This window comes from Xylaria bambusicola (assembly GCF_022495145.1).
Source record: "Xylaria bambusicola strain CBS 139988 unplaced genomic scaffold F5B22scaffold_29, whole genome shotgun sequence".
Lineage (NCBI taxonomy): Eukaryota > Fungi > Ascomycota > Sordariomycetes > Xylariales > Xylariaceae > Xylaria > Xylaria bambusicola.
Genome location: NW_025953582.1, coordinates 282,683 through 401,227, shown reverse-complemented (window position 1 = coordinate 401,227; position 118,545 = coordinate 282,683). Strand labels below are relative to the sequence as shown.

At 30.4% G+C, this 118,545-nt stretch overlaps 15 protein-coding genes across 15 annotated transcripts; 8 read left to right on the top strand and 7 right to left on the bottom strand.

Annotated features, from left to right (window-relative positions):
- The first annotated feature begins 418 nt into the window (after positions 1 to 418).
- Positions 419 to 1,114, top strand: F5B22DRAFT_612071 (uncharacterized protein). The gene has a single exon (XM_047975320.1). The coding sequence runs from the start codon at positions 672 to 674 to the stop codon at positions 897 to 899; it is 228 nt and encodes a 75-aa protein (XP_047829605.1). The 5' UTR covers positions 419 to 671; the 3' UTR covers positions 900 to 1,114.
- A 942-nt stretch (positions 1,115 to 2,056) lies between these two features.
- F5B22DRAFT_612070 (uncharacterized protein) lies at positions 2,057 to 2,801 on the top strand. The gene is made up of 2 exons (XM_047975319.1): positions 2,057 to 2,292; positions 2,350 to 2,801. The coding sequence occupies exons 1-2, from the start codon at positions 2,164 to 2,166 to the stop codon at positions 2,683 to 2,685; spliced, it is 465 nt and encodes a 154-aa protein (XP_047829604.1). The 5' UTR covers positions 2,057 to 2,163; the 3' UTR covers positions 2,686 to 2,801.
- An 11,346-nt stretch (positions 2,802 to 14,147) lies between these two features.
- Positions 14,148 to 14,926, top strand: F5B22DRAFT_248426 (uncharacterized protein). The gene has a single exon (XM_047969986.1). It carries the CDS (start codon positions 14,277 to 14,279, stop codon positions 14,856 to 14,858), a length of 582 nt encoding a protein of 193 aa, XP_047829603.1. The 5' UTR covers positions 14,148 to 14,276; the 3' UTR covers positions 14,859 to 14,926.
- Positions 14,927 to 15,442: 516 nt separating this feature from the next.
- F5B22DRAFT_248429 (uncharacterized protein) lies at positions 15,443 to 16,568 on the bottom strand. The gene is made up of 2 exons (XM_047969987.1): positions 15,607 to 16,568; positions 15,443 to 15,553 (listed from the first exon to the last, which is right to left on the bottom strand). The coding sequence occupies exon 1, from the start codon at positions 16,483 to 16,485 to the stop codon at positions 15,691 to 15,693; it is 795 nt and encodes a 264-aa protein (XP_047829602.1). The 5' UTR covers positions 16,486 to 16,568; the 3' UTR covers positions 15,443 to 15,553; positions 15,607 to 15,690.
- A 6,234-nt stretch (positions 16,569 to 22,802) lies between these two features.
- F5B22DRAFT_248395 (uncharacterized protein) lies at positions 22,803 to 23,851 on the top strand. The gene is made up of 3 exons (XM_047969985.1): positions 22,803 to 23,320; positions 23,390 to 23,552; positions 23,602 to 23,851. Exons 1-3 carry the CDS (start codon positions 22,847 to 22,849, stop codon positions 23,736 to 23,738), a joined length of 774 nt encoding a protein of 257 aa, XP_047829601.1. The 5' UTR covers positions 22,803 to 22,846; the 3' UTR covers positions 23,739 to 23,851.
- A 6,103-nt stretch (positions 23,852 to 29,954) lies between these two features.
- Positions 29,955 to 30,433, bottom strand: F5B22DRAFT_647861 (uncharacterized protein; the record flags this gene model as incomplete). The annotated part of the gene is made up of 2 exons (XM_047978941.1): positions 29,955 to 30,173; positions 30,371 to 30,433. 2 exons carry the CDS (start codon positions 30,431 to 30,433, stop codon positions 29,955 to 29,957), a joined length of 282 nt encoding a protein of 93 aa, XP_047829600.1.
- Positions 30,434 to 40,350: 9,917 nt separating this feature from the next.
- F5B22DRAFT_657008 (uncharacterized protein) lies at positions 40,351 to 41,104 on the top strand (the record flags this gene model as incomplete). The annotated part of the gene is made up of 3 exons (XM_047980012.1): positions 40,351 to 40,626; positions 40,674 to 40,988; positions 41,036 to 41,104. 3 exons carry the CDS (start codon positions 40,351 to 40,353, stop codon positions 41,102 to 41,104), a joined length of 660 nt encoding a protein of 219 aa, XP_047829599.1.
- A 6,283-nt stretch (positions 41,105 to 47,387) lies between these two features.
- Positions 47,388 to 48,423, bottom strand: F5B22DRAFT_637245 (putative phosphoglycerate mutase; the record flags this gene model as incomplete). The annotated part of the gene is made up of 6 exons (XM_047977410.1): positions 47,388 to 47,411; positions 47,594 to 47,680; positions 47,805 to 47,898; positions 47,967 to 48,155; positions 48,185 to 48,307; positions 48,392 to 48,423. The coding sequence occupies 6 exons, from the start codon at positions 48,421 to 48,423 to the stop codon at positions 47,388 to 47,390; spliced, it is 549 nt and encodes a 182-aa protein (XP_047829598.1).
- A 631-nt stretch (positions 48,424 to 49,054) lies between these two features.
- On the bottom strand, positions 49,055 to 49,909 carry F5B22DRAFT_637244 (uncharacterized protein; the record flags this gene model as incomplete). The annotated part of the gene is made up of 2 exons (XM_047977409.1): positions 49,055 to 49,591; positions 49,682 to 49,909. The coding sequence occupies 2 exons, from the start codon at positions 49,907 to 49,909 to the stop codon at positions 49,055 to 49,057; spliced, it is 765 nt and encodes a 254-aa protein (XP_047829597.1).
- Positions 49,910 to 53,116: 3,207 nt separating this feature from the next.
- On the bottom strand, positions 53,117 to 53,731 carry F5B22DRAFT_647858 (cytochrome P450; the record flags this gene model as incomplete). Its single annotated transcript, XM_047978940.1, has 3 exons — positions 53,117 to 53,161; positions 53,218 to 53,427; positions 53,513 to 53,731. The coding sequence occupies 3 exons, from the start codon at positions 53,729 to 53,731 to the stop codon at positions 53,117 to 53,119; spliced, it is 474 nt and encodes a 157-aa protein (XP_047829596.1).
- Positions 53,732 to 69,015: 15,284 nt separating this feature from the next.
- Positions 69,016 to 70,335, top strand: F5B22DRAFT_637246 (uncharacterized protein; the record flags this gene model as incomplete). Its single annotated transcript, XM_047977411.1, has 2 exons — positions 69,016 to 69,163; positions 69,734 to 70,335. The coding sequence occupies 2 exons, from the start codon at positions 69,016 to 69,018 to the stop codon at positions 70,333 to 70,335; spliced, it is 750 nt and encodes a 249-aa protein (XP_047829595.1).
- A 3,943-nt stretch (positions 70,336 to 74,278) lies between these two features.
- F5B22DRAFT_657004 (uncharacterized protein) lies at positions 74,279 to 75,934 on the bottom strand. Its single transcript, XM_047980011.1, has one exon. It carries the CDS (start codon positions 75,531 to 75,533, stop codon positions 74,505 to 74,507), a length of 1,029 nt encoding a protein of 342 aa, XP_047829594.1. The 5' UTR covers positions 75,534 to 75,934; the 3' UTR covers positions 74,279 to 74,504.
- Positions 75,935 to 78,267: 2,333 nt separating this feature from the next.
- On the top strand, positions 78,268 to 80,086 carry F5B22DRAFT_647854 (lipase; the record flags this gene model as incomplete). The annotated part of the gene is made up of 5 exons (XM_047978939.1): positions 78,268 to 78,370; positions 78,418 to 78,598; positions 78,647 to 79,031; positions 79,097 to 79,972; positions 80,024 to 80,086. 5 exons carry the CDS (start codon positions 78,268 to 78,270, stop codon positions 80,084 to 80,086), a joined length of 1,608 nt encoding a protein of 535 aa, XP_047829593.1.
- Positions 80,087 to 80,239: 153 nt separating this feature from the next.
- On the bottom strand, positions 80,240 to 80,745 carry F5B22DRAFT_637241 (uncharacterized protein; the record flags this gene model as incomplete). Its single annotated transcript, XM_047977408.1, has 2 exons — positions 80,240 to 80,473; positions 80,527 to 80,745. The coding sequence occupies 2 exons, from the start codon at positions 80,743 to 80,745 to the stop codon at positions 80,240 to 80,242; spliced, it is 453 nt and encodes a 150-aa protein (XP_047829592.1).
- Positions 80,746 to 80,854: 109 nt separating this feature from the next.
- F5B22DRAFT_248197 (uncharacterized protein) lies at positions 80,855 to 81,427 on the top strand. The gene has a single exon (XM_047969984.1). It carries the CDS (start codon positions 80,965 to 80,967, stop codon positions 81,292 to 81,294), a length of 330 nt encoding a protein of 109 aa, XP_047829591.1. The 5' UTR covers positions 80,855 to 80,964; the 3' UTR covers positions 81,295 to 81,427.
- The last annotated feature ends 37,118 nt before the right edge of the window (positions 81,428 to 118,545 follow it).

The following is a 118,545-nucleotide window of genomic DNA, read 5'->3' as shown; positions in this document are numbered from 1 at the left end:
ATATTTTTATTTAAATATAAAGTATTTATATTTTCCTTTATATTAATAGTTAATTTTTATTAAAAAGTAATTATATATAATTAAAAATAAATAGCTTATAAAGTAAAAGTATTATATTTAAATTAGTTATAAATTTTATCCCTTGTATTTTTTTTTTAATTTATTTAATTAGTTTAATGTTAAATTTATATAAACCTATTTTACCTTATTAAAAAAGCGCTTTAATATATAGATTATATTAATGTAACGGTTAAAGGATTTTAATAGGATGTTAAATATTAAGAAATAAAAAACCAGATAGGTTATAAATCGTTCGCTATATTGTTACAATATATATTTAGCTTAAGAGGTGAGCGAGTGGTTGCAGGTGGGCTTTATAGAGTTATATAGATAGTAATTCAGATTAGTTATTATTTTAGGGCCGCCTTTGCCCTATGGGAAAAGCGTCGGAAACATCTGTGGGAAGAAGTCTGGGTGTAGGTTGTTTGTAAAGTCCGCACTACGTTCCACCTTAATAAACGGTAGCTGCCCTATTGCCTGGACACCTATACCATAGTCCCTAGCCTTTGCCGGATGCGCATCTCGACTTGTCTATATAGCGTTCGAAAGGAAGGATAGCTTATCAGCTTCGTCGAAAACGGCCGGCCCATCGATTGGAAACATGGCAGACGATGAGAAACGACCATGTCTCCAAGCCTTGGTCTGAGGGCCAGCTACTTCCCAACACAGCTATGCTTAACGACTCATCCGTGTCCGGCCTAGCAGCTATATTAATACGGGTAAGCCTATATGTGTACTGCGTTTCGGGTGGTACGCTACATAGCTTTTCTCTCTCCACAGAGGATAAATCTTGGTGGGTAGAAGATTCCTGCCCCCCTTTTCCTAAACTACCTTATTAATGGTACATTAACTATTGCCTTTAGTTCATAGGGGTGGAACCTGGTCGTTCCTTGTTAGTTAAATGGCCTCTTATATACTTTTATAGATGGCTCTTTATTATCGCGTTCCTAGTATAGTGAAAAGAGGTTTTGGGAGCTAGTAGACTATGTCGCCATGGATTTGGGCATTATTTCATCTGTGTGTATTGCTGCAAGATGGGTATGGCTCCCCGGAGAAGATAGACCTTGTGATGGTCTACGTTGTAGGTGGTCGGCTATATACGGCTGAAGGGGAGCTTTCGCATAGCTCGTTAAAACATTCCACTTCTGTAAAGTGGGCAACCCTATGCTCATCAAAAAATGATAGTAAAAACCTATTAGACCTATTAGTCTCTTCGGTAGAGGGAGGTATATTCCACTTTATATGAACAGCATTTACCCTTAACGAATAGTATATTGTTGCGCGTGACGCGCCTCCTTAGGGTAGTGTTATAGTGGGAAAAGAGCCTTTCCTTTAAAAAGAGGGTTAGATAACGATATAGGTTGTTAATGATGCTGTGCTATGGGGACTGAGGGAGGGGTGGTGAATAAATGTATATTTGAAGGAGCAACGGAATCCGCCGAAGAACTATACATAGCTATAAGATAAGTGCTCCTGTAAAAGAAATCCAATATAGGATTATTGGCCGTATTTCTAGCATTAAGCCCTTAATAGGATATGCGTTAGGGTGGGTAACTATAAATGGGTGCCGGGCCCGGAGTCCAAGCCACCCAGCCCATCGCCATACGCGCCAAAGGTGTGACTACACGGAGCGGGGCTAGCTCGGACGGGAAAAGAGGCGTATTACGGGTTGCTAGATTGTTAATAAATTAAACTAATACAGCATAGTCAACTTAGCTATATATTATTACGTACGTTTAACAAATCAAGCGGCTATACGTCCGCAGCCCTTGATTTTCAAACCATGTTCCCTTAGTAGTAACAGCGATTGGACAAAGAACGGTTTATAAAATCTCCTCCCTGCATGGTAAAGGCCAACATTCAGGCAAAGCAACTAGGCACAATTTGAAGTGGATGCCGAACACAAAGGAATATAGGGGTAGAATAGCTATAAAAAGGGAGTCACCGTCGCGGAGCAAGATAAGAGAACAGACCTCATAGTTCCCTCAGACATTCCAAGCACTTCTCACAACACCCTACTCCCTTTTAAACGTCAAAAGCACAGCCAAAATGAGCGACCCACCCAAACTTAGGCGCAAAATGCAGGCTAATTCATTATAAAGTATGATTATGGACTATGCCGACCGATATAACCTTAGGGTTGCTTTGATTGTCCAAGATAAGACAAATGGGGACTATAAGATATTCCAGAAAGAGCTGGACGAGAACTTCCCGCCTGTTAGAGATAGTATTGTAAGGCCTCTCTAGCTAATCTAAATGACTGGAAGCTTAGAAAGTTAACCTAAATAGAAACCTTGCATACTGCATGTTGGTCATGAAGCCGAGGCCCCAACCAATACGGGCGAGGCCAAGCTCGGTAACGACCTCCAGTTAAAGCTGCGGAAGATAGAATGGGAGATATTGCAGTCCGAGGTACCTAAAGCACCTAAGTTTCAGCGTCCTATCTTTATAAGGCAACCAACAGCCGGCCCAAGGACAGACCAAGTGTCCAAGGAACGACCCAATAAAGGATTAGGGTCGGACAAGGAAGCAGACCACAGCCGGGAGGGGCTAGGCCACGTGACTACTCACAGGGCTCACGATGCAAAGACAAGTAAGCCCAGTGAGAACAAGAAACATGCTTAGGATCTAATTTCTCGTTACCTGGCCGGACCATTAGAGAGGGCGTTGCTGATATACGCGATGGGAGCCCTGCTAGCAGCATTATATCTTTATTACCTAATAAGATCCTATACTCCTTATAGAAAAGGATAAAGTATAAGCTATATATTGTAATATAAATAGAGGATTATTCTTTTTAAAATAAGCTTACCTTAAAACCTATATTTAAGCATTTTTAAAATATAAAGTCTTTAAAGTTATATTAAAAGGGAAGGGGAGGGTATATTATAAAGCTAGCAGCTATTAAATTCTTAATATAGCAAAATTATAACTAGTTTACTATAATGAAAAAGGCCTAATACTATTCCAGGTCACCTATACGGCGCACATTTATAGCTATGAGACAGACACTGTTCTGTCCCGCGGTACTATTCTCGCTGGTTTTGGGCTGCCCTAGGCCGGTGGTTTTAGCGCCAAGACTGTAGACTACCCGGGCCTTACTAGGGGGTATGTGCTTTAGCTGCCTATCATTAGTAAAGCTGTTTCCGGGAACATGGGGTAAAGGTAAACGGTTAAATAGGTTTTAAGGAAGGACCCCGCCCCCTCCTCCTAAGCTTATTGCTATATGGTGGGGTTTTAACACCTATAATAGTTTACATTGTTGCTTCCTAATTAGGACCAACGTTGCTTTCCTTAGAAGTAGAATCTTAAGAAGTAATTTTAAAATTATTAAGAGTACTTTAAATATAATTAAGTTTAATTTTATTTTATTTTATTATTATAATTATTATTATAAATAAATCTTAATATAAAAGTATATTTTTAAAATATAACTATTATAATATAATAATAGCATTAATTAATAAGGGGAATATAATGTAAAAGAGGTAGTAGTAATAGGGGTAATAGGGGTTAAAATGTTAAACCTGCCCTATAATAGCTTAGGTTATAGCTATAATTATAGCAAAGGTAAGGGAGATTAAAAAGAAAGCTTATTAAAACTATATAGTTAGCCTTTATATCTCTCCCCTTAACGTTATATTATAATGGCCTAGTAGTAAGCATAGTCCTTTTCTTTAAGTATGCGTTAAATTAATAATAATATAGTTAAATATAAGACTTAAACTTTTATAAATCAATATAGCCTATATTAAAGCTAAGTGAATTTAAGTTCTACTTATTAAGGTAAAATAAAGACTTTACTTTATTTTTAATTTTATAGCCTGGGTTATATATTTATATAGCAGTTTTTATAAAGCTTAATTTTAATTAAATAATTCTTATAAACCTTTTAACTTTAAAGGTTATTAAGGCTAACTATATATTAATATTTAATTTAGGATAAAATAAAGGAAGGGTAAGTAGGTTAAGAATATAAATGAATTATTTATATTAAACATTTTAATTATATTTTAATATAGCTTTAATTATAATTATAAGTTAATTATTTATTAATATATAAATAGCCTTTAAAGCAGTGTTCTTTTTATAAAGGTATAAAAGATTTAATATTTAATTATAAATATAACTTATTAAGCTAAGATTTATAAAGTAAAAGGTAGCTTATTAATTAAAGATAATTCTTAAAATACAATTTATATATTAGTCCTTAATTATTATTATAGTATTTTATTATTATTTATATATCTTAATAGCATTTAAGCCTTTAAAGATTTATAATAAAGCTATAAAAAAACTATCCTTACTTTTAACCTTTTAAGTAATATAATATATTATTATAGGATTTATTATTATTATTTTATATTTAAAAGGTAAGATTTTAATCTTTTTATCTATTTTATTTAATATAATATTATTTATAATAATAAAAACTTTAAAGTTAATAATAGTATAGCTTATTATAATTTAAAGTTTATTAAATTTATAAAGGTATTAAAAGAATATAATACTTTATTAAAATTTTTTAAATATATAAAAATATTATATAAATAATTAATTAATTTAAAAACTTTTAAAAGGTATTTTTAATATATAATTATTCTTTAATATATATTATATTATAATTAATATATATTAAAGGGAACTTTAAAATAAGCCTTTATACCTTATAAAAAGAAATAATTTTATTTTAACCTATTTATATTTAAATTTAAAGTTTAAGATTTATAAATATTAAAGGCTTTATAATTAAGCTTATAATTAAAGTAATTAAATATAAATTAATGTAATAATTAAAGTTATTTTATAGCCTTTAAATATAAATTGCTTAATGTTAAGGATTTATAGTTTTATAGCTTATTATTAAGTTTTTAGCTTTAAAAAGGCTTAACTTTTAAACCTTAATAATATATAAAACTTAATACATCTATATAAGTTAAAGGATTAATATAAATTAAATCTTTTAAAGTATATAATATATAAGATTAATCTTATATACCGGAATTTAAATTATAAATTTTAAATAACTTACTTAAAGCTTAATTAATCCTTAAATAGTATTTTATATATTAATTAAGAATTAATAAATCTTTAAAGGTATTATTATATAAGGATTTTAAGGCTTTTTTATAATGATACGTAAAATATAAAGGAAAATATAAAAGTATAAGTGATAAGCCTAGGCTTAGAGATAATAGTTTAATATTGGGAGTTAATAGTAGAGAAACTCAGGTTAAGGAGTAGCCAGATATATAAGATCTCCTCGCTATATAAAGAACCCGTCACGTTGCTTTTGTCGCCTTGCACTGAGTCCTATGTGGCCCCGGAACACCTGCCCTTGTTAGATGATTTTCACTTTCCCTATAGTACGTATAAAGAAAACCCCTAAATGTATAGCGGGTGCAGTTATGGCTCTTCTTGTGTAAGTGTCAGAACCACATGACAAGTCATAGCCACCTTCGTCGAGGGGGGGATTCTACGTCGACCGTATCGTCACCTTCCGACTGGCTGGCCCGGAGCTTTGCGTCTTTGCGTGCGTCTTCGGCAGATTCGCTAAAGAGGGAGATGTAGACGTAGAAACGGAGTTGCCGACTGAGAGAGAAGCTTTATAGGTTGATCATATATCGGTGATATCGCCGTTTGTCTCTAAAAGGAAGTCTTCCCAAGGTACGAAAAAGCTAAATGGAGGACAGAGTTCCTGCGCAGAAGGTCAGGGCTGACCAAGAGAGACAGTACGCGTCTCATAAGGGACACTGTTTTCTTCGCTATCGTGACGCCTTTGCTTAGGAGCAACTAAACTGTAAGTAGTAAAACATAGCCTCGGCCACGATACGGCAATTCCCTTATCAGATGAAAATAATCAGGCAACTACATATAGGCAGCATTATACTGCAGCCAGCGAAGAAATCGAGCGCTCCCTGAGACAGGGCAAGACTAGGAGTGTCATTCCGCCCGAGGTGTAATATTACTAGGTGTACCATGTCCAACAGCCAAATAGAGGTAAAGTCTAAGCTCCCCTTTAATAGCCTTACCGAGAAAGCATATAAATACCGCGTCTCTCTCCCATACATTCACACCTTCGTAGACTCACGACCACATCTTCGTCCTCTGAACACTGTTGCAGATGTCAAACAGTTCGCCCAACCACGCCTCTTCTGAGAGCGCGATTAAGGAATTAATTGATCGGGTCGTGTCTCAGGAATTTAAAAAGGTTGAGCCAAATGGCCTGCTTTTTCACAGAGCCTTTGAGCTTACTGATCACCCCGGAATTGTCCGGACCATCCTCCAAGAGATGGAGAATGACTGCAAAGCGTACCAGGAGACCGTGAGCCGGGCCGCCCGCCAACTCGATTCGGCGCTTCAGGGTACTTTTTCTCGCATACTACGCGAAACCAATGACATAGCCCAGTGGATACACAAACATAGAATCTCACCTCAGCTGTGCAAGCCATCTTGTCTCGTCTGCAACAGGCCCATTGAAGAATCGCGGGCTACAGCATACAGCAGGTGCGGATGTATAAGTTCTTATTACGAAATCTTAATTCTTTGACTAACTATATGCATAGGTTACCTGTGAAGATTGTTTTCCTGTACAAAATATAGCGCATTATAGGGTTCCCGGGCACGTCTTCTCTGTATACCAGAAATCAATTAAAATTCACAGCATATATAACCCTTGTAGCATTTGTCTGGATATGTTGCAAAAGCCAACAAGACTGCGAAAATGTAATACGTAACTTCTACTACATTTATACCCTACCTGTTCTCTTTTAACACACCGATAGGACATCTCTTCTGTAAGGAGTGCTTACTATCCCTACGAGAGCATGGATCTCGAGATTGCCCCATGTGTCGTCAGAGATGCTGTGAACAGCCAACCTGCCGCCCTAGCTGCTGTTGTTCTCTACAGCTAGAGTGATGCGATGAAGGTATATTAAACGTAGGTGGAGACATATAAAGTATGCAGTACAGGGTTATATTTAGGATAATTAGAAGAGAAGCATCCATGACCGAGTTTTGCTACCAAACACACGGAGGATGTTAGAGGCTTATATATTAACGCCCAGAGCTGGTCCCTTCGAAGGATAGCTGCTAGCATTTATATTGTTTGGAAATGGCCAACCCATAGCCTCAATTGATAACAATGTCAAGGTTCTCAGCCGTTCGGAGTAAGTTTAACCAGGAACAATGTTCAACTAAAAACAATACTTTACAGCAGCCAAATGGTTATCTTCCCTGGCTTTCCCATACACTACATCGAAATTTAGTGAATCTTTAAAGTGTAAATATTCTGTTTCGTTTGGAAGGTAGCTCAGGGGCTAGCGACGCGTCCACCGGGGACCGACCGATATGATGCCTTACTATCCAGCTTGGGCCAGAACTCGCCACTGACCGGTCCGCCCATATTCACTGCCATGATTCCCCTTGCAACACCTTTGCTAGCGCTTTCCCCATCTGAGCTGTCTCGAGAGACGGAACCAATATGCAATCCCTTGGGCATTTCTACAACCTTTAACATGAGCAACTCAACATCGAGGAAATTGAGAACAACCACTCTAAATAACGCTCTTATTACGTTCTGCCTGTTATGAACCTGCCGTTCCCACGGTCGCAGAACAGGCCTGACTGAAGGAGACTCCCTGCCACTATGTTGCATAAGTGCTTAAGTTGGAGACACGACCCCGGGTCACGTGATGAGGTGATCTAAGTGATCTAAGTGATCTGCTATAGATCATATAGATCACTAAGATCAGTAACATAAGAAGACACAAAACCGTCATTTCCTTTATCTATATAATCTCATCTATTCCTGTATTTAGTCACTCTTTTAGTTCTGTTCTTTAGCTATTAACTTAAGACCACTACGCACTAATACACTCATTGCACTCTATCCAAGACTCCTATTGATGTATAGTGGTGGGAGTACCTCTAAACCTCGTTAACGGACAACCGCCGTTGTTCCTGGTATTACCTACAAATCAAGAACCCCAACAAGCCCTTATACTATGGTATGATAGGTCCGTTATATGCTGTAGTCCAGCATAGTAACTATCCTTTCTTAAAGTTATAGTTAATATAATTATATCTGTTAAAGTTAATTTAATTTCTTATTAGGTTATACTATTAATTAACCTATTAATTATTAGGACCACTCTTTTAAATGGAATATACTACATTAGCCTTAACTACTTATTATAATAAGACTAAATAGTAATTTAAAGCAATAAAACATTATATTATATAATTAATCCTATAACCTTCTTTTCTTCTTTTATTTATTTAAGGTTATATATAGCTTAAATAAGGCATACCGTTTATGTTCTAGTATATTAATAATAACCTCCACATTAAGAAGTTATACCTCCGGAAAATTGTAGGTTTATAAAGGAATTACTACCCCCTACTCTTGGGAGGGTTGCCTCCTGGAGTGGGGGGCTGTAGGAATGACGAGGATAGCACCTTTAGGTTCTAGATCTACCTGATCTCCTTACTATAAAAGCAGAGCTGGTCCCGCGTGTCGATGGCCATCTTTTCTTTATTACTCTTCTTCTTTTACCTCTTATTTAAGTGGTCTATATAACGAGCACTGCATTACCTACCATCTACTTTATTTATAAAAAGGTTTAGTAAGGCCTTCTCTTAGCCTAAGATGGCATGGATATAGCGAAGGGCCTACCCCCCTTAGTTAAGTTAATTCTATTAAAATAAAGCTATCCTTAAGCGCAGCATAACTGAGGGCCTTAAAGTAAAAGGCTTTATAACTCTAAGTATAATAATATAAAAAATATTTAAAAACATTAAGAATAATACATTTATATATATAAAGCGTTATATAAATACTCTTTTAACTTTTATATTTAATATATTAACTTTCTTTTCTCCTTTCCTCCTTTTATATATATAGTTAAAACTAATGCATTTTCCTTAATAGAGCTGGTTTATATCATTCCTTACTCCTTTAAATCCTAGGTTAAACTATATAAATTTAAGGATAAGTTCCTTAAAGTCCTCCATCGATTCCTCCTACGTTAAGCATATCTAATAAATGCTGCTGTAAACGGGTTAACATTAGTTGGACTTTATAAATAAGTGGTCTTTAATGCCCCGGAACGCCTGTTATATTTTTAATAATTCTTAAACGAATGGCATTTTTAAGGGCAAAAGCTTTTTAAGCTTTATAATCCAATAAAGAATTTAAAATTTTAACCTTAACCCTTACAGCCGCTCATTGCTATAGGATAGTTTAAGAAGATAGATCTTATAATTAATAAGCTTAGGTTTATAGGGAAAAAGTTAATAATAATTATTATCTTTATAAAGCACCTTAAGAATTAGCTATTACTTAGGATCTTCCCTATAAAGGAACTAGTATAACTTAAGGATAATTTCCATAAGGTATATAAAGTTAGGACCTTAAGCATTTAAAGGATATACAGGTAGGCCGCACCTATAAGTTAGGAATGTAATGCGTAGGTTGAGCTAAATCAGTTCCGCAACCTAGGGACTATGCTGGCCACCTTTTACAATACGGCCATCTTATGCCTCCACAGCCCGATCCCCCGTATATTGTACACAGGTTCCATCAACGTAAAGCTGGATAATATATTAAAAAAGCTTAACTACGCCTACACCGCTGAAATGTAGCGTATCATAGAAAAAGGCGGAAACACCTTTAAAGAAATATAAAAGTTAAACGAAGAACTAACGGAGGAGTTGGACAAATTAAATGGGTACTGATATATAACTCAGGAAACGGCATTGGTTAAGCTCTATAAAAGGTAATGCACCTTGCGACCTTTTCTTAACCCTATAGTCTATCTCATGCTTATAAATCCTAGCTCCTTCCGTAAAGATACATTACAGAAGTTAGATAAGAAGTGGCGTCGGGTCAGTAGCATTTTCGATAATGATACGAAACATTAAGAGATCGCCGGCAGTAGGTACTCTCTTTGCTTACCTACCCTAGCCCTACCATAAAGCTAACTTTTTTTTTTCTTTTTTTGCTGTCTAGCTTTTCTGCGTTACGAGTGTCATGAATTCTTTGTTCTAGGGATTTGGGGAGGTGATGACTTGACTGAACAACAAGGGTAAGGAGAGAGAAAGGTTGAATGTTCATTCTAGCATTAACCGCCCACCGAGCCTGGGGACGATGAGGTCTTCACCGACGAGCTTGACAGCAATAAACAAGTCTCCATAGGTGGTTTCGATATTGATTCTAATTACATCGATAGTGAGGATGAGTCTGTTACGAACCTGCTGTTCTCACGGTCGCAGGATGGGCCTAACTGGACAGTGATCCGCGGCACTACGCTGCCTCAATTGGAGATGGGGGCCCAATACAGACACGGGATCCCATGTATATAATATTTTACGGGATCCCGTGTGGATTATATAAGCACCAGCTACCACAGCTTTAAACAGCTGGTATAATTGCCTACAGCTATCACGCGCACTTATCACTTATAGCTATTAATATATTTTACAATCGTTATTAATATATTAGGTTATAATTTTTAATGTGCTAAATTGGGCCGGAGACAGCCGGCTAGAAGACTTAACAGAAGTAGAAGATTATATTTTAGTTAAAAACAATTGCAATTAACGATTGCAATCGAATTCGTTAATATTTACGGCTTCAATTAATTGGAGGTGGTTGGTGGGCTTTATGGCCTATGAGGCGTTGGCCCATGGCAGGGGGGGTTAACTTATTAACTAAAATCCTATTTCACCTAATTGGAATAGCCCCCTTACAGTATTCTAGATAACCCCTGATTGGATTCTTTATCGTTATCTGCAACCTAAAAAAATTCTCAACATAACTGCTTATACCTATCGAGTGGTATGGGGCAGATCCGCCTTAAAAATCTATTAAACTATTATTTATAAGCCTGGGCTTATTACCTATTGCTTTAAATTTTCCTCCATATTCCACGCATTATAGTAAGAGAAACTTAAGATTTTTATATAGTAATACCTTCGAAGACCTATTAGTTCCTAACTAGTTTGCGAGATACTATTAAAGGATTAATTAAGCTTTAAGTAAGTTATTAAAGATTTGTAATTTAAATCCCGGCATACGAGACTGATTTCGGAAGCTAAATACTTTAAGAGATCTAGTTTACGCTAATCCTTTAACTTATAGAGACGTATTAAGTTCTATATATTATTTAGGTAGTTTAAAGGTTAAGCCTTTTTAAAGCCAAGGATTTAATAATAAGCTATAAAACTATAAATGTTTATTATTAAGCAGTCTATATTTAAGGGCTATAAAATATCCTTTAATGTTGCGTTGCTTATGTCTGGCTACCCTTATTATAAGCTTAGCTGTAAAGCCTTTAGTGTTTATAGATTTTGAACTTTAAGTTTAAGTATAGGTAGGCTAGAATGAAATTATCTTTTTCGGTAAGGGATAAGGGTTCGTTCTAAAGTTCCCTTTAATGTATATTAATTATAATATAATATAGGATATAAATTAATTATATATTAAAGATACCCCTTAAGAGTTTTTAAATTAATTAATTACTTATATAGCATTTTTATATATTTAAGGAATTTTAATAAGATAATATATTCTTTTAATATCTTTATACATTTAATAAGCTTTAAATTATAATAAGCTATACTATTATTAGCTTTATAGCTCCTATTGTTATAAGTGATATTTATTAAATAAAACGGATAGAAAGAATAGAAATTTACTTATTAAGAATAAAATAGTAGTAATAACTCTTTTAATAATATATTATACTACTTAGGAGGCTGCTTGGAGCATGGAGTACCCAACGTCTGGGCTGAAATGAGAAAAAGGAAGAAGTACTCGCACATATCGTCTACTCAATATAAGAACAGGCAAATCAAGAACAATATATCAAGAACTGAATAAAGGGGTATGAGACGAAAATAAAGAGGGCAAGCAGGTATGACCGCCTCTTTTATACTGGATAGTAGCCTTCATGGCGTAGAAAATCTGCCTTGTCCGGTGTTAGTTGTCTCGAGTTTCTCTAGAACAGACGCCATGCTGGTGGTGAGGCAATGCTGCAGCATCTTCGATATGCAACCGCCATAGGAGACCTGCTTAGCCCCTCAAGCTACTCAACTCACCTTTGGTGGAATACACCTCCGTGCCGGATGTCTAAGCAACTGTACTTGGTACTTTACACGTGCTGAGCATGATGCGGAACATTGGATTCTGCCCGCCGACGCCTCTCCCCAAATCTCCTGCTTAAATCAGTTAAATCGCTTTGTTTAACCTGACAACTGAAACCTCCTCATCCCACATAACGGGCCGTAGCAGCGGCTCTCACAGCTTGGAGGGGAAAGGCGTCAAATGAAACCTGACTGATTCGCGAAAGAAGTATTCTGCCTCGCCAATTGTTATCTACAGATCCAAGCCAGCCCTTCTCCCTAGGCCTGGCCTAATGCGTTCAGGTGTTTGCTGCTTCCAACTCGGATGAAGCGATGAGCCGTCTCAGCCTCATTCCAATCTCCTTGGCTTATCAAGCGAGGAGCTATGAGCAGGCCGTGGCCACTTCACATGCAGGCATACTCACAGCGCCTTGTCTACGCCATCCCACCCTACCTGTATACCTGCTTATTTGTCGCCTGATCTAACCGCCAGGAGATAGCCCACCACGCCCTCGTCGTATAGACTGTGCTTGGCCGCGGATCAGTGACACGACCGCGTCACCTAGCTGCCCAAGAATCCGTCGACGCATGACGTGGCCAGCTCCGCAGCTTCAAAAGAAGCGCCTAATAGAACGGTTGCTCTCCGGCAGACTTGGTTGCGACATCGGCGGCCTCATACTACAGTTGATCATGTAGAACCATACTAGAAGTAACTTAGACTATGCCCCCGAATTTGACCCTTAGTGGATAAGGGCGCCTGTATTTGATGGGTTGCCTCCTGTCTAAGCCCTCATAGTGGCTGTTATACAAGCTACGGTATTGTTGATGGGTACAGTAACAGTGAAATACGAAGAGAGGATGGTTAGAACGTATAGCATAAATCTCTTTAATTATATGGGAGGTATGGTAAGGTCTTAGAGATCTCTTAGTTAGATAACATTGCGGGTATAGATTGGCAACGCCTGAGAGAGATGGTTCTGTGTAGAGGGCATGACAAAAGATCGTCTAGACGTCTAATGGAGATCTTGTAGGCAATAGCGTCTGTATAATCGTAATTCAGGCGCTCAGGGCAACAACAATGGGCCAACAGGCAAGCGGTTCTATAAGCGCCATGCCGAGCACAATATGCAAGAATGGGCTCGCTGTAACTCGTACACGCGAGCGACATAGAAGACGGAGCTCTGCAAGGCAGACAACACAGTTAAGATGATGTCGAATATAACCATGGACATCTAGGACATTGAACAGATCACAAGCATAGATTCGATGATCTATGAGGGACACAACGATTCTGAGCCTAGCCCCTATTTTCTCATACAGCTGCTTGACACCTCAGCCTTCAGACCACCTTCACTCTACGGCAATCCCGGCCACCCTCTAACCACTAAATACATAGGCAACTTAACCAAATTACGGACAGAGACGAAGTGGACACCATAGTGTCAATTGCGAAACAGTTCCATGCGACCTGACCTGACCTGAACATCTATTATATAGAATAAAGCCGCAGCCCGCTTAGACTTTGCCCCTTACGTCCACTTTACCATGGTCCCTCTAAGCTATATCGCATTAAGATGCTCCTGGTTGAGCTAAGGAGAGAGGAACCGGCCGACCTGGTCGAGCTCGTGTTTGATTATGGTGGTCATCCAAATGAATAACCAAGGTTGATTAATTGATTGATTGATGGTGTTTAACGCCGCAGGGGCTCTGTTGCCTTGCAGTTAGCCCAGGACTTCTTAAAAGCATTGGGGACATGAGTAGCTATCCGCTATATATAGTAGTAATTCATATGTAGCGGCTTCAGTAGCCAAGGGCGCAGTAGGCGATGCCAACATGCAGTCTCGAATAGACTAGCGATGATTAGTGACAAGGCAGATTCTGCCTTGGCCGCTGAGACAGGCGCATGCGCTGGCTCACTAGTGCAGCTTCATCTATACTATCCTCATGACTTTTCAATCTCTATTTAAGGGCTCTAGGAAGCGGTGTCTTGTCATACTTCATTCCTTTAATCCCAACCACCATACATCATTTAAATCCCCTCCAAGTATATATCGCAAATTCTTTTTACACTATCTTTTACTGATACTACTATGTCTCATCACCTTCGAGATTCCATAATCTTGATCCGCCTAGTCATCTTATCCCTAGCCATCATAGGGCTGGCTGTCGCCGGCCTTAACTCAGCCAACGCGCGTTTTGCCATCATCTTGCGTAATAGAGCTAGATCCGGACTTACCGACTCTGCCAGCACCATCTTAGACAAAACGTTTGCTTCACTTATGCAAAACATCCTTGTCAACACTGTGGTCATGGCCGTTATATCTACCGCCTTTGCTATCTTCGGAATCGCAACTGCAACTTACAGGAGATGGCTTCGAGACAATAATAGACAATGGATGTGCTTTTCAGGTACCCAGGTCCTCTTGGCATTGGTCCTTATTATTATAGGAGGATACCTCGCCGACTATGTCAATGGCTTCCAATCCTCCTTTGACAAGTTCGGACGTGGTGAAGACATCCCATATTATACCGTTATGTATTTTGGGGGTATAGCCGAGGCATCCTACGGTGCCCTAGTCATTGCCTTGTTCCTACTTATATACTCTATCACTACGGGGGAGAGGGAGATGAGACGTGTGGAAATACGCAGAGAGGGAGCAGAAGACTTGTGATAAGTGTATGATTTCTAAGGTTAATTACTTCTAGAAGATCTGGAAACAATTAGTATACAAAGTTACGTGTCTATACTTTTTGTAAAGGATAGAGTGTGGTATAACGAGAAAATAGTTGAGCTTATTCTACTAGCTTGTTACGAACTTACCGTTCGAGCGCGTCTTGCTGTCTCGCTGAGATGTGTACTAATAAATAGTGTGGCGGGTTTACAGGGGTTGAGAAGTCCCTGCTCACCCCCTGATATATTAGCCCGTATTAATCCATCCAAATTAACCATCAATTCTGACAGTATGGATCTATTGCAGACTAGGCACGACATAACAAGACGGTGTTCAAAAACGTCGTCGAGGAAATCTTCGTCACTACTTGGGTGACAATCTAGTATCATAGAAGATCAATACGCAAATGGAGGTGGTTCATAACCGGCTATGGGAAGTCTGCCTTAAATACGGCGGCGTTTCGACGGCTGGTTCCCGTCAGTACTTCTATTCACCGGTCCTTTGCATGTCTTGCGATGTCTAGCCATGTTTGATCTGTCGTGTTCTCGTCCACATTTGTCGCATACGGCGGTTTTTGCATATGACTTGCTTGTTTCGCTCTTTCCATCCGCATGTTGATTAGCCGCGTCGTGGATAGCATCGCTGTGAACTAAATTGTGTTGTCGTTGCATGTGAAGCCATGACGCAGCTTGACCCTTGCGCAGATGTCAGCATAAGATAAATACTCTTTCAACCAAGTGTAACTAACCTGACAGTGGCCTAGGAAGTTCTTGAGAAGTTTTTCAAACCTGGAGTTTTTTAGTCATGTCTGGGTGAATATGCCTGGAAAGACCTACTGTTCCGGCGTGGGGTCTTTGCTAGCTTCGTTAGGTTGTGCTGTTTCTCCCGAGTCATGATGGGGACGGAGTCTGTGAGCCAAGACATGGGCGAAGAAATGGACCTCTTCGCACTTCTTCCCGCAACTGGGACATGGTTCATTTTGATCATACTCACACATGTGGTCTGAGATATGCGCGTCCAAGCCGTCTACACGGGCGCCACAGAAGGGACATGACGAAACTGAATGCTTGCGATGTATATGCGTGGCGAGAGTGTCGGCAGACGATGGGAACCCGGGGCAACTAGGGAATGGGCATTGTCGAAGGTCATGGACCTTCTTGTGTTCTGCCAGCTGCGACGGTGCACATTGAACTTCGCAGTCCGAGCAGTCCTCCCACGAATGCACTTCCCGTCGGTGAGTGCGAAGCTGCGATTTCGAATACCTGCTTGCACATTCCTCACAATAGATATGACACTGAGCGATATGTTGTTCAACATTAGAATCGGCTCCAAAAAAGGAACAGTAGGTACAGAGCCTCGCTGAATGGGCTTCTTGAGAGTGGACAAGCAAATCAGAAGCCGGGAATTCTGCATCGCATAGCAGGCACTTCCTGGGCTGGTGAGTTCGCTGGATGTGGTTGTCAAGCGAAATCTCTTGATCGACTTCGCCGCAGTAAGGGCATTGCCTTTCGTTATGGAGGTTTAGGAGGTGGTCTTTCATCGCTCTCTTGGAGAGCTTCTGCTGGCAATATTTACAGGATAGCGTGGCATGAAAAGTTGCAAGGTGGTCTTTAGCATCAACAGCCATGGTGGCTGGGCAGCTCTCACACCTTTCCCAATTGTGTGACTGCGCTAAATGATAGTTGATGGAATTTTCATCGATGGGAACCTCGCATAAAGGACAAGATACCTAAGAATGTAACTCGTTAATATGTTCCCAGTGATATTTGTTCAGAGGTAGAGTTAAATCGTAGTCCTTGCAGAGCGTTAGACAATGTGTTTGGAATAAGTGTTTCAACAGGCTAGCTGCTGGATCTTGAGCGACAAAGTTACATTTATTACAGTGTTTCCTGAGATGACTTTGAATATTCGTACGGCTCGTGCCACATTTTTCGCATAAGTGAACAGATCTGATGTGTTCAGATAGGTCCTTGAATTGTTCCCCGCATGTATTGCATTCGTGCGTTGTTTGGATATGAATGTCCAAATCAACAGCTAGGTCGAGACAGTAGCTACACTTGTGCTTAGACACAACATGCATAGGTAAATCTTCCTGCACTTTCTCGCAATGCCGGCAAAAATGGTTGAGTGAAATATGTTCCGTCAGATCCGCATCATATCTGCCGCAATATGGACATGTATGATCGTCTGTAATATGATCGGCGAAGTCGTTGTTGTCTCTGAAGGCTCGACATTGGCAGTAATGATCTTCTAGAAAGTGCCGGGATAGGTCTTGATGGTATGTGTGACAACATGTATGATGCGTATCGATATGCTCTTCCCACGGCACATCCTCAGGTCGACAATTACAGCAATGTTCGGATTCGATGTGTGCTTGTATGTCTGTGAAACACCGGTGACAGTAAGCGCAAGTATGCCGTTGTTCGATATAGGTTACCAGATTTTTAATATTGGATTGATAAATACCATGTCGTTGATGATAATGCTCGAGAAGTTCGCATCCTGAAATGATTTCACCGCAGAATTGGCAGGTCGATAGGTTATGAGAGATCAGATGCTCGTCTCTGGATGCCGCTTTTGTAACCATGCAGCAAACAGTGCAGGTGAAAAAACCTGGTACACTAGCCTCTGTGTAGACGCCCACATTACCGCGAGGATGTTGAGGGTGGAACGTTCTTGGAAACTGTGCGAAGTTGTTGGGGGGGTAAAGGGTGCTCAAGACACCTTTGCTTTCGAGGTCTTTAAAATACTCCAACGATATTTTCAAATCGTCAATAGTTGGCCACCTACTGGCAGTGATTTCCGCGGGGCGACAGTCAGGGTGACAGTGTAGCACAGCCTTTCTGTAAGCCTTCTGTGCTTCTTCATGTGTAGGGACAAAGCCGTGGGGTAGACCTAAAGCTATCCATGGGCTGAAGTGAAGTGCAAAATGCTTTACCATGACGAGCGACGAGTGACGACTAACGAGTGACGAGTGACGACTGACGAGTGACGACTGACGAGTGACGACTGACGAGTGACGACTGACGAGTGACGACTGACGAGTGACGACTGACGAGTGACGAGTGACGACTGACGAGTGACGACTGACGACTGACGAGTGACGACTGAATTCAAGGATCACGAGACTGAGTGTTGGTGGGGCTACGCTCAGCGCTAGGACCGCCTTATCTAGCCTGTGATCATGTGATAGGTGGGAAGTTTCTTCATGCACGGGCCACAGAACACTGAGGCACAATTTCAAATACCCAGCTCCTTCCTTTTAGCGCGCGGTAGAACCAGATGGATACTTAAATACGGAACGATACACAACTAATGGACTTCCTAACCCGATTTTAGGGAAAGGAAAAAAAAAAAACCATCCCTTACGTCTTGCTTCCTTTTAATTGCAATCACCCAGAAGGATGGAAGCGGCAATGCTTATGGCGGCTTAGCTGTGAAGATTAACAAACCAGGGCGAAGCCAAGCCCGTTTGTCTTTTTCTTATATAATATAACCGCGCGGTCAAGGAATAAAAATTCTATAGCCTCAGGTGTCACTATGCGCCATGAAACTGAAGAATTTTCGAATTTTTAATTTCTCAAAGGCTACAGCTCGTCTTTCAACGTGTTAATAATATATATAAACTTTACAAACGTGCTTCACTCAACCTAATAATAACTACCTATTACTAAATAATAATAAATATCTATATTAACATCAAGTCAAGATGATCCCAATTCTTTGCAAGGTCTACGACTCGTTTGGCCGCCTTTCGCGAGGTACTCGTGTTTCCCTTCGATACGGCCGGGCAGCCTGGCATGCTTCAACATCATCCCGAGGCGTCATCGAAACTTGGTACTTTAACAAAGTGATGGCGGAGGATATGGATGTTAAATGCTCTGTCGCAATAAACCAAGAGGAGTCTTATGGACATAATCTTATCACCCATTATTTTTCGGCATCCCGGATGGAAATCCATCTCGTCATTCTATGTCTCGGACCAAACTGTGGTAGTTCCAGCTTTCGCCTTATCTCTAAACCACTTAGCAGCACACATGCCCTACTGCTTCGGTCATCGTTATACACCCAAGGCGGAAGACCTATTCTGACAAAAATCGATAAAGTATAAAATAAACAATCATCTTAGTACGACACTGAAACTAGTCAGACTTTGCATTTCGGATCAGGTGGTTCATTTTCATCGTCATTTTTTTAAGGGCAAGGGCGAGCCGGGTCAAGCGGTGCAGCGACATCCGTGGTGTTAGAGGGACTTTGTGGGTCGGCTAGCTCATCCGACGTTTTGACCGGAAATCGGCCCGTTTTGGGCCTCGCAGCGGCACCGTCGTCTTCGGGAGGGCTTTTTGGATCGGCTAGCTCCTCCACCCTTTGACCGGAAATCGGCCCAGTTCGAGCAATGTGTCGGCATCGACGCTTTCGGGAGAGAGACTCTTTGGGCTTGGGTCGACCAGCTCGGGACGAGGACTCCAAGATTAGAGGGCAAGAATGTAACAAGGCTCACAGGAGACCATGTAGCACACACCCGATGGTTTTTTTTTTTTAAAATATGTTAACGTGCATTGTTTCCTATCTATTATTTATTACTTGCTTGATTTGCTGTTGTGTAGTTGGTGGTTATTTATTACAGTGGTTTATAGTTTATATAAATGTTTATTCTGCCTATCTTTTGATTTTTTTCAACTGTCTTTCGCCGCCAGCTAAAATGTGTCATCTCTTTAAAGAATAGTGCTCTATGCTTTGCTCATCAAGTTCAACTCAATATAGCCGCGGCGAAAGGCGATAAATGGTACTCTACATACTGTTTTAATGTTAACGATCTAAGGATCTTTCGGGAGCCGGCGAATATATCGATAGGATATATCGTGACATAGATAGCTATGGTGTACAGGCGGATGGGTCTACCCCGCTAGGTCGCTTTGTATCTCTTGCCATCAACGAACAGAGCTCTTCTGTTTATACCTAGGAAGTGGAACAGTAAGAGGCAGCTTTAAAGATAGTATAGCTAGGAGGGTTTCTTAAAGGAATATTAAACCTTTAAGTATAACCTAATTAAAGCGATTTAATATTTATATTATAACTTTAAAGATTAATATAATAAGTTTTATAAAAATAATATTAAATGCTTAAGTTTAATTCTTTATATAATAATAAAATCTTTTTATATATTTAATTATTTTTTAAGTTAAGTTTTTTAATTATTAATCTTATTTAAAATTTTTATTTATATTAATTATTAATTAAAATTTTATTTTATTTAATAAAAAAAGCTCTTTAAAGTATTTTAAATAAACTTTAATTAATTTATTTATTATTATTATAATTTAAAAAAACTTTTAATATAATTACTTTTACCTTTTAAGTAATATAAGGTAGATTTACTTTAAAAATTTATTAAATTATTATTTATAAGTTTAAATTTATTATTTATTTCTTTATATTTTTTTTATTTTTTATATAATATTATAAAAAAGACTTAAGATTTTTATATAATAATACTTTTAAAAACTTATTAATTTTTAATTAATTTATAAAATATTATTAAAGTATTAATTAAGTTTTAAATAAATTATTAAAGATTTATAATTTAAATTTTAATATATAAGGTTAATTTTATAAGTTAAATACTTTAAAAGATTTAATTTATATTAATTTTATAACTTATAAAAATATATTAAATTTTATATATTATTAAAGTAGTTTAAAAGTTAAGCTTTTTTAAAGTTAAGGATTTAATAATAAATTATAAGATTATAAATCTTTATTATTAAATAATTTAAATTTAAAACTTATAAAATATCTTTAATTATTATATTAAATTATATTTAATTATCTTTATTATAAGTTTAATTATAAAGCTTTTAATATTTATAATTTAAAACTTTAAACTTTAAGTTTAAGTATAAATAGGTTAAAATAAAATTATTTATATTAATAAAATATAAAGGTTTATTTTAAAGTTCCTTTAAATATAAATTAATTATAATATAATATATAATAAAGAATAATTATATATTAAAGGTACTTTTTAAAACTTTTTAAATTAATTAATTATTTATATAATATTTTTATATATTTAAAAAAATTTTAATAAAGTAATATATACTTTTAATATTTTTATATATTTAATAAGTTTTAAATTATAATAGGTTATATTATTATTAATTTTAAGGTTTTTATTATTATAAATAATTTTTTATTAAATAAAATAAATAAAAAGATTAAAATTTTACTTATTAAATATAAAATAATAATAATAAATCTTATAATAATATATTATATTATTTAAAAGGTTATTTAAAAAATTAAATATTTAATAATTAAATTAAAATAAAAAAAGGAAAAGAATTAATTATTAAATATATTATTTATTTAATATAAAAATAAATAAATAAAAAATAATATATTAAAAGTTAAATAAAAAAAGTATAAAATAAAAATAAAAAGAAGGGGAAGTAAATATAATTACCCCTTTTTATATTATAGCTTTTATAATATAAAAATTTTACTTTATTTTTAATTAATTATTTTAAATTTTTTAAAATAAATATTATATTAATAATAAAGTAATATTATAATATTATTTATTTATAACTATTATAGGAAATTTATTTAACCCTTTATATTATTTAATTTATTTTAAAGGAATATATTTTTATATTAAATATTTAAAAAATTATATTTAATATTTTATATATATTAAATATAATATAAAATATTAAATTTTACTTATTAAAACTCTTCCTTAAACCTTTTATTTAAATTAATTAAGTTATTTTATTAAAGTTAATAATTAAAAATTCCTTATTTTATATATAATAAATTATATTAATAGCTTTTATAATTAAAAAGAAAAAGAAGTTAAATAAAATTTAATTTATTTATAAAAGAAGTATTTTACTTTATTAATAATTATTTATAAATTTAAATTAAGTTTTTTTTAAGCTTAATTTAATATATTTAAATATTTATTATATTTAATTAAAATAAAGCAATAAGCTATTTTAACTTTATTTTAATCTTTTTAATTTATTAAGTATAAAGCTATAAATAAGTTATAATTATTTTATATATAAATATATTTATAATATTTTATTTATATTATTTAACTTTATTTATAATTATTTATTTATTATTTAATTTAATTATTAAAAAATAACTTATTATAACTTTTATTATATAAATTATATTTAATTATAAATTAATAATATAATTATATTATTTAATTGTTTAAGAATTTATTAAAGGGTAATATAATTAACTTTATAGCTTTAAATAAAGTATTTAATAAAATAGCTACTTTTTAAAAGATTTAATTATAATATTAATAGCTTTATTTTATTATTAATTATATAAAATAATATTAAGATTTATTTAAACTTTATTATTAAATTTAACTCTTTATAAATAAAAGTACTTAAATTTAATAAATTACTTTTTATTTAAATCTTTAAAACTTTAATATAATTTATAATATTTATATTAATACTTAATTCTTTAAATATATTAAATTAAATAAAATTTTTAATATAATACATTTATTAATATTATAGTTATATAAGGAAAAAGGGGTAAAACTTTTTAAACTATTTTATCTTTTAACTTAATTTCCTTAAGGGCGGTAAATAAAGATAGGAGCTAATATTATAAGAGTAGCCTTCCTTAAAACCAAATTATAAAACTAAATTAATTCTGGAATTGCTGTTATATATAGGGAATCTTTCTATATAATTAGCTAACCTATAGTTATATCTATAAGTTAAGTTAAATTTTGTTATAAAATATATAACATTTTATAATAGTGGATCTTTTTAATAAGCCGTTCCTTTATTGGTTTATAATACCGTCTTATTAAAGCTATAAATAATTATAAATATAGCACCCCAGTTTATATTTCTTTTATATACAGACACCTCGCTCTACACCTTTCTACAACTTACACATCACGACCTATTCTATCGTTATTCTTCCCTGACTTCATACCTTTTCAAATGTCGAGCAACTTACTCAACCACGCCTCTACTGATGGCAGAAATTTTGATCTAAATATATTAGAGAAAATTATACATCACCTTCTTTCTCAGGAGCTTAAGACTGTCAAGCTAATCAGCTCACCTTGGATCGAAGTCTTACGAACTACCAATGATCCCGAAATTGCCGGTCCCATCCTCCGACGTATAGAGGATGACTGTGCGAAGTACGAGCACGTCATGAGCCAATCCGTCAACCAAATAGAATCGGTGATCCATAGAGTTTCCTCTCGCATGCTACGCAATACTGAGAATGTAAACGAGCTGGTACGCAATCACAGAGACTGGCTTGGCCTGGGCCAGAGAATCTCGCCTCAAGTAGAGCCCGTAACAATCCCAAATATCACATATATTGATCTTACGGGGCCATCTTGTCGCATTTGCATGAGATCTATTGAGGAGTCGCGGGCTACAGTTTATAATAGATGTGGATGTGTAAGTTCTACTCTTCATCTTCCCTGGCCCTTTGGGCTATCTTACTTACTCAGCTAACTGTGTGCATAGATCACCTGTGAAGATTGCTTTCCTGCGGGCAAAAGAGAGTCCTGTGACTTCCTCGGGCATGAAATCTTTCGCCTCCAGGATTCGATTAGAATTTACGGCATATCTGACCCTTGTGGCATCTGTCACAATGTATTGCAGAGACTAACAAGACTACAAGGTTGCGGTACGTAACTATTTGCTCTGATTCGGCTTGTTCTCTAACATAAGCATAGGACATCTCTTTTGTAGAGGCTGCTTACTGTCCCTACGAAGGCACCGAAGCCGAGCTTGCCCAACATGTCGTCAAAGATGCTGTGATAGGGATACCTGTAGTGTTACCGACTGCTGTCTTTCTCTTCAATCGGAGTGATGTATAGGGTGGTGGCACAGCTTGCCTGTGACTAGCTGGAACGTTTAATGAGCTAGTTAACACAGCAACTTTAGGAAGTGTATGAATAAATATTCGCTCCATAGGTTCTCAACTCATATATAAGGCATATGATCTTACTCGGTGTATTAGTAAAATGGGTATCTAAGGATAGACCTATGCTAATATAGGGGCCCCATACACGTTTACCTTATTACGCACGGGCCACAAGGCCAAACACATGGCCTTGTGGCCCGTGCTCCAAGGAGGTAATTTAGTTTTGGCCACTCCAACCAGCCATCCCTCTTCTACATTCTCTAGATCTTCTGCGAGGAAAAGTGCAGCTGTGGTGAAAGGTGATAAACGGTACTCCATGTACTGTTCCAATGTCGACGATTTAAGGACCTCTGGAACCAGGAACTAGGCCATATACCAGGACGAGGAAACCTCCGAGCATTCTTGAATAAGCGTAAAACAGCCATCAAGGCCATCAAATTCATAGAATAGACGCAGGAAGAGAGTAAGGACGAGAAGGCGGAAGCTGGGGCCAGCTGGTTGTGCTTTGAGTTTTCAAAGCATAGCGAAGTGGGGTGACACAGATCAACATCCGGGCCGCGTCGGGCTGGTTGACTAGCTCTGCCAACCGGGCATAGCTGCGGATGAAGGAGCGGCTGAAACCGAGTAGGAATTAATCAATCAATCTTCTGCGATGGACAGCCCATTCGATGCGCTCGGCCTTGACCCTAGGCTGGCATTTACACCAAACAACAAGTTCAGCGGGCTTTTACGAAAGCTTCGCTCATCTGCCGCCCCCAAGTCCATCTTTCAGGCCCCGCTGAAAGTGGCCCATATCCTAAGCATAACCAGGTATATCTACCACAGCTAACTACGACGGGTTTAGTTTGGAGTTCAAATATAGATAGATTTCTGAATTCCAAGCCTCTTAGCGCGCGGCCTGTATCTAGTCGACGGAGACTTTAGGTTAGCCGATGTGCAATCTAGGTTGTTTCTTTTTTATTATCTCCTTTACGGGCAAGCGCGCGCATCAGGTGCCGCATTAACGCCCCCAATCGCCTCATTTTTTTTTATTTCTATTTTCTGTTCCATTTAGCGTAAAGCGCCTAGTCTAGCCGAGGCATCTATAGAACTAGTGGTTACATCGGCGTTCAAAGAGACGATATATAATATGGATAATATCCCTCAGTCCTCGTGCTAATTGTAAACTTTGACGACTTAATGGACTTAAGGTCTTTAAGTCAGTTTCCCGAGATCTAACCCTAGCCTAAGAATGATAGACGTTGTATAATGGTATGCCGTTGCCTTTAAGGCCGGGCTTACAGCCTTAGCTTTTCGGAAGTTATTAATACTATTTAATTCTTTTATTATACTATAACTATATTGCTTATTATTAAGGTATATTATATATCCTTTATTAATTAAGTAATAATATTAATTAACTATTACTTAATCTTATATAATCTTTATTTCTTTATATTTATTTATTAATATTATTACTTTATTTCTTTTTTTAAATAATATAAGTAAAATATAAGCTTATTTAATTATACTTATTATAATTAATATTATTCCATTACTTTTTATTAAATATATAAATATATTAAATAATTATTTAAGCCTTTTTATAATAATTTATTTATTAAACTATTATATTATTAATATAATAATAATTTTATATACTTTTATTTATATAAATATTATATTTATATTTTAATTTAATAATAAATTAATATAATAAAGATTTATATTCTTAATTAACCTTAATATTAAAAGCTTTTAAAGCTTTATTAAATATCTTTATTCTTTTTATTATAAGCCTTTTTATTAAAATATATTATTAAGCTTATAAACTTTTTAAGTTTATTATATTTAATAATATTTTATAGCATTTTTCCCTTTTATCTCTTATATTTATTATAATAAAAATTATATTTATTATTTTATTAAACTTTTATCTTTTCTTTAATTTTATTTATATCTTTAAGGTTTAATTCTTTAATATAAAGGTAATTATTATAAATATATATTTAAATAATTTTAAAGCTTTAAAGTTTATTATTTTAATAAAGCGCTTAATATATATATTATTAAATAAATATTTTTATATTTTTATAATAAGCTTATTTTAATTTAATTTTTATAGTTATTCTTTTATAATTATACCTTTTAATTTAAGTTTAATATAAAGGAATAATAAACTTATATTTTATATTATAAATGTATTAAAAAGCGTAAAAGATTTAAAAATAAAGTAAAAGCTATAGCTTAATAGTTTTTATAACTTAAACCTATATTTAAAGATATATAAAAACTTAGTTTTTATTATATAAAGAATTAAAATTCTTAAAATACTTCCTATTACTTTTTATATTATTAATAAAAAACGGTAAAATGTTTAAAAACCTTAATTAATAATTAAATTAAATATATTAAAGGTTAAGTTAAAAGAGGTTAAAGATAAACGTTTTAAATTAAAGTAAAACTACCGCTTAATAGATTAAGCTTATTTAATTTATTTAAAAGATAAAATTATAGGTTTATATAAAGCATTAAATGTTAAAGGAGCTATATAAAAGAGTTACTTTTAAGATCTTATATAAAGGATTATTATTTTATAAGTTTTTAATTATAATTCTTAAGTATAATAAATTAATAAATAAATTTAACTTCTTTAAAAATTTAACTTTATTTATATTAATATATTTTAAGCTATATTATTTAAAGTTTATTATTAATATAATACTTTATATTATAAACTTTTATTATTTTATAATATATATTTCCTTTATTTAAGATTATAAATCCTTTCTTTTAATCTTTAAATTATTTTATTTATCTTTACCCTTTTAATCTTAATAATTATACTATTATAAACCTTATATTTAATTTTTATAACCTGTTTTATAAAAGGTTAAAAAATGAAGTATATATATTTAAAAGCTTTATAATCATTAATAAATATTTATTTAAAAAACATTATACTTATATACTTATAAGTTTATAACTTATAGGAATATAAACTTTAAGAAAACTATATAATTTAAAGTAATTAAAACGATTAAAACTATTTATTTAATTAAATTAATTAATATTAAATATTAATTAAAAGAGTAAACTTTAATTTTATTAAAGTATATATAATATAAAAAAAATAGGGAAATAGGAATTTAAAATTTTATATAGAGTTATATTCTTTAATAATTATTACATTTTTTATAATTATATTTATTTAATTAAAAAGGGATAAATATATATATTTTACTTTTATAACTTTTAATTTCAAGCTTTAAAAGCAGTATTAATTATATATATAAAATATTAAATATATATTTAAACCTTAAGCGTTGCCCTTTTCCTCTTCCTCTTCTTTTAAGTAATTTTACTAGATTTATTTTTTAGTGAGAGTACAGTATACCAGTGTTGGTGCCGTATCCGTCTCCGTTTACATTGCTCACTGAGGTGCCGAAGGAACTCCTTATATTGTTGTTGTGCCGCGGTTTTTCCGGTGCTGGAATTGGTCCAAGAAATATAGAGATGTAGCTGGCCTTGGTCGCCTTGGGCGGTAATATTTCTTTTAAGCGTATCAGTAGGCCATTTCGTAAAATATTAAACGGTGTTAGGGTATTCCTTAAAGTCGGTGCTGCTTTGTCTCCGAGCCTTCGTCTTCTATGCACTAAGTTCCTTGATATTAGGGTGGAGTATTATCTTTGGAATATCTTTGTTGTGATATATAAGAACGTAATTAAATATTTCCCTTAACTGTTGTGTAACCTTGAGTTGTTGTAAAGCTTTAAGACCATCATCCGAGAAGAGTTCAAGGAGCATGCTACGTATGGAGGGGAGCGATACTAAGTCTATATTGAGAGAAGATATAGCGTAATCTTTAGTTACGAGTATATGTTCGGGTTCAAGGTAATGTGGTAAATAATGAGCTGAAATAGGTGGAAAAATGGAGAATGTGATGCACGAAGTGCTGGATACAAGTTTTCTTCAGTTTTTTTTTTTTTTTTTTTTTTTTTGCTACGTAGATCATTATTTATTTAAGCTCCGGAAATCTTCCCTAATACTTATATTTTTAATAAAAGGCTATGCCTTTTAGAATTTAAACCTAAACGGTTACATTGTTTCTTAATGAATCATTCTATAGTATTAAATAGCAATATGATATAAAGGTATCTTCGGACCTGTTAGTCTATCAGCGCTTATGCGAGGCCACCCCACAACCGCACCAGGACAGGCATTGCCACCCCCTAAATTAAAAGTCAAACCGCAGATGATAGTAGACCTACATAGGCAGCAACCATGTAAGGAAATTGCTGCTCCGGAATGAAGGGCACCTTGCCACTCTTGTGGAGCCTTAGGGACGGCCACTTGAGCAATGGGCAGTGTCTCATGATACTACAGCCTGAGCCAAGTTCCTGCTATAGTCTGTAAAGAGCCTGGTGGATATTAGGGCTTTCGTTTAGGTAGCCCCCGACTACCGGTTTCTCTATTGCGCCTTTATAATAAAACGCCTAAAGCTACTCGGGTAGCAAGAATGCGGGAACTCTGCGTTAGCTTAGGGGACCTGAGTCAATATGCCTCCATGCCCCTTTCTGATCTTAGGTCTCCTCGAATTCAGATATAGAATGCTTCTAAAGGAGTGGATTCAATATAACCCGTGAATACTGAGACACTTTACCAGCACCAATGCCCAAAGTAGGTCGAATAGGGTATAGCTTTGTTACTATCTATAGGGGCTCCAGTAAGGCAGAATTAAATAATAAATAGCTTTAATAATATACTTATTAACCTTAACTTAATTAAAGTAAGAAATAATAACTTAAGTAAAATATAATATTAAATTAATATAATATAATTTATAGCAGTAAAGGTATTATATAAAACTAATTATACCTATTATTATAACCTTGAATCCTTTTTCTATATACTGCTTTAAATATATACGTGTTAATCGTGGAGTAATGGATTTATTTATAGTAAGGAGAAGCCACTTAAGGGAAGCATTCTTTAAAGGTAAAAGATTAGAACATTCGATTCCATTATAAATATTAAGGAGGGCTATATAACGGCAAATAGTATTAAGAGAATTATAAGTAAATTTTTAAAGTTATTGGATATTGTAAAGCTATTTTATTTAAAGATTAAGAAGATACTTTTTCCTTTAAATAAAGATAAAGAAATAAGCTTTAAAACCTTTATAAAAGACCCTAATCAACTTTATAGCCCTATTATTGCAGCATTTAATAATGCTATAAAGAATATATAATAAATTGGAATATTAATGTATTCTTTTTCTATATAACATTAATAGATATAGATAATTAAAAACTTAAGTGGATTTATAAAGACAGCAAGCATTCCTTAACAGTATACATTACCTATAGCGACCTAACACTGGTAATGTAAAATATGACTTTTAAAACTTTAACATAGAACAGATGTAGATCCTATAGCAATTCAGGATCAAGAGATAAGCAGACAAAGCCTAGCATTGGGTGGAGACTAAAGGTAATCAGCTGTAGGGCTACCTAGGGTGCTGCTCTTGGTGGTTCTCCTGCTGTAGTGGTCCCCTAACAGATGCCACGTCTAGCACCTGGTTTCAGGGGTTCTTGTTCTCCTGTCCCCACTATCTTGATTCCTAACGGCGCTGGAACCCCGGGACTGGTGGGCTGTAGGGATGGTAGACGTTAGCTTTAAGGCCAGCATCTAATACCTAAGATCGGCGTTGGGAATCCACGATGGTGACTTCATTGTCATGCCAAGATGATGGGAGAGTCGTATTTGCTGGCCTTGGAAATGCGCTACTCGTTTCGAGTACGTCGTTTGGCCGCCTCATGTGATTCTTGTAAAATTCGAGCCTTTCGACAAGGGTTGCACAAGGGAGGTGGGCGATACCGCCCGAGCTAGCTGTACATTGAGATAGAAGATCGCGAGACGGATGCTATGGATCAATTCGACGCTGCATGCGGCTTGTTTGTTTGGGTTCTCAAGTGATGATGGCTACAAGGTGTATTTTCTATTTATTCCTTGCTGTAAAAGCCATGATAATCTACAATTACCATAGTATATCTGCCATACGACCAAGTAGAATATGCATGTGTGTCATTTTGGGCATCTGTGTGAGATTTGTGCGAGGTCTCTGCATCCCTTCCCCTTTGGCTCATCTGATCACCTAGACTACCATACTAAGCTGACCATTCAAACCTCCCCATCCTCCAGGTCGTATGGGTTGCGGGTATACTGCTTGTTTCCGTCTTCAGTCTCCAGAGTCTTGGGTTTACTGTCGTGTAGGCTCTGTCGCTTTCTAGGCCTATCGCCGCCGTGGCCGTGGTCGCGATTGAGAAGTGGCTCGTAGTGGGCTTTAGCCGTGGCACCGTCTTCGAAGCTAGCTTGGGCAGCAAGTTTGTTCCAATCGACCTAACATTGTATTAGCTATTGCGAAGGGGCTTAAAGAGAGGGGGTACGAGTGAGGAACGTATAACTGGCTTCGTCTTAAAGTATTCCTAAAGTTTAGCGATAGCTATTATGTCCTTTGCGGTGATCTTCTCGGACGCCATGCTAATTTATTACGGAGATTAATTCGGGATAGGAGATAATCAAGGGCGCGTAAACACTATTGTGGAGGAGGAGGTGTGGACGAAGGTGAGAATGCGAATATAAGATGGTTGTTGCAGCATAGAAAGGAGTTAGCTGGTGTGGGCATACAGGGGAGGAGAGGGATGGCTCAACCTACCCCACGTTAGTCTAATCGCGGTTCGTGCCGCGCCAAAGGTGCCTATGGGTTAGGTAGGTAGGTAGCGGTAGTAGCCAGCCCGCGCGTTCGCCTAGATAACCCCTTAGCTTATAGTGGGGTAGGTAAGGTACTCTCCCCGCTATGTTAATCTTGTTGTTAAAAGAAGTTGCAGTAAATAATAGAATATAGACGTAGTACTTTAATTTATGCTGGTAGATGATTATTACCTATTAGCCCCTTAAGCATGCTTAGTCGGGGGCATATCTATATCTGTGCCAGTGCTAGCACCAGCCCGCAATCCTGTTGCCCCCCTAAAGATCGCCACTTGCTATAGTAGAACCTACCCCTTTTCCCCTGCCACGCTCTTAACAATTTAATCATACAGCCCTACAATCCTATAGCCCAAGGACAGAAGTCTAGTGTAGTGGATGCATGGCGCCTCTGCCGAGCTTTGGGCCGAATCAATGCGAGTTCACGTGACGTGGGCATCGAACTGGCGGCGCGGGGGATTGGGGGATCAGTTGGATTAACCCCGCGACACCTTTATATTCTGTGTATTCTACACTGAGCCAACCCGCCAGGCCAAACTTTTATTAGTTTATAAGGAATTCCTTAAACCCGACTTTTTATAAATGTTTGGACAGTATGAGTACAGCTAACTACGCTATAGACAATTATTAGCATCAACTCCTAAGTTGTACATAAAAACACATAAGCCTTTAATATTAATATTAATAAGTTCCAATTAAAAAGATAATTAATAAGTAATAAAAATAAGCTTATAATAATAAATTAATAATAAATACTTATAAGTTTTCCCTTTATATAAGTTTTATATATATAATTATATAGTTAATCTATTACTTTTATATAGTTTAATGTAATATTATAAACCTATATTAATTTTTATATTTTAATACTTAAGATAAAGAAGTTAATATTATATATTATTTATAACTTTAACTTTAAGCTTTTAATTATAAATCTTAATAATTTATAATTTATATAAAATTTTTAATTTATAAGGCTTTAAGGTTTTAAGGTTAAAATTAAGGTTAAGTATTTATAAAAAAGATAAAATAATATAATTTTTATAATATTAAAGATATCTTTAACATTTACTTTATTAAATAATATATTTAATTAAAGCTATTATATTTTATACTTCCTTAATAAAAAACTATTAATTTATATTAAAATTTAAAATATATATATATAAATTAAATTAATAAACTTCTTTAAATTATATTTATTATTTTTATAAATATATAAATATTATTTAAAGAAAAAAAACCTAATTTTATATAAATATATTTTAATACTTTATATTTTAATTATTTATTTAATTAAATAAACTATATATTATTATTAATTTTATATATTAATATTTTATATAAACCTTATATATTATAATTAATATAATTATAAATTATAATATATTTAATATATTAAATTTATATATATTTTATATCTTTAAAATATAATACCTTTAAAATAAATATATATATAATATTTTATATTTTAATTCTTTATAATATATTATAATTTTTAAAAATAAATTATTATACTTTATTAAAATTAATCCTTATCCTTTAAAATGTTTTTTAATAATAATATTATTTTAAATAGCTATAAAAGCTATATATATAATAAAGTAATAATTTTAACTTTTAAATTATTTATAAAATTAAATATCTTTAATTATAATTTAAGTTTTTTTAATATATATTAAACCTTTATTTAAATATAATAAATATTATTAATTATATATATAGGAATTTAATTATATTTTTAAATCTTTATAAACCTTTAATTTAATTAATTTTAAAATTTTAAATAATTAATTTATTAAATTTTATAAACTTTAAGCAATTTATTATAAAAGTTAATTTATTATATTTTATTAAATATAACTTAATATAAAAGCTTAAATTTTATTTATAATAATAAATAAAATAACTTTACTTTATAAAATATTATTTATTATTAATTATTTAATTTATAATAAATTATTTTATAATATATTTAAAGTTATAAAGTAAAATTATTTAATTATCTTTATAAAGTATTATATTAATATTATAAATAAAAAATATAAATAAATTAATTTATTAATTATTTAATTAAAAGTTAAAATATTTTTAAATATTAAAAGTTTATATAATAAAAGTTATAAAAATAAAACCTTTTAAAGCTAAATTAAAAAGTATAACTTAAATAATATACCTTTATATAATTAAAAAGTATATAATATTATATATATTATTTTAAAACTATAAAGAATAAAAAATAAATTTAAAATTAAAATAATATAATAAATTTTATAAATAAAGAATAATTAAATAAAATAAATTATTATTATTAAAACTTTACACCTTTTAATAAATTTAATAAATATATTATTATTTAAATTTTTAATAAATAAAACTATTATAATTATATTTAATTTTTAATTAATATTATATATAATTATTTAACTTTTAAATATTATTAAAAGTATTTAACTTTATTCTTTATTATTAAAAGCAGTATATTAATATAAATTAAATGCTTAACAACTTAGCAGCTATATTAGTTATACTATATAGAGTAAAAGGCTCGAGGGGCTTAAAGGTACGCTCAATTGGGACTCGGCCCGTCATAGCCGTGCGGGAGCCTTCAAGCTCCCCCTTAAGTTCGAATGTCCTATGTTAACAAGGGCTGAATGACCTCATTTGCCAATGTGGCCAAGAATGCTATTCCACCCAAGTCTTCAGCACAATCCAGTGCGTACGACTTCACCGCGCAGTTCGCGCGCACATTCCGTATGACGCAATCTCTTTGGTCATTAGAGGGCTGAGCGGCAAAAATCTTATAACAACTCTTAAGATAACGGTGGTTTTCAATTATGACTTCACTAGTAACAGCTATAATTATAGTTATAGCGGGATAAAAATTAAGAAAAAAATTTTTTTTTCTTAAATAAATAGTTCAATGCCTTAATAGCTAAACTATAACCTTATACATTATAAATTTTATATATATCTTTTAACATTTTTTATAGTTTGTAGTAATTAGGTTATGCTATTATATTACCATTGTTTATTTATCGTGATTATACGAGTTTGCGAAAGCAGAAACGTCTGCCTTTAATTAGAGTTCATTTACGTTTGAAAACGTGATGATGGCGAGAAAGGGCGTCGTTGACTAGTACTGGCCATACGCTTTCTGTCATTCGATAGACGTTACCGTTACGCTTCGGGGTCCGCGCCGAACCACACGCGATAGCTTCGCACCACTAAATCTCGGAGCAAAGCCCGAACTAGATCTGAACTATCATTCGCCAGCTCACTGATTGTATGGAGCCACTGAAACTGCTGTACGAGACTGAGCAACACACCATTTCTATCATATGCCCGAAGCAATGGAGGATTATCGGTCCCGACACAGCCATCATGTCGCTTGCAGTGATCTGGTCGGAAATCGAGAAGGCGCATATTTTGGGAATGCGATTGCCGGCGACGTGGGTTGATATCAATGTAGAATTGGGTGTTATTTTGTACGGAAAGAGAAGGAAGTGTGCAGGAAACACGAGGGTTTGAATAGAAGAAGCAAGGCACTCGCCTGCCCCGCGCGTTAATGGTAGCGTTCCGTAGAGCTACGCGGGGTAGAACGCAACGCGATCTGGAAATCAATTGCTACACATGACATGCACCCGAAGCCTGACTCACGAACTAGGTTCTGTATCGAAGACGCCCAAGCTTTAACCGATCTTCTTGTTCAGGCTGCTTCCTTCGCCCGCTGCAGCTGGTCAATGTGTGAAAGTCCAGGTTCTTCTTTCAGATGGTTCAGGCCCTGATAAGTAATCATTGTTGAGCGGTGCGAGGTAGCTTGCTGTGAGAGCCACGGCCACTGGACAATAGGCATACGTATGCGCACTTACCCGGGTACCTAACCTACTACTCTGAGTACAGATATCTATAGATGCATATCTGCCACGACTACTTGGTGGTCCATATTGTTTTATTCTCAATATTAGTGCGATACCACTGTACTAATGCGTTATTTGTTGCCGTGGTGTCAAAGTACTGCTACGTACCTATATATGTACGATTACTCTCTCTCCAAGAGAACTCTTGTGTTCTACAAGCCTCCCGTCGCCCTAAATGACTACAGTACAGTATCATTTTGGTATCCAGTCAATTGCGACATATCTATCCTCAGTGGGATGTTTATGCTCTTCCTAATAGGGTTGCCCACTAGTCGACTTGTCCACCCGTATGGGTCAGGATCATCAATAATCCATTCGGTCATTGGGAAGAATTGCTCATCCCTCTTCATAGGTACAGCTCCAGTCGCCTGAGACGCGCCGTCCCGTGTTTTCCAGGTAGTTCAAAAGGTAGTAACTCCTTCACTTGTCTATATCCTCTGTAGAAGTCTATTTAGACTAAAGACCAATATATGTACCTTTCCGTAAGAGTAGCTCTCTATGGGTGCCAGATTCAGTAATCTTTCCATTAGAGACAACATAAATCATATCGGCTTTCCTTGAACGTCTGCTTCCGAAGCCCCCCTCCGAGCAAATCGAACATTTTCTAGTACCGTGCCGTGGAAAAGCTGCTGGGATTGTGGGACAATGCCCATAACCGATCGTAGGCTTGTCAAATACATTAGTACTTAAAAGTATTTCGGGTCCTAAGGTTGTACATAATGCGGAGTGACTCCATACCTCATCTTAATAACTCGTTTAATATCTTGTTCATCGATAGAAATAGAGCCTTCCTAAACATTATATAGCCTTTAAAATAAATTATAATTTACATTTTAAAATATAAAGCACTATATAAATTAATTATACCTTATCTTTATTTAAGCTTATAATTAATAAATATTTATAAAGAAATTATTAATTAAAAAACTATCTTTACTTTAATTAATCTTAAAGTATAATTTTAATATTATATTAAAAAACTAATAACAGTTACCCTTATATAAATATATTATTATATAATCTTAAATGGACTTAAATTTAATTTATTAATTATTAATAAAGCTATTATATTCTTTAAAATTAATTAAGAGGAATTAAATATATTATATTACTATTTAACGGAACTTAAATCCAAAGTAGCCGCCTACCCATATAACCTCCAATCCTGCATAGCCGTAGGCTAATACCTTGCATTCGGTTTAATAGCACTCGGGTCCCCGGGTTAATAACGAAAGAATAAACAGAATAAGCATAAGCGGATTAAAAGAACCCTTAAAACATAGGCTAAAGATGTTAAAAGTACATTGCACTTTATCCTAACAAACGAAAGATAAGCACCGAATACCTCTTCAACTTATATGCCTACTACTTACTCGACCTTTGATCGGTCGCTAATTGTGACAAGGGTCCCCATACAACTTTCCAGGGCGCGGGATGTTGCCCCAGCCTCGAACTCCTCTGCGGCACGTGAAAAGGTGCAGCTTATTTTGGGGTATTCGCGCTAAGCGTTGGACAAAACTTCTGAAATGATCCTCTGTACCTGCATTCAACTTTTAATCATCTGAGTTGCCTATCGCTTTACCGCAACCTGAGTCTTAGAGCGGGGCTGTGTCGCACGTTAAAGGTATTGCTGCGCTACTCTCTACTACTAATCACCACCACTTAGGAGGGCAACCACGCCTAACAGGATTTGGGGAGAAACTGGGCCTGTAAAGGACTCGATCCATAATAAAAGTATTAATATACGATAAAACAATTAACGTATTATTAAAAGTGCTATATTAATTAAGTATAAGCTATTTATATTAAATTTTTAAAAAACATACTTTAAATTATTATATAATAGTAAAATATTTTATTAAATATAATATTTACTTTAAAAATATTTAATTAAAGGAAGACCACTTAAAGTATTATTTATAACATTAAATAAAACGTTTATAATTTAATTATAACCTCTTTAATATAATATAATTTTAAATCACTTTATTAATTTAAAATTTATTTAAATAAAAATATAATAAAATTTATAAATTTAATATTATTATTAATAATAAATTAAATTATAAAATAGAAAACCTTATAAATTAAGGTTAAAAAGGTAATTATTAAACATTTATTTAATATTAAATATATTATATAAAGTAGTTAAAGAAGTTATAATACTTTAAAAAAGGTTATAAAGGAAAATTTAATACTTTTTAAAAGTTTATTTAATATTATTTTACTTATATAATATTTTAATTTTTATATTTAATTAATAAAGTTTAATATTATTAAATTTTAAATAAATTATAATTAAAATTAAATTTATAATTATTACTTTAATATATTTATAAAAATAAATACATTTATATAATATATATATAATATAAAATAATTAAAATAAAAGTAAATATATAATTAAAAAAAGTAGGTTAAAATTATTTTTAATTTAAATATTATTAATAATAAATTAATTTAATAAAAAAAATATATAAAAGTTAAAACTTTAACTACTTTTATTTAAACTTTAATTTATATTATATAAGTTATATAAAGAATATTATTATTAAAAGTAAACTTTAATAAACTTAATACTTTAATAAATATTAATAAGGATATTTAAAACTATATATTATTATAAAAGTAATTAATTTTATAATTAAAAGATTAAGAATAAAATAAATAATATAATAAAATAGGTATAATAATATAAATATATATTTATTATATACTTTAATTTAAAATTAAGATTTAAATATTATAATTAACACTTTAATTAAGGTTAATTAAATTATTAAATTATTAATATAATGTTAGCTATAATACTTTAAAAGTGTTTAATTGGGCTTATTTTATATTATAAAGTTATTTAATATCTTTAAGTACATTAATTACCTTTTCCTCTTTATCTTTCCGTTTTTTAATTATAAATAAATAGTTGGATATTACTTATTATATAACTTATAGGTTTATTAATAATTTATTATATATTAAATAAAGTAATAATAATTAAGTTAATAATTTTATATATTATTTTCCTTTATTATAAACTTCTTTATAGGATAATTTAAAAGAATAATATTTTTAAAAATATAATTATTATTATTATAATATTTTTCATTTATCTTTAATTTATAAAAATTAATATAATATTGCTATTTTAAATATAAGTTTAATAAATAAATAGTTAAGTTATTATTTACTTTTAAATCTTTTTTTTTAACTTAATTATAAAAACCTTAAAGGGTTATACCTTATAGGATTTAAAAAGGTAATTTAATTAAATATTAATTAATAATGCTTTAAATATATTACTTTAATAAATATAAGTATATAAAGTTAATTAAAGTTCATTTATAAAATTCTTTTTAAGTATTAATATATAATATAACTTAACTTTAAAATTCTTAAAATTATTAATATTATATAATTTATTAATATATTATTTAATTTCTTTATTCTTTTAATAAAAAAATTTATAATTCTTAAAGAAGTATTATATATTATTTATAAATATAAATAAGGAAATTTAATTTATTTTAAAAAGATTTATTATAAAGCTTAATAAAGCTATAAGTTTATTTTTAATATTTATAATAATAATAATAGTTTAATATTATATAAAAGATTTTTTAAAGGTATAATGCAGCTTTATTATTAAATTTTAATTTAAGCTTAACCATTTTTATTATCCAATATATATATAAGTAAAAAAGCTTATAATAAAAATATATATTTTATATAATAAACCTTTTATATATATTTCCTTATTAATAATACCTAATTTTCATTTAATGCTTAATATATAATCTCCTTTATAAAATCTAAGCTTTAAAGTATACTATATATATTATTCCATAGGTGGATGATTAATTTAATTATAGGTTATAAAGCTAATAACTATAATGCTTAGCTGCGCCAATTATAATAATGGGAAAACCCTTAAAGGGATAAACTACACTTTATATAACCTAAGAGGCAAATAAAACCGTACGGAAGACAAGTCCCGGAGGTCTAGCATAGCTAGCAACCATGGAAAAAGACATGGGGATTTGGAAATAGGAGTAGCATCAAAGTGAATAATTCACAGTTCTTGTCCTGCTCCTAAAATCAGGGATGTGTCCCCAAGCAAGCAAGAGTTGCTGATTCCCGATACATGAAATGGTCTTAATGGTCTAAATGGTTTAAATGGTATATGATGGAATTTAAATGCTCATCTCTCTGCCTCATGACGCAGGGAGTGGGGAATACGATCTGTGCAGTGCAGTCGGGGTACTTACAACACACGACAAAGTAACTGATTGGTTAGTTCGCATGCAGGCTACCTTTGGATTAGCGGTGTGGTTGCAATGCATATCCTAGTCGCGATCTTTTCCGGTGCGTCGCGTCGAATTCTAGGCATTGCTCAAATCGCCGACCATCTCGGTTCCTTCGTAGTAATGTTCTCAGTTTACAGAAATGACTATCCAGAGGTGGTTGTTGCAGCGCTCATGACCCATTCAGCTAACTGTGCTCATGGTCGAAGAGTACGATCGAGTTCGCGATGCCAGCGGGTCGCATAGCCCCTTTCTGAACCCGGTAGTGTTTTAACCCTTGATGCCGGATAAGGATCGCACCTGGGGTGATCGATAATATAGCAATATGGAGGCAATGGGGAAGTGGGCTAGTCAGGATTATTTGTCCACTACCATGCCGGAAGTTGTCCCCGGAAGGCTACCTCAGCTAATTCAAGACCTTAGGTTGAAGTGCCGCCGCCATTCAAGGGCGAGGCTGCATCTAAGATCCTCGTACATAGCCCATAGGTGCTAGGTTTATACACATCGCTTAGATTAAGCTATCCGTCTCGTGTTAGGGCTAAGGTATTATTAGCAACCGCCCAATTTTTAAGCTCACCGTTATTTTTCAAAATGGGAAAGCAAAACGTGTCTAAAGTACGCACGATACAGTGCCCGCCGGGTCTAGGAACGGTACATCGATGAAGACATGGAGGATAATTAAACTCCTTACAATGCGTTACAGGACAAAAATCAAAATAAGTCACCGGATTCCCGGGCTGGATATTCTTACAATGTAGCGCTATTAAAAATATAAGTTATTAAATATCCTACTATTATTATATCTTAAAATTAATTTTAAAAATTAATAATTTATTTAATTAAACTATTAGGCTTATTTATTAAACCACTTATAACTATAATAATGTTAAATCTATAAAGAAGTTATCTATATATATAATTAAATATCTTACATTATTAATAATTAAATAACTTAAATGGCTATATGTTTAAAAGTATAACATTAATAAAAGTTCCCCACATTATTAAACTAGATAAAGATAATATAATAAAGATAAATAAAACACTAATATAATAGAAGTCCACTGGTTAAGGCATTCACTTTCCTTAATTAATATATACGGTATATTAAAACTAGGTCCTAGGATTATAACATTTATACACATCGATAAATAATATATATTAAATAGATATTTATAACCCAAACAGCTAATCTGTCTTAGATTAGTAGTGCTACAACCAGGATACCTATATCAGCTTTCGTTCTTATTTTTGCTTTAGCCGGGCCTCCTCTACGTTAAAAGCTAAGGACTCATAGCATTATCGATATCATGAGCGCCGGATGGGTCTTTGAAGAGAGGCGCTAGCTGATCCCATCGCAGCTATCTAGGCACCATTGTGATTATCCACTCCAACTGCCTCAGGTGGCTGTTAATCTTAAATATTAATAATGCGTAAGCAGGAATCTAGCCTGTATACGGTTTAATTATCAACGTGTATTATAAGTTTAGGACTGTATATACTTACTGTCTTGCTTCCTCCTATTAACCGGTTGCCTTATTGGTTATTTTTAAATATCCTTTATCTTTTCCCCGGCTTACGATAAATAATATGCCCAATACAAGCCTCGTAGAGCTAAGTATATTGCTTGCTCTATCTACCATTAATGTAACGGCGGTTCTGGTCTTTGCTGCCATAGCAATCTTTGGGCGCAAACTTGGTTCGAACCTGCTCGGCTCACAAGTAACTGCCATCTTATGGATTAGTCGACTCACCATTCAATCTGGTGTCACAGTAACAGCTACCCTGTGTTATTGCGCAGTAATAATTCCTAGGCGCAGCCATGCCATCTTTACCTTTGGTATTATTGTCAACGTTGTTACTGAAGTATGTACATTCAGTTTAACCAGCCATTATTGCTAATCAATGTATAGTGGATAAGACAAGCAGAACTCTTTGGCCCTACTCTAGGTGTCCCTTTGACAAAAATGCGATTCATTCCTGGATTATTAGCACTCTCTTATATAGGATCTCTCGTACCAGACCTATTCCTACTGCTTGGTCAGTGGCCGGAAATCGCATTGATTGTTGTCTGCATCCTACACCGGCTATCGATTGCCACCATCGTACCGACTTACCGTCTATTCTACCAACATACACCTATACCATGGCTTTGGGTGGCTGGAAATATTTTGGGCGCGACCGCCCTGTTTGGTGCTCTAGGACTCAACTCACTCGGCTGTCGGCTTGTAAGTTTATACATGTTTTAATAGCACATTTTGACTGATAATTTTAGTATCTATATGCCGTATCCTCAGCATTTGAAATTGGTTTTGGCATTGCTATTATTCTCGCAAAGTATTAAAACAGCACAATGACAACGCTCTTTAACAGTCGGCCACCCTTGGATAACAACAGAGAAATGCTTTCCGAGTCACAGTTAAAACCGGGATCGCGTTTTAGTGTGGACAGTGAAAGGCCTTCTTCACGTTAGGATTTCTAAAAGGGTTGGTAATCAGTCTCTAAAACGTTCTATAGATACATCCTTGCCTTATATTATTTAAAAGGTAGTGTTTAGCCTTATATACTTTAATAGATTTAATTAATTTATTAAATTTAATAAATTATAAAGTTTTTAATATCTTTATATACCTTATTTCCTTTTTTTATATAATTTTAATATTTTTTATTAATTATTTATTTAATTTAATTCCTTAATTATTAACTTCACTTTATTATAAAACTTATTTATTTAATTATTATTTAAATGTTTATCCTTATATAATAATTAAAGGTTTCTTTAAGCCTTTTATATTAATATTACTTTATTTAAAAAAATATATTAATTTTATAGCTTTAAGGTTTAATTAAATTAAGGTATAATATTATTCCTTTTATATATAAAAAGTAATATATTATTAAAGCTTTACCCTTAAATAAAATAATAGCTTAATTATCCATTTTATATAATTATTAAAAAAAGTATATTAATAAATTTAAGATTAATTAAAAACTATATATATATATTATAATAAAAAGATAGTTTTAAAAATAAAGATTTATATTATAATATATTTAATAAATATACTTTAACTTTATTATTTTAATATATTTTTAAAATATATATATTAATTAAAAGAATATTTAATTATAGGGTTTTAATTATTTAAAAGTTAAATAAATAAATTAATATATTATTAAACTTTATAAAAGTAATATTAATTTAAATAAATGATTAAGTTTTATATAATAAAGAGTTATAATATAAAATCTTTAAAAATTTATTAAATAAAAAATAAATATATAATTTATATTTAACATTTAAGTTATTAATATTAAATTAAACTTTATTAAACTTATTATAATTATTTTTATTAAATATACTTTATATATTATATATATTATTTATATTTAAAAATAATTCTTTTAAATTAATTCTTTAATATATAATTTTAAATAAATATATATTATAAAGCTTTTAATTATATATAATATTAATATTTATAAAAGTTATTATTATTATAAGTGTTAATTATATATTTAAAGCAATAAAGGAGTATAAATAAATTTAAACTTAAAACTTTATTATATAATTTATAATTTATTTAAAAGCCTTTATATAATATTAATTTTTAAATATAAAGGATTTAATTATTTATTATATTTAATAAATTATTTAAAATATTATATTTAAAGGATATTAAAGTAAAAGTGGATAATTAGCTTTAATATAATACTTTTATATTTATATAACTTAATCTTTTAATAATAAATATATATTTAAGTTTAAATTTTTATAATAAAATTAAAGCCTTTTATATTAATATTTATATAAAGAATAATTATATTTATTTTATTATTAAACTTATTAAAGGCTTAATTTATAATAATATATATACCTTTTATTATAAGTTTATTATAGCTTTATATTATAATTAATAATAAAATAAGATTTATTTTATTATTTTATTTTAATATTAAAAAATATTTTAATTAATATAAATTATTAAATTAATAATTAAAACTTAATTATATAATTTATTTTAACTATTATAATATTTATTTAATTAATATTAAACACTATTCTCTTAAGAGTAAATAGGTTATATATATTATTTAAATGGTTTATCTACCTTATTTAAAACTCTTTAACTATATTTTAATTTCTTATAAAATTAAAGAGCTGCTTAATATAAAGCTATTTATCTTTTAAACTTATTAATACTTTAATTATTTAGCTTTATTAAATCTTATTAATGTTTTTAATTTTATTATAACCTTTAATACCTTTTATTTTATTATAATATATTTATTTAATAATACTTTAACTTATTATTAAATAAATTATTAAAGCTTTTAATATAATTATATATATTTATTATAAAATAATACTATTATTATATAGTTATAAATTAAAAAAATATAAAGTAAATAATTATTTCTTTTTATATTATATAATAAATATTAATAAAAGTAATAATTAAAATCTTAAAAATAAAATTTAACTTTAAAATATAATATATATAAATAATTAACTTTACCTTTAAAAATATTATTAATAAGAAATATAATTAATATTAACTTTTTAATAAATTTAAAGAATAAAAAGTTTTTAAATATAAAAAATATTAAAAATTATATTTAAAATATTAAAGTAAAAACTATAAAATTAATAACCTTTTTTTAATTAAAATTAATAATAATAATATAATTATTAATAATAATATAAAATTTTAATTAATAAAATGTTTAATGTTATTAAAGCTATATAAAAGCTTTTTTTTTTTAATTATAAATAATATTATAATTAACCCTTTAAACTTTTAAAATATAAATCTTATCTTTTTATAAGTAATATATTATTAATAAGCTATTAACTTTTAATTTAAGGTAAATAATTACTTAATAGTTTTTAAATATAAATATTTAAAGCAGCTTTATTTTTACTTTTAAATTAAAAGGCTATATTTCCTTTAAAGTTTTTAAATAAAAGAAATATATTTAATTTAATTTTATAATAATAAATTATAATCTAAAGCTATTTTACTTTTATTAAGTAATTTTATTAATATAAAAATAATTAAATATATTAATTATTTTATTTAATTCTTTTTAATAAAACTTATTTTTAAATGTTATAAATTAAAGAATAATAAAAGTATTATAAATTAAAATAATAATTATAAAAAAGGAGGTAAATATATAAAAAAAAGATAATATTTAATTATATATTTAAATAAAAAGGGTTTTTAAATACTATTAATAATTAACCTATTTATATTTTTATATAATTAAGTATATAATTAAATATTTAAAAATAAAATTAAACTTTTTAAAATAAAAGAGTAGAATAAAATAATTAATAGTAGAATTAATATTTAATATTAATATAAATAATTTAATATTATAATATAATAAGTTAAAGATTATATTATAAAAGAATAATTAAAAGGAATAAGAATTATATTATTTAATAACTTTAAATAAATTATTATTAAAGTATTAAAGCTTTAAAAATTAATATAATAAAAGAACCCTATATTTAAAAAACTTATAATTAAAAAATACCTTTATTTTAATTATAATAAAAAGTTTAAACAAGCTTATAACTTTATAAAATATAAATTTAAAGCTTATTTTTACTTATAAAAGTATATTTATTTTAATTATAATTAAAGATTTAAAAAATATTTAAACTTTAAAAAATATAAAAATAATATAATTTATTATTTTAACTTAAAAAAGTATACTTATTTTAATTATAATAAAGAATTTAAATAAGCTTATAACTTTATAAAATATAAAAAGGTTTATTTTTATTTATTAAAGTGTTTAATTTTCCTTTATAAATATTTTAATTATAATAAAAAATTTAAATAAGTTTATAACTTTATAAAATATAAAAAGGCTTATTTTTATTTATTAAAGCGTTTAGTTTTTATTACTTTAAAAGAGAAGTTAAATAATAAGGTTTTATAATTAAAAAGGCTTAATAAATAGCTTATAAATAATAGTAATAATAGAGGTAAAGATAGTAATAAATAAAAGGATAAAGAAGATAATAAAAAAAATAAAGATAAGAATAATAATAATAATAATAGTAATTTAATTAATGCTTAAACTTAAATTTTACATTTAAGCTCTTTAAGCTTAATTAATATAATAATTAATTTTTAAAATTTTTAAAATATAAATAAAACATTATTATTTAAATAATATATTATAAATAATTTATTAATTTTAATTTAAAGTAAATAATTATATAATTAAAAAAGATTATACTTTAAAAGAATAATTAAAAAAATAAAAAATAAGTAATATAATTATTATAAATATATTATTATTAAGATATTAAAGGTAATAAAACAGCTCCCTTATAAATAATTAAAGGGAATAGAAAATAAATAATATAATAATTATAAATAGATTGCTATTAAGGTATTGGAAAAGATAAGATAGCTGCCTTATAATCTAAGAACTGCTATTAAGGCATTAGAGAAGATAAGATAGCTGGATTCCATTCCGCTTTGCTTCTGATTGAGATCATATTACCTATAGTAGATGGGTTAGGAGGTTCGGCATGCGAAGATGTCGTACGAACTTTAGTACGCCGTGCTGCAGGTATCTTTTTCATGTCCAATTCAATAACGTCATCAAACGAAAGAAGTCTGGGAATCAAATACGTACTGGAGCGGTAGCGCCCGGCTTGTTTATTTCTCGGTTCATGCGCACGGTTGCGATGTCATGATACCTCTAATGCACGAGACTGGGCGAAAGGAAAAAGAGACGAGGCAATCAAAAAAGCAAACGAGACAGCGGCACGAGATAGATGCGACACATTACTGTTGTCTAGTCACTGTAATCTTCATGATACTACTGTTGAAGTAGATAAAGATGGAGATAAAGACGAAGACGGAGATATAGGTATAGATATGCCCTCGGCTAAGCGTGCTCGAGGGCCAGTAGGTAACAATCTACCAGCACAAAATCAGAATAACAAGTCTGCATTCGATTATTGATCCCGATCGGCTTCCAACTACGAGATTGACGCGGGGAGGGGAGAGCACCTTACCTACACCCACCATAGGTAACATGTAGGGGGTAGAGCCAAGCGGTCATCTAGGCGAACGCGCGGGGTAGCTATTACCGCTACCCACCCACCTGACCACCTAACCCATAGATAGGCACCTAGATCCCTTCACTCCTCCCTTCACTCTTGTATCCCTACACCAGTCAACCCCTTTTCTACGCTGCAACAACCATCTTATATCCGCATTCTCATCTTCATCCGCACCTCTAAAAAAATCTGTTTGCGACAGCTTCTCAGGGTATGGCCCAAAAAAGTAGCGAGCCAAAGCCACCGAAGAGCATGGATTCTAGGCGTCTGACAATCATAAAATCAATGTTTCATTTCAAGCAAGGGTGCTAGGATGGTAGCGTGTGTAAAAGGGGCCGCCGTGCACACTACAGGAGTGTTACGCTAGTGCTTCTGTCCCGCTTCTTAGAGGGCGTAGGCATTGTCCTTTAGCGCAGTTGCCTATAGCAACCAACTTAAAGCGATGACCCGACGACTTTCTTAAGAGACAATAAAGTATACCCCTCAGGGATTTTCACTCGACCTGCTCTGTCTACTTCTATTGTACAGCTGGGAATCATAGATGGAGACTGTATCGAGGTTTTCTAAAAGTGAAGGAGTTAATGCTGCTGCTAGTAGAACATCATACACCGCCATCGAAGCATTTGATAAGACCAACACCTTTCATTACGCAATTTTCTAATCATACACACATTTGATTACATATTAATTTCAGCTAGTTAAGGTGTTAGGCGTACATACTATAAGGCATGAGCTTTGGCATTCTAACATGAGAGCCATATAAAGATTAAATGCAGTTTATAAGGTGTTAATTGGTATTAAGATCTACGTAATGTAGGCCTTAATTAAAACCTAATCCAAACCAGAGTTAAGGGCAACGTCGGTTTAAGTGGCAGAAAGATGAGAATGAATAGCTCTGCGATAAGTCTATGATGCTTCTCTGATCGTCATCTCCCTACAGGGGTTTTGAGACTAACCAAAAGTAGCGATCTTGGGAATTAAATTCCCTGAGTCTGACCTAAACAAAATGGCCTATCACGCCACCTTCGAGACTCTCCAGGCTGGACTCACAGTGGTCCAAGTGCTCCAGATTGGGTATGCATGAAGGGAGTTCGAATACATCTTCCAGCCGGCAGGACTAGAGATAGCGCCAGGTAGTTTAGTCTAGGGCGCTGTTCGAGCCATCGGCCTTATGGTTCATCAAGGTTTTCTTAAGATATGAGAAAATAAGGCGGGGTCGATATTCCAGTCCCCGCTGGGGCATCCACGTACCTACCTGTAGTGACCCCCCTGACGAATCGTGCTTAGTGAGAATACAGAGGAAGATGCCAGCCCGCAATCCTGTGTTGGCCCCCTAAAGATGGCCGCCACGTGCTAGAACCCCCCTCCCCCGGATTCCAGAGCGTGGCACGGGTCGCTTAGCACCCCTCTCTCCCTGCAACATTCAGACAGATGCCGCGGTTTGGCGTGCAAACTATGCTTCCTGTATGGCAGTTGACATGTGATCGCACTATCGTGAAATAAGTGTAGCATTTATATAGATATAGCTCTATTAGGGCAGGCGTATAGCAATAAGCTGATAGACGATTATTATACAACTATATCCCTTCATAAACAAGTGGTCTCTAGGGGCCTCTAGGGGTGAGGGTGGGTTGGAGACTATACTACAACAAGTCTACACAACCTTTACCTAATCCTCTCCTACTCGCGCTACTATCTAATACTGATATATCTTCGACGGGTGGTTCTTGCAGTCACAAGTGCCAACATCATCTGAAGAGTGAAGTCGATAGAGAAGTCGAGCCGGCGCTTCACAAGACAACGCAAGATAAGGCCGTGTGCAACCTGCGGTTTCTGTGTATCAGCCGCTGCGGGCGAAGCTAGAGGAAGAACAACATTGGAGGGATGGATAGGGGAGAAAGTGAGCAACGGTAAAGGGAGGGGAGGGGAAATAGCATAGAAGCAGCACATCAGCAGGCTTTTCCCCATTCATGTAAGGCTTCTGGATGTCTTGGATTTGCAAGATAAGCCGGTCCAGGCGCTCGGTAACTTGCTGCCTTGATCTTTGAGTGAGGCATTAGCCCATCAGTAATGACCAGCCTCGGAAATACATAATTAAAGCTTGACGTACTCTCCACCCTCACATCCATCCCTCCAGATGTCCCACTCCATCTCCAGGTCCAGACCCCTCTTCTTCCTCGAGTCTCTGATTTCTCCGGAATTAAGCCCCTCATAGTTGCCATAATCCCACTCCGCTATATCTTCGGTGAAGGTGACCTTCTCTTCTTGGCAATGCGGCAGCAGAAGCTCAAAGGTCTGCCTAGCCCTCTTTCTCGGGCAAGGCGGGACGGGTCAAGGCGTTTGCCGGTGCCTACAAGACTAACCGCTGCCGAAGAGACCTGCCCAACGCCCGCCTTGGTGAGCTCGATCTCTGTAGTGCCCGTGAAGCGGGCCACATTTGGCCCATTCCGTCTCTCCTATTCATAGAAATTCCGTTATTCAAGAGCGGTTGGGGAGTGTAGTTCGACATAAAACGTACCATGGCGCACAAGTTACACACGGGGTGTTAGGCCGTCTTGGCCGGACATGGCGCTGGGAGTTGAATCGCAAGGGTTGGAGGAAAGCTACAAAAGTGGGATGCAACGCAGCTCGTTGTAAGCTTACCCGGGCAGAATATATTCCGTCCCGAGGCACTCAGCTTAAGTGTTTGAATTGGCTTGATATATTTGCAATTGGTATTGACAATGCTCTTTATCATCAGTTGTGGGATGGCAATAATTGGTAAGGATGGGATTATCGTAGTGGTATCCTAATCAGCAATATCCGAAATTGAATCGATCGGAGATTTAAAATGCTTGGTTAAAGTTAGAAGAGGGAACAGCAGTTTTAGGATCTACAAAATGGATGAGTTCGTAATATTAATTCGAACTTACTGTTGGACAGCCTTGTGTCCAACACCGAGTCTGACATGGATAGGAACAACCTCGTGAAATCTGGATCGTTCTATCTCGTTAAACAAAATTCCCGCTATTCATCAGTTCATTCGTCGTCGCCAGAGCGTTGTAACCACACATTCCCCAATACGTAATTACCTTTCCAACGCCTGAACCCAACCCTCTGTGAGGGGGTTTTGGTTTAGCACCCAGTTTCCCATTCCGTTTTAAGTAGAGAAAGAATATTGGGAAAAAGTGCACACACGGGACTTCTCCTGCACTTGACTCATCCCATTTGGCGGCGGGCCGCATTTGCAATGTAGTTTTGTATTACACTGCTGTTACATTCGGAGTGTCTCAGGATCTCGTTCTTCAAATCCAAAATCTCCTCGCGCAAGTTACCGACGTGGCTGAGCAGCACCGTGTTCTGCTGGCTTAAATCTCTCTCACGTCGTTGTAGTCCAACAATATTCTGCTTGGCTTTTTGCCGGCATTTCCGGGCGGCAACGCGATTTCTTTCTCGGCGTTGCTTGATATCTGGCACCCCGATCGCGTCCATTGGGGTGGTTGAAGATGCTGATGTAGATGTCGATGTCGGGCGTCTCCCCAGCCTAGTTGAAGCTAGACTTGGCTTACTTGATGTTGCGTTACAAGTTTCGTTGCCATTAAGGAAATTTTCAGCACTGAAATCTTGCTGGGCCGAAATGAAATCTGCTGTGTTTAACTGGTTTATTTCGTAGACCAATTGCCCAATAGTTCGTCCTTGTGTGGATAATGCAGGCTCCGCAGGGTCACTATCTAGTTCAAATTCGCTATTAAATTCCTGATAAGGAGCTAGAGGTGTCTGGAATTGATATTGGGTGTTTCAGCTGACATTGGAAAGCCGAGTCTAAAGTAGCTTCAAGGGACTTACATCATTCGTCGAACCATATGGCCTAACGTTTGTTGATGTGACCCATATCTCTCTTGTGGGTTTTCGCAAGTTTCGTCGGCGACTGTATCGCACATCTTCTGCCGGATGAGTCCAAGGGAATTCTAGCGTAGGCGACCTATCGCTTTCTGGTGGTGCACCGAAGAACGGCAAATTCAAGTCACAAGCGCCGTCCTCGAGGTTTTGGCGAATGACAATCGCTTCGTTCATTATGGCGAGTTGATATCCCAAAGTGAAGTTAATGAATTCTAGAAATGGGTTCGAGTTCTCGCAGGAGGCGATATTCTGTGTAAGAGTCCCCAGTAGAACATTTTGTGTTAAACTGGAGAGAAGAGCGGCGGACGGTATGTTGACCAGCCCAGCCAGAAAAGCTGTAACAAGGACGGGAATTGTCAGATAATGTGGCGAAGAATCTTCTAGCAGCATATTACAAATCTATTTGCCACTTATCTTATATATATAAACTTCGCTGCTTCAATGGCTTCAAAAAAAGCAAGAATAAGGTGGACAATACATCCCCAACAATCTCACAAGGAATATTTCTGGAGCAAAACCCGCACCCGCTCTATTTCCTGTAAGTAGGTTCCGTTAAAGTCCTCCACTGATCTGGTTTGGATGGTTGCAGGTAGTTGTACATTGCTGCAGCCCTTGCAATGCAGCTTTATCTATTTCATATAATAATTGGTCAATGTGCCTTTGATCACTTGCCTCAATGGGGTTCAAGTACAGCCGAAGGCACTTCCACGTCATGTCTCGATCGGAAGACGTCACCGTGGTCTTCGGCCCAATGACTACTGTTGTTTAGTATGGGTAAGACGAGTAAAAGCTAATCAAATTCCATTTCTGCGACCTCGGTTGTGGTCATCAATCCGGTATTGTGGCTTCAAGCTTGGAGAAAGAAAACAAACTTTGGATGGGTTCTCCAGAACAAGGCCGCTCCCTACACTATGAGTAGTAGCGTAGATGTAGTACCTAAATTGAAGTAATGGACCCTGGGGCTTTGTTTAGGTGTAGCTACATCCCAGGCCTCACGCCCGACTCAGGGCTGCTCATCGATATAACCGATCATCTTACGCACCGAGGAGACAGCGCGACCGAAACTCGTGGAGATGCAGATCTATTAAGTTTAGAGTTTAGCCGTTTGGCAATGTAGACTTCTACAGAAATTTTGATGCAGCAGAACGCGGGAAGAGCTGTCTATCTAGTGGCCCTGCCCTACCTTACCCTACTCTGTACGATGATGAGCATTTACCTATTCCAGCAAGGAAATTCCCCCCGCAATGCCGATGATGTCATCATCCCTTTGAAGGAGACACAGAACATAACAGATCAATAGAACACACACCCCCAATTGCGCTGTTACTTCGAAGACTTGCTTATTTCTGACACCTATCGCTCAGAGCCCTTGCTCCAATTTCCAAGCATTAACGGCTTCCTAAAGATAATAGGATTAACAATGAATGCATGTTGTTAAAAGTTGCCTTAGTCTTTAGACAAGCGCAGGATAGGAGGAGCTAGGATTAATACTTGAGCTTCTCTCGCGTATGTAGGCGATCCATGAATGTATAGTATTGAAAAGAGTTCCGAAAGGAAAATACAACGATAGGTGGTAGTATTGACCGCTATTTTGACTAATTCGGTTAGGGGGGGAATTCGGTTAGGAGGGGGTGGGCTCTAAGCCCCTCGAGCCTTTCACTTTAGGTAATATAACTAATATGGCCGCTAAGTTATTAAGCATCTAATTTATATCAATATACTGCTCCTAATAGTAAAAAATAAAGTTAAATACTTTTAATAATATTTAAAAGTTAAATAATTATATATAGCATTAATTAAAAATTAAATATAATTATAATAATTTTATTTATTAAAGATTTAAATAATAATATATTTATTAAATTTATTAAAAGGTATAAAGTTTTAATAATAATAACTTATTTTACTTAATTATCTTTTATTTATAAAATTTATTATATCGTTTTAACTTTAAATTTATTTTTTATTTTTTATAATTTTAAAATAATATATATAATATTATATACTTTTTAATTATATAAAGGTATAATATTTAACTTATACTTTTTAATTTAACTTTAAAAGATTTTACTTTTATAACTTTTATTATATAAACTTTTAATTAAATAATTAATAAATTAATTTATTTATATTCTTTATTTATAATATTAATATAATATTTTATAAAAATAATTAAATAATTTTACTTTATAACTTTAAATATATTATAAAGTAATTTATTATAAATTAAATAATTAATAATAAATAATATTTTATAAATTAAAGTTATTTTATTTATTATTATAAATAAAATTTAAGCTTTTATATTAAATATAATTTAATAAAATATAATAAATTAATTATTTAAAGTTTTAAAATTAATTAAATTAAAGGTTTATAAAGATTTAAAAATATAATTAAATTTTTATATATATAATTAATAATATTTATTATATTTAAATAAAAGTTTAATATATATTAAAAAATTTAAATTATAGTTAAAGATATTTAATTTTATAAATAATTTAAAAGTTAAAATTATTACTTTTATTATATATATAACCTTTATAACTATTTAAAATAATATTATTATTAAAAGATATTTTAAAGGATAAGGATTAATTTTAATAAAATATAATTTATTCTTAAAGATTATAATATATTATAAAGAATTAAAATATAAAATATTATATATATATTTATTTTAAGGATATTATATTTTAAAAATATAAAATATTAATATATAAGATTAATAATAATATATAGCTTATTTAATTAAATAAATTATTAAAATATAAAATATTAAAATATATTTATATAAAATTAATTTTTTTTTAAATAATATTTATATATTTATAAAAATAATAAATATAATTTAAAAAAATCTATTAATTTAATTTATATATATATATTTTAAATCTTAATATAAATTAATAATTTTTTATTAAAGAAATATAAAATATAATAGCTTTAATTAAATATATTATTTAATAAAATAAATATTAAAAATACTTTTAATATTATAAAAATTATATTATTTTATTTTTCTTATAAGTATTTAGCTTTAGCTTTAACTTTAAAACTTTAAAGCTTTATAAATTTAAAATTTTATATAAATTATAAATTATTAAGATTTATAATTAAAAGTTTAAAATTAAAGTTATAAAGAATATATAATATTAACTTCTTTATTTTAAATATTAAAATATAAGGATTAATATAGGTTTATAATATTATATTAAACTATATAAAAGAAATAGGTTAATTATATAAATATATATATAAAACCTATATAAAAAGAGAACTTATAGGTATCCATTATTAGGTTATTGCTATAAGTTTATCTTCATCACTTATTAACTATCTCTTCGGTTAGAATTTGTCGGTATTGGTACCAAAGACTTACGTGTTTCTATACGCAACCCAGGAGTTGATGCCAACAATTGTCTATAGCGTAGTTAGCTACCGTCACTTCTAATAAGATCAAGAATAATGGCACTTACACCCGCCGGGAAGAAGTGATTACATATGGTCGCACCGCCTTCTGACACAACTCGTTCCAGCGGCAGACCTGTGGCTGGGTGCATTCGTAACGCTTCCTTGATGACAGCCTGGAGATACGGCATTTGCTGCGTCTCTTTAAAGCTATAGGAATCAGATAACAACCCGCGGCCCCGGAATTCTTCGATCTCCCGGCGCAGTTCTTGCAGGGACTTTAGATTTCTTAAGCAGATAGTAGAGAATAGCGGAAAGGGTGGTGCCAGTAATATGTGACCCAGCAGCTATATTCGTCGTCACATTTCTGCGTTTCTCTTGCTCCTCTGCGACTCTAGTCTTTATGAGCCTCACAACGTATTCTCTACCAGCGCCCTTATTGCCCGCGAGGAAGTTCACCACGGCAAACGCCAGGCGATAGAAGCGAACATAAATGCCGATCGAAGTCGCGTAGAATAATCCCTTCTCGGCATGCGGCGACGATGGAGACCTGGGCAGTAGCGGGCCGCCAGTACGGGACATTGGCGCTAGCGTTGTTCATGACGTTGTCGCGAGGGGCACACCGGGCTAGTCAACGAAGGATGCGGCGTGCGTATGTTTGGTTGAGGTCCTGTTGACGCGGGTCGAGTCTGATTACAGAGCTGCGAAGGGCCGAGATCTTCGGGGGGAAAGGGGTAGGGGGTGTCACTAAAGTTTATCACTTAAGAAGGTACATTGTTCTCGGGATGCGGGCACAGGTGCCGGTAAGATAGGTGGAATAAAATGCGAAGTGGTGTTATGTGTCGTGTGTTGTGATGTGAAAGCGTTGGCTGGCTGGCTGAAAAAAAGAAGTAGTAAGCAGGACATCGCGGGCCTTGGCTACACTCTTGCTGCCCCACGTCTGCCCGCGCGTCTTCTCCAGACAACCCCGCTACTAACTGACGCGCCAACTCATAAGCTAGTTACCCCTCCTGGCTGTCCCAGGTGATTCTCGCGCATTTCCAAGAGCCGCGACGCCGCCCATTCCATAAATGAATGCAAGGTACAAAATGCAAGGCAACAAGTGGCAGATTTGAGCCCACACACAGCGGCACCATTAAAGCCGGCGTAGTTCTAGCTCAAAACGCTAGGTGAGTATCCGAAATCCGTATTTAATTGTTTTAATCTAAAATGGGTGGCGGATTTATCGGATTCTGGGGCCATTATAAATGCAAATCCGTATACGATTCACTTTATTATAACTTTAATCGTTAATCATTAACTAAGGCTATGCCTGGGAATAATAGACCCATTGGACCTACTTTTACCTATATCATTAGGGAGGTAGAACTATTTTAAGAGTTTACAATTAAGGGCGTGGGCAAGGCGGCGCATAAGGCATAGAGGAAGAAGATTGCAACGCTAAGGATAGGAGAGCTAAAAAAGTTTACAATAACGAACTCGAAGCTTTTTATAATAACTCTAACACCTATTAATAAACTAATAGCATATAAGATATAAAAAGGCTTATATGCTTAAACTTATAATTATTATTACTTATATGTTCTCTTATATATATAAGGTTTAACATTGGAAATCATTAATATACTGCTTAATATTTATGGAGTTAAATACTTAGCCTACGTAGCTTGAGAGAATAGAGGCATAGATAAGCAAGGTCGGTGCCTTTATAGGGGGCCAGGAAGAGTCGAAAAACCGTATCACTATATATATGGCGGGCCACCGATGTAGCCTTAGATGGAACTGTTAATTGCGGAACGCTACATCTAACCTTAGTTATTGCGCTGTGGTACCATCTATAAGCTCCCTGACTTCACACCCACGTAAAGGTTCACATTGCAGTTAATCCTGGGTTGCCGTATAATCGCTCGAGGCGTGCAGCTTGTAGTCGAGGTTTAGATGATCTAGCCATCATACTAACCAATTGAGCAGGGGCAATTGGCTGTGGCGAACGTCGGAAGCATCATTTCTTAGGACGACGATCCTAGGTCTACTAATCGCCCATATCTACTGCCTAGCAGCTCCTACCGGGGTCAAGCTTAACACATTCAATCCCCGGTGGTGGTAAGTCAATCGCAATATTTCTATCACGTAACGTTATATAGGGAACTTTCTCCCCGTCGTCTGGACCATAGGTTGTCCCTGCCGGTGGTAATGGAGGCGGTTACCTAAATATCACAATATCATTTTTTATTAAAACACCTGCTTGCTTTAAAACACCGTATAGCCACAATCTATTAAGTGTAACACTTTATAGGTAATATAGCACATCTTACTAATCTATATTTCAATAATATAAAACATTATCATTACTCTTAAATAATCTTTATAAAGATAAAAACTGTTAAATTATAAGGGGACAGTTAGCCCCTTAATAAAAGCACCTATTATTATTAACATAAGCCCGAAGAATAAGAAGTAACTCCTTCTACAATACCCAAGAAACGCTTACCAATAGTAAAAACAATAACAGCTTTAAGTTTATAGCTACATAAGTTAACCTTACACTCTTAATCAAAACTACCTATGAAATAATAATAGTTGATCGTCTTCCTTGATTAAAATCTACGGATAATGCATGTTATGCCCAAGATCAGCGTTAATGTATATCGATAAATAGATAGCTCTTATATATAAAAACGAACAGAACAACTATACTTGTATTATAAAACCAACAGAAGCTATAGGCCTATTGTAGAGACCAAGTGTTATTAGGTTAAGGACGCCCGTTACAGAGTATAGTTAGGCGGCTCTCTCCGAGGTAAGTTACACAAGTGAGTTGCAACCATCTTGTGCAGGCCCCTAGCAATACGCTTTGCGAAGCTATTGTTGCCTTCGTCCACCTCGGTTTCCGAGTCCGAGTCTAGCTCGAATACAGAGACGAACCGCTGAACTTGGGGTTTCGTTGGTCGTGGCTCCAGTAGCACAGAGGGAAGCATCGGCGGAGCCGTCACGTTGTGCGAAACCAGGCCATTGTTGTTGCTGTAAACCCGGGTATTGTCTCGAAGGTTGAAGGTTGAAGTACTGGTTCGCAGCATACATGGTGGAGGGAAAGCTGGGGGAACTGAGACAGAAGCTGCCGTGTTTACTGTAGTCGATGATCGTTGCTACGATGAAACTGATTTGCTGTATAGTACAAGTAATAGTGCAATGAAGAGAGAATTAATGTCGCAAGTCGACCTACTGGAACCCAAGAATCGTCCCCGCGGTGGTGAAGTTGCTTCAAAGCTCAGCGATGAAGTGCGTTGTGGGTATGGATGTCTTTACACATTGGTCGGTAGTGGCTTAGGATAGACAGAAGATGTTATGGCGCCTCTCTTCGGCGTAGACTGTAATGGTGGCGATTGAAACGTATGACCTGGTGTAGCGAGTTCTTCCACCTTCGGGTCATATTCTACACCAGAAAGTTGGCGGCGACTTGTTGGGTTTGTCTCGGAGTAATCCTCGCGCTGTCTACATTGCAGCAGAGCTAGGTGGTATTCTTAGGATTGCCTATATTTCGATGATCCTATATCATCAAGCCAATAGCTATCCCATAGTTTGCCGGCTAATATGTTATAAATGCTGTCGTCATTAAAGGATAAATCAGAGTCCGATGTATTTGTCATTCCTAATACTGAGCCATTCGATGATTGACTGTCACTTAAACTTGGCTTTCTCAGCAACCTGCTATCTCCTTTTGTAATGACGTCCGCGGTTTTGTTCTTTGATAAGAATTTCTCCAGTTAAAAAGGTGCGAAGGTGTTAGAAAACTCCATGATCGAGATAATAGTGGCTGAACGTGGTGTGGGAATTTATATAATATCTCAAGAGGATTAAAGCGCTATCTTGGGCCCTTAAATATAAAGGAGGGTTAACTATTTGGCATATAAAAAGAACCGAGGGCGACAAGTGGTTGAGAAGGTGATACAATTTAGTGAGAGGGATAAGAGGAGGGATAATAAGGCAGACAGCGAAGAGGTCCCTTTGAGTCACGCTTGCGACGGGAGGTGTCTAATGTTAGTGTAGGTACGAGAGGTAGGAATACTTTCTATTGCTTCTTATTACTTATATGGGTACTTACTTCTTATACTGTGGATATTAAGCCCGAAACATGTCTATCTAATATGCTTTTCTTAAGTGCTTTATTCCAGCCACGGTTAATGCAAGTCGATCCCCGTTCGTACTAGCAGAAGCCGACTCCCTTTGCAAAAGATAGGATTAAAGGAAAGAGGAGATGTGTAAGGGCACCTATAGCACCATGTGATGGTCCAGTAAAGGAAGGACACATTATTAGAGACCGGAAAGCGTCCCGTTGCACTGCAAGCTACGATATAGGCTTGCGCCAACATGGTGGCTGTAAAATCATGTCCATTAACATCTCCGAGACATTGTAAAGTAGAATCAACCCTGGGAATCATTTCTAGGAGAAGGGTTAATGTAACAACTTATCTCAACCATCAAACCTTGTTAAGGCCTAGAGTGGTGTTAGGGTTTATATTCAGAATAAGTCAACTATAAAACACGAAGTATTAAGCAATAGTTCTTCTCTCATTAAGTCGTCAGGTAGTTTCTTATAAAAAAGAAGTGTACGCTTAAATTGATTGCTGAAATAAGGAATAACTAAATATATAGGAAATACTCGTAGACTAAATAGTAACTCCTCCCTTCACTGATCCTGGGGCCCACCTGAATCATCATCCTCACGAGGTAAAATGCTATTGGAAGAAGCCGTGCATTAACCCAATACTGGCATGCGTACTTTACTTCCACATGGGTCCAAAATTTTGCCCACAATGCTTTAAGACTTTCACCTCTCAAAACTAATTCGAAGCCCATCCTCTGCAGGTTTCCCAAAAAGCAGTTATTAATTTAAGTGCCCTATTCTATTCTAGGAGAGATTTATTTCTCTCCTCGAGACGTGAAATACAGTCTATCGCTTTGCATACGATGGTCGTCTATATCCTCGTTAACCATGACCGTTACATAATTGAATAGCAACTAACCTCATGATCCATTTCAGAAGATATCCGTTCTGACTGATCCTTCGTCGGTTTCTCCTCTTGTTCTATTGCTGTCGTATTTCTTAAATCTGGGATGCTGCCTTCCAGTTCCTTAAATGCATCATTTAGCTCGGTGCGGTAACATTTATCGATTGTGGGTTTAGCGGTTGCTTGAACTGGATTGTGGCGACGAGACTGGTGTGACAAGGGCTCTTATAGAGGGCTTGGAGCTTAGTCATATTCATTAATAATCTATTAGGGGTCTTTAAGGCCTTAATCTCCCTTTTTCTCTTATTTTAAAATAGGAGATTCTTTAGCTATTTATATTCATTTAAGCCTTATATAATTTATAATTCCCTTCCTTTTATTAAGCATTTATACTTTAACTATTAATTCTTTTATAATTAATAAATTATTTTTATTTAATTATTTATAGCTTTACTTTTTATTAAGGATAATATTAATTATTTTTAGTTTTAAAGTCTTAGCTATATAATATTATCTCCTTTCTTTTAATGCTTAACTTTAAGTATAATTTAACTTTTTAAATAATTTATAAGTTTAAGGTTATAATAGTTTAAAGGTCTATTAATTTATTTAAATTTTATTAATAGAATTATTTAATAAAAGCTTTTATATTAATATTATTTATATATTTATATAGTTTTTAAATTTAATATTATTTAATTAATTAACCTTTTTATTTAATTAAATATTTAATATTCCTTTAAGTTTTTAAAAAGTCCTTAATCTTTTTTACTTAATAGTTTTTAAACTTTATTAAAGATACTTTTTATAAAATTTAATTAAAGTTAAATAATATTTAATTATTAATATAATAAAGCTTAATAAATAAAATATAAAATAAGTTATAAATTCTTTATTTTTTAAATAATATAAATTTAATAATAATAAGTAAAATTATTTTATAAATTTTAAAAAAATTAAACATCTTTTTATTTAGCTTTTTAATAGGTCTTTTTATTTTAATATTCTTTATATTTAATATTATTAATTAATTTTTAATATATTAAAAGGTATTTTTATATTTTTTATTAATTTATTCCTTTATATATTATTAAACCTTTTTTAATTAATTTTTAACTTTTTTATATATTTATATTATTTAATAAATATATAGCTTATTAAATAGGTTATAAAGTTATATTATAAATAGATTATATATAATTAAATAATAATTATAATTTATATAAAAGAGGGATATATATATTAAAGTTAATATTATATTATTATATATAAATTTAATTATTAATAAAAGGTTTTTTTAATTAAACATTTTATAATTAATAAATATTTAAAGGTAAATTTTAAAAATTTAATTAAGTTATTTTATTTATTTATTAATTTAAGAATAAAAGGTTATATTTATATATAGTTTAATATTAATAAGTTTTAAAAAGTCCTTTTATAAATAATTTATAAACTTAAAGTTTTTATTAAAAATTATATTAAAAGAGATATTATATAATTTTTAATAATATTTTATAAAGATTTTAATAAGGTTTTTTTTTTTTTTTTTTTAACCTTTAATAAAATAAAATATTCTATTTTAATAAAGGGATTTATTATTATTTAAATGGAATTATATTTATTAAATAAAGGTAAATTAATAATAAAGTTTATTATAATTAATTATTAAGGGGTATAATATAATTTTATAGGTTAAAGTAACCTATATAAAATATATTATAAAGCTTTATTTTATTAATAAATATAATAGCTTTATATAAAGTTATATATTATTATTTTAAAATTAAGTTATTAAAAGTTTTTTATAATAAATTTTAATATTTTATTTATTTTTATATATTTTATTATTTAAATATTATATTTAATTTTTATTACTTTTTATTATATAATTATAAATATTTATAAATATTCTTTTTTATATAAAAGATTATTTATAAGTTTTATATTTTTAAAAGGTTTATTTTTTTATAAATAATATTTTAAATTATCCTTTATTATTTCTTTAATAAATTTAATAAACTTTAATAGTTATTTAAATATAATAAAGCTATAAAGTTATTTAAAAGTTAATAAAATAAATATTATTAAAATAAATATTAATCCTTTAAAATATAAAAAATATTTATTTTATAAGATTAATTTAATTAATTAATCTTTACTTTTTTCTTTTTAAAAGTAATATTAAATTAACCTTAATATAATATTAACCTTTTTATTTAATTTATTTAATTAATAGTTTATTATAAATTAATATATTAATAATTATTATATTTAATATATTTATTATTTATTTAAAACCTTAATTATTATAAAGTATAATAGGTTTTAATAATTAAAGTAAATTTTAATTTAATATTAAATGCTTTTTAAATATTAATATTATTAATTAAATTTATTTATTATTATAAATAGTTTTTTATTATATATTTTATAGTTTATTTCTATTAATATTAGCTTTTAAAAGTAAAAGGTAATAGGGTAAAGCTTATTATTATTATCCTTTTATAATAATATTATTTTAAAAGTAAAGTTAAAGGTATTAATTTTAATATAAGCTACCTTAAAAGGGTTAAAGTAAATAAATATAAAGGTTATAATAAATTAATATTTAAATTTAAAGAAGGCTTTATTTATAACTTCCATTTACTTTTATTATTATTAATTTATTTTATTTATATTTATTAATAGTTTTATAATTAATAAAAATTTTTTAATAAATCTTTAATAAAAGTTTATAAAATTAATAAATTATTATACTTTATATAAAATAATTAATACTTTTTATTTAATAATATAATTAATTTTATTTTAAACTATTAAAATATTATTAATATTAATAATATATTTAAGGAATTTAACTTTATATATATATTATTTATATTTTTAAAGTATTATTATTAAATTATATTTATTAAAGTATTATAATATTTCTTTAATTATTTTATTATATTTTTTTTTATTTCTATATAAATTAAAAGGTTATTAAGGTATATAAATAGTTTTATATTAATAAAATCTTTAAAAATATAATTTATTATTAATTAAAATATTATAAAAGTATTAATAGATTTTATAAATATTATTATATATTTAAAAAGTTTATATTTATAATAAAATATTATTTTTTATTTATAACTTTTTTTAATTTTAATTAAGTAAAATTTAAACTTTAAATTAATTTTAATAAATTATTTAACTTTTTAAAATTTAATTTAAAGTTTAATAATAAAAGGAATAAAATACCTTATTAATATTATAATAATATTAAAGCTTTAATAATTTATAATAAAATATAATAAGTTATTTAAATCCTTTTTTTTATAAATATAAAAGATACTTTATATAATATAATAAATTTATAAATATAATTAATTTTAAATATTTTATTTAATTAAGGTTTAAATATATTTAACTTATAATTATTTATAGTATAAAAGGGTTTTTATAATAAAGCTTTTTTATTTATAAGGTTAATTATATAATTTTAAAATTAATAGTTAAATAGTTATTAAGTTATTATTTTAATTATAATAAAAAGGAACTCTTTAAATTCTTTAAATATTTATTTTATTATTACTTTAATTATAGCTTAAAGTATAATTATTATAACTTTTATAATTCTTATAATAATATTTAAAGGTAAAAGTAATTTTTTTAATATTTTTAAAGAAGTAAATAAATAAATATTCTTTTATTTATTATTAAAGTAAAATAATATTATAATCTTTATTAAAAGTATTTAATTTAAAGTTAAATTTAATAAAATAATCTTTTTAATATTAAAGAATAATTTATTTAATATAATATTAATTTACTTTTTATATATATATTATATTAAAAGTTAATATAAGTTTAAAATATATTCTTTTAATAAAGGGTAGCTTTTATTATTATACCTTTAAAAATAATATTATAAATATAATACTTTTTATATTTAAAAGCATTTTAATAAAGTATTTTTAATTATTATATAATAAAGTTATAAGGATAATAAGCTTATAATTTATTTTAAATTTTAAACTTATCCTTTTTTAAATTAATTTAAGCAGCTTATTTCCTATTTACTTTATTATATTAATATAGGAAATGTTACTTTTTTAAAGGTTTAAGTTCTTATATAACGCTTTATAAAGCTTAATTAAAAATTTAAATCTAATTTTTTTATTTTTATATATTATAAAGGATTAAATATTTTAATTATAATAGTATTAATTTTAACCCTTTTTATAATTAATAATAAATTAATAGGTTTATTATTAAGCTTCCTTTTAATAAAAAAGGTTTTTTTAAAAGTTAAAGGTAATTCTTTTTTATTAATATCCTTTTTAATATAATAGGTAAAGGTATAATAATTATTTCTTTTATATTATTAATAATTAACTTTATTTTATTTTTATTTATTAATAATAGTTTAATTAATTTCCTTTAATATTATTATAATATTTAATTAATAATTATTTTTAAAATTAACCTTTAATTTATTAAGTTTTTTATTAATAGCTTTTCTTTCTTTATTCTTTTTTAAAAATTAATTTTAATTTAAATTAAAGTAATTCTTTTTACCTTAATTTTAATAGTTTAATTTTAATTACTTCTTTATTAAATTAAATATATCTTTTAAAAATAGTTTAAAATATATTAATATATTTTTATAAATAATATTAACTTTTTAAATAATATTTAAAAACTTATTATTATTTTTAAAAATATAACTTTAATTATAATAAACTATTTTTATAAATTTAAATAATAAATATTTAATAATAAAGGTTTAAAATATTAAATTAAACTACTTTATTAAATTATTTTAATTAAAAATTTTAATAAGGAATTAAATAATATTATTAAAGTATTTTACTTTTATTAAAATATTTATATTTTAATATATTATTAATAAATTTTTAAATTAAGCTTTAAAAGCTATTTAATAAATTATTTAAATATTAATAATATTAATATAATATATTTACTTTTAATATAATTAATATTATTATAAAGCTTTATTTATTATAAATAAATTAATTTAATTAATATAATATTTATTAAAGGAAAAACTTTTTATATATATTAATATATAATTTTTAACTTTAATTTATTATAAAGAGAACTTTAAAATATTTTTTTTATTATAAGTATAAAGCTTATTAAATTAAATAAAATTAAATATTATTATTATAAAGTTAATACTTTTAAATATTATAAAAAAGATATATATTAATTAATTAATAAAAGGATTAAAAGGATTATTATTATTTAAATTTCCTTTAAGCTTTTTATTAAGGCCTTTTAATAATTTTTAAAATAGTTCTTTAGGTGGACTATAAGGGGGTTATCCTTTAAAGGGGTTATTATAATTATTAAAGTTATTTAAATTACCTTTTAAGTTTCCTTTAAATAAAGGTATAATTTTAATTAAAATATTAAATAAAATTTTAATTATTATATATTATATATAAAATATTTAAATAATAAATTAAACCTTTATTATTTATAATGCTTTATTAATAATTTAATATTTTAAAGCTACTTTTAAAGTAAAATACTTTATAATAAAATAATTAATAAAGTTAATTATTTTATACTTTTATAGCTTATTTATAATAAAATTTATATTAAATTATTATTAATTTTATAATTATATATAAAATTTATTTAATATTATTTAAGTATAAATTTAAAATTCTTTTAATTATTTTAAATTTATATAAAATTATTTTATTAAATATTTAACTTTATTATTTTTAATATAAATTTAACTTTTTATATTTTTATAAATTACCTTTTACTTTATTAACTTTTTTTAAAAAATTTATAAAGATTAATAATAATAATTTATTATCTTTTTAAACTTATTAATAATATTAATTTAAAAGTTTATATTTTATATAATATATATAATAATTTTTTATATATTTTAAATAAAAGTAATATTTCTTTAAATAATATTATATTAAAAATACTTTATTTATTTTTTAATTATTTAAATATTTATCCTATATAAATTAATTAAAATATTATATATATTATAAATAATTATATAAATATTTTAAAATATATTTTTTTATTTAAAGGATATTTTTATTTTATATTTATATAAAAATTAAATACTTTAATAAGTTTTATTTATTTAATTATAAATATTTATAATTTATTAAAAAAAGTTTTAAATTATTATATTTATATATTTTATTTTTATATTTTTAATATTTTTATAAATAATAAAGTTATAAAGAATAATTTTTATAATATTAAAAAAAGGTTTAAATATTATAATTAAAGATATTTATTATAAAGTTAATCTATTAATAAATTTAAAGAAGTTTTTTAAAGGAAATAATCTTTTAAAAAAAAAATATAATTTAATTAAAATAAATAAATTTAAATATAATAAATAATAATAATAATAAAAATTTAATTTATTTAAAGGTAAAGATTAATTTTTATTTAGGATTAATAAATAATTTACTTAATACTTTTATATATTTTAATTTTACCTATAGGTTATTAAGGGGTAAGATATTCCTTATTATAAGCTAATTGGTTATAATAGTATAAGGTAGTAGAAATAGGTAATCTACCCATTATTTATCCTTAAAATAGTTTTTATATAATTGGATAGATTTTAATAATTTAAAATTAAATTCTTTAAAGTAATAGGAATTAAAATTAAAGCTTTAAAGCTAAGGTATATCTATAGCTTTAAAAAAGTTTAAAGCTTTTAATTAATATATTTATTAATTACTTTTTATCCTTTATATAGGGGTATTAAAGGTATAATAAATAATATTATTAAATATAAAGGTATAAACTTTTAAATTCCTTTAATACATTAAAGGAAAAGTAAATATCCTATTAAAGTAATTCTATATTTATAGGAATTTAAATTAAAGATAATATTATATAAAAAGTTATTAAAGCTTATCTATTATATAAAAGCTTAAGCTATTATTAAAATATTCTAAAGAAGGATAATAAATTATTTATAATAAAAGCTTTTATAAAGGGCTTAAAGCTTAATTATATTTATTAATAATCTATTAGGGGTCTTTAAGGCCTTAATTTCCCTTTTTCTTTTATTTTAAAGTGGGAGATTCTTTAGCTATTTATGTTCATTTAGGCCTTATACAATCTATGATTCCCCTCCTTCTGTTGGGCATTCATGCCTTGACTGTTGGTTCTTTTGTAGCTAACAGATTGTTCTCATCCAATCGCTTATAGCTTCACTTCCTGCTAGGGATAGTATCGGTTATCTTCGGTTCTGAAGTCTTGGCCGTGTGACAACTGGCCAGATAAACAAAACTGGGCCTTGGCTATGTTACTGTCCAAGGGGGAGGGCGATAGACTGCTGGAGTCTCGGCAGCTAGGAGACTCCTGGGGAATGACAGTGGGTGTGGTTGGCGGGAATATTGGCCACTGCTCCCTTGGCGACTGGCTCGGAACGGTGCTGCCGATACTCTAGCACGCATCTGACGCGAAACCTGAGCATAGCAAGGAAGCGTCTTCGAAGGGAGGCTCGTCAGCAGACTTGACGTCGACGAAACCCGTATCATCTTGTAGTGGGCTTGGGATCAATGACTTGACCGGGCGCATAATGGCGTCTCGACGATCGGTCGAAGCCGTTCGCTTCCTAGAGTCTGGCATGAGGAAAATGGGTTCCAAGACGAAGCCTAAAAAGAAGATCCTCTACCAACAACTGTATTCTCGATGGTGAAAAGTTTTTCTGTCCGGCATTATCGTGTCGTGTTATTTTTGATTATAGTTAAATTGTTTGCTCCGTTGTTGAGCTGAATAGATGGCATTACGCTCCTGCGAGAGCCCGCTATGTCCTCAGTCATCTACGGTATCTCTAAATATTTCGAGCAAAGAGCCTAGTGGGCCCATGTAGCGTCAGAACCACGCTAACGATGAAGATCGCTGCGGGGGCGTAGATATCATACGAGGATTGTGTATGGTGATTAGCAAACATGATCGGCTAGATGACATGCTAAGAATCCGACCCACGCACCCCGTAGGGCTGTTGGCTGGGGCAGGCGTGACTTATCACTTATCATTGCTGTAGACATGTCCGATTAGTAGGCCTCCAAGAAATGATGCTTCCGAGGCTCGCCGCAGCCAATTGGCTGGTTATGATGCCTAGATCACCCAAACCTCGACCACAAGGCCAGATGCCCAGGAGCCGGGATAGCTCCCAGATTCGGAACTTAGGTTCCAGCCAGCCCCCTGCCTCCTGGTAGGATCAACTACCAGACACCCAAATGCGACAACTAGATATAGCATTCCGGAATCAATGGTTTCCATCCAAGGCGGCTGCGATATGGTTGGCAATGGCCCGAATGAGGCGACCTGAATATTCTCGTTAAGGGCAGGGATCGGCGTTTCCAATCAGTAATCAATCTTAACGAGGGCTAATTATGTGAGAGGGAGTGCCCTGCATGCATTGTGTAGCTTGCAGCAGGCGTATTCTACGTGTCACACAATGTGCCTGGGTTATCCAGCCCCCAATAATTGGGGTATTCATGTGTTGTGTATTGTTCTTCCAGGAATTACTCCTGAGGGATTTGATCATGGCCTAGGCATTTTACGTGTTCACGTGCCTTTAGGTCCACCCTCTCGGGCCCTTTACGGCTACTCCTATTACTGGGTTTACACCGGTGATCTGGCTTGCCGAAAGTGGTGGAGAAGTAATTGCAGCCCTGCACATTGGCAATGATTTCTTGTTACGCCATGCCGCCGTCATGGATTACCAGTCATTTAGCTCAGTAGTAAGGTCTGGCAGGTAGCATCACCTTCAGGTTTAGTACACCGTAGTCGCTGGTAAGACACCAAATATTGTACCAGTGGTAAATACATATCTTGGATAACCCCTCAATATCAACAAAGTCACTACTAAGCCACGGCTAATCCGAAAAATCATGATGGCTACTGCTATGTTAGCTCATGGGGAAAAGGTATGAAGACGCACGCTACTTGTCGCAGTGGCGGCTCCGAGCGTCCCTTTAGCTAGGCGATAGGCTCTGGTTCCCTTCAGTGCGCCAACTCAATAGTTGACCGATTGATAATCCCTATAAACGCAGAGATGTCTTACCAGTATCACATACTTAGCACCGGGTGTAGTCGAGTTACACCCGGGAAATGAATGCGACACAATGTATTACCAGGACCAACCTCGGTTTATATTATTATTTGCGCACTAGATGATTGCCTCATTTATTATATAGGCACCAATCAATACGTCTCAATGAGGCGTTCCAGTTCAATTAAAGGACTAACTATACCAGGTTGCTAAAATCATTTCCATCATATTTTCCCTTTATTCGGGCTCAGAGCGCAGCTTCTTGTATTTCATTAAACGGATTTCCTACTTTATCTTTGTTGCTATCTAGGACAATAAACAGACAACATGACTTCGCAGCTGCATTTGAACAGCGACAAACCACCGTGGGAGTTCACGTCTTCGACGAACTCTAATCTAACTCATATCCAGCGAGCAACAAACGGCGAAAATCAGGCCGTGCCACACCCTCCACCTCCGGCATCGAAGCATCATCATGGTATTACTATCATACCACCTGCTAGACATATTATATCGTTACAACTGAAAGATGATTGCCTTTTACCCTCTATAAATCATAAAACTTTGAAGCGGAAATTGCCAGAACAGTTCGTGTCTGATCTTTGCAATCCTGCTCGAGAGAAGTTGCCCAAGGCAGGGAGACAGGGAAATTGGAAGCAAACCACGTTGCCGTGGCACACAAACCAAAGTGCCACTATATCAGAAGGACATGGAAGCCAACACATTGATGCTTCTACGATCACTCTCAACTCGGAGCAAAAGTACGTCCTAGATCTAGTCATGAACAAGAAACGAAACGTATTTTTTACTGGTCCAGCTGGTACCGGGAAGTCGGTATTGATGCGAGCCATCATCTCAGGGCTCAGGAAGAGGTGGGTTCATGATCCGAAGCGCTTGGGCATAACGGCCTTGACGGGTCTGGCAGCCTGCAATATCGGCGGCCAGACTCTTCACAGTTTCGCTGGAATTGGTCTCGGGAAAGAAGATTTGCCAACGCTGGTGGAAAAGGTTCGTCAGAACCATAAGACGAAAAAAAGATGGCTACATACTAGCGCTCTGATCATTGATGAAATATCTATGGTAGACGGCGATCTGTTTGACAAGCTGTCGCAGCTCGCCTGCGCTATTCGAAAGAGCACCCGACCGTTCGGTGGCATTCAGCTGATCATGACAGGCGACTTCTTTCAACTACCGCCTGTCCCGGATGGCCATCAAAAAGAGGTCAGGTTTGCCTTTGATTCAGCTGCTTGGGTCCCTTGCATTGATTGCACAATCGGCTTGACGCAGGTGTTTCGTCAACGAGATCCTGGTAAGTGCAATCTTGGAGTTAACCAAACATAATTTAATATTGACTAACGCGATGTAGAATTTACCAACATGCTCAACGAGATACGACTTGGGACTATTAGTCGTGATACCGTTCACGAATTTGAACGTCTTTCGCGGCCATTAAACTTTGACGATGGTATTGAAGTCACTGAACTGTAGGCATCTTATTATGGCTGCAAAATAGGTGATAACTAATGAATAGTAGGTTCCCAACTCGCCGCGAGGTCGCGCAAGCAAATGAATCGCGGCTTGGCAGACTTCCTGGCCAGACGCATCATTACGAAGCTTATGATAAAGGAGTTCCAAAACTACGGAATAAGCTGCTTGCGAATATAATGGCGCCTAAAGCTCTTGACCTCAAAGTAGGTGCCCAAGTCATGTTGATCAAGAAGGTGGATGATACATTAGTGAACGGATCACTTGGGAAAGTGATTAATTTCATGAGCAAGGCCATGTTTGACGCTAGGAAGGCAAACGACGAGTTACTTTGTTCGGTAAACCAGGCAGACACCCGTTCTAAGCCGTCTAGCCAAGACCCGGAACCCGCCGGACGGTTTAATGAATATCCGGTCGTACAGTTCAACGGAGCAGACGAGACTGGTCGCATTCTTCATTGTACACCGGAACTTTGGAAAGTGGAATCACCTACAGGGGAGGTTCGAGCGGCGCGTAGGCAATTGCCGCTAATTTTGGCATGGGCTCTTTCGATTCACAAGGCTCAAGGTCAGACTTTATATCGAGTTAAGGTTGACCTAGAGAGAACGTTTGAAAAAGGCCAGGCATATGTTGCGCTCAGCAGAGCGGTCAGCAAAGATGGCCTCCAAGTGCTAGGTTTCAAGCAGAGCAAAGTCATCGCTCATCCTCGAGTCATCCAGTTTTACCGGACGCTAGCTAGCCCGAGTTTGTCTAGATTGAGAACAGTCGCTAGCGGATCACCACCGCTTCGCCTTGATGCCGAGAGTACGGAACCACAGAGGAGCTTCGATGTCGAATCAGTCGCGTCAGTACTTGGACAAGATCCAAATTCCAACGTCGAAAGCTCTACAGAAACACCACCTCCTTCACGCCCATCACATTGCTATGAGACTCATACCGCGACGAAACAGCTAGAGGCGTTGCCGATCCTAACAGAGGACGGCATGAATCTAGCCTTACGTGATAACCAACAAGAGACGAACCCAACGGCAAACAGCCAAGTTAACCAGCCCCCTACCACCAAGCCCTCAGCGAATGTTGTCGACGAATCCTGCCTCAGGGGCAAAGATAAGGCACATCAAATCGGGCCCAATTCGTCTAATCAAGCAGAAGACAGCGACTACGACGACCGAGAAGTACGTGAGATAGCCAACCTGCTCCGACATCGCATGTCTGGCGACCAAAGTGGCACTGTTGAATTGCTAGTGCACTGGGTTGGCGAGAGCGAAGGAGATGTCACATGGGAGGCGGAAGAAGAAATCCAGCGGGGAGCGGGAGAGATGTTATACACGTATTGGGAGACCCAGGGTGGACGCCAAAGTGTGCTCTTCTACAAGCCTGAAAATCCGCCGGCCGAGATGTACCACGTCTTCAACGTTCTGGGCCACAAGATGCGCCGCGGGGGCTTCCAATTCGAAGTTCAATGGGTTGGCCACTCGAGCGAACCCCACGAAACCACAATGGAGTCCGAAAGCAAACTTCAGAAAATCGCGCCCGAATTGTTGGATAAATATTGGAGGAGGACAGGTGGTCGGGCGAGTCATCTTGCGGCGCATAGCAGGGCAGAAAGACTCTGATTGAGTAGGTGGTTTTATCTGTGACCTGCACCCTCCGAGCGGATCCAGGGGTACCAAACTGGCTATAATTGGGTTAGTTTGGAGCCCGATGAAGACTCTGCTAGGGGCTGAGTTCAAGACACCTGATTTATCAATTGATCGACTCGCAGGTCAACTATAGAGACAACGTAATTTATCACTATGGTTCGCTTAGGAAAACATAGGTATGGTGTAATTATGTCATGATCTTGTCGGAGATGGCGGGGTAGGATGCCATGTTGCTTCGTCGCGGAGAATTAGCGCGCTCGTCTAGATAACCCCGCCCACCGACGTGCCAAGCTGTAGGCCGGTCCCCTGCTCCACCCCACCTGTAAGCTAGCAAGCTAACCCGTATCGCTCTCTCTCTCTTATCTCTGCCGTAACAACCATCTACACCCACTTCTCTACTACCTTTCTGCAAGCCCATATATAGCCTTAACGTAAAGATTCCTCTTTTATCGCCAACGTACCATACATCGATACATTTAACGTAATATTATTTTAACGGCTTAATATATTTTTACTACTTATAATAATTAAATTTATATAATATATATTACTTTATATATATATTATATATTACCTTTTAATTTCTATTAATATATTTTTAAGTTTTCTTTATCTTTTATATTATTATGCTTTTATATTATATATTAACTTAATATTAATTTCCATTTATATTGTTTATTATTTTAAAAGCTTAAGCTATAAATTTATTATATTAATAAATAATAATATTTATTACTTTACTTTATTATATTTAATTATTAAGCTATATATTATTAATTAATAATTTTAAAATATATTACTTAAAAGTTATAAGTATTATTATAAGCTTATAGTTCATTAAATTACTATATTTAAAAATTATTTAAAATATATTAAAAGTATTTATTTATAAAAGCTAATTAAAGTTTACCTTTTTTATAATATATAGCTTTAATATAATTTAAAATTAAGTTTATAATTATATTAATAATAATAAATATATTTATATTTTTATTAATTTATTTAATCTTATTTATTTATATATTATAAAGATAAATAAAATTAATAATATTAATACTTAATAAATATAATTAATTAAATATTATTAAATTAATTAAATATTAATTAATATTTATAATATTAAATATATTATATTATATATTATAATTTAAACTATATTATATAAATTATTAATAAATAATAAAAATAAAACTATATTATATATTTTATTATTAATTAATTATATTTAATTTTTAATGCTTAAATATTTATTATTTATTTATTTTAATAATATATTTATTACTTTAAGCTTAAGGTTTTATTATAATAAATATATTTAATTTAACTTACTTTATTATAAGTTAAAATAGTTTATAAAGGTTATTATTTATTAAATATTATTTAAAAGATTATTAATTTTATTAATAATTTAAATAAATTATTTAAAGGATAAGTTTTAAATACCTTTATTAATTTTAATAAAAATATAAAACGAAAAATTTAAAAGTTTATTTATACTTTTATTAAATATAATTTTATTAAAATGGATTCTATTAACTTTAAATATTATTATTACTTTTAAGGTTTTAATTTTACTTTTAAACTTTATTAACTTTAAATTATTACTTATATTTTCTTTATATATTACTTTAAAAAGACCTTTAATATTTTATTAATTAATAATATAAGTATTAATAAAATATTTAAAAGCTTATATAAAATTATTCTTACTTTTTATATTTATTTAATAATATAAAATGTTAAATTAAATAAGAAATATAAAAAAGATTATTATTTACTTTTAAGTATATTAATATACCTATAAAGCTTTAACTTTAAATATCCTTTAAGAATATATATTAAAAGTTTTACTTATTTTTATATTAAATAACTTTTAATAGTTTAACTTTTAAAATTACTTTTAAAAGGTTTTACTATAATCTTTATATTATTTAAGCTTTATAAATAATAATATTAATAATTATATAAGTATATCTTTTTTATATTATTATTTAAAGGTAATTAAAAGTTAAAGATTTAATTTATTTATATAATAATTAATAAGATTATAAATATAATATAAAATATATATTTTAAAATTAAATTCCTACTTATTTTTAAACTTTAATAAAATAAAATTATTAATAATTAATAATATTAAAAATAAAATATTATTAATTTAAAGAAAATACTTTTAAAATTAAATAAAAAGGAAATAAGAAATAATAGCTATATTATTATAATTATATTAACTTCCTTTATATTAATTAGGATTTAAAAAAAATCTATTATAATTATTAAGCTTAATAATAAAATAAAAGTATTTAAACCTTTCTTTATTAAGCTAAATTAAATAATTATAAATAAAGCTTATAATTAAATTATTAAAAATATAATAATATAAAGATTTATTATAAATAAATTAATTAATTATTTAACTTTATTTATATATTTTATTAATATAAGTAAAACCTTAATTTATTATAATTTATATCCCTTAAAGTTATTCTTTAATATTATTACCTTATTAGCTATATAGGATTAAAATAAGCCCTTTAATTATAACCTATATAAAGATTTTAATAAATAGGTAAAAAAAAGTAATTAATTTATTAACTATAAAGGTAATATAAAATTAATTAATAAAATAATTTATACTATATATAAATAACGCTTTTTTATATATAAAGTATTTAATAAAAAGGTTTTAAAGCTTTATATAATTTAATAATATAATTATTATAAATTTTTTAATTCTTTAATTATTCTATTATTTAAAATAGATTTAAAAATTATTAAATATTTTAATTTCTTTAATATATACTTTAAAGATATTAAAAAGCTTATTAATATATTAAAGAAATAATTAAATATATAATTATAAAGAAAATTAACTTTATAATAAATATTTAACCTTAATATATATAGTTTTTAATTTATAATAAAAAATGTTATTTTAAAAATAAATAAAAGGTTTAAAAGCTAAAGCAGTTTTTATAAATTAAAATTATATATTACCTTTTTAACTTTAACCTTAATGCTACTTTATAAATAGTTATTATATTTTTAATCTTAAAATATTAAAGGTAATTTAAATGTTATATTAAATATTAATCTTTATAAATATATACTTTAATTATATTTTAATATAATTAAAAATAAAAATTAAAAGATAAGCTTTATTACTTAAAAGGTATAAGAAATATTTAAAAATAAAAAATAATATAAAAATATATTAAACCTTTATTATATTTTATAAAAAAAGATAATTATTTTTATAATCTTATTTATAATAGCCTTTTTAATTACCTTTATTTTATATAAGGAATTCCTTAATATATATTAAACATTTATCTTTATTAAAGATTTATTATTAAAGTATAAAGCACTTTATATTTTATTTTATTAAATAATAAATAAAGAAGTATAGAAAAATAAAAATCCTAAAGATCCTTTAATTTTAATTATAATTATTTAAATTTTTAAAAAGGGTTTTAATTTAATATAAGCTAATTATATTATTATAGTTAAACCTATCTTTATTAAATAAATTAAAGATTAAGCGTTTCATTGTATATATTGCTATAGTTAATAGGTAATAACTTACTTATTCACTTTATATAATTTATAGAACCCCGCTAATATTATCGTTAAAAGCTGTTAAAATACCCGCTTTAAACTACTATTAGATAAATCTATTTAGAAGCTTCTTAAAACAAAGCTTTAATAACTATATTCTATTTATATGCCCAGACTTTGCCTTTAAATATATATTTAAGCAGCTAGAGATTGAAGCTTTATTAGGAGTTCTTAATGTTTTGATCCTACGTTGATCTACCATATACTAATGCGATACGTTAAAGGCGGGAAAGATGGTTTAGGAATGCTTCATTTGCTTAACTGACCGCTATATGCAGCTATGAAAATGTAAATAGGAGCAAGAATTTCCATAGAGAATCAAAAACTCGAGTAGATTCATGAAGACAACAAGCATTTCCCCAATTTCAAGCAAACCCACTACATGCTGCTACTGTTTGGGGTTCTTATTAACTGGATTCCCTATTTTATTATTAGGCCCTAGGTGCTCACGCCCAGCCAGATGGAGGAAATTGTCATGATAATTGCGAATTATGCTTGCCGGTCTATTTGAAGCTGCGCTGGTGCTACAAATTGCTGTGATGGGCTTGGTGAGAGATACCACCACCTAGGCTCCTCCAGCTCTCAAGCAATCGCGATTGCCAGTCACCGCTTTGGGAACCACCAGCCGGGGAATCGCCGCCCTGGGAACGTGAAGGCGTTAGTGTTATTACGCCCGATCGTGCTGAAACAAGTGAAGGTGCTTGAGGAACCGCAGGTCGTGATGAGGCACTCTGAAGGTCTGCGGCACGTCTCGCTTGGTGTATCAATAAATAGTTACGTTGGCAAGATGGTTTAATGGCTTGAAGATACATTGGCATCTGATCGCGATTAGCTAGAAGTGCATCAATCGAATCGTCGTTTAAGTTATCTAGAGCAGGTTCCAATGAGAGGTCATTATCCTCAGCAATGATAGAAGATTCTCTGTGTATCCATAAATATTCAAATCTGTGTTCCTTTGGGATCCTTTGGAGCCATGGTGGTGGATTGTTAACGATTTCGTGAAGCCGAAGCGTGTCTAGAGCACTCTCGTTACGTATCTCTAGATACTGCTGACGGCTCCATCTATAGATCTTTTTGAGCCACGGTGGTGGATTAGCTAATAGGGTGTGAATCGCAAGTTTCGCATGTTCATAATCTCCATAATCAGCAAAATCCTCTGGTGGATCATTGCTATCGATACCACTACGTATGTGTATCCGTAAATAATGGTGTCGCCATCTCAGATGAATTGGTTTAAGCCATGCCGGCGGATCTGCCAGTAGGGCATCCTCCTCAGCCCCCAGATCACGAAAAACACCACCTAGGGCATCATCGTCTTGGGAGCTACCTCCTTGAGAATTGACTCCTTGGGGACTATTGCCTTGGGCATGACCACGCACCTGCCCTTGTAACCAATCCTCTTGGGACAAAGACGACATCTTCCCCAACACGGGATAGCCTTTTGCAGACAAGTCGACAAGATAAGATACCGCTTTTCGTAGTGCACCCGGGTAAGCAGGGTTGCTGAGATGGCTGCGGGTGGTGAAATACCGGGCACTTCGACTCAATCCCATATGCGCGAAGAAGAGCTAATTGCTGGGACTGATATAGGTATTTAAATATAGTTACAGCTTCATGAAGATGTTCAGAGAGAGATTGCTTTACTAGAATAAGTGGCCTAAGACCTCTGTACTACAGATTCTATCGATATCCAGATACTGGGTCCCTGCTTCCCACTTCGTTTGGACTAGAACCAGGAATCAGGGCCGTAAAATCGACCAAACCTATATAGCCGAGAAACCCAAAAACTAGGCAAGGAGCGCCACAAACTTGGGAAAACAGTGAAATAAGCAAAATCTTCCCGGCCGATGGGATGGAATGGATAAATTGCCATGCTGTTGTATCTAGCGTGAGCCGGGAGTTTGTATCATGGAGTGTGAGCAATTGACATACTGCTTTGATTGATTGTGACAGCAGCTTTTGTAGGTGCTGGGTTTGGCTTGGCGGGGTTGATGCTTCGGGGCTGATGTGCCTTAGGCTTAGCGGGGCAAAATGTTGGACAGATTCCGGTGAGTAGCCCGAGATGTCGGAATATAGCCCTTAATAAGGGGCACCTACAACTACCTTTTGCCGCAGTGGTTATTTCTAACACGAGACCCTGCTATACGGATACTGTCCATCTCCGATCCCGGAGACCGCCTATATAGCAAAGGGAAAATCAACCATTCGGCAAGGAGCACCACGAAGTTGGAAACGGGGTGGAAATAATGAAAACTGACAATATGTATTACCCCGGATTGTGAGAGCACCATTAGATAGTTCAAAAGTGATCCTAGGTTTCAGGTGCGAGACTCTAGGGCGGAACCGAGAGCGTGAAACTTGCGGTCTGTCGTGCCAATGTATCGCACTACGATACCGCTGTGTCCCGCCGGCGTTTTCACCGGAAGCACCTTCGTCGTGTCCATGCGGCCGTATAGAGCGAGAGACGTCCCTGCCGTGCGGGATATCACCCAGGCATTTTCCGCGACGCACGGTGAGCCCATCGCCTGGGGTTGGAATGCCGTCAAGGACCTAGGGACCACCCATACGTGAGGCCGCATAATAAAATCCTCAGTCAAACGTAACTATTGTCTGACAGGTCCGCCCATCGTCATCATTTGCTAACAGGCTGGCTAGTGTAACAGAAAATTCCGAGACATGAAGCAATCGTGTCTAATGACCATAAAAACCCAGGCTTATAGTTTATCATGATTAGCTATAGAACCAGGAGCGTAATCCATTAGCAAGGATAAAATCTCGAAGCTTTCCGTAAGGGTGACGCCAAGCTGCGGCGTCAACATCATGGTTATGACCTAAGACTCATTCCACCAAATCTCCATCTCTTTTCTCCTCTGCTACACACTAGGGACATTTTGTCACTTAATCTGTTCCCTGGAAAGGATGGTCGAGCATCAGAAACAGGATTATTGACTTTATATAGCAGTGCCACCGTAGTTCTAGAATACCTCGTGTGTTTTGCTACAATGAGGCAGCGAGACTTCAGGTGCAGGTTGTGGTATAAGGCTGAAGGTGTCAAATCGGAGAGGCAACCAGCTGGCAATGGGGAATTTTGCGGAAATCAGCTAGTTTCTTGGTATGGGTGGTGGACGTGTCAGTAAGAAATTATCATTGAAGCCTCATCTGCTATGGCTAGAGAATAATAGCGGCAATTTTCGGACTAGTTTGCTGGAATCTGCCGACCTCAGTCCCAATTTCAGATATAGGACACTGTCTCAATCACGAATGGCTCGCAACCTAAAGCGTAGAGCAGGCAAAGAAAACCTTTGCGTCTCTCCAAAAGGCGCTTTCATCTAAAGTTGAGCTTAAGAAGGTTTGGCATTCCTGGGGTGAGCATAATGGGTATCAACAATATCCCGGCATCCACATCGGTCAATGAATTGTTAAAATAGTGAGGTCACTCAAGACAGATTTGTAAGGGGCTAGTTCTCCGTTGATCGCAGCACGTAAGGTTGATCCAAAGTTGCCTTCCAACACCGAAGCAGTGAGACACTGTAATGTGGATCGATGGCCAAATTTCCCTCGAAATGTCTCGTCCAATTCGGCCCATTCGCATATTTCTTGGTAGCTCGTGTCCGATATCAGTATGTTCAAAAATGGGCCTTTGTACAAATGAAAGATACAGTCAACCACACACGGACTCAAAATCCTGCGAGTATTTTCTGGCTTCTCCAAGCTTTGAAGAGACATCGCTTGGTTGTACATTACATCCTTTGGGTAAGGCAGCTAAGCGGCTAGCCAACAAGCACAGAGGGAGCTTCATTGGAGCATCAGCAGGGCAAGTGTTCAGCATGCATCATTTAGGCGCATGAATGATGCCAGAATCTTTCGCGAAAGGCTACAGTCGGGTCGCTGGTAGAGATATATCACCCTTGAGCTCACGCTTTTAATAAGTTTGACTTCACAAATACCCAAAGATGTGCTGAGCATGTAATAATGACTGCCATTTCAAAGGTATGGTTCATTTTGGTCAACAAACGAGGCTTTCAAAGCTTCCTGTGAGTCTGCAACTGTAGCACTTAAATTTTGTCACCAGCCCATCGTCAGACCTGCTGGAAATATACATGATGTCATTACATTGTAAGAATCAGCCGACTAAGATTGCATGTGAAACTTCTCTCAACATATTCAGCCTTTAGCGAGGATATAAGAGTCCAAATGCTACCACCATAAGCCCCTATTCTCACTACACATTCTCTACTACGGATATCTGAATAATATAAAGCTCTCTTTATTAAACCGAATCCTACAATGGTAGCTCTTAACAACGCGGACGGGCTTATCAATTTGCGCAACCTCGTTCAAGAAGTGAAAAAAACTACAACTGCTAATACATCAGTACCGATTGTCTTCGGTGAGTGGTTGCAAGTGTTCCCGAACATAGCTAACAACGTATTAAAGTACCTGGATTCTTGGGTTGGGGCGCACCGTTATTTGGTGCCATCAATTACTTCGGTGGTGTGATTAACGTCCCGAAGCTCCTCGTCGAAGAAGGATATACAGTCATTGTTACTCCAGTGGCTCCATTCTCTTCCAACTGGGAACGTGCATGTGAGCTATACAGTCAGCTAACTTGCGGGAGGTGTGTTTCATTAAACCCGTTTCAATATTCTTAGCTAACTGCAATTAGATTTAGCACGATCAACCCAACGACGGGTTTGATTGATGAGCAATATGACCTAGACGTTGATTACGGCAATCATTTTGCTGCAGATCCAGCTCACGCCCCCGAGCAAACCGTTACCAGTCATAGAAGACGAGCAGTCCTGTTCCCAAACTCAACCTTTCCCGACGACTGGAAGTGGGACAAAGACCACAAAGTTCATTTTATTTGCCACTCTCAGGGTGGAAACACAGTACGCTACCTCATCAGTTTAATGGCCAGGGCGGCTGGGATTTTGCATCCCGCATACTTTGGCCAGGCAGGGAGAGATAACTGGATCATCTCTGTCACAACCCTTGGGACCCCTCATAGAGGAACGACTTATATAGATACGCTCGAAAGTTTTCTTTCCGTATGTGTTCAATCCCTCGGTTCTCGCAATTGTCAAGCCTTTAAAGACTCACGAAAGATAAATAGCGATCAAGGAAACAGGCAGTCAGTCTAGTCGCAAGACTCTTCGCTACAGCATCCTTCTATCCCCCAGAGAAAAGGCCTTATGATCTTCAGCTTGACCACTGGGGAATACGCAGAAATCCGGGAGAAACATTCCAGGAAATGCTCCTCCGCTTGGAATCAGTCAACGGCCCCGTGTGGAAATGGTTAAATTCTACCAATAACGGTCTTTACGACAACAGTATTGAAGGGGTTTATGCTCTTTCCCAGCATACAATCAATACTTCGCCGCATATCATCTACTTCAGCTTATCCTTCCATGCAACAGTTCCTTTCCCCAAAGACTGGCCGGTGTGGGGCAATGATGCAATTGACTCCTTTCCCACCAGTATTGAGAGTTTCGTGCGGGGAGTAACTGGAAATTTCCCAATCATTGGGGCGCTGACAGGGGCAATAATCGACGCATTCACTAACGCTGGGTGGAGATTCCTCACTACGGTAACCAGTTTCCACTCTTTCGTTCAGTGGATTACTCAACAAGTGATAACTAGGGTTCTCCAAGAAACGGGTTACAATCTCGTACTTCCAAAGCCCGGAATGTACATTCCGCGAAAGGACGTCATACCGATAATGCTGTTAAGTGTCTACGCAATGGGAGGCCAAGATCTTACGCAGGCGCAAAAGGATCTCCTAGGACCGGATCTTGGAGATTGGTACCAGAACGACGGGATCGTCAACACCGAGTCCATGCGTGGCCCAGGCGGCGCCGTCAAGAGTATCAGTTGTCTACCGGATTTCGATTTTAGTAACTCCAACAAGCGAGAGGTTTACTGGCACTTAGGCGTCAATGACCTAATGGATCATGCCGATGAGATGGGAGTTTTCATTGAGCAAAACACAGTGAGGCTCCAGATTCCCTGCAGCTAGTGGTCGTTACTAATATTGAAGTAGGCGAGCCTCATGCAAGAAATGTATTTTAATATCGCGAATCTGATATCACGGCTGCCTGGTTAGGTAAGCCGACTCGCTTACCCGGTGGATATTTGCCGTCCACCACAATGTGGCCGTGGCTCGTCATCGGGACGTCCCGAACCCGTCAGAGTAGACCCCTATCCCCCGCCACTATTCCTGAACGCATCCGGAGCGCGGTTTTTTGGACAAGTATGTCTACGATTTTGTGCTCTTCCGGAAATATTTGGAGACTTCGCCCTCCTCATCCCGTTCATCATTTAGCTCGCTTGCAGCAGCGAATCTGACCTTCCGTTTCGTTGACTGAGCTATCATCCCGCCGGGAAGCTTCTCTACTGTTGATAAAGTATTTTGACCGCTCTCGCCCTTGCTTATCGTAGCTAGCGCGAGTCCGCACTCACCGGAAAGGAACGAATGAGCTTTAGGGCCAAGCTATGCGTATCGTCAGTGAAGATATTAAAAAAAAAGTAAGAGTGTAATCATACCCGAAGATACTGTATAGCTATTCCACTGCTACGATAAATAATATTTTCTTCCTTCAATGCATCCTCGGCAGCTAGTCTACCATGGCACATTTCGAGACCTTTCTGACCAAATTTCGTCTTCCTTCCCATCAAAATATTGGCACATTGGGTCGGCGTCAGCTTCCCATGATGTCGCACAAGCTTCAGCGCCGCTGCAGCGTACTCCGTAAAGTCCACCATCTGCAAGATGTCAGAACTTTCCAGAGAAGTCACGGCCGGAGGCTTGGAATGCGGCCATGAGCGATCATTTTCGCTCAATAGACCAAGTCGTTGTTCTCACAGCGAACTTGGCCCTCAACTCGAAGAAAGTCGGGCCACTATTTAAACTCAGCCTCCAACCCCTCAGGCTGAAACTGCCACACAGGCTCGATCGTCTGCGATCGCTTCCTTGAACTCATAATGCCCTCGCCATATGTGAAAGAAATAAAAAACCTCAGCAAGGGGTACGGATCCACCATCATAGACGCTATCCACAGCTGGCTGGTTGAAAGTTCTCACTTTCTCGTGGGCCGGTCATGGAGATCGTTTGGCACGAAACAAGCGACCGCGAAGAAAATGCACAATGAGGATATTCTAAGACCTGAAACCAAAACTATTATGCAGGAAAGAATATACTTATTTGCTGAAGACGGCAGCGATTCATTCGTGCGGACGAGGATGTCTGAGATAACCCGCGATTCCTCGCTCGTGTCACATTCGGGATCAAGAGCTCAAGAGCCCATAGAATAATAGCGCTTAGATTGGACAAGTCTTACTTGTTTGGGATGCTAAGAGACCATGGCTCCGAGGTATGTTTTCTATCGACTTGTGCTGTAACAACCATGATAGTCTACAATTACCATAGTATATCTGCCATGCGACCAAATAGAATATGCATGTCCATCTTAGGCATCTGTGCGAGGTCTCTGTCTCCCCTCCCCTTTGGCTCATCTCACCACGTACCCTAGCCTACCATATTGAGCTCACCATTCAAACCTCCCCGTCTTCCAGGTCGTATGAGTTGCGGGTACAAGGTCTGCATCGATGCATATGCATACTACACAAGCTGTAAGATCGTCAAACCGGATTTGAACCCTCTTTCTCTCTTTCAAGGCAGTCAAGATACTAAGACAAGGAATGCCACCGAGACTGAAAGTGATACTGAAATGGAAAGTGCTGCTGAGAGTAGCGACAATGAAGAACTATGAAGAGGAAGATGAAGAACCAGTAGTGCGGCGCCGACTTAAGAGAGATAAGGATGGACTGATTGAGGCCGGACTGCCTCGACTGGTAGCGGTGTCGGCTCATCGGGGATAAGGATCGATTAGGCTGGAGTCTCGGTGGGAACTGTTGCGATCTTCCGCGGTCTCCCTCGCTTGCGCGGGGCCTCTGGGCGTGGGATTTCCAGTTCTGAACCCTCAGGCTGTTCAGGACTCTTGCGTCGCTGCAGAATCCTCGGCCTTGACAGGCGCTGGGGGTGGCAGTTGGTCGAATGTTCGGTCTATGTTCGCCATTTCTTCTTCTATGGCCATTGCAATATCGTGTAACTCCTTTACCAATCTGTCTTTGAGGTCCTTAGCGGGCGACTCGCAGAGGAGCCGGAACGTTGTTGCAACTATTTTTTCTGTGCCATGCTTGCGAATGGCTTCCTTAGCCGCGTTCATCGCTGTCTCTCGGGAGCACAAGACTGCACTGCTCAGAGCACTTTCGGCATTGCTGGTGGTTGACATCTCGAAGTTTCTATTTCATTCCAGTTCTGATATTAGCTCGGGATGAAAACCCAGCCTAGGTGGATCTGGATAAGTAAGAGTGTTACACTTACCCCAGCAAGCAGAGCCAGGAGATTTTCGAGATATCCAGGTTGTTGAAGAAGATGATGCAAGAGGAATCAGGTACTACGGCTTGTGTAATCGAAAAAAAGAGTATGGGCGATCAAGGCCAGAAGGCAGTCGATGGTTGAACAGCGATAGAGACTAACTGAATGAACTGGACGGACAAACTTGATAGCCAACGTTGGTAGACTATGTCAAGGACCTCAACATAATGAGATCTGTGTGTGCAAAGCAGAGATAGATGGTGCCGAGGGTACGAAAACGTGATTTACCGTGGTTGAGCTGTGACTGGCGGCACGGGAGTCTTGCACGAAGGCAAATGTGGTGTGACAAGGGCTCTTATAGAGGGCTTGGAACTTAGTCATATTCATTAATAATCTACTAGGGGTCTCTAGGGCCTTGATCTCTCCTTCTCTCCTGTCCTGGAATGGGAGATTCTTTAGCTATTTATGCTCATTCAGACCTTATATAATTTATAACCCCCTTCCTTCTGTTGGGCATTTATACATTAACTGTTGGTCCTTTTATAGCTAATAGATTGTTCTTATTTAATTGTTTATAGCTTTACTTCCTACTAGGGGTAGTATTAGTTATCTTTAGTTTTAAAGTCTTAGCTGTATAATATTATTTCCTTTCTTTTAATGCTTAACTTTAAGTATAACTTAACTCCTTAGGTGGATAGTGAGTTTGGGGTTGTAATAGTTTAAGGGTTCGCCGGTTTATTTGGGTTTTGCTAATAGAATTGCTTAACAAGAATTTTTATATTAATACCGTTTATATATTTATATAGTTCCTAAATTTAATACTTTTTAACTGGTTAACCTTCCCATTTGATTAAATATTTAATATTCCTTTAAATTTTTAAGGAATTTTTAATCTTTTTTATTTAATAATCTTTAAATTTTATTAAAAGTACTTTTTATAAAACTTAATTAAAGTTAAGTAATATTTAATTATTAATATAATAAAGTTTAATAAATAAAATATAAAATAAGTTATAGATTTTTTATCCTTTAAGTAATATAAATTTAATAGTAATAAGTAAAATTACTTTATAAATTTTAAAAGAATTAAGTATTTTTTTATTTAACTTTTTAATAGATCTTTTTATTTTAATATTTTTTATATTTAATATTATTAATTAATTTTTAATATATTAAAAGGTATTCTTATATTTTTTATTTATTTATTTTTTTATATATTATTAAGCTTTTTTTAATTAATCTTTAACTTATTTATATATTTATATTATTTAATAGGTATATAGCTTATTAAATAAATTATAAGGTTATATTATAAATAGATTATATATAATTAAGTAATAATTATAATTAATATAAAAAGGGGATATATATATTAAAGTTAATGCTATATTATTATATATAAATTTAATAGTTAATAAGAAGTTTTCTTAATTGGATATTTTATAATTAATAAATATTTAAAGGTAGATTTTAAAAATCTAATAAAGTTATTTTATTTAATTATTAATTTAGGAGTAGAAGGCTATATTTATATATAGTTTAATATTAATAAATTTTAAGAAGTTCTTTTATAAATAGTTTATAAACCTAAAGTTTTTATTAAAAATTATATTAAGGGGAATATTATATAATTTTTAATAATGTTTTATAAAGATTTTAATAAGATCTTTAATTTTCTTTTTTTTAACCTTTAATAAAATAAAATATTCTATTTTTATAAAGGGATTTACTATTATTTAAATAGAATTATATTTATTAAATAAAAGTAAATTAATAATAAAGTTTATTATAATTAATTATTAAAAGGTATAATATAGTTTTATAGGTTAAAATAATTTATAAAAAGTATATTATAAAGCTTTATTTTATTAATAGGTATAATAGCTTTATATAAAGTTATATACTATTACTTTAAGATTAAATTATTAAAAGTTCTTTATAATAAGTTTTAATATTTTATTTATCCTTATATATTTTATTATTTAAATATTATATTTAATTTTTATTATTTTTTATTATATAGTTATAAATATTTATAAATGTTTTTTTTTATATAAAAGATTATTTATAAGTTTTATATTTTTAAAGGGTTTATCCTTTTATAAATAATATTTTAAGTTATCCTTTATTACTTTTTTAATAAATTTAATAAACTTTAATAGCTATTTAAATATAATAAGGTTATAAAATTATTTAAAAGTTAATAAAACAAATGCTATTAAAGTAAATATTAATCTTTTAAAATATAATTGTGGATACGTTGCTATACCCGTAGGGTTTAGCGGCTATCCCGATCTGGCATGGCGCCGCGCTAGACTGCGCCGCTCTACCCTACGTTAGCACGTTATAGTATAAATAGAGCTCTTATTTCTGATGTCCCTCTTTTATACTTTCGACTTCTCCATTATTGCTTGTTCCCTACCTCTTCATTGCGCTAGCTATATTGGCCGCGCTTTACTTATTTTGTTAAATTTAATGCACTCCCGACCTTATAGTCTTGCTTATTTTATTATCTTTAAATTATACATTGCTTTATAGCGTATATACTTATTGCAGCTTGTTTCTAAGCTTTACTTTTACTATTCGCTATTGGAAACCTTTTAACCTTCCCGCCTATTTATTTTAATTATAACTTTAATTTAACTTTAAGCTTTATTTATATTAAATGATTATAATCCATTTAACTTTCCTATATAATATAATATTATAAAAAGGTTTTTATATTTAACCTTAGCTTTCCTTTGCTTCTTTATTCCATTTATTATATTTATTCCCTCTTTTTGCTTATAAGGCTAACTTTATATCTATTTAGTGGATTTTGGGTATAATTATAAGGCCTGCCTATTTTAACTAGTTATAAAAATACTGTAGGTATTAATAGCATTAATGCAAAAATATTAAGAGGCGTCCTTCCTAGTATAACTCTTCCGAAATACCTTTGTATAGGATAAATGCCTTATTAACCGTGGTTAAGCCAATTATTAATGTAGCTACAGTAGGGCATATAGGAAACTAGTTACAAAAGAGGCTAACTAATATTTTAATTTATCTATTCTTTATTTCTAATCTACGCATAGTAATTTAAACTGTAGGGGACGGGAATAATAAAATTAAGCTAATAATAATAGGGCCTTAATAAGGTAGTCCAATTAAAACAAATTCCGGAGAGGAAAAGGAGAATGGTTAATATAATAAGAATAGTAAAATAGGCTAGGGAGTAAGGCAGCTTCCAAAATGACGTAGTCTTTTTAACGCTGCTAGTAGCTTACGAATCACTTTACAGGAAGTTAAGGCATTAACGAAAGGTTTTAACCCTTAGCATAATAGTAATTCTACTTTTATTTAAACAATAGCAAAGTAAATATAAACCTAGGAAGAAGCTATAGGTAGAAATAATAGTTATATAAGATAGCTTAGTAAAATATTACTTTATTGTTAATAATATTGGGAATAAGGCAGGGAAGGGTAATTTTAGCAGTAAGCTTATATAAAAGGGTATAGGAAGGTATTATAAAAAAGGGAGATAATGTACCTAAGTTATAATAGCTAAACTAGTTTAAGTAACCTCCGGGAATATTGTAAATTATATAGTAGTAAATTAAGGTTATAATTTATTGCAATATAATATTTTATAAAGATTACCTTCCCCCCCTTAGTCCCCTTTTTATTTTAACAGTTATATAATTAATAAAGGTATAAAGAATTTATAAACCTATTTTATATCTTAAGCTAAATATAATAAAGTATTTTTTAATTAAGCATGTTCTTTATTAATAGTTAGGATTAATAAAGCAGGTAAGGGAATTAAAAAGGAGGATTAGCTTTTTATTTATACTATAGTTACGCCTACTTATCCCGTTTAATATTAATATATTTCATTTAATTTTTACCTTATTTAAAAGTATAAAGATAGTTAGTTTATATATTAAATGCTCCTTAAAATCTTTTTTCCTATAGTTTTTAATATTTTTTATAATTTAATAACGTTATATTATTATTAATATAATAATAATAATCTACTTTAACTATTAAATCTTTTATACTTCCCTTTTAATAGTAAACCCTAAGCTTATAAACTATAATCTTTTAGTTTAAAATAGGGGTACCTTTACTACTATCTTTAAAGCCCCTTTAACTTTATTATAAAAACTAGGCAGCCTATAATAGAATAAAGTAGTTAAAATATCCAACAATAAAGAATTTAATAATAACGATTTTAACAATAGCCAATCCCGCTAATAAGCCAAACCTGGCAATATTGCTAGTATAGGTATATATTTAAGTTTTTAACCCTTAGGTGGACCATAATACTAATACGCCTAAATAAAAAAGGGTATTAATACTATTTTTAATATTAATAATAATAATAATATAAAAAAGCCTTTAGTTACTAATAAAAGTAACCCTAATAATAAATCTATATTAACCTAATAATAACTAGAGCTGTTATCTGCTTTACCTGGAGCTCTACGGACAAAGTTGGACCTATTAGGTTTAACGGGCAATATTACACGTAAGTTAAAGCAGGTACCCGCTCCTAAAGGTTCTATATATAACATTACCGTTTTAAAAATAATTAACGCTTCTTTTAAAGATAAGGCTAAACTGTATAACTATAAGTTATAATATAATTCTTAGCCCTTTACATAATTAAATAAAAAGAATTCTAATTAAAATAATGCAATACGCCTTAACCCCATTAACTACGCTATATAGGATAAAAGGTACCCATTTTTACTTACAGCGCTAAAACGCCGGAAGCTAGCTAAATGCATTAAGGAAAGCGTATATAAAGCTATAATTCCTAATTACTTAAAGCCTATCTTTAACTTGGTCCGTTAGCCCTAAAGTTCAATTAATATTGCCTTTAATTATATAGGCGAAATATAATAAAGGCCTAATAGCTATTACCTTTCCTAATATTATTATTAAAGTAATAATAATTAAATAAGTAACCTAAAATATTATTATCCTCCAATTTTAAATAATAAAAAGTAAAATAAGGTAAGCCTTAATATACTCCTATAAATATAAAAAAGTTAAATAAATATACTAATACTATTAAACGATAAAAGTTATACCTTAAATAACTTATATCCTAATACAATTATAGCAATTTAATACCTTTAATAATATTAGTACATATAGGGAAAGGATAAAATAAAACTATTTTTAGCTAAAGGAGAATATAATTAGGAAAATAATGTATAGCTACCGGTTTAAAAATGTTATTTAATTATTATTCCTGCCCAAACGGGGATTATAAGAACCAATCTATATAAATTCCAATTGCAGGGTTTTAGCCGTATTAATGTTAGGACCAACAACCACCCTTTTACTATTAACAATAATTATAATAAAAACGGTAGTAATATTATACTATTGTATAGTTATAAGTATTATAAAATGTATATCTATTAGCTTTATAATTTAAACGAAACCTGCTTTAATAAGGAGGGCAACAAAGTAATATAAGATTCCAATTAAAATAATAATTATAATATTTGTGGTAATAAATATTTTGCTTTATTTTATAATGGTTGTATAAAAAATAATAAGGAAAATAATATACAACCCCCTTTATCTAAACGTTTAAAATTAAATAAACATCTATCTAAAGTTAAACTAAAATTAAATTAAAGCTTTTAATGCTATTTAGCCTTTTATTAGGATAATAATATAAGGGCAAAGGACAAGGAAGGCAACAACATTTACCAATTACCTTCTAAGCATTATAAAGCGAACTCTTTTACTAGGTCTACTATATTTAAATTAATTATCTAATAGCATTTTTATTTGGACATTACTTCCTACTTATAATAAATTTAAATATTAGCTTTAGGTTAAAAGTATTTTAACCGATATAGTATCCTTAGCTTACCGCCCTCTTAAAAATCTATTAACTATAAAACAATATTCAAAGAATGGCTATTTAGGAATACAGTTTTTAAACGTATAATGGTAGGCGGGATAACAACTTTCCAGATATAATTTACTTGGGATACCTACGTAACATATGGATATAAAGACCATATAATTAAAGACTTATAAAATAATTACCCAATTAGGAAAAGTTCCTCTTTAAGGCAAGGTAGAGCAGCCGAACTACCCTTAACACCTAAAGATACCCTTATCAAGCTAACGGATAATAATATCCAATTCTAAACGCTAATGGAAGAAAAAACTAAATAGGAGTTTAAAAAGATTCTAAGGATTAGGAAACAAGGAAAAGGTAACCAAATACTCATCAAATAAACGCATTCCAAAAAACCAACCTAGGAGCCTATAAAGAACTTTCTTAAAACGGAAGCACTATACACCTACAGTTATATCCTATACTAAACCACCGTAAAGGCCCCAGCTAACCGCTAACCCCTAAGCGCAACCTTATACAAATACCATATAAGTTAATTACTTTTATCTGCTAACTTACGTTTTTATTACAATATTTTAATTAATCTATCTTCTTACCTATAAAGCAATATACCTTAATTTCTATTTAATATAGTTTTAAAACATAATTTAAATATATTTCCTATTCTAATCCATAGCTTAACATTATTTTAAACATTTATTACTATAACTTCTTTTAATTAATAAAAAATATAAGGTAATATCCTAAACGGATTATAAGTCTTACCGTTTATTTATTACTTAATATAAATTATATCATAATCCATCTCTCAAGGTAGATTCTTCCGGGGTAACTATTCCTAAGATACCGTACCCAACTCCAAACACCGCACGCCCGCCATATTTCGCATCTCTAAAGGGACTTTATACCACAGTATAAAAACTGCTTAAAGCCACATATTGCAACTTTTAATCTACATTCTTAAATCCCTCCAAATTAACCAAAGCATACAATAAACAACAATAATAAACACTAAGTTTAAATCTTACTCCCTATTTAACGGGCTAACAATACTAGCTAATAGCATTATATAGTAGCTAAGGCTAAATTTGCCATTTATTAAAAAAGCTTTCATATAACCTTAGGTTAATAGTTAGCTAAGCTAGGGTTATAATATAGCAAGGTAGCTAAAACGTTACTACACCAACTACAAAAGTTATCTCTAATAATAGCTATTAAATTCTACAACGCAGCATTAACAACAGCTTACTTCGTATTCATTATTACAAAACCTATCTCAATCCAAAACATTAAAAATACTATTTCCTATATTATATATCCTCTTTTTATTTACCTTAAGCAATTATTTAATAAAAGTAGACACTTCTTACAAGCTATATTATTTATAACAAAGTGCTTAAACGTTACTTATAAAAATAGGTTATCCGCTATAAGGTCTTTTATTAATTTAGCTTATATTAAATAGGAAACTAAAAATAGGGGGAAATATAAATTCAATTAAATTTATATATACTACTTTAAGTTATATATTTAATTATAAAGAATAGCTAAATTAATATTAGCTTAATTAAGCATTATAATTATTTTTAAAATATTATTCCTAAATTTAAAGGTTTTTTAGGAAGAGGGTAAGGATATCTTAATATTTAATATAAAGGTTTTTAAACTTAAGGTTAAATGTTAACATATACTAGCCACGCCAACCATTTAACATACTATGCCTACCACCTTCTCTTATACCCTATTTTATCCTTATTACTGGAATCCTTAACAATTAGTCTTACAACTCTATAGCTAATAGAGGTAATTATAAAAACTATAAATAACTTATTACCTATACCTTTTCCTAATATTTTTTAGCTTAATTTTCTTTATTTAATTAAATATCTTTATTATACCTTTAATAAAAGTAATAAAAAGCCAGAATAGTAACTTAACATTTTTATTATTATAAATCCTAAATATTATAATATTATGCTTATAATTTAAGTTACCTATGCTTTACTATTTTAATACTTTTTAGCTTAATTATCTTTATTCTAATATTCCCACCTTATACCATTTTAATTCCAAATCTTGTTTAATTTGTTGCCCTATTAGCCTTGCCCTTTCCTAAGCTAGCTGCCTAATTATTCTTACTCCTACTTTTATAATAATGTTTTTTTAGATAGGAAGGTAATAAATTTAAAAAAGCCTTATATATTTAAAATAAGTTCTATAATAGTAAGTATTATTACTTAAATTAAAGCTCGATATAAAGCTTATTATAAAGCTTATTGTTAGAATTTTAACTTTATTTAGTATAGATAATTGACTTTTATTTTAGTTATTTTTTAAATAATAAAGAAGAATAGATATTTAATTAATATCCTAAAATAATTAAATAGGATACTTTTTATAATCCTTATACTTTTCCATGCTTAAGCTATTATTTTATTATATTGTTATATTAATTAATTTTTTATAAAACTATTTAGTTTTTATATTTATTGCTGTAATAAACTTTTAATGATAATAATCTATTAGGTCTTTAATATTCCTAAATGTAATAGCTCCTTTAATAAAAGTCTTTTAGTTACCAGTTATAATATATGCTTTTAATTAAATTATATAGTACTTAGGCCTTTTACTAAAAGTAGCCAGCACTATAGGGTAATAAACGTATAGCTTAAGTATCCTATTATAATAGGTTAAGCTAAATGTATAAGTATTCCTATTGAAAACTAGCTTATCGTTATTATAGTTCTATAGGCTATATATAGCATAAGTTCCAAATGCTCCATTATAATAAGCTTATTATATTACTATAATTATACTACTATTTAGGCCTTTAACTTTTAAGAAGAAATTTAGCATTATAAACTTATCCTTTATAATTAATAGAATAATATAACCTTTAAATTTATTATAAATAGGTTAATTAAGCTATTTAAAATTTATATTATAATAAATATTTAATTTAGCTAATATTAAAGTGCTATTAATAAATAGGTTAAAATTCCTAAATAATATACTTATAATAAATAGGTAATCGATTTACCTTAAGCTAAAAATAGTTGGGACCATATATACCCTTATATTTTCTTCGTTTTTAATTTATATATTATTCCTTTAAAAAGTTTTAAATGTACTATTAGAAAATCGAAATAATAAAAGTAATCCTTTTAAAATAGTTAATGCTAACCTTATACTATTTAAATTTAGCTTTAACGATTTTTAAATTAAATAGATTTAGTAATTAATTAAATGTTATTTAAAAGTGCAATTATATAGCAATATTAACGTTTTAATTTTAATTATTAAATTAATAATTTTAATTACTTTTAAATTAATTAGGCTAATAGACTTAATATTTCTATTATATAAAAAGGAATTTATAATATTAATAGGTAGGTTATTATTCTTTATTATAGGATACCTTTAAAGATTGCTTAAATTTAAATTGCTATATTTTGTAAATCGAACGAATTTTTTAGCGGGGGGGAGTGCGAAGTCTTAGATGGGGCCCGTCGAAAGCAGAGATAGAAGCGGAAGCTGGGGAGCGCTAGTCCGCCAATTAAGCTCGGCCATAGCTTTATAGATTAATAGGATCTTGGACAATCTATCCTAAAACTCGGGTAAATAAACCTAAAGGTTATAATATTTAACAACTAGCTTAATCCTTTTCGTTAAAGGATTATCTTAAAGGTTATCCTATAAAATTTTATTAATATATAATTAATTTACCGAAAAGTGATTTTATAAAGGTTTATTATTATAATATCTCTTTTAACTTTTTATTAAAGGTTTATTTATAATATAGTTATTTTATAAAAGCTTATCTTTATTTATACATCTTTTTTAACTTTTTATTGGATAATTGTTTTATAAAGCCTTATTTAGGTACTATATCTTTTGGTAGTATAATTTTGCTATGAGCAACCATCGTGTAAAAGAAAGAGGGAAAGAAAGAAGATTTAAGGGATATTTGGGTTAGGTTGGGTTGAAGGTCTTAGATGATTGGCGCATAAACGCGTTATTAGATGGATGACTAAGAAGCTATTAGCTAACCCTTAGCCGCCCAACCTATAATAAGGATGTTGGTATATATAATAGGGTAGGGTAAAGTATTAGGTAGGGTAAATAAAAAATCTAGAATTGGTAATATTGATGTTATAAAGTAGAAGATTTAACCTATTAAAGGAATCCATTATAAGGGGTAATATAGCTTTAGCCTTTAAAAATGCAAAGATATACTAATATAAGCTACGAAATATTTATAATATATTCTATAATCGTTTAATTTTATTAGGTTAAATCTAATATAGCTTAAATATTAACGAGGGTTTTCCTTTTATTTATTTTAATATAATTGGTTTAATAAGCGCAGTAACCAATTACCTAATTTAATATTTTCAATTTTAATAATAGGTATAGTGGAATAGATCTTATAAACCTGGGGGACTTTAGGAATTCGGGATAGTTTACTCTAAGTTAAATAAATCCCGGTAAAATATAGCGCCCCTAATAAAAAAAAAAGGTAACTTTATTTAAAGCTTCTATATATAATATATATACTTTTTAATTTAAATAATATATTATATACCAAAATATATAGCACTTTTTTTTTTAATACTATTTATTTACCTTAAGTTATTTACTTTAATATTATTATAAATATAAATTAAACTATATAAAGGCTAGGCCTATATAGGTAGGCTATAAAAACGTAGCTTAATACTTTGCCTTTAGGTACAATCCCTATTAAGCATTTATATAAAAACGGGAAGGGTAAATAAGGAAAAGAAATCTACGGTACTTCGAAAGGTTTTCTTCAACGCTTATAGAACAAAGTTAAAAGATATAGTAATATTTAAGGGCTAATACACTTATTAGCTTAAAAAAGCAAGGGGTATATACTAAATATAGAAATAAACAATCAACCATATAGGGGAAGTCCCCCTTAATAAGGCCGTAAGGGTAAACCTACACCAGTAAAATTTCAGATATTTTCATAAGTAATGCATAGAGGAAACAACAATAATTTTAACATTTGTTAGTAAATAAAGCCTTAATATAACTAACCAATATAGTACGCAACTTTATACTTTTAAACGCTACAAACAAAAAGGATATTAAATAAAACTAAATCATTACAATAATAATAAGTAATTTCTATAATTTATTATTATATTTATTAAATAATAATAAACTATAATTTAACTAATAAAATAATTAGATTATTAAAGCGTAATAATAAAAAGGATATACTAATAATGTTTACTCTTTTCAGCTAACAGTTGGAACCCCTACCCTATTAAAGGTTAATACTGTTTACAATTCCTACGCTTATAGCCATTAGAATAGTGCTACTACTATACGCCAAATAGCAAAATAACCTAACATAGGTAGCCACATTAATATAAAAGATTTAATCCTAAATAGCAGGTCCTATATAGGGCCCAAGTTATTTAAGGAGGCTAGTAATAAAATAAACATACTTCCTATTAAAGTACCTATATCTACCTTTAACCTTTTCCTAATCCCTTTTATATATTTTATATTAATTTCCTTTATAATCCTAATACTATAATCTTTTATTATATTTATACCTTTTAATTATAGTTTATATATACTTTTAAAAAGCTTTAACTTTAATTTAATTATTATCCTTATCTTTATTATTATTACTATTTTTACTATTATCCCTATCTTTATTATTATTATTATTATTATTATTACTATTATTATTATTACTATTGTTATTATTATAATCGCTTTTATTGCTAGCTCTTTATTTACCTTTGTTGCTGGGAACGCTGTTCGTTAGGCTAGATATTAAGCCAGATTTACCAACAACATTAATTCCTGCCACACCTTCGGAAATATAGGCAATGTTATCCCCCGTTTCCTCCTCTTTTTTAAGCCTATATATACCGGGTTCTATATACTAGTTTCTAGCTATTAAGGTTTTTTTAATAATCCCTAATATATTATAAATAAACCAGCTATTTAATATTAAGTATAAATAATTTATATAATTATTTCCATTTATTATTATTATAGCTAAATACTAAAGAGTAAGTTTAACAATAAGACGTTTCTTATATGCGGACTATAAAATATTAACGTATTTTAAGTTGTAATACTCCTAATCCAAAGGGTTATCATTTTAAAATGATGACTTTTGGCTTAACGTATTACTAAACGCTATAGAAATATCGGAGACCTATCTTTAATGCCCGGTAGTAGGTATAGTAACCTACTATCGAAAATAATTAATAGCTATACCTTATCCTATATGCTTATAAATAAGCCTTAATATAATAAGGACTTTATTTATAATAATAAACCTATATTTTAAATTATTATTTACTATATAAATAAAAACTTAAGCTATAACCTTCTACTATTTAAAAGCTTAAAAATTATTATCCTTTATTATAGGCCACTATTTACTTAAAACCTTAATATTCCCGGGCAGACAATTAGTAAAATCTCCTAATGGATTAAACCATATAGGTAATATTACGGACCAGTCCTTGTTACTACCATATTAACTCCTTTGCCCAAAATGTAGCTAGCCTTTTAATTGGTCTAGGCAGTAGTTTACGGTAGGAACTATAAACCATTGTAGGAAATCTTTTAAGGTATCTTTATAAAATAGGACCTAATTTTATAGCAAAAGCTACTCCAACCTTTCGGGGCCTATATAGCATAACTTTAACTATTTAAAGAAGACCTTTATTAGGTTGGTATAGTTAAATTTAGGCTATAGGTATTAAGATTGTAAGGATATATTTATATTTATTATTATATTTCCACTGGATTTAAGATAGAATTTATTAACCTTTAAATTACGTTGAATAAGGACTTTAAGGAAGGTTAACATTTTAAATAAATATGGTTATAAATCCATATAGCTTAAAATAGAAGATTAATAGACTATAAACCTCCTATAGAAAATATGATCAATTTATTATGCTGTTCCATTTCTTCCTAAAGGTAAGCTGCTTTTAGTTCTATTTTACTTGTTTATATATTAATTCCAATTTGCTATACCTATATAATTTATCCTAGCCTATATTTATAGTTAGGTTGGGTTGCCTTTCTAGTCGACAAATAAGTAATGGTAATTTTAGAGAAGTATATTATTATATATTAAAGTTGGAATATCCTGTATATTATAACCTTAATATATATCCCTACCCTAGGCTATTTTATAATATACATTTATTTCTAGTAATATTATATAGTATAATGGATATTAATGTTTAAATAAAACAAATTACCTCTTTTTGTACACTTTAATATTAATATAATAGGATTGTATTATAGATCCTTTATATACTAGATACATTATTTATAAGGTGTAATTTAAACTACTTTTGCTTAAGGTTTAAAAGCCCAGCCCATTATTAAGGGCTTATAAGACCAATAAAGCCTATGGGGCCCCTAACCTACCTATTGTGGGTTAATGGGCCTTGGGCTGCCAAGAGCTTAAAGCCCATTAGTAAGGTTTTAAAAGCCTATAGGTCCATTTAAAACCTTACTCTGCCTTAAGCATTTTTCTTTTTTACCTATTTGTTCATTTGCATTATAAAAAATATTAAACTGCTTTATAAGCATTAAAAGTAATCCCTTTTTTATTATACTATACATTAAAAGTTAGGCCCTAATAATCTTTATTAATAAAATATAGCTTAGCAATAAGCGTTATATATAGAATTCTATAGCAATAAGTTAATATAAGGCCTACTAAATTATAAAGCTAAAGATTTCAAACAACTACAACTACAGAAATACCCATTTCTTTTGGACACTATTAAGTAGAAATCAACTATTAAACTAAATAATAAATATAATAGATATATTTAAAAGGTTAAATTTAAAAATAAAGGTACTTTTATTTTAAAAGTTATAAGTTTTCCTTTCTTTTATTCTTTTAATTTATTAATATTTCTTTAGTTTTAGGATATATAACTGCTTTAAATTTATAACAGTTACTTTATTCCCTAACGAAAATGTTAAAATGCTGCCATTTTCTAAATAATTAAGGCGGTTTTAAAAGAGAAACCGGTACTTCTATATTACGAATATCTGGAAACCCAGGCTTAAGCAATAGCTAATATGCTTATATTTTTTATGCCCCGGGAGGAGGCCCAGCAGCAATAAATAGTAAAAAGCCCTTATACTATTTTGTTATACTCCCCACCTATACAGAGGTATTATAAGTGGTTTAATTTTAATAACGATCTTATTAAATATATGCCGTATTAAATAAAGCTGTAGCCCTGTAAATGGAACAAACTTTTATATAATATATTACTTAGAAATGTTTATTATATTATTATCTATAAATATATTTTAAAAGATGATAATGAATTAGCGTTGGTTAAAGCTTTATTGTAATTTTTTTACCTTATTAGCTTTAGCTTTATATGCTTGCTAAGAATTAAAAACTGGAAAGGGGGTAGATTAATCGATAGTTTGGATGTTGTTTATCCGGGTAGCGTTAGTTAGGATCTATAATATTATAGGTCTTTACGTATTATAGCCGCGTTATTAAGGTTGGACCTAAGACTAAAAGTATAGGAAGCTAATAGTAACCTAAGGATAATGTGATAAGCTTTTATATATAAGGGATAACTAATTATCCATAGTTTAATATTTCGAATTTAACTTTATTAATGGATATTTCTATATAAAGGTAAAGTTTAAAATAACCTAGTTTTATTATATAGATTATATATTAGTATAGACTTTGTATAGAATAGGTAAATGGAAAAAATAGTATGGAATATAGAGCAATATAATATATAACCAATTAAAGGAATTGCTTAATTTTAGCAAATGATATTTTTAAATAAGGTTAGGTAAAAGTAGAAATACGGGGTATCCTAATAGTAGCTAAATTATTAAAACGTAATATAATATATTGAAACCCTGCCTTTTGCTACCCCTTTTCTTTTATTAGAAATGTACTGTACAATATTTAAATAAGCCTTTAAATAGGAAATCCTAAAATATGTTAACGAAATTTAAGTAGCAAAATCATTTTAACTATATTATCGTTAATAACGGTTATATAACCTTTTTAACCGCTTTTATATTGTAATAAAAGTTGTTGAATATAAAAGTTATTATTTTTAAGGGTTTGGAAATAGTAATAGTATTAAAAGGTATTTATAGGATTATCCGTACCCTTTATATAGATAATGAATATATTTTATTAGTTAAAGAAGTAAAGAAAAAATGGGAAATTGAACTTCTTTATTGTAACTTTTATTATTAAATTAGGTAGGTTTAAGTAGTTTGTAGAAATAACTATATACCTTTTTACCTAGGAAAGCGATTAATTAAAGCAAAGGATTTATTATATATAGTTTGCTTTTAGGATCTACTTTAATTGGATATTATAAAGAAATTATAGCTTAATAAAGATATTAGATTAGTTAACTTGGCCTTTATTTTAGAAGTAATAGCTATAGAAGCTATAGCCTAAGGGATAATGCGTTAAAAAATGGATATTTTTAAGCTTTTTATTAAAAATAGTATCTGTTATAAAGTTAAGTGCATTGACGGAAAAAGCATTGTGGCGGAAATAATGATTATAGTTATAGGCCCTTAGATTTTAACACTTTTGAAAAGCTTAAATGTTTAACTACCGCATGATTTCCAGAATAGTTTCTTTAATATTACTACTATTAGCGTTGTAACATTCTTATTTACCAAAGATGAATATGCTAAATTTAAATTAATGCCGATTTTGGTTATTAATTAAGGTATGTTAAATCTATTAATTAGATTGCAATATTAATGTATTGTAGGAGAAGTAATACCCTTAGCTAATTAGTAAAAAAAACTTTAGATTATTAGTATAGACTTTATTATAATTGCTTACCCTAATAAGCTTAAATTAAAACTTTATATAAAGAGAATTAAAATAAATTGCGCTTTATTAAAGAAAATAATGCTAAAGATAAAAGGAAGGCTATTAAGTTATTCTATATACCTATAAGTAATAATGCTTTATAATTATACTATAATATTTATATTTATAAAGTAAACTTATAATATTTTACTAATATCCTTTTATAAATAAGGTATTAGAAGTTTAAGGGCTATATTTTATAGTAGGTGGTTTATATTATTTGTTTAAGTTTTTGTTAATAATTGGAGATATTATAGTTGATTACCTTTAGGGTATATAACGTGGAGTGTTAAAAAGATGGGCTTAGGATAAATTTAAAGAAAAGATATTTATTTATAAAGAGGTATTATTAAAAGGTTTAAGTTAAATGTAAGCTTTATAAAATTAAGCTAAGTAAATTATAAACTTTTTATTAATATTGTTTACTATCCTTTTTTACTACTTAGGGTCCAGATCCTGCATATTTTAATTCTTCTATTCTTGATGCTGCTAATGCCGTATCTATTTAATAAGAGAACAAACATTGTTGACATTCTTAAATGTATTAATAGTGTTTATATATTATTGTTTAAATGAAAAACTTATGGACTTATTATTTCCTATAATATAATTTAAATATTTAACAAATATATTATAATCCTTATTTATTTACGTATAAATATATCCAATTATAAAATATTAAGCTAAATAAATATTGCTATATTATTGCTCTTCTATCGGTAGTTTATAAAGCTAATCGAAAAGCGAATTGCAGATTTCCTTAATAGTAGGATGCTTTAGGGTATAACTTTAAACTATTAGGTAAAAAGCTAGGAAATAAAAATAAAGCTATACCTATAAAGTTAAGTAAGGCAATATAACTTTATTTTAAATCTATACGTTTCTACGGTTCCTAATGCAATATATTTTGCTATATTATTTTTTATTTTATCTACCCACTAGGGGGATTCTTTAATTTTTTATAAAAAACGTTCGGCATTCCATTTATTAGGATCTTTAATATATTAGTTAATATGCTTTTTAGCTTTAGAATATATACCTTTACTTCCTATATAATCAAATAAATAAAGTAAAGCATTATTTATAATAGTTTTAAAGTACTATTTACTTTAATTAGTTACTTTGCTTTATTACGTTTTATTTAATTATAATTAATGTATTGGAAATTATGCTTCCTATTTAAAGGGAAAGCTATTATTACTAATATAGCAATGCTTATTATTGTTAAATTTACTTCAACCTTTACTCCAATTAAGTTTAATATTGGATAAAGGTACTTTGTTTAATAATAAGGGTGCAACGATAGATTAAGGGTTATATAATAATTGAAAAGCGCTGTAGCAATAGCTATAGGAGCGTTTACATTTCCTCTTATAATTACTTTTCGGACTTCCTTTACAATTTCTATATTATAGCAATATTTAATATATTTAATCTACTTCCTAATAATACTTCCTTTAATAAAATATTCCTTTTAGTAAAAGGCGGAAAAAGTAAGCATTGGGTTGATTATATGCCCGTTATTGTGCAGAATTGGTAGGAACTCGTTTAAATATGCATTATCTCTAAGAACTATTCAACCAACATAAATGCAGTTCACATCTGGGAACATATTAGCCCTAGGTAAACATAAAATTATCTATCCACTTATAAAAATTAAAGAGCTTATATTTAAGGTTTTTAAAATATAGTATATAAAATGTAGGAGGTTATTATATTTTAATTAAATTATTCGTAGCTAGCTTTAATATAGCGTTTAAATTTAATCCGTTAAAACTATTAAGCGCTTTACTTAATAATATATTGTTTATATTTATAACCTTAATCTTTTCCGTATTATTTTGTAAATTGTTCGGTTTTGCTTAATTATAATTAAGCATTAGCTATTTAGGTTTATATATATTGGTATTTCTATTCCAATATCCTACCTTTAAAGGTTAGGGAAAGATCTCTAAAGAGGGTAAAGCATAAACCGCCGAAAAATACAAAGGGGATACCGGTAAATAGGTTTCTAGGGTCTGCAAATAACTACTTAAAAATGGTAAGGAGGTTAATAATTGCAACGGACCCGTTGGTAGTTGCAAATAATTCGTTAAAATTTGTGAATAGCTTAATAGGGTATCTATTCCTTATGTAAGGGCTATTACTGTTACCAGTATAATCTATTAGCATACTTATAACGTTAATAAAATAGCTTCCTTAAATAGTACTTATAAACTTCTTTCGATTTTTATTGTAAAGCTTTATATACCTTATTCCCTAGCCTTTTTTATAATGCTATATTTTTAAAGTAAGGTAATTGTACTTTTATAATATTTTTAAGTTAAATATTTCAACCAGCTATAGAATTTTAATAAAATTTAAAGTAAAGATAAATAATATATTTATATTTAGTTATTAACTTTTATTGGGAGGAAGAAGTAGTATTTAAAACTATTTATTGTATTAGTTAGGTTATAGAACTTTCCTCCCTTTTTTGCCTAATTACTTATATACTTCTATATAATCTTGTTATTATATAATCCTGCTTTATAAATGATTACGGCAATAAATTTAACTCCTACTTTAATTATAGAATTCTGATTAAATTGGGAATGCTTCGAAATAAGATTATAATAAACGGTTATTAAAAATTTCCTTAATATTCTATTAGAGGTAAGGGAAGCTTATATATTAAAAATGTAATAGTAATGCTTATTAAAAGATAAAGGAATTTGGAATCCTAAGGAAAATTCACGCCGGAAAAAGGTTAAATAGTTTAACTTCTATTCCTTAAAGGCGTTTACAATTTTTAAGGGGATGGCAACATCTTCCGGCTGTATTTCCTATAACGGCTGAAGTCTGGTCGACATATCGTTCGGGTCTTTTTTTACGGATAAATTTAAGGATTGGTAACATTTAAAGAGTTTTTTAAAGTTTTTTTATAATTTATTCTTTAACCTAACGAGTTCCTATTTAAGGTCTTTAATAAATTATAAACTATTAGTTTTAGCTTTTTATTATTTAAATATAAATACCTTATTATTAAAGAGCAGGTTTTTTAAGGTTAAAGAATTTAATTATAATTTAATATATATATTAACCTAAGTACCTATTATGTTATTAGGTAATAAAGTTGAAGTTTTAAATTCTATAGTATACTTTAAAGCATTTAGTATAATAGTATTAATATATATTGGGGGTTTCTACAATATGCTATTATTATGACCTCGATGTATAAAATTGCTTAATACGCTCCCCCAATATTGCCTAAACTATTAAAAAAAAAAAAAAACAAAAAAAAAAAAAAACTATCTACTGCTAACTATTAATATAAAGGAGGCGTATAGGTAACTTTATGTATTATATTATAACAACTATACCTTAAGTTATAAAATAGAGGGGTATAATAGTAATAATATTTGGGCTATTGGATAAGTATATTATTAAGTAGAAGATTTTTAATTAATAAGGGGAAATAATTAAATAGGGTATATATCTACTCCTACTATACCTACTATTAAGTATTATATTATATTTATTAAATGCTTATATTAAATTTAAACTAAATATTAAAGGGAGTATATTCCTTTTAAATTTTACTTTAAGTTTAACCCATATATTAAGGCCTATATAAAATATATATCCAAGCTAACTAATAAAGCCTATAAGCTTTAGCTTATAAAGTGGAATATATTAAGTTTATAGCTAAATTTAAATACCTTAGGGTATTATAAAAGCTAGTATATATATTTTATTATAAGGATTAGAAGAATAACTTTTACTAATATTGAAAAAAAATATATTAAGAAACGGAATTTAACTTGTTTAACTATGGTTATAATATAAAGGAAATATTAATCATTTGCTTTATTAGTTTGGATTATTAGTAAAAATATTATTTAAACTTTAAAATTTATCTTTAGGATTAGGAGCTATTAGAAATAAAGCGGAGTTGCTTTACCCTTATTAGGTTAGTAAAAAGATTAACGTAATGGTTGTGCAGGCCTTTAAATAATTTAGCAGTTAAATCTATGCGGTTTATGTTTAGGCTGTTAATTTGGGCTAAGAATATAACAATTAACATTTAAAGAATGATTAGCTTATTGTACTTGTTGGATAGGCTAAGGTTATATAGCTAGGAGTAGCTATTGGAACTAGTGAATAAAGATAACTGCTAGGCTTGAATTGATATTTAAATGGTATAGATTCGTTAGATAGAACGGTTAGGATAACTTATATTTAAACTTTGTAGGGATGAATCCGGAAGGTATAAAAGTAAAGGTTTACCGCTTTTTATATAGCTCGCTATAGCTTAACGTAATGATTTCCTTTAATTAATCTACCCAATTAGAGATTATAATCGGTAAGAGGGCTGATTAATAAAATATAGCTTAAATTTTTAGATAGCTAAATTATATAAGTATAAATATGTTATTATTATTTTATAGTTAGGGTAGAACGAATATAACTTATAGAAATAATATAATTAGATATGAATTGGAAGGTAAGGGTAATTGAAGCCTCTGGCGCGGTATAATTCCTATTTTAATATCGATTTTTTTATATAGGTGTCCAAAGTTTATTTAGCTGCCTAGATAATGGCTTATCTATTATTCTTTTTTAATTTCCTTATGGTTATTAACCTTTGAATATCCTGTTTTGCATTTTTAATCGTGGTTATCTATTCCGGCAAAAGTTTTAAATTATTAACCGTACTTTAACCTGTACGTCTGTTTTTTGTGGATGTTTTTTTAGGCCTTAAAAGGGTAGCGATAGTTATATTTAATTGCTCTTTACATTTCCTATTAGCTTTGCTTATAAGTTTTAACTTTCTTACTTAGCTTTACGATTTAAAGGTTAAACAAGGGTATATACCCACTATTAAACTAGTACCCTTTTATAAAATATCCGTTATAAAAGCTTTAAATATATAATTACTTTTTATATATGCTTTTTTATAGTATAGTAATACTATTGAAGAGTATAATTAGAATTATCCCTCCTTTACTTGGAATATTTTTAAGGGCTTTATATAGATTATAATTAGCTCCTAATAAGGCTTAAAAGATATAGCAAAATATATAACTATATTTTTAGCATTTAATTTAACGGTCCAGATTTACTTTAAAGCAATTAGCTTTTAATAATATAAAGATATTTAATCTTAAGGATATATTAAGCGTAGGTATGCTTTACCTCTAAAAGGGAAGGCTATAGTTTATAACTATAGATTTTTTACGGTTATAGGCTATTAATGCTAATACATCCATTAGCTCCTAAGGTTATATTTCCTACCTTAGGATTTTTAATAGACCTATTAGTTATTAATACGTTTTATATTGAATGCTATTCGTTTTTATTTGGATATAATAGATAAGCAGCTATTTATTTCCCTTTTGCGAACTATATATATATAGGTAGCATTAGTCACCCCTATATAGCTCTTTCCCCAGGTTTTATTCTAAATTCTACCTTTAGCTTCTCTTTTAAGGTTAAAATCCGCCTAAAGAAAGTTTATACATAGCTCGATAACATAAGGAGAAGACTTTATAAAAAGGTAATAATAATCCATTAAGGTGCTTTTTGGACTTTATTTTATTACTATTGTACCCCAGGTTACCTTACTTTAATTTATATTGCATTAAAATATATTAAATATATAGAATTTAAAAATTATAACCTACGTAGCATTCCTATTTATACTATTAATTATAATTACTAATTTATAGTTCATATATTATTATTACTATATTCCCGCCTATTCCTTAATAAAACTTTATAGCTATATAGTTAAATTATATATTTTTATATTAATTTTTATTATTCTCTTTATTTATATTGCCTTTAAAATAACCCTTTTCGTTCTTATACTAGTTAACCTATATAATTAGGCTACCTAGTATTAAAGATAATCCATAAAAGAAGCATTTTTCTTTAATATAAAACTATTTATAAATTATTAAAAAATTAAGCTAATTTAGCAAGTTTATCTTTATAATAGTATTAAATAATTTATTATTAACATTATTATATTTAACCATTCTATAACCGCTATAGCTACAATTGCCTTATTAATTTAAACTATTTTAACATTATAGCTTTTTATTTATAATAGCATTAATAAAGGCAATCTTTATTATTATTAGTCCAGTAATTTTTAAATATACTATTATGCAATACCTTACTATTGGTTTAATCCTATATTATACTATATAGACTATTTTGCAATAAAGAGATTAGCTCCATTTAGGAATAAGCTATATTAAGCTTTTCGGCATAATGCTTATATTTTGGACAAACGTGGCATTTATTATTATATATATTTTCTATTTCTTAAGCTTTATAATTAACCGCTATAGTTTTTTTACTTCTTTGCTATTATCTACTTAAAAGTAAAGAATTAGCTTCGACAACCCCTTTCCCTTAAGCCTAGGCCTATATAAGCTTCCAATCCTTACTTTAAGCTATAAGAATTATTAGATTTAGTTTAATATAATATCGTATTTATAGGCAATATTAAAATAAGATTAAAATCACTTTAGGAAATAATTAACTGGGGACCAACTATTTGGGGAATAAGTATATTAGGTCTATATATATATTTAATATAAAACAATACCTATCTTTTTAATATAAGCCCGCTATTTATAAAGGATAAAAAATATAAGTATACTATTTAGGAATTTATTATTAAAAATGCTACTACGTTTATTTTAACTGTTGACCTATATTATTAGCTTTCTCTTATATACCTTTAAAATTTAACGAAATTAATAGCAGCTTAACCTGGATTCCTAGTAGTATATTAGTCTACAAGTATAACGACCAAAATTATTAACGATAAAGTAAAAGATCTTGTAGGCCAATATAGATAGCTATTAGAAACACCCTAACGGGTGAAAGATAGGTTTAAAAAGCTACTTTAAAAGATAGATAAACAGTTGAAAAAGTAGAATTAATAAATAAATCGGAGCATATAAGTTTAGTATTTAAATTCCAATATAAGAATAAAGACTTCCTTATTAGGGTTACCTATTAACGATCTACTACCCATCCTACTTTATATTTAGTAATTATCTTTTATTCCTTTTTTCTATTTAATCTATTTTATATTATTCGATATATTTAAAACTCTGCTTTATCTTTTACTTTTTTACCTATGCCCCGAAAGCTATAGATATTATATATCCCCTATTAAAGCATTTATTTAAAACTATTTTAAAAAGATACATTTATATTATTTATTCCAATATCTTTATAACTATTTCTAAAGTAGTTTTTATTAAAAGCTATAATAATGTTTATATCTTTTTAAATTTATATATATCACTCTATTAACAAAATGTCCAGACCCCCTTCGTCCGCGGTAAACGTTCTAGACCTATATTAAAGGATTTTATAATAAGAGTTACCGTTTAAATTTGCAGCTACTATTTAAAGGTCCAATTTAACGAAGCATCTTTTAATAATTAATAAACTTTAATAGAAGGAGAGTAATAAAGTAGGATCATTTGCCTTATTTATTATTTAATCCCTTTATTCCCTCCATTTATATATTGCCTAGCTAGGTATATCAATTGTGCTGCTATCTAAGTTAATATATAGATATATATATATATATATAGGTTAAAAAGACCATTAATGCATAGTAGCTATTTTGATTTATTTATATTACCAATGCTACAATTATAAGCCTATAAAAAATCTTTAAGTTCGATTAATTTATTTAAACCTTTAACCATCTTTACTTTCGAAGTTATTATCTATACTTTATATAATGCTTTTTTTTATAGGAATTATAAACTTATATATATTTATTATAGCCATCTTAATAAACTACACGTATATATTTAAAATGATTAAGTTAGATAGCACTTTGGTTTAATAGATTTATAACTTATATTATTTAGGTTTTTACTAATAGATTTTCAAATGTTAATATTGTAAATTTTATAGTTGCTATACCTGTATTTGCAGCACTTAGAGTTTTTCCATAAAGGTCTTATACCGGTACTATTTTAAATATAATATAGTATGCCTAAATCTATCCAACATTACATTAGCCTTCCGCTACCTTTTATACTACATTAATCCTTCCCTAATCTATTAACTTATTGTAGCCCAGCTTAACTATAAGTTTTAAAGGTAAATGCTAAACGGATTATAAATGCTTAATAATAGCTAGCTAGACTACTGCCCCTAACAGGAATTATATCTATTATTGCCCCCCGTTAAAACCATTATCCAACCCATAGGTATATTAAACTAAGTTCCATTTAAAGGAAATAAACCAAACGTATAAGGCACGGAAGTCCTAAAAGGAATAGATACGGAATTATAACCTAATATGCTTAAAAAGTGAGAAAATGGCATTAAAGCCCCTATGTATATAGAACAATAGCGGATAATTACTATATTTTAATACCCTTATGGAGGCCTGGATTAATTATAATATAGAATAGTCCCTATAACGTTAAATACTATTAATTAATTAACTAATTAATTAATAAATCGATTAATTAATTAATTTATGTTATATTAGTGTTTAAGGAAATATAAGTAAGAAAGGGGCTAATGTTTCTTTCTTTAGGACTTCGTTACCCATTATTATTTTTTAAATAATATTGTTAAAGCTTATATTATATTTATTCCTATTAAGTTTCGATCCAGATGCTATTTACATTTTTAACCTTTTACTTTTAAAAGCTATTAGCTTAATTTATTAAAAATTTTTAATAGTTATTAAGATATTCCTAATATAAAGGTATTAAAAAACTATTAGCTATTAGCTTTATAACTAGTAATACTTTTACTTTGGAATAAAACCCCTTTTCCTATTCCATATATCTCCTATATATATTCGATATGCTTTTTTTAATATCGTCTTTTTGGTCTTTCTTTAGCGAATTACCGAAAGAATAGATATTCTATTAATAAGGAGGCTTAAAACCTATTTTTAATAGCTTTAAGTTCTACAAATAATAATTTAAATTAAACGGTTTAATTATATAGCTTTAGCTATAAATAACTTACCTTTATATTTAATCGTCTAAATATATGGATTATTAAATGTACCTTACTATTATTAACCTATTATGCAGTAAGCAATTATATTACATAATTAAATTTTATTATTGTGCTTTAAGTTATTTTAGATATACTTTACCCTAAAATAGCTATAGGCTATATATATTAACCTAGGTCCTGTTATTACATTGGTTGACTTTAATAATACATTTTTTATAATAATCTATAGCTTTATTAAAAACGCTTAAACCATAGTTATAGTTTTTTTTTATTATTTAAATATTATTTTACTAATATATATATAACTTATATTTATATATAATTCTAAAGATATTACCTTTATTATATTTATTGGTTTATTTATATATTATTACTTTTTTACAATTATTAGTCTTTTTTTTTTCTTTAAACAATATCAACTATCCAAACCTTTAAAAAAACTAATATAGTTTATTAAGGATATTATATATATCATTCCTTTAATCTATAACAAGGAAATTTATTTATCGGATTTAGGAAAGTATATTAAAACCTCTTTCCAGAATTTATTTACTAAAATTATTATTATAACTAATTTGGAAGCTACGCATAAATATATCGAAGATATCGAAACTTAAATCTTTAATAATTTAAAGAAAGATCTATCTTATAAAAGATCCAATATTAATTTTTAAATTAAAGTCTACCTAATTACAAACAAATATAAACAATTAATAATTAAAATAAAAGCTATAAAGATTAAATTAATAATATTAATTAATAACTATATCTTCTTTAAACTATAATTCGTTATTAATATAATATCTATATTTAAAAACCTATTTATTGGATTATATAGGACAAAGAAGTTTATACGCTGTTAAGCATTAAAGGCGACGATATTTTAAGGTAAATATTAGGAAAGATATTAGAACTTTTTAAATAATACCTATTTTACATAAAATAACTTTAGGGCCCGGTGCACCAATACTACTAATAAAGGAATAAATATTATATCGAAATAAGCCTTAATTATATAAAGAAAGATTATTTAGGACTTAAAGTTCATTTTAAAATACCTAAACGAACGATTCTTTTTTAGTTGTTTTGGACCGCTTAATTCTAATAATAACAATTTTTTAATTCGTTAGGTAATAAAAGAAGGATAGGAAATCAAGATCTAAAATATTTACGAAGCTACTGTTAAGATAATATTTGGCTAATAGCATAAGTTTATTAGGCAGTGTCTACGTTGGGCATAAATAACGTATTGGTTTAACCTATATTTTCTTTTGATGGACCGTATAGTATGGTGGCATTAACCGTGGACAATCTGGTTAGCTTTAATACCGATTCTTTTTAATTTCTCCTTTCCCTGGGATGTTACAATTGTTTATACCTTTATATAATACAAATAGTACTCCAAAAAATGCGCCCTCCTTCTTTATACGTTCCAATTCTTTTTTAAATGTATTAAAAATATAGGACACTTTTACCTTTACCTTAAAGACTTTTTTCTTTATTTCCTAATTCTACTTTATCTTATATTTATTTAGTTTTATTTATTTTTAAAGGCTTATACTGCCTTAACCTTTTACGTTATTAATTGGATAAGGAGGAAGCTGGATAGCCCCGATAAAATCTAATTTAGTTTTACGCTTAATGTTAATAGTATCCTAATTAAAGGTAAAGAATCCGTTAATAATGTTTAAAAAATAATAAGGATGCTTTAAATAAATAAGATAAAAGTATTCTTTTGTCCTCTTTTTAATTATCTTTTAACTTTCTTTTCTTTTATTATAATACCTGCTTTTAGCTTTATAATATGCCGTTTAATAAGGGTTAGGTATATAAGTTCCATAAATAAGGTGCCTTTATTCTCTTACTATCGATAGATCATAGTAATTATCTATATTATTTAAAGCTAAGATAAGGCAAGCCATCCTTTTGGTATTCTAATACTTTATTTTATCTGCAATAGCACTTTTAGAATACCTAAGAATATAAAGATATGGATAAAAATACCTCCTTTAGGATTTAGATCTAAATAGGCCTTTTAGAAGTTTCTTCTTTAAAAATAGTCCCTTTACTTCATTTCCAAACTTGAAAAGTTTTTTAGGAAGATTATACGCGAGCCCTAGTAATTATAATAGCAAATATTATTAAGCAATTTAAAATAATAGCTAACTATTATTAAGGAAATATTTTAAGTCGTTCTATTATTATTTTATATATATATTAGTAATATATATTTATAAATAATTAATATATTCTATGCTAACGCTGCATAATAAAGTTAAGGGCAATTGTAAAGGTGGACTAATTTATAAAGCCCCATTAAAGGCTATTAATTACCTTATTTATAAGTTTCCTACTATAGTCTTCGATTAAATTGTTTACTTATTAGGCTAGCTTAATAAATAGTTTCCTATACGAAATAAAAATATTAGCTTTAAGTATAGCTTTAAAATTATAGATTAAATTATTTACTAAATGGTTTACTATTAATAAGAGATAAATTTAAAATATATAATAAATATAAAGCTAATATATTTTTTTTTATTTAGTTGCGGCAGCTTTGCTTATATTTAATAATGGTAACCAAAAATCGTATAAAGATTAATATCAGCTCAAATATTCCGGCAAATTAGGTAATCCGGCTAATATATCTTTAAGGGTAAACCCCTAACCATAATTCTAGGGAAGTAACTAAAGCTGTTCGTCTACAGGGGTTATAGGTTTTAATATATATTAGGAATACACCGTTAAGAGGTACTAAGGGCTAAGGGTTACCGTTAAATATAGAGGTAGTATCCAAAGTAGTTATAAATAGCTGGTTCAGCTTACTGCAAGACTAACGGGATTTAGCATTTCTTAAATAATATTTGTTACTATTTGTAAGGTCTTGAGGGCTATATAGCTATATCGTATTTTTTAGGCTTAGGTAGGAAAGGCGCTTTATAATATATATCTAAGATTAGACCTATTTATGGCCATATATTTAGGCTGATATAGTATTTTAAATCTAACCTAATAGTAAGTATAGTATATTATTTTATATTATAGAATATAGATATATATATTTATTGCCGAACTTTTTTAAGATATACTATTTATATATATTAGGTTTATTAGTTATAAGGTCTTTCTTTTAAATTTTAAAATATTAGATACGCTTTGCAATTTTGGTAATAGGAATAAGGTTTTAGCATATTTAACTAATATATAAATTAGGGATATTTAACCAAATAGTATTAAATTTATATTAGTTAGTCCTAATAAATTTAAGGTTTGCTTTAACTATTTTTAGCTTTACTGTTTTATCGGATATATATTTAGTTATACGTATATTACTGCTTTTAATATAATGGATAATTGTACCGGGCTATAATTATCTATATACTTTTACTATTATTGTATTATATTAATTGGTAGGTTATAGGTATAACAAAATTGGCCATAAAGCCTTAACCTGAACTTTTATTATAGTTATTATGCTTAATATAATATAATATAAAAACCCTTTATTAAGTTATTCCAAATTATGGAATCCAATAGTAAATATAAATCGTATAAAAGAAGTAAAAGTATACTATATAGGTTAAAGGGAAGTCGAAGCTTGCGTTAATAAAATACCTACTTATTAAGGCATATATATAAAACTAGTAAAGGGGTATTATTAATTATAACTCTTTTAAAATTCTCTTTGCTTTTGGCTTTATATATTTATTATAAAAGAAAGGATTATATGGCTATATATTGTTAATTATTTAAAAAGGGAACTTATATTCCTTCTAATTATATAACTATTAATCTTTGCTTTAATAATATATTCCCTAAGAACTATATAAACTATGTAGCTTAATATTAAAATATCTATAGATATTTTAGCTAAGCTTAATATTAAAAATAGTATATTTGGTTATATTCTTTAATATTTACTATACAACTACCCTAGGCCCGCTTTAAATATAACCTAGGACCCCAAGCCCTAGAAACTGTATATATAGGATTTTAATCCGATTAGTAATAGTTGTAAAAGTATAAAGCATTATACTACAAATGCCTTTATATATATAATAGCTCTTTAATAATTAGGCAATAGCGTAATAAATAGTACTTCCGGCATTATTAATATCTAATTATAAAATTATTTTCGAAGGCATTTTGCTATTTTATATTCCCTCACCCTTTATTACCACTGTTACCATCTTTATTATTTTAACTTATAAACGGGTTAATTTTAATTTTATTATCCTTAAGGTATCCTATTTTAAAATTTTTAAAAACCGGACTACTTTTAGATTATATACAACTTTTAACTATAAGCTTTGTCCAAAATTACACTATAATAGGTCCTCCGCTAATTAAGCGGGTAACGGACAAGCTTAAAACTCCTTCAATTAATGATCGGTAATATTATATTATCCGTCTGCTAAACCATTTAAAGGTTTTACTTATATATAACCCTAAAATAAATAAAGCTAATATAGCGTTAAATATAAATGTTGGAAACTTTAATAATAATAAAGATATATTAAGCATAATATATACCGTTAAACATATACATATTTTTTTATATTAATATAATTATTAATAAACTTTATTAATACTTTATAGCTTTTATTTATAGGTATTAAGAAATATTTAAAAGAGAACGTATATAATGTTTATTTTACTTTATACTTAGGTAACTTTAACGCTTATATTAATACTACCTTAATTAACTTTTACTTTAAAATTACCGCCTAACCAATTAATGGAAAGGAACCTTTTACAATTAACCCGTTGCCTTTATTTGGTATACTGGATTGGTTTGCTTAGTTTTTTATTATACCCCTTTTTTTCCTTTTAATATTGGACGGTAAATTCCGCATCCTTAATTTAAAGTATATAAAAAATTCTTAAAATAATTAGCAGCGTTTAAATTAGTTCAAAAAGTTTTAATTGAACCCTAAGCATCCTTATTATTATTTTCCTATAAGTAATTTTAAGGTGCTTAAAACTATACCCAAGTTTAAAGGTCTTAATGTTCGATAGAAATTGATTAATTTCTATAATACTTATTATTTTACTAATTGGATAAAGCTTTATATTCTTAGAAAAGAAAGGCTAGATAAGCTCTAATCGTTAATGGTTAATCTATTTTCGAACGTACCGAATAAAAACTTGTTACGGAATTGCTGGAAGGACCAAATTCTTTTTACCGAAGACCAACTTGCTATACAATGCTTTATAAAATTAATTATAGGCCTCCAACAGTTATAATTATCCTTTCCTTTTTTGGATAAAGAATAGCTTTTTAAAACTTAGTTAAACTAATATATTACTTATTTAATTGGGTATAAAGGCTCCGGGAGCATTATAGCTTATATTAAGTTAAAAGGGTAGGCAAGCTTATTTATTATTAATATAAACTAAATTTACCTAAGCATATTGGGTATTTTTAAATATAAAATTGGATTAATTTTAAAGGTAAGCTTTTTACTTTAAATAGATTTAAAGAGATATAGCTTATTACTAATATTATAAAATAGGGTTTTGAAAATTATTACGAAATTATAAAAGTTTTTTTTTAATATATATTTATATTCCAATAAATATAACTATTATAATGGATCTTTAACGAATTAAAAGAAATTATAAATATTAAGTTTAAATTCTAATAAAAACTATTAGTTAATTATTTTATAAATATAATATACTCTATAATATAGAAACCATTATTAAAATAATAGCTACTTTATAGGGAAAGTCTTTTATAATAATTTAATCCTGTAGCAATTAGTAAGGGTGTTATTCTTTTATAACTTAAAAATTTAAGGATAACGATTATATCCCAGGAGTTTTTTAGAAAATGCCTTCCTAGAGAGTAGAATAAAAGGGAAAATTAGTATGGTATAGAATATATATTAAAAAAGATATTTAAAAGTTTATTAGCCGAACTTTTAAAGGTAGTAAATATTTTAATAGGAGGTTAAATTTCATTGTTTTATTTATTAACGAAAAACTACTTCCTCCCTTCCAACCCCGAAGTTACGTAGAAAGAATTTGGAAGGCCGGTTCTAATACTAAGGTTAATCCAAAATAACTAAGTTAAACGGACCTAGTAAAAAAAGGATAACACCTTTTAGGTTCCAAAGGCAACCACTATTATCAGTATAAAAAACCCGCTTATATTTGCATCTGTGGAAAATTATATCAAATTAACTTTATATATGGACCTTATATACTATGCCTTTAAAGAGTCTTTATACAATGCGAAACTAATTGGAATATGGTACTACGTTTAGCTAAATTCTCGGGGCTAGAAAGTTAAAGTATTAGGTTAGAATAACCAATTAGCCATTTTATTAAAATAAGTACTTACTAAAATGTATAACCTTAATATTATAAATATAATGTTTAAAATGGTTTAAAAGTATACAATTTAAATTTATAAAGGTAAAGGGGTACAACAACCCTTTCAGCAAGTTTAAGATTATATTAATTAACTTATATTTAATTATATATATATTAAAGAATAGTTTATTACCGAATTGTTTACTATTATTATTAAAGATACCTGTTATTTTTATAAATAAGTTATGTTATAGCTATATTTTAAAGCCTTTATTTATAGCGACGTTAATAAAGAAGATATATTAAAGTTAACTAATATAATTAAAGCTATATTATAGGTTTAGGTTTTACCTAAAGAGGAGTAATCCATTCCTTAGTCTTTTAAACTTCTAATAGGATCGAACTACCTTTATTGGAAATCTTTAAAAAACTCTACTAATATAAACTATTACATTGGGTATTATTTTTATATTAGTTAAAAAGGGGATTAAGTAACTTTAGCTAGGGTATAACTATTTAGCTAAATTTTCCATAAGCTAATATTTAATTAGCTATAGATTAAGGAAAATCTTGGCTATGCAATCTTTAGCGATTTCTAAGTTTTTATAAGCACCTATGGGTATAGTTTATTAATTTAGAATAAGAGTAACCTAATGTATCTTTTGTCTTGGATTGATTTATTTCTCCAAAAGCAGGGTCAGGCTTTGCAAAATATACCGGCGGCTATATTCGAAACCTATAAAAAGAGTATAATTACCGGCTATTTAAAAAAACTAAACAATTTAAATAAGGAAACTACAAAACACTGGGCATAGATTATTAATAAATCTTATAACTTTAAAACAGGTATATATAACCCTTTTCTTTAATCATAATATAGTTTAATATAATATATTAAGATTAATAATATAATTAGTTAAGCTAAACGCTGCTTAAATAAAATAAGTTATTAAAGCTAATATAATAAAGTTTTACTTTATTTTTATTAATCCTAAATTTATATCCTAAATAAAGTTAATAGTACACCTTATTGTTAATAACGCTTCGATTAAACCTATAGAGTGTAAGGATTAAAGGCCGGCATATCCAAATGGAATAAAGATTACCGAGATCTTAAATATGTGGGAATTTAAAGCTGGATTGGAAGCCGCTGCTAAATTAGGGCTGGGATTAAGGGAGTATAAGCAAGATTGTTAAGATCGAAGCCTTAAATGGTCCATTTCTAAAGGCTATTAGCTCCGTCCAAAGAGTATGTTTTTAATAAATATAATAGCTATGGATTTTAAGTGGAACGTTTTAAATATTTAGTAAGCTTGAGGTTTTAAAAAATAAAAAGGTAGTTATTTAGGAGTTGAATAAATATGTGCTAGCGAATTTACTATTGTTTTTCTTTGTTAACCTTTTAGCTATAAAGGTGTAACCCTTTAGGGTTGCTTATGTATTAATTGCCTGAAGTAAGGAGGCCCATGAGTTATAATTGCTTTTAAGGGCAGATAATTATCCAAAAACGAAGATATTGTTAAGTTAAGTCCAGTTTGACCAAGAAATAAAGGTGTGTTTATTGTATAGAAATCCTATACATTTTATTAATACTTTAATTAATAACTATTAACAACCGGTACTTATATAATCTATATAGGGATTTGTTTTATATAATTAGGATTAATTATAATAAACCGATTAATATTTATTATTGGAATATTTTAAGCTTATAATCTTTAAGTAAGGGAAATCTAAAGCGATAATTATGGAAGATTGTAAGGAAAACTTAAGTGTAGGTATAATTACCTTGTTAACCTAGTTTATAATTTAATTAAAATAGATTTATAGCAGTAACCAGATGTCCAGCAAGCTTAAGACCATTATATAGGGCTTATTATGGATTAATCCGCGTTAAGATATTAGATTAAGTAGGTAATTAATTGGTTTTAAACTATTAGGATATTTATTTAATTAAGTTTAATAAATTATTATATTGAGCTTAATTAAATTAATTAGTATATTTATTTAGGGTTAAGTTATATATTCTCCCCTTTGACTTTAAATTTTTTTAGGTTTATATTAAAATTGCTATTTCTATTACGTTTAATTATTAACCTAAACTTTTGGTCTATCCTGTATAAATGGATAGTCCTTACCCTTTATTTCTAATGGTAGACGAGGTAAAATGGGGGGAGTTATATTTTTTAAGGTAGTATAAAGAAAAACTGTTAGATGCTGTTTATAAAAAACAGTTAAAAAAGATTAATAGCTATTATTAAGATAAAAATAAGGCAATAAAGTAAAAGTAGCTAGCTTTAAATAAATATTAAATGGAGGTAGCTATAGTATATTATGAGTATTGGGAGATTATGCAGCATTTAAAAGTATTTACGAAATAACAACTATGCTAATTGTATGAAAGACATTTTTCCTAATATTAGTAGGCAACTTAAACAAAGGTATAAATTGCTTAAATCTTTTTTAGCGTAATGGTATGATTTTTAATATATTCCTTTAGGTCCCTCCTTAAGCTAAGGTCTCTTAAGATATCCCCCCTTAAGGTATTTATAACCTAGATAAAGAATAATAAACCCTATTAAGAAGGTACTTAATTAGAAATAGGGAAGGTATAAAATATTCTTTAAAATAAATAATTTTATCCAGGTCTTATATTTACCATTTAATAAACTTAATATAATAAACATATATAGCAGCATTAATAATTTTTCTTCTTTTAAGTTTTATTAATTAGCTTTATATTTATTTTATTATTATTTATATAATATTATAGCATTATTATCTTTTAAGCTTATTAAATTAAAATATATATTTTAAATATATATCCTATTAATATAAAAAATTTTATTACTTTATTATTTAAGTATAAACTAGATCTATTTTTAATTATATTCTATATTGTTTATATATTTAGCTATTGCTATTAAAGAATTTAATATAATAGTACGGTAACGTGTAGCTTAGGAGTTTTAAATATTTAAACTTTAAATATAGGATTTAAAGTCCTATTACCTAAATGGTAAATGCGTATACCCTATAAGTAATTGCTATATCTTAAAAATTACATTTATACATTTAACTATAAGTAACGAAATCTATTTTTTCGGGAAAATTGCTATTAGAATTATTAGGTGATTCGGGGGGATATAATATAACAATAGCTCTTTTAGCTATGTAATATAAAGGGAATTATTTTTAACTCCAATATTTAACATTTAAGAACTGCTTTAGGCTTATAAATAATACAGATTATAAAAGAAGTATATTATTATTAAAGAGCTAGCTCTATAATTTATAAAAACATTATTCCAATAACTATAATATATTTTAAAAATATTATCCTTTAAATATTATCCCTTAAATATTATCCTTTAAATATTATCCCTTAAATACTATCCCTTAAATATTATCCCTTAAAAATTAAACTTATTAAGCTCATCTTTTAAATGCTTAATATATAACAGCAAAAAAAAAAAAAAACAATTATTAAACTAGAAAGACTATTTCATAAATATTAATATATAAAAGTAGCTAAATGTTTATATGTATAATTTCCTTGCTTAAATCGATTAAATGCCTTAATCCTTGTACTTTGTTGTCCCTACTTAAATAAATTCTTTTAAATTTGGAAAATAATGCTCCTAATCGTAGTAGGTTATATTAGTTATTGGAAGCCTTGTACATTAAATCTATTAAATTTCTTACGGTTTTAAAGGATTGCTTAAAGCAAAGCCGTATAATATATCCGCCCAATAATTTTAATATATCCAAGGTTACCGAAAAATCGCGACTATAAAGATCAATTTTAAGGTAGGTACTTTTTTATAAATACTTATATGATTTTTTTAGCTTTATTTAAAGCGAAGAGCAAGGGAATTAATAAACCCTATATATATACGAACTAGCATTTAAAAAATCTTCTACATATATAAACATCTTTCTTTAATAGGAAGGATAAAATTGTATAATAGTAAATATTAATTATAATACTTTTATTATTTTCTTTTATTTTAAAATTAACTTTACTAGCTTCCTAGGCTTTTTTAATAAGGTCTTTTAAATAATCTATTATTATTGCTATTTATATAAAGCATAATCTAGCTTTCTATAGTTTATTTATATTATAGGTTATAAATCTTTTAAAAGCTTAAAAAGCTTAGCTGATTTATTTATTATTATAATTAATATTAAAAAGCTAAAAAGTATCTTAAAGCAAAACTATATAATTGTTATATAGTTCCTAGCATTCATTTAGCGAAAAGGTATAATTACCTTAGTAAAGTATTATTTGCCCAAGTTAGCATAGTTAATAATGATTTATTTAAATATGTTTCCTAGCTTTACAGCTTTTAATATTAAGTAACGGAGGATTAAGATCCATTATACCTTTATCCTTAATTAGCTATATAGTTATTCGTAATACATTAAGGAAAAATTGCTAAGTTGGAGGATTTTACAATTAATAGCTCTGGATATCCTTAATATTATGAAGTAATGTTCTGAATATACGTTATAATTAAGTTAGGGAGGTTATAATTAACGTTATTTAAGTAGTTTTCTTATAAAGGTGTAGAATTAGTAAAAGTAAACCAATATTATATATAGAAGCAATTAGTTAAGGTTTATTTAAAGGATCCAAAGTTTAAGTTCTAATTTGTAGTTTTACCCTAAAAGATCGTTTTATTAATAAAAGATTTCCGTAATAAGGTTTTACCGCTTTATATTTACTTTTTGGTAATAACTTTTATATAATGCTAGGTATACATTAAACAGTATAACTAGTTTCCCGCTTTTAATTTTTTAGCTTCTAGCTTTTAGCTTCTTCTTTAATAGCTTACGTTTTATTTATAAAGGGTATTAATTAAAATGCATTATAAAAATTGTAAGGCTTGGAATTAGTATTAATAAATTAAATATAAATTAAAAGAATTTTTAATAAATTGGCTTTATTTTAGCTAAAGATTTCTATAGATATAATGGACTTTATTAATAGGCCAGCTAATTAATTCTTAATGCCTTTTAAAGATATAGGGTTCCTTAATGGTTAAATTGATAAAAAACCTTACT

What these genes read in the sequence shown, in the direction of transcription:
- F5B22DRAFT_248197 (XM_047969984.1), top strand. Translation starts at nt 80,965, where the DNA reads ATGCCCTCGCCATATGTGAAAGAAATAAAAAACCTCAGCAAGGGGTAC.
- F5B22DRAFT_248395 (XM_047969985.1), top strand. Translation starts at nt 22,847, where the DNA reads ATGTCGAGCAACTTACTCAACCACGCCTCTACTGATGGCAGAAATTTT. An exon ending in TTTATAATAGATGTGGATGT is followed by an intron (nt 23,321 to 23,389) that starts GTAAGTTCTACT and finishes CTGTGTGCATAG; the next exon opens with ATCACCTGTGAAGATTGCTT. An exon ending in AACAAGACTACAAGGTTGCG is followed by an intron (nt 23,553 to 23,601) that starts GTACGTAACTAT and finishes ACATAAGCATAG; the next exon opens with GACATCTCTTTTGTAGAGGC.
- F5B22DRAFT_612070 (XM_047975319.1), top strand. Translation starts at nt 2,164, where the DNA reads ATGATTATGGACTATGCCGACCGATATAACCTTAGGGTTGCTTTGATT. An exon ending in CGCCTGTTAGAGATAGTATT is followed by an intron (nt 2,293 to 2,349) that starts GTAAGGCCTCTC and finishes TAACCTAAATAG; the next exon opens with AAACCTTGCATACTGCATGT.
- F5B22DRAFT_657004 (XM_047980011.1), bottom strand. Translation starts at nt 75,533, where the DNA reads ATGGGATTGAGTCGAAGTGCCCGGTATTTCACCACCCGCAGCCATCTC.
- F5B22DRAFT_248429 (XM_047969987.1), bottom strand. Translation starts at nt 16,485, where the DNA reads ATGGCTGTTGATGCTAAAGACCACCTTGCAACTTTTCATGCCACGCTA.
- F5B22DRAFT_612071 (XM_047975320.1), top strand. Translation starts at nt 672, where the DNA reads ATGAGAAACGACCATGTCTCCAAGCCTTGGTCTGAGGGCCAGCTACTT.
- F5B22DRAFT_248426 (XM_047969986.1), top strand. Translation starts at nt 14,277, where the DNA reads ATGTCTCATCACCTTCGAGATTCCATAATCTTGATCCGCCTAGTCATC.